The following is a 144,179-nucleotide window of genomic DNA, read 5'->3' as shown; positions in this document are numbered from 1 at the left end:
GATAGTAAACTTCCTAAGAGCAGATAATGTCTTATCCTTGTATATACATACTCTTGTGCTTCCCATTGTCAGAGGGTAAATGATCTAACTCATGATTGAGCCTACTCGCAGGATAAACATGAAGTGAATTGACAAGGATAAAGGCATCTTATTAAATGAGCAGACAAAATGATGCTGGTAGGAAGAGATAATATACTGCCTGAAAAGTTTATAAACTTCTTTTTTTTTTTAAGATTTTTTATTGGGGAAGGGGGACAGGACTTTATTGGGGAACAGTGTGTATTTCCAGGACTTTTTTTTTTCCAAGTCAAGTTGTTGTCCTTTCAATCTTAGTTGTGGAGGGTGCTGTTCAGCTTCAAGTTGTTGTCCTTTCAATCTTAGTTGTGGAGGGTGCAGCTCAGCTCCAGGTCCAGTTGCTGTTGCTGCTTGCAGGGGGCACAGCCCACCATCCCTTGTGGGAGTCGAACCAGCAACCTTGTGGTTGAGGGCCCGTGCTCCAACCAACTGAGCCATCCGGGAGCTCAGCGGCAGCTCAGTTCAAGGTGCCGTGTTCAATCTTTAGTTGCAGGGGGCACAGCCCACCATCCCTTGTGGGACTCGAGGAATCAAACCGGCAACCTTGTGGTTGAGAGCCCACTGGCCCATGTGGGACTCGAACTGGCAGCCTTCGGAGTTAGGAGCATGGAGCTCTAACCACCTGAGCCATCGTGCTGGCCCCTTTATAAACTTTTTTGAGCCAGCATCGCAAAAGGTGGGGACTTCTAATCATGTACCCCCCCCCAGTATATTTATATGTATTTATTTATGCATTTTATACATGTTGTATGTATTACTATAGTACAAAGTTGTACACGTTATAAAATACACATAAAAGATAAATTTTAAATGCTGCTATAGAAAAGGTAATATTTGTTTTCCATATCCCAGTGGCTCGTTTTGGGGTTTGCACACCCTGCGTAGGAAACCACTATCAAAGATGACAGAATCAGAAGTTCTTGAGACAAATAAAAAACGTGGCTATAACCAACAACAGGAGATTATCTATAGATGAAGGTCAAATGTTGCATTTGAATTCCTGAAATGAGTCAAGTCGAGGAATTTAACAAGCAAGTAGTCTCTTGCAGTACCAACACACCACCACCAGATGACTTGTAAACTCTAGTAATTGGATATGGGTGGACTGAGCAATAAGCAGCATTTAAAGAAAAACCAACCTTGACAATTATTCAAATGGACCAGATGGTGCCTTGTTCTTGCTACTATCACTATTTAACATTGCCATATTAAATTAGTGTGTTTTCTTTCTAGGGATTTCTTGAAACAAAATAAGGTTTCAGAGGACAGGAGCAATATATGCCTGCTTCCATCAATTTTGGAACCTGCTTTGATATCAAGGCAACCAGAAATTCTCAATTACCTGAGAGAGTCCTGCTTTCATCCCACTGGAACCAGCATCCTAGCTCTGGGTTGCCCCAGAGGGAGCGGAGGAAAGAAGGGGCATCCTTGCTAGTTTACCCACGTGGTTTCCTTGCATAATTCTACCCAAACCTTGACGTTCATGTCATAATTTCAGATCAAGTTAGGGAACTTCTGCAGAAACACTCCCCCCCCCCCCAAAGAGTGGGGTTTGGGCAACCTTAGTGTGTCTTGGGTAGAATAACCTTACCTTTGGGCTATAACAGTTTTATGGAAGGTTACGGTATGACAGAGTAGAGAGAACAAAGGCTTTGGAGTCACATCTGGGATGCAACTCTCCATCTGCTGCCCTCTGCCTGTGTGACTTTGGGCCAGCTACTGAACTTTGTTACAAAAGGCAGTTAGTGCAACTATGACTTTGTAGGCTATTGAGAGCTCCAGAAATATTTATAGAGCAGCAGGTCCAGGATCCAGGCTCACCATTCACTCAGTTATGCCTGTGGATGGGAATATCCGAGGCACTTGCTAAAAATACAGATACCGTATTTCTCCACTAGAGAGTCAGATGGCATAAGCCCAGGGTGAATAAACCATGAGCCAGGGTTAATATTCCATAATTCCCTGCCTCTGGGGAATCTGCAGTTTTTAAGAAGGTCCCCCTCCTCCTCCAGGTAATTCTTATTGCCCAACACACTTAGAAATCCCTGCACCAGAAGTTATTTCTCATTGTTCTGACCACAGTCATCACCTCTTGGTTCCTTCCTGCCACCCCTGCAGCATTACTCCAGGGTGCAGCAGTTATGCAGTCTGCCTACTTTTCTTCCACCAAACATGCTGTATTTCCTACTCCACTTCCTTCCTCTCACCCTCACTCCCCAGTCAACCTGCTCTCTGCCATCTGTCGAGTTGGAAAGGCCGAGTGAATGGATTTACATGAAGGCTTCGAGCTGAAAATGATTTACTGCGTTAAGCAGGCCAGAGATATTTCACAATAAGTGGCATAAACTAGAGAAATTCATCCTAAATAATAGCAGTCTTGGCCCAGTGGGAGATGTTTTGGAGAAGAGGGATTTTTCAACTACTGCCGTTGCCTACGTGCTGATTCATTTGCATGTGTGTAGGAATCACTGGGAGATCTTGTTAAAATGCAGATTTTGCTACTATAGACTGTACCTAAGGTGGGCCCCAGACTCTGCATTTCAGACAATCTCCTGAGTAATCCAATGCTGGTGGTCCAAAGACATTTTGAGTGTCAAGGGATGGGTAATGATAAAGAAAAAAGAGCTACATCCCTAAATGTTTAAAAATTTACCAACATGTAGAACCTAATGTGATCATGAATGTCTTAGAGTCTCTTAATTTAGTAAAGCACCACGAGATAGGCCTGTTGCCAGGACACACACACACACACACACACACACCCCACAAACACCAAACTGGAAGTTTTCAACAACCTCAACAACTTAAAAATCATTACTTTCCACAAAGGAACATTTCCGCAGGGAAGTAATGACTAAGAGCCCAACATGTATTGTAAAAGCATGAAGGGGAGCAGAATTTGACACCCCAAATTATGCCTCTTTGGAGATATTATTTTAGGCTGTTTAATTTTAAGAAACAGCAGACATGGAAGAAGCTCTGAAAACCAAGGGAAACCTCTACTTGTAAGGATGTCTCCCTCACTGGACCAGGCCTGCGCAGAAGGCCTGGGCTTAAGACTGCATAACAATCAGCCTTGTTTACTGGGCTTTTCCTGGTCATCTCCCTTAGCTGACTCTCCACCCCAACATCTTCTTTTGTCTTTGGCTGTAGATGGTGTTTAAGGTGATGGCTTCTGCCACTTGGGGAAATTATCAGTTTTCCTGGGTCTCTCCCATGTATACAGGAGGTACGCATGTGATCAAACTTCAATTTGTTTTTCTCCTATTAGTCTGTCTCATGTCAATTTGATTATTAGACAAGCCAAAAGAAATTTGACGGCTAGAGGGATTTTTTTCCTCCCCAACAAGCATTTTGTCCAGTTATTTTAAAATTACATCTCAACAATTGTAAAAGGTAAGGAGAGGTAAATGTGCTTGTTTTGCACCTGACAGGCCATACGTGAACACCAAGGTAACTGTTGACAGAGCCAGCACTCCTGAAACAATGGAATATCCATTGGCCCACGTGACCCAGTCAGCTTCACAAATATAAAAGGTTTGGAAACTTCGACTGGCTATTGCTGTTAATATTCTACAGGAACTTAAAGCACAATGTGAAACAATAAAATTCTGAATGTGAGAGCTGGGGACAGCGGAGCATGGTCCTCTTATTCTGGAATTTAAGCAGTAATCTATTTGTAAACCTGGACAGTCTCTACGGAGCAGCCACTGGCTGCCCTAATAGGTTACATGCAAATTGTCTTGAGGAAGACAAGCTCCCCCTTAGGTGTGTGAATGTGAAGCTTCTAGGGACGCTGATATCCAGGGTTAAAACATATCACTTGCCCCTTCAGCTCCACACATTACCTAGGAAAGCCAACTTTGGCATTTGCACAGATCCAAAGCCTCTTCCTAGGGCAACTGGAACTTCTTGGAACAACATGCCAGTGTTTGTTTACAACCCATTTAAAACTGTCGCCACTCACATGAAGGCCCTGGCTATGCCCCTGATCTGGAATCCATATTGCCCTTTCTGCAGAAAGCCCTCCTCCTCTCCCCCAGAAACCTGGCTTTTTATCCTCCAGCTGCTGAGCTACCAGGCTGAGAAAACCAGCAGCAAGCAATGTCAGCCAGAAATTTTCACTGTGTCTGCAGTTCTGCTTGTGCCTGTGGGAAGATATTATACTCAACCTTATACAAGGCTAGTTTTCTTCATATGTTCCAGCTCATTAGAGTTTAACCTCTGGTAACTTTTTGAACTAGAAAAGACAAAGGAGGAGGAGCCTCTTTGCTGTCTGGGTTGGGACAACATGGGACAATTGTGTAGTTTATCTCTGGTATTAAATGCATCACTCAGATTTATTTTTCTTTTACATTTTGACTTTTGCTTGACCTATAACACACATACACAGGAAAAGTGCCCAAATTATACGCATATAAACAGCTCAGCAAATATTCACAAACTGATCACATCCTTTGAATAAGCACCCAAATGAAATGGAGCACGGCATCATTCCAGAAGTCCCCTTTCAGTCACTGTGAGCTCCCTCTCCCCTGGAATGACTATGCTGACTTTTAGTACTCCATAGATTAGTTTGGCATCTTTTAAAACTTAAATAAAATTTAAAAATTGACTTATTTTTGAGATATGAAATTAAAAGGTAATAATATTACTACCAACTTTGTAAACGTTGGTTCTTTTCATGGTAATTTGAGAGTCCTAATATTAGTCCAGTCCAACTGCTATGGACTGCATTGTGTCCATATTCGTATGTCAAAGCCCTAACTCCTAACATAACTGTTCTTGGAGATGGGGCTTGTAGGAGGTCATTAAGATTAAATGAGGTCATAAGGGTGGAGTTCTAATCCTATAGGACTGTGGCTTTCTAAAAAGGAAAAAAATCCCTCTCTCCCTCTCTCTCCTTCTTTCTCTGTCCTGTGAGGACACAGCAACAAGACGACCATCTGCAAGCCAGGAAGAGAGCATTCACCACGTTCTGAATCAGCTGGCACCTTGATCTTACTTCCCAGCCTCCAGAACTGTGAGAAATAAATTTCTGCTAGTTAAGCCACCCAGTCATTATTTTTTGTTTTTTTATGACAACTGGGCTGACTAATACATTAATTTTCTTTAAAACTTATTTCACTTTTTTGAGTAATAAGTTTATCACTGTAGACCAGCCTCTACGTTCAAACTAATGCATTGTTTCTTTCAGGATTAAGAGAAGCTGACACACAAAATTAATTTCATACTGTCCAGTAAGAAAAGTGGGTTTATTCGATAAACATAATAAGACCTGTGTGCTAAGTGCTGGGATGCAAAGACAAAAAAGGCCAGATCTCTCTCTTCTATGAAATTCACAGTTTACCTGGGAAGTTTCAATTATTCCAAGTCAACGACAGATATGAACAGTGTCTGTAATGTAGGTTTAGGTGCCCTGCCTTTGAAGTAATGCAATAAAACCCTGTCCTTGCCACTGCCTTTGAAATCAGGGTGGTAGCTGCAGTGCCTCACGCTAAAAGTAGACATCCAACACGTGTTGATTAAAGAGGCGGCAGGAGGATTTTGAAGTGCAGCTGGAGCAGAGCGAGGAGCCAAGAGGTGGCTGGCTTTAATTAACACTCTGTTGGGGAAAACCAGGCTCCCTGAGGGATCGCCCAGATTACCCAAAGGGAGCGCAGTGATTCTATTTGCAAGCCAGTGTGACAAGAAGTCTTTCCACTAAGTCATGTTTTCAAAAGTCATTGTTTTCCCCTCCTGTAAACAATGCCAGTTAATATGTAGGATGCGACTTTCTTAGAGTCAAAAAAATTAACACAGCAACCGGGTAGTATGTAATTTGTCACCTGGGCTTTTTATTTACAAACCTATTGCATGCCACTTGCCTCTGTCAAAAAAGAAAGAGAGAGAGAGAGAGAGAGAGAGACACCGAGGGAGGAAGGAAGGGAGGGAGGAAGAAAACGAGGGAGGAAGAAAGAAAGAAAAAGAGTGAAAGAAAGAATCAGAAAGGTAGGCTAATAGGGAGAATAAGATATTTGTGATATCTGGGTGCTTCTCATAGCTCAAAAGGCACTGTTTGTTATACTGCATTCAAATATAAAACAAATGATCTGTCTCCAACATAAACTATTTAGACTGAGCACCAGCCAAATGAAAGCAGCTGCCACTAGATTAAAAAGTCATTTTCTCAGCCAACTCAGATTAAAAAAGTAACATTTTATGAACATATTTCTTCAACTCAAGCAGATTTTTATTATTCTGTGTTTCAGCTGCACATAAAAATAAAAACAGCATCTCCTGGCATGACCGTTTACCAGAAATATAATTTCAGATAAACAGATGGTGCTAAACTAAAAATATTAGTAGGGTATTATCTGTAAAATTCAAATTATTTTAGTATATGTTGTCTTTAGCCTTTTATAAAAAATAAAGAAGCTTGTTATTCTAAATCGATTACTCCAAAATATAGCTAATATTTGTTTTCAAGGATGTTGAACAAGGGGCAGTTGGCATTTCTCTTATGTGCCCCGTCTCTAGGGGCTCTTGATAAGAAATAAAATATACTGTACCTTCTTCACTCTAGAGCCCTGAGATAAATCTGAATACAAATTTTAAATGCTAACAAATTGAAGTGAGAATTCTCTTTACTGGTTGATTTCCTTGCTATTCAAGGCTTGGACATATTTTGTGTACCTGGAGATCCAAGTTCTAAATGGCTAACTTTAGTGAAATGTAAGGAAGCACATATGAGTAAAGGAGGAAAAGATCAGCACAGCAAATAGCTGAAAGACAAGTCCCAAGTCCCATTAGGAATTAAAACAAAAAATGAAAACAGTCCCTCCAACGGTTCAGTGAAAGTTCTCTCTCACGGGGCCAATAGCAGCTAGCTATAGCAACTCTGGGAACCAACCAAAGCTCTGATTTGAAACCTGGATTGGGTTAGAGCACTGCTTTTGTGCAGTCTTACTGCACAGCATACATCAGGTCAAACCACGTGAAACTGCCAACATTCAACCAGTTTTGACCATCGTATATTTCAACTTAATATTGAGGCGGCTTCCCAAGGCCACCTCATTTCTAATCCTGCTCCTAATACAAATCAAGAACATTATTCAATAAATATAATTCCGAGTGCAAATTTGTAATACATTAAGTGTATAGAAAATTGAGTCTACTCCTACAGCCACTAGCATCTATAATTATGAGTTAACTGGTTCAGATAAATAAGCGGCTTTGGCATTATTTTTCTGGGAAATAGAAGAAGGCCAAGCTTTATTTGGAAATCTATTCATAGCCTTAAAGGGGTTTTTAAAAATTGAGAGATAATAGATAGATAGATAGTTAGATGATAGAGAAATAATTTTACTGGATTTATATTATCTTAGGTAAATGATTAATCTTTAAGGCAAGAGGTTTGTCAACCTTGGTACTACTGGCATTCTGGACCAGATAATTCTTTGCTATGGGACCGTCCCATGCACTGTAGGATGCTGAGCAGTGTCCCTGGCCTCCACCCACTAGATGCCAGTAGCACACACTCCTTAGTTGTAACAACCAAAAATGTCTCCAGACATTGCCGAGTGTCCCTTGGGCGACAAAATCACCCCCAGTTAAGACTTGAGAAGACGTCTTTAAGGTCTTTACTCAGTAGCCAACATATCCCAGGTGTCTCTCCTTACCTTGTGAGGGGAGATCCTCACTGGAAATAACAAAGTATTTTCCCAGAGATTTTGGGTGAGGGTTGTCAGATTTAGCAAATTAAAAATAGAGGATACTCAGTTAAACTTGAATTTCAGATAAACAACAAATCACTTTTTAGCATAATCATGTCTCAAGTATTGCATAGTGTTTAATCTGGCAACCTTACTTCTGGCAAAATACTAACACCACAAATAAATGACTTAGGAGTAAATAAATTGCTAGTTCATGACACAGAAAAACCTGGATTAAATAGTTAGAATGACAAAGACAACATAGTTCACAGTCAGTGGGTTACAGTGAAAATAACAGATACTTTGGTGCCAGACAGCTCTGCACTGGAGCCTGACATGTCCCACCAGCATGGTGGAAGAGGGAATTACAGTTGCGTTGCTGAGCAGTTCTGTGAGTAGTATGATGCAGTGAGTTAGGTAGCTCTTTAAAGATGAAGTGCATAATACATAACATTCTAGCACTTGGCACTCTCTGGATGTGTTGGGCTGATGAGCCAGGAGTCTAGGAGCATCAGGACATTCCTCTGGCATTGCCACTACCCCAGATGTAATCTCATAGGCCCCAGGCACACCTCCCAGGGGCAAGAGGGGAAGCCAAGAAGACTGAGATTGCCAGTCCACTCGTAGCTGCCTGTCACGCCTGACCAACCATAGCTGAATGACCCACTCAGGGCCACTTGAATAGGCTGGGAGCATATGTTGGGCAGAGAGACACGCAAAGACCAAGAGAAAGAGAATTGCAACCTGACGTTAGCAGAGTTATGGTATTCAACTCCTAAAATGCTCTTCTCAAAAGAGCTTTTCACTCCAATTTTCCACCTTGCAATTGATCTGACAATGTGGAAAATATATTAAGGTTTTTTGGGTTTTTTTCAACAAACAGGTACTTCCCTATATCTCTATTTCTTCATCTGCAAAAGGAAGGGGCAGGGCAAATGAACTCTAACATTCATGCCAGGTTTGAGAAATTATATGACTCCTCTTTTCAAAGGCCTGAGTGAAGGCTCAGCTCCTCCTGAGAGGTTTGTCTGGAAATCCTGCCAACACTAATCTCTCCCTTGGCTTTTCCTGTCTGTACCATCCATTAAAACAAAACAATCTATCATGAGCTGCTTCGTACCTTAAAAACATTATATTACCTATATAAAGTATACAGAATAATAAAACAAATATCTATGTGGCCACTCAATCTAAGAAATCATTTCACCAGTGTTTTCAAGCTCCCTATGGCATCCCTTTCCCCTATGGCAGTAACCGCTATCTTGAATTTTGTTAATTATTCTCTTTTCATTACTCCCTTGCTTTTCTTAATAGTTTTACAACATATATATGTATCCCAAAAGAATATTTGTTTTAGTTACTTGCTTTTGAATGTCTGTGTGTGTGTTCATACTGTATATTTTATATTCTGTGATTTCTTTTACTCATTGTGTATTTGGGAGACTCAGCCATGTTGGGTGAAATTCTAGTTCAATTATGATCACTGCTCTACGATATTCCATTGTGTAAATATATTACCATTTATTTATTCATTATTCTGCCAGTGGACTACTTGGCTGTTTCTAGTTTACTGCTGTTTTGAGTAATGCTGCAGTGGACACTTTTTACGTCTCCCGATGCACACAGACCAGAGTTTCTTTAGAGTATAGCAGTAAGGCCATGGGGTATGTGCATCTTAACTTTCTAGATGATGCCAAGTTGCTTGCCAAAGGGGTTTACCAATTCACACCCTTATCACCAGCAGAGTACCACCATCTTTCACAATGGGCATGGCAAGAGTAAATCAAAATGATTTTCTCTGTTTACACAGGGCAAAGAGACCATTCTCCATCCCGCAACCTCTTTTGCTAGTGTGTTTCCTAAGGCATAGTGACATAGTCAATCTGCATCCTTACTCTCCAGGTTTTACAATATACTTATCTCCAAGGGAGAGGGCCAAATAGCCTCTATATATGTAAATGTACATAACTCCTCTGGAGTTAGCTGAGGGGCTCTCCAGAGGTGTGTAGGAGATCTTCGGAAGGCAGTCTTTTGTATCTCCGGGAGATAAGAGAACTCATTGTTTTTTCTTTTGCTTTGTTCTATATATCATGTGAGAACTTGTCCTAACTTCCTAGTCTTTTGCGCAGACTACTTGCACACGTGTGTTTTGTCTCTCTTCTGTATTGGTATGGAGGGAATCTCGTTGGCAGGATTGTTTTATGTCTCCCACATATTATTTTTCCATCTATTTTTAAAATGCCTTTTTACATTTTTGGAATAAATTTAGACTTGCACAAAAATGGTAAAGATAGTATAGAAAGTTCGCATGTACCCCTTATTTCTACCCATTGAAAAATTTTATTTAGTTTAATATTTCATGTCTTCTCTTGTTTCATATGTATTATGTGTATTATATATTTGCTAATATATATTTTTGTCTCTGTAAGAGTCTAGCGAAGGTGTTGTTCTAGGTTTCAGTACTTAGTATGAAGCCTTAGCTATGTGAACAAAGGCCCTAGTTGAAGACGGAGGTAAAGGGAGAAGAAGGCTGAACTGCTCCGCTAGGAAAATGGAAAATTTGTGTTTGGCTCCTGAAAGGGACCAAGCAGAAAAGGGGAAGAAGAGAGGGAGAGCTGAACAAGGATACAAGCTGATGCAGAGTTGAAGAGGGGGTGAAGGAATTGTTTTAAGAACTGGGATATTGATGTTACTTTTAAGTTTGGTCTTTTTCCAGGGGTGCACAAAATACACATTTTAAACCACATGCCCAATGGCCTAAGCCAAGGCCAAAACCAAATATTCTATCCTAGAAGGAACCTCCATGCATAAAATTTTATATAAAAATGTTACAATTTTATTATTAAAAGTTAGAGTTGTCACTTTTTAAAATGTGACATTTTACTGTAGCTACAGCAACAGCTGAGCTCAGACCATGGCTGGACCACCCATTCAACCACAGTACTGCACGTTTGCAATTGTGCACCAAACAGACATTCACTTTCTAGTGAAGTCAGAGCAGGCGCCCGATGATTTTGGCCAGCACTGCTCCTGGTTATGTTGCCACCAACTTATTACGTTTCCTTCCTAATAGTAACTGACCAAGGTCAAAACTTACTACCTGGACTTAAAGGTTAGGTGAATGGTGACGGCGTAATTTCACTGAAACAGGCTCACCAATAGAGCTTTGTATGTGGCTTAAAGAAGATCATTTCTGAATATTTTCAGGAGCAGCCTTAAGATTGTTTTTCTTGCTCTGGCTTTTTATTTCTAATATGTGTGCAGCACTTACAATGCTTCACTTGATCATGGGAGATAAATTTGTCCTCAAACCTTCAATTTGGAAATGTGGCATTGGAGCAAGTAATTAGCTTTCAAGATGACAAAACTATCTCTGAGTTTCCACCTGCATCTCAGCTTTCATTGCATTCACACCAATTTCAGCATCTTCACTGCAGCAAAATGATGGAGGTATCTTTCTGGCAGGTCATGAAGAAAACACTTGCAGCTTCAAGGCACATCCATCTGGTTAACTGCTTCAGCAGTTTCCAGCAAATAAACTATCTTCACTGCAAGTAACCATTGGTTGATAATAAGCTCTGCTATGTTGGTATCATTATCTGCGAACTGCAGAATTAAGGGTCCTTTGTCCAAATAACATTATTTTTAAAAAAATATGCTATTGCTGCTTTTATGTTTTGTTTGACCTGCAGTTTGGAAAGCACTGTTGACAGCACCTAGCACACTGGTAGGGAAAAAGTTCTTGTTTATTAAAAGCAACAGTGAGCTGAATTAATGTTTCCTCAACTTTAGTGATCCCCAGGGATTCTGATTTTGTAATTTGGGGTAGGACCCAGGAATTTACATTTGTAAGAGCTCCCAAGAGATGTAGCTGCTGGTCAGGGGCCTGCACTTGGAATAGCTCTGAGCTAAATAATGACCTTCACCCCTACCCACTGTCTTTGGTTGTGGGTCTGGTTTGCTGAAGGGGTATCTGTCTGCTTTTCTCAGTTCACCAGTTTCTAAGGTTCTTTCCAGCCCTCTGTTCTTTTCAAATGATAATAATTAATAATAATAATGATGAACAGCTTCATTGAGGTACAATTCACATGCCATATAATTGATCCATTTAAAGTGTGAAATCCAATGGCTTTTAGTATAGCCACCAAGTTGTGAAACCATCACCATAATTTCAGAATATTTACATCACCTCAAAAAGAAACTCCATATCCTTTAGCTATCACTCCCACCTCCTCCCAGCCCCTGGCAGCCACTAATCTACCTTCTGTGTCTATAAATTTGCCTATTCTAGGCATTTTATGGAAATTGAACTATATAGTCACCCTCTGTTTTTAAGTGTCTTCTTGATGGGACAGGAGCAGTGTCATGACTGAACATGATTAGAAAAAGAGCTCTGTTGGGCACTATTCTTTTAGACATGAGGCTCTTGGGGATGATGTCCCTTCCTGAACACAGTCAGTGGCATTAATGGTAAAGGTTATTTGGATTTCAAAGGTTTACTAGTTACTGTTGTGGTGGGATCTACTTATTTTATGTGGCCACCACCCTACCTTTTGAGAATGACTCATTCTTTTATTTTGGTTTACTTGTCTTCCCTGCTCCAACTGTGTGGTTTTCACTGCACTGCTAATAATACTCCCCTTCCAACTCCCAGCAGCCATTTTGGGGACTGAATGTTTGTGTTAAGAGGCAGGGCCTTTTAGAAGTAATTAAGTCATGAGGGTGGAGCCTCACGACAATGGGATTAGGACTCTTGTAAGAGACATGAGAGAACTTGCTTCCTCTCTCTGCTCTCCACCATCTGAGGACACAGCACGAAGGTAGCCATCTGGAAACCAGGAAGAGGGCCCTCACCAGAATCTGACCATGCTGGTCCCCTAATCTCAGAATTCCCAACACCAGACTGTGAGAAATAAATGTTTGTTGCTTAAGCCATAAATTATTTATTGTGTTACAGCTGCCCCAGCTGACTAAAACAACCCAATTCATAAGACAAGGTACACGACCCAAGCTTGCTCCGTCAGAGGAACTTCCATGGATATTTTCAAATCAGCCCTAAGGGAAAGGAACTGTTTCTTTTCAGGTGTCTGTGCTGGAAGGATGTGGGCCCATGAGCTGCCGTCAACCAGGGTTTCAACATCCTGATTGAAACCTGCACAGAGGAGCAGAGATGGGGAGGAAGGTCTTGAGGAGAAGGGGATCCCCATCTTGTCCCTGAGGTTCCCAGGGCTGCCCTGGTTCTTGCTTCCCCAAGACTTGGTTTGTTGTTTCTGGCCTCTATTCTCAGGCAGATCTGAAAGCTCAGACCCAGAAACTCGTGGGAAATTAACCTTTAATGTCACCAATCTTGTGTCAAATGAGGAATGTGCAAGGATTGTTTTGTATCCATCTGTTGTATCTGGTGAGTAGGCAAGCAGGTAGCCAGGCTCTGCAGTATGATTGCAAGGGGCTAAGAGAGTAAAAAGGCCCCAAGAGAAGAGGTGGGTAATAGCTTCTCCCACCCAGCAAACTAACCACTCTGTGCCCACCTTCCCTAAAGGGATCTCAGAGGAGTCAAAGATGCATTGTCTCCTGCTTTGTGAGGCTATTGGGTGCAACTATGTTTCTGTATCTTTTGATATCAGAGAAAACATATTCCTTTACCTGTGTTCATGGGCATCTTTCCATTAATCACATAACTGTCCCACTGAGACACACTGTGCAATAAACTATACAAACATCCTTCCAATAAATTCCTTTTTCTCTAAAGTCCTTTTTGTTTGCTTTCTCATCTGTCTCAAAAAGTTCCAACTAATACAACTACTAATACTATGAAATTCAGTCATCATCCTGCTTATCTAAAGATAATGTACTCAGTATATGTTTGTGAAAAATCTGACTGCATATAACTGTCAAGAAGAACACCATGCACCAGCTACCAACCCCAGAGGAGCACTCCAAACACATCTGCCCATCGCATCTTCATACTAGACTTGCCAAGGAAAACACAACACAGGCAACAACTGGATAGAACAATGCTTCACTTACATGGAGAAGAGACTGGGAAAGATGAGCTGTAATAGTGATCCATGGCCACTATTGTCCCCCATGGCCAGCAGGTCCCCTGGGCAGCCAACAGAGGGCAATTGGTCTATGCACACCCCGCTAGTGCTACATCAGAAGGACCCTGGCCCCTCCCCTTGGAATATAAAATACTGAAAGCTGGGTGCATGCCTGTGGGACGTTGACATACATGCTTAAGCAGAATGAAGGAACACTCACTGATCATGAAACAGGGAAAGCTATGCCCACACAAGGCAATAAGCCTAGCACAGGCTATGTGGGCTCTTTATCTCTTGGTAAGGACATGTTCCAGGCCCAAGGCCCATTCTTAGACGGCAAAGTGGGGATCAAAAGACTGTTCCCATGAGACTGCCTTTCCCAATAACATCCATATCCATTACAAACTTTGGCTTGCAAGGGACAGAAAACCCAACACAAACAGAGTTGGCTCACATAACCAATAAAGTCCAGTAGTAAGGGCCCCATCTCCAATTATTTCTGACTCTTTCCTATGCCTTCCTATGTGATACTGTCACCATTTTAAGAATGGCATTCTTATTTATTTATTTATTTATTTACTTTCAGTTACAATTGACCTTCCATATTATTTTATATTAGTTTCAGGTGTACAGCACAGTGGCCACACAGCCATATAAGTGATGCCCTGATGCAGTGATGCCCTGATCTGTCCAGCACCTACCCGACCCCATACATAGCTGTTGCAACATTACTGATATTCTCTATGCTGTACTTTACATTTACAGAGTGACTACTCTGTAACTGTTTGCATTTCTTAATCCCTTTACTTGACTGGCATTCTTTATGGAAGCAAAATGGGTTCAGATTTTGCCTCTGCTGACATTACTCTTCTCTATTGGACAAACAGCAATCCTTTAATAAAGGGGGAGAGGCAATCTCAAGGTCCATCACATTGACTGAGGCTCTGTTTTAACTTAGTTTAGTTCAATAATGGTTGAACTTTAATTGTGTACCAGGTATTGCCCATGAATGAACACAGCTTTGCCCCCTCCCCCCCCAAATCTCAGTCTTCTAGTCAATACATATACTGTGAATATATTATAATATTGGATGCTAATTTAAAGGTATCCCAAGAAACCCAGAGGAGGGTACTTAGCCTAACCTAGGATGTTGTAAAGGCTCCCTTCTAAAAATTTTCCCTGTGCTTGAAGGTATTTCCACTTGGGATATTAACTCCATACAGACATTCCATGAGAGTAAGGCCTGACCCCACAGCATCCACTTATCCCTGGCAGGGACTGCCTCTCATGGCATCCTAAATCTGTTCCAGAAAAAGCCTTTGCATACTTGCATTTTAGCCAGTTACTGGTTTTCTTGTTTCCATGTTCAGCCAGTTGTTTGTTTTCTTGTTATATTCTTTCATTAACTTCTGACAGTGTAGCAATCCTTTCCTGTTCTCCTCCATTTGTTCTTATAGCTCCCCACCCTCTCCACCTACATGTGAAAACTTAGTTCCATTTTCCAATGTATGGAGACATCGTAGCACTTTTCAAAGCAAGTCAACTGGTACTGAGAAGGCGAGAACTGACATTTATTAAGCACCAACTATGTTCCAGGCACAGGAGTAGGCATTTTTTATTTTTTTTTGGCATCCAATTAATTCTCAAAGAAGTCTATGAGATAGATATATATCCCTGTTTTACAAATGAGGGGACTGAGCCCCAGAAAAGGAGTGTTACTCAGAGAAAGTTATACAGCTGCTGAGTGGAGCGGCGGAAACCTACACCCAACATTATCTGATTTCAAAGTTTTTCCAAAGCTACACTCTCTTCATTACCCAGTGATTTCAATTTTGGTTGCAATAAAAATCATCTGGAGAGTTAAAACACACACACACACACACACACACACACACACACACACACACACACACCCAAGACCTTGATCCCACTACTAGAGATCCTTATTTTAAATGGGGGAGGCCCAGGCATCAGTATTTTCCTTCAAAGCTCCTTGGTTGATTCTAATAAAAACCTGGGGTTAGAATAATTTGTACTAGAATGTGCTGTCTCCCAAACTGTATCAATAAATTTCATGAAACATAGCAGAAGCTGGACAACATTTTAATCTCAACCTCTGAAAATAGTTAATAGTGCCTGGCCCATAGTGTTCAGTAACTACTACAGGCATAGCTCGCAGACATTGCGGTTTTGGTTCCAGATAACTGCAATAAAGCAAACATCAAAACAAAGCGAGTAACACGAATTAAAAATAATAATAACAATGATAAAATAAAAATAGCTAATAGTGGCACCAATACACAGTGTTAAAGAAAACAGTGTTAATTTCACATAGGTTGCTTTACTCACGAAAGTGTTTATGATAGGCCTGGGACCAAGACAGACAGCACATGTCAGATCCCGGAACCCTGCACTTGACTTTGCTTCTGAGCCTGCATATGAAGGCTGGCTTGTCAGCACACACCACAAAGGCCCTGCCCATATGCCCTTGGCCCACCCCGGGTTCACCTGCAGCTACTGGGGAAGACAGTCTTATACACGCTGACAGCTCCTCACCTCAAGCAGCCACCCGTGTTTCTCTGCATCTCTGCCCGAGGGCTTTCTCTAGCACCAACGTAGCTGGTTCAACCTGTGCACAAGGTGTCTAGGAAGTGCCAGGGATTTATTATCCCCAATGGCAGCCTTTCACCAATGAAGGACAGAAGCCTGTGGCTAAATACCTCAGCTACCCATCCTCAGTGGGATGATATGGAGACTGTTTGGTTTCCCCCAGCTTCGTTTGCACATGGTTATACAATTAACTCACCCTTTTGGGGGACTTCCTCCCTCGCCTAACGGTCCCCAGTTTACTCCCTAGTCTCAGGGCCTGCTTCAGGGGAACCAAACTAGAACAACCTCCAAGTGTCTTCATTTTAGCCTCAGACATAAACAAGCATTAAGCCAACAATGATACTAATTTATATATAAATATTACTTCACAGCTTACAAAGAGCTTTCACAAACACTCTCATTTTGATCATTAAAGAAGAACATTTCCTAACACCATCACCAGAGGGTTTGGGGATGGATTCCATTAATTTTTGGGGTGAAAAGTATTCCATTATCATAATAAAGACAAGCATAGATCAATTTTTCCCTTTATGCATGTACTCTGCTGACTCTATTTGACTCTATGAGTGGGTTCTTCACAGGAAGAATGCTCTATTGAAGCAAAATTAGAAATAATTCTATTGTTTTTTACAGGGAATGCTCAAACTGTTAGTGCAACAATGTCAGTGTTGTTTATTTTTCAATTTTTATCATGCTTTATTATGTAAAATTATCTGTTAAAATATGTGTTGTGGAAACATTTTTCACTGAGCTAAAAACAATTTAACATGGATCATAGACTAGGATAAAAGAGAAATTCAACTTTGTTTTCCTGTCTTCCTATAATTTAAATAAAGATGAGATAGAAAGGGGGAGAGCATTGGGGTTGCACCATGAAAAGTAATATACCTTTGCCATTTCTTTGCAACATACAAAAGATCCTCCTGGGTATAGAAAACTTTAAATAAAATTGACTGGCTCAAGGAAAGGATATTATTTTGAGAATAAGAACGAGCAAAAATGCCCAGCTCTCTCTGAGTCTAAATCCCTAATGAAATAGATAATCCTGCAGTAGAAGAATTCGATTTAAGCTATTATTGTCCCATCTGTGCTGAGTCAGAGCTGGCCACCTTGCACTTTTCTTTACAAAAAGTAGGGCTCCTTTCTAGTAGAATTGTAATCTTTTCACTACAATTTGGGCATTTTTTACTGATGGTTGGATTTCTGTTATTCCTATTTTAAGGGATTGTAAAACATTTCCTTAAAACAAGATTAGAAGTGTTAAGTTTATCTAGGAAGGTGCCACATTAACCATGTAGCTAAGGGTCTTTTAGTTTTACATTTGCTTTTCAAGAAAATCTAGATGATTTCTTAAGATGTCTAAGCTATAGTATCCACAAATGAAGCCTTGAATTTCGAGTTTTTTCTCTCAATCCATTGGTCTCTGACCTTAATTAAAACACACAATTTCATTCATCTTTTAGGGTCATGATTTGGTCTGAGTGGTCATGCCAAAGTGGGGTGCAAAATGGGTGTTTCCTCATAGAGGGTGATAGTGTAAAGCAGCAAAATACTTCTAAGGAAAAAAATGAAAACAAACAGGAAAAAGTGCTGATCCTAATTGCAAGACTGAAGGAGAGGGTAGGTCTAGACACACTGAAAAGAAGGGCGTGCCAACTGAAGATGTAAGAATCTGGGGATCCTTAAAGAAGCTTGAGGGAAGGGAAGTGAGTGGGTAAAAAAAGACACTAGGAATCAGTGGAGCTCCCAGAGAGAAGCTGGATTTGCATATTTGACCTACTCAGTATAGTCATAATTTCTAAAATACATCAACAATTTCTGTTTTAGCCATCAATCCTTACCAAAACATCCATGTAGGCAAAGGGAAACCAGGGCTTTGGGCTTGGTTTATAGTCCAGCATTTTCATTCCTGATAAAATTATAATAATACGGAGATGTTCATATATTAATTAAAACAGTAGTAATGTTCCAGATCATCATGCTAATTATTACAGCAGGCTTAAAGATAGCTTGCAAGAGGGTAAAATGTAAAAAAAAAAAAGTATATATTCACCTGTTTTCCTGTGCTAAATTCGTATGACATTATCTGGGAAAGTGGGAAGATGTAATGCTTTTTTCAACATTTTTCTTTGGGATATCTCATCTTTACCATTGATTTTTGGATTGTGGATGGAAATCAGTTTTTTGGGAAAATTCGAAATACATTCACATCTTCATGAAACAGATTTTTATCTAAAACAGGTAATTATTTGTTATCTGCATTCCAAAAACATTTGTTTATTAGGATTATTGCCCTCATCTGTGCTTATTTTTATAACTTATCAAATACCAACATTCTGGTCTGCAAGCAACTTAAAGAGAAAAAAAAAACGGGTTTGAAATACGCAGTGCTGAAATTAACGGTGAGGGCAATTTTGATGTTTCCTAACTCAGGACTGTTTGAGAGTCATGTTAGTTGTTCTAGAATCATCCAATAGCTCCATACTGACTTGAATTTTCTGTGTTGCTCATGAAGATGTCATCTTATTCAGATAGAGCATGTAAATTTTACCCTACGTTTTGGAACAACTTCTGTTTTCCTCTTTGCTAGGGCAGGCATAGTTTTAATATATGAATTTGTGTTTCTGAAGTTTTAAATAATCAGTTAACTTAAGTTCAAACACTACCATATAACACAGAATACTTGTTTGTGTTTTTAAACACCAAATATTACTTTGAAATCATGCCTGCTATAATGTTCACATGAGTTTTCTTTCAATACTTGGAAATTATATAGTCTTGGATGTTTTACTTATCAGTTCCCTTTCTCCTACTGCTGTTTGTGCATCAAAGGAACAATGCAAGCCAAAATATTTAAATTTAATTCATGTGAATGTTATAAATGGTGGTGATTGGAACAGGACGCGGGGGGCACAGATATTCCTGGGTCTCTCTATTGAGATCTTTTTCTGGGTCTGGCTAAGAGTTGGGTCCTTTGATACCAGCTAAAGCTGTCAAAACTAAGCCAGTTGTGAAAATTCAAACCTTAGGAGGCATTCTTTATCTGAAAATCTGTAAGTGTTATGCTAACTGTCCAGGCCCTCAGGAGAAAATCTGGTGAATAAGATTTTGCAAGAGCAGATTCAAATTTTCTAATGCATACTTCCCAGTTGGAAACAGATCACTTTTATTACCTTTTTCTTATTTTTCATTTGCAATTTGTAGACTCATAAATATTATACATAGTTAAAAATGGAATGGAATGCTATGATTTACTTTTTCATAAATTTTTTAGAAAGTAATTGGCTTGTTCTTTGGTGCTCTTGTGATATTGAAGATGAAAAATATTATATAAGCATTTTGATGGATTTTGAGGTTTTAAAAAATTTATGGTGGGCAGTTGACTCTGGAATAATGTGGTTTCTGCTTTGATATCTAAATTGTACTTTTTCTACCTTCATCCCCACCCTCATGTACACACTCCATTCATTAATTGCATTATGTGTGGCAACTGGAGGGGAACATTCTTAGTGAAAGTGGCTCCTAAGAGTGGAGGAGAGATATCAGTACACCAAGCAAAAAGTTTGGTAACCAGTGTTTTTTGAGTTTGCCAATTTAGAAGGAGACATATTGTTGAAATTTTGACATTCATCTGTTATGGGATGTTGGAAATAAATTCAGGTACTTCTAGTGAATTTCTTGGTAGGCTGTTTGGGTAGCCTTTAGTTTCTGTTAAGAGCACTGGTAGCCAGCTTTTGTTACCCTTTGAAGGAAAAACTAAGTCCTTAAAATTAATCTCAGGTGTGTGTGTGTTAATGAGCCTAGAAAAGCTGAGTATTTTCCACAGGTGACCCATCTCACGTGCTAATGTTGGAGTATTTAGACACATTTGCGAAAAAAGAAGAAAAAAAATCACAAAGAAATATAGTCTGATTAGGTTGTACTTATCTTTCTGGCTTGCTTCAATCTTTCCAAATCATGATTCTGAATTTGGCATTCTTTCCACTCAGGCGTCATCTGAAAATTTGATCAGTTTGCCAACTCAAGAGAGATGGATGGTTGGCTGGACAGGCCTGTGCCTCCCCTCAGGGAGCCTAGCAACACGTTGTCTCATAGGAAGGGCTTCAAAATGGTCATCTGAGAAGGGGGATTGCAGCGCTCAAATTCCAGATTAGGATGATACACGCCTCAGCAAGGCCATTCCACTGACCATTAACCCACGTCCTCCTAATTCCTGATGATGTACTCCTGATCCGGTGCCTGCTGCCCCTCTCAGCTTCTCAAGTACAAAGGAGCAGAGTCCTTCTCCTGGAGCCAACTCTTGCTGCCTCCCACTGTGCCCTACCCCCAAACACTTCTGTATGGAAAGAGAAGAGTTGGGAGGGGGTACAATGTATGTATGCCATTATCTTTCACACATTTCATTGGCCCTCCTCTAAGTTCTCTCAGTAAATCTGCCTTACCGCTGCATTATATACTGTGTGTAGTGTTTGTCCTTGCCCTGGAATTGAATACCTGTCACTCAGTGTGGGGTAAACACCAGTTCACCTAATGCTATGATCTTGGAAGGACAGAAGAGTTTACCCAGGGGTGGGATACATCTTCCCTGGGGTTGTTGGCAAGTCCTCTGGCTGAGTTGGAATGGCTAGTGACTAGGTGGTCACATTGCTTATGCTCAAAATCTGCAGAAGCCCTGGCTCAGGGTATCTGCCATGAAAGGAAAACACGGGATGATAAAGCTGCCATAATTCCCTCCCCTAATTCCTCCTCGGCAGCTTGGAGATTCTTTCAAGTCCTAAAGATGACAAGGGAAGTATAAGGTGTGGTAGGCAGAAAAATGGATCCCGGAGATGTCCATCCTAATTCCGAGAACATGTGACTATGTTATGTTCCATGGCAAAGGGGAATTAAGGTTGCTAATCAGCTGATTTCAAGATAGGGAGATTATCCTGGATTATTGGGTGGGTCTGCTGTAATCACAGGCGTCCTTAAAAATGGAATAAGGAGGCAGAAAAGTCAGAGTCAGGTTGTGTTGGAAAACTACGTAGGTGAGGGAGGAGTGTGTGCAGAGGCTAATACCTCCTGCTCTGTCTGGTCACCACCGCAGGCCAAGTCAGGCAGTCCCTGCAAGGCCTGGGGAAGAAGCCAAGTGGCTCCTGATTACCTCTTGGGAAACAGTTTCGGGACTCCTCACCCACATGGGAGCCGACAGCTCTGCAGCGCTGCACGATTGGCTCTGTTACTTTTTGGAGCCTGCCTGTTAACACAGTGCCTTCTTCCCTGACCTCTGAGAAACTGTGTTCCAGTTAACCTCGAAGGAAGGTCTGCAAGGTCTGAAGACCTGAAGGTTGAATGGGTGCTGGGAAACAAACTCTGCTGGTGCGCTTCTGACGTGAGGATGCTCCTCTTACCAGGAGGCCCTTCCTCTCACAGACTGCCCAAGGCCTTCCAGTTCCCACTGTTATGTGACAGATAGTGTGCTCCCTGTCCCTTCCAACTTATCCCTGAATATGGAGAGTAACCGCAGGGTAGGGTCTCTAAAACTATAAAACTCTTGGAAGAAAACCCAGGGGTAAATCATGACTTCAGATTTGGCAATGGATTCTTCGACATGACACCAAAAGAACAAGCAAAAAAATGTATATATATTGGATTTCATCAAAATTAAAAACTTTTGTGAATTAAAGGATACTATCAAGAAAGTAAAAAGCCTACAAAATGGGAGAAAATATTTTCAAATCATATATCTGATAAAAGTCTAATATCTAGAATATATAAATAACTCATACAACTCAACAACAAAAAGACAAACAGCCCAGTTTTAAAATGTGCGAAGAACTTGAATAGACCTATCTCCAAAGAAGATGTAGAACTAGCCAACAAACTCATGAAAATAAGCTCATCATTAATCATTAGGGAAATAAAAATCAAAACCACAATGAATCACAATTTCACACCCACTAGGATGGCTAAAAAACAAACAAACAAAAAAAACCCCCAGAAAATAACAAGTGTTGGTGAAGATGTGGAGAAATTGGAATCCTCATATAGTGCTACTGGGGATAGAAAATGGTGTATCTACTGTGGAAAACAGTTTGGCATTTCCTCAAAGGGTTAAACATAGAATTACCATATGGCCCAGTAATTCCACTCCCAGGTATAAACCCAAAAGAATTAAAAACAGGTGTTCAAACAAAAACTTGTCCACAAATGTTCATAGCAGTACTATTCACAACAGCCAGAAGGTGGAAACAACCTAAATTCCCATCAACAGATGAATGGATAAAGAAAATGTGGTATACCCACATAATTCAGCTATATTTATACTTATATTTATTCAGCTATATTTATATTTATAGCTGAATATTATTCAGCTATGAAAAGGAATGAAATACTGATAAATGCTACAACATGAACCTTGAAAACCTTAAGTTAACCAAAAGAGTCAGACAGGGGCCGGCCCGCTGGCTCAGGCAGTTGGAGCTCCGTGCTCCTAACTCCAAAGGCTGCCGGTTCGATTCCCACATGGGCCAGTGGGCTCTCAACCACAAGGTTGCCGGGTTTGACTCCTTGACTCCCGCCCCCTGCAACTAAGATTGAACACAGCACCTTGAGCTGAGCTGCTGCTGAGCTCCCGGATGGCTCAGTTGGTTGGAGTGCATCTTCTCAACCACAAGGTTGCCGGTTCGACTCCCGCAACAGCAACTGGACCTGGACCTGAACTGTGCCCTCCACAACTACCACTGAAAGGACAACAACTTGACTTGGAAAAAAGTCCTGGAAGTACACACTGTTCCCCAATAAAGTCCTGTTCTCCTTCCCCGAGTCAGACAAAAAAGGCCACATATTGTACGATTTCACTTATATGAAATGTCCAGAATATGCAAATCCATAGATACAGAAAGCATTTAGTGATTGCCAGGGAATGGGGAGCAAGGAGAATGGGGAGTGACTGCTTAATGGGAACAGGATTTCCTTTTGGGGTGATGAAAAAGTTCTGGAACTAGATAGTGGTGATGGTAACATTGTGAATATACATAATACCACTGAATTGTACACTTTAAAATGGTAAATTTTATATTATGTGTATTTTACTACAATAAAATAATAATAATAATAAAGAACAAAGCCATCTAACAGGGTGACAGATTATGTCTATCCATTTTTGTCCATGAGTATACCAAATGCCTTGCAGAAATCTCTGTATTTGTACATCACTTTGATCAACCAGCCTAACATCATTAGTGAAAATCCAAGTAAAAGGAAATCTGATGACTGATGTGATGTTCTTTGTGAACCCACCATCCTAGCTCCTACAGCTCACTAATTTCCTGTGTGGGTGCTTACAAATTATTCTTTGAATATTGCAATCAGCTACCTGGGAGGGACATCAGGTATACAAAACTGTTATTTTTAGTATTGTCTCCTTTTTCAGAATTAGTTCTCCTCCTCCCCCGCCCCCTTCCATTCCTCTGGCTTTTCTCCTACTTTCCAACCACAGGAATTCAAGGTCTCATTTGTAAGTTTTCTCTGATGGTTCATCATATTTACCTGGGCCCAAACCCTAGCAGTTAGAGCCAATCCATGCCACATCTTTTGTGTTTTTCCTTCCCCTCCTTCTCCTTTTTTCTTCTTGTTTCTTCTTTCTCCCCCTTCCTTCTCCATCCTCTTTCTCCTCTTCTTCTTCTTTCTTCTTCTCTTTTCTTCTTTTTCCCTCACCTTCTTCTTTGATCTCACCTCTCACCACTCTCCTCTTCACTTACTTCACTTCACTTCAGCCATGCTAGTTTCCTTCCAGTTTCTTACATGAAATATGCCACACGTCCTCCCACCAAACTCTAAGATTTTACCTTCTCTGTTCTCTGCCTGGAAGGCCTATCCCCCGGATTCTATTGGTTCATCCCTTCACTTTATTCAGATCTGTGCTCAAATATTACTTTGCCAAGGAGGCCTTCTGTGACCACCTATCTGAAACAGCAACCCCAACTCTGTCTGAAATAGCAACCTTGGCTCCTCTCTGCGTTTCTCTCTTGCTACTACTTATCACCTTCTGACCTATTTGTTTATCTGCTTATTGTATGTTGCCCACTCTCACTCCCTTCCCCTCGCCTCTTGGCACTTCTCATTATCTGAGAGTTATGTGTTTATTTTTGGATTGTCCACCTCCCCTGGGATATCGCCGGGGTTCAGTATTATTTATGTAATAAATCGAGATTGGCCTTCAACTCTCCTGACCCATTCAGACAATCAATCAAGAGTTATTGAGCAATCTTTCTATGCCAGGCACAGTGTTAAATCATTGAGCTACAGAAAATGAAAAGACATGGTCCCTGCTTGTAAGTAGCCTCTGGACTAGTAGGAGTGGACAAACAATAGGTCACAGGAGATGCCGCGACCTGGGAATGTCAAGGAGGCCTCAGTGAAGAGGTGGAAAGGGCTGAGATTTTCTGAAGGCTGAGGAGTTTCCAAAGGTGTTCGAAGTCACTGAGGTGGGAGAGAATATAACTCATTCAAAAAACATTAATATTCTGAGCCTGGAGCCCCGGATGCAGAGGAGAGAAGGGTAGTACTTATCATCACCTGATTATTTGTTTATTGTGTGCCTGTCCTCCACTCGCTTTCCCCTTACATCTTGGGCTTATCACCTCCTAAGCAAGCCCCAAGAGCCGGACCCTGAAGGGCCACCACGACACTGGCAGATGATGTAGCATGTGGTCAAGAACACAGTAAGGGGGAAACGAGACAGAGAGCCCAGCAACTATGCTGTTTGTACAAAGCCCTCATTATTCCTGCTTGCAGATGGCTGCAATACTTAAGAAAGCTGCCAAGTCAGATTAAAATCAATCAGGAATGTAGACTATGGGTCTTAGGTTCAATAGACAGAACTACTGATGAGGGAGTCATTGCTATACAAAAGCTTCCCTGTTTCAGTGTAGGTTGAAGCAGGGCAGTGTTCAGGGAAAGGATGGTTAACCAAACCAGCATGTAATTGAGTCTGTTCTTTTCTCTGTTCGACTAATGATTCATTAAGCAGAGTGTACCGCTCACTGCGATCCAGACTCATGACTTCAAATCAAACAGAGGAGGGTAATTTCTGCAAACTACAGGAAGGAAACAATCAATGCCCTGGGCTCGGTTAGGGCAGTCTATGGTGGTAGAAACCCTGCAATTTCTTTTCTCTGGGCAAAGCATTTTGGGAAAATTATAGCTTCAGACCTAGACACAGAATGGGTAATAGAAAAAGTCTACTCTAATGCTAAACACATGCCTTGGACTTGGTTACCATCATGTCATTTAAAAAACAAAACAAAACTCTAAGTCATTATGAAGTTAGGACATTTCAACTGTAGATAAATTATTAGATTAGGGAAAGAAATGGACAACTAGAACTAAACATATTAAATAGAAATATTATATCATTAAGAAATTAAATTTTAGTCTATATTTTATAGATGACAGTAAAGTGTTTGATGGCATTGATCATGAAAAGTCATGTGTTTCTCTGAAATAAATGGGTGTGCCTCAGCACTTGATTGTCCTCTGAGTAACCTGCGTTGGACAGGAAACCATGGTCAGGGCAGAATAAGGAGAGACAGAACGGTTTCCCACAGGCAAAGATGCCAGACAAGAGTGCATTTTATCTCCCTACTTGTTTAATTTGTATGCAGAACATATGAAAAACTGGGCTAGACTCAGAGAAAGGAGGAGTGAAAATTGGTGGAAGAAATATCAGTAACTTAAGATATGCAGATGACACCATTTTACTGGCAGAATGTAGCAATAATTTGAAACAGCTTCTGATGAAAGTGAAAGAAGAAATTTCCAAAGCAGGACTGCATTTGTCAAGAAGACAAAAAAGAAAGTTGAACAGTGAAGAAGCTGATAGGAAAAAAATCGATTCATTTGAAATATGCTACTGATGAAGAGTTCTACAGATACTCTGGATCTCTCGAAAGACAAACAAGTGGATCCTAGAACGAATTAAGCCTGAAACACTGCTGGAGGGAAAAATGACAAAACTGAAGCTGTCCTCCTTCGGGCACATCATGAGAAGACAGGGCTCTTTGGAAAAGACAATAATGCTGGGGAAATAGAAGGCAGCAGGAAAAGAGGGAGACTGAATATGAGATGGACTGACTCCATAAAAGAAACCATAGGCTGAGTCTCCAGGAGCTGAGCAGGGCTGTGAGGACAGGACACTGTGGACGTCACCCATTCACAGGATCGCCAGGAGGGGAACCGACTTAAGGGCATGTAACACACACCCTTTAAGGAGAGCTGAGAATTGCTGGCAAGTTACTGTGTGAGGAATTAATAATATTCACATTCCATTGTATACCTACTGTGTAATAAGTATTATGATAGGGTCCTTGGCACACTTTATTTTATTTCATCTTCTAAATGCTTTTCTGAAATATATATTATTAACCTCATTTGATAGATGATGTAACTGATGAAAGATTAAGCAAGCTGATTAAGGTATGCAGAAAAGATAAGATTTAAAGCCTGAGTCGGCCTGACTTTGAAGGGTATACTGTTTTCTATGGGGCTCTGAAGAGATCTTTCAGGTGTTTGTGGCAAAGACCATGTACCTTCCAAAACAAAGTCCTGTTAGAGAGAGAATACGATGAGAACTAGGAAAGTATTTTTTCTTTATGTGAATTTACAATGATGGAAATCCCAGTAAAGAGGTACAGTTTCTTTAGTAGTAAAAATGCATGATTCTCCACTCTTCAATTAGGAGATATCCACAAGCAAAAAGAAAGCAGTTGAAGGAAAGATGTTTATTTAAAAGGACAGAAGTCACCTCAATTCAAAGTTAAATTATGAATATAAATGAGGCATAAAATTAGACAGCATCTTCATGAGAAACACGGAGAAGCTTTAAGAAAAGAGCCCCTTCGTCCTGTGCTTAGGTGGTAGGCATTTAGGGGGAGAACCAGAAGAAATTCTAGACACTGGCCTCCCATCCCATTTATGCCTGACATTTCATTTCTGTTTAGGATGGAGAGAAACACCACACACACACACACACACACACACACACACTCACACACACACACATCCCCAAACAAAGGCGGACTTGAAGTGGGCTTTTCAGGATCCCCAAATTGAAAGGAGCCTTAAGGTTCTGAGTGTCCAGCCCTTCATGTAGCAGAGGAGTTCCCTCTGCCACATCATTTGCTGGGACATACCCAACAACTGGGAGCTCATTTACTTTGATTCCAGACTGCTAATGATTAATAGTGTACTTGCTGATATTTTATCTGCAATCTACCACCCTGTAACTTTCATCCATTGCCCTTGTTTTCCTCTTGTACTAAACAGAATTCTGTCTTATATCCCACCTATTGCAATGCTGTAAGAGAGCTATGCTTTTGCCCCTAAATATTTTATTCCCTGAGCTAACCATTGTCACTCATTTGGGCTGTTGCTCATACGTCATGATTTATAGTACTATGTATGATATAACTCCTATGAAGGACTTGAAGTTGGTCTACGTCCCTCATGAAATATGTTTCCCAGAATTGAACATAATAAATCAAAGTATGGTAAGATTGATTATCAAAAACAGAGAATAGTCAGAATACTATATTTCTATTTAAACAGCCCAAGATTCCCTTGGTGTGTTTTGCTTTGTTCTTTTCTTTTTCGTTTGTAGCTTCATCATACTCTTGGCTCTTACTGGCTTCAGGCCACTAAAATTCCCAAGTTTTCTTTTCCACATGCTGCTATTTAGCAAGTTCTCCTTATATCCTTAACTTTGGTTCCAAGGATGGAACACTAAAACTTGTCTGATTTAAATTTCATTGTAATAGAGGCCATTTATACATTTATTCACATATTTATCCTGCCTTATTCCAAAAGATACTAGCTGATAGCTCATCCCTGGGACAATGTCAGTTTGAAACATGCTTTGTCTTCTGATTTATTCACACTCCCTCTCAGCTTCTTTTTTTCTATACATTGATAACCAGATCCACTCAGCCTGTATCCAGGTTACCTAAAAAGGACCATGCTGGGAAAATAGCCCTGACCTACAACAAAATTTGCCAGATTTGACGAAGACAACATTCTTAGGATAGAGTGGTTATGCTGTTAAATCATCTTCTCATCCATTCAGCTTCTCCATTTTTTCTGCAAGAATGCCATGAAAGTCTTTGAAAAATGCCTTGTGGAAATATGGAAACTTCTATGTCCATGGGATTCCTTTGATCTACTAGTCTAATAAACATACCATGAAAAAAACCAAGGCCTGTCTGTCAGGCTGTCTTTTCTTAGTAAATCCATGCTGGTTTCTTCAAGGACCAACTCTTCTCTCTCTGGGAGTTCACATACCACCCATATGGTATTCTTAATGGAGAATTAATATTGAAATCCCTTTAACATTTACGTCATCTTCTCCCCATTTTTGGAAACTAAGACATTTTCCCATCTCCTGTCTTCAGGAAACACTTCTATTTCTCACAGATTGCAGATGATATGTTAAGGATCTCCTTTAAAAATTGCTTATATATTCCTAGATATGATTTGTCAAAACCTGAAGACTTGCATTCTTTTATCAGCACCACGCTCTAACCAACTGAGCTAACAGGCCACCCCCAAGACATGCATTCTTTTAGTTTGCATCCTCGGAATGGGAGAGAGAGTGGTAGGGGGAGAGAACAGTTTTTCTGAAGAATGGGGTTTCTGTTTTTAGAAGGAGTGAGGGATACTGGGCAAACAAAAGAGATTGCACTGCAGCAGTGAAAGTTCAAATTCAAATACCTTTCAGCAAGTCTCAGTTCCCTCTTACTAGTCTTTCCTGCATTAGTGTTACAGGTCTGTTCTGCTCTTGTGGTTTGAGTCTTTGATTGCTATCTCCCTCCTCCCAGGTTTTTATGTGTCTTTTACAATGTGAGCTCCTCAGAGAGCCTTGCTACCCTCGCCAGCACATTTAGTCTCTTGGATTACTTCCTGCACTGGTTTTAATAAGGGTTCTCTGGTTCCTTCATACAGACAATAGTCCCTTATGCTTATTTGTAATTGACATTTCCTGGAGCTAGATGTATTCATTGGGTTTTATTGCTTTTGCTGTGTTTCCCCAAAAATAAGACCTAGCCGGACAATCAGCTGTAATGCGTCTTTTGGAGCAAACATTAATATAAGACCCGGTCTTGTTTTACTATAAGACCAGGTTAATATAATATAATATAATATAATATAATATAATATAATATAATATAATATAATATAATATAATATAATACCGGTTCTTATATAATATAAGACCAGGTCTTATATTAATTATATATATAAAATATATATATCTTATAATGTAAGATATATATTATATATCTTATTAATATATAAGACCTGGTCTTATATTAATTTTTGCTCCAAAAGATGCATTAGAGCTGATGGTCCAGCTAAGTCTTATTTTCGGAGAAACATGGTGATAGGCACTCCTCCCATTTTCACAGTCTCTGTTACTAACCTGGTTGAAAATTAGCTAAAGACCAGAGAAGATGAAGCCATTGAGGGCTTCCAAGGTCAATTATTCCATTATCAGGATGAAAATTGAATCCTCACATTAACCTTCCTAATTGCTTGTTTACCTTGTTTTTATACTTTCTAAGTGAACAGGAACAAAGCCACTTGCTGCTGTTTTCTCATTAACACTAATGATCAATAAGTAGGAAAAAAAATTTCTGCTGATTCTTGTATTTTGTACATTGTGTATGCTTAATTTAGAGCTTATTAGGGCATTGCCACTTTTGCTCATTATCTCCTCTGCAAGATGAACGTGTTTCTTAGGCAAGTGGTTCACATGAAGCAACAATGACTACTCAGGTTTTGTAATTAAGCAAGACTTTCAGTTATATTTACTGCTGGGTGTGGGAGAGAAGACGCAAGCATTAGCATTTAATATTGACTTATTTTAGATCCCCGTAAGAGAAAGAGGCGCTTATAACAAGTTTTGCACTGACTGTTAATGACCAGAACTGACTTGGTGTCCAAGGAAAGTGTTTGCCTTGCATCCTCCCTTAAGCTCTTTTGAGGTTCTTTCCATCCATTAAAATCATGCTCTGAAATGAAATCCCAATATGTTCTACAACTTGGATGAACCTTGAAAGTATTATGTTAAGTGAAGGAAGTCAGACACAAAGGACCACATATTACATGCTTCCACTTATATGGAATGGCCAGAATAGGCAAATCCATAGACAGAAAGCAGATAAGTGATTGCCGGAGGCTGGGTCTGGATGGGGAGATTATCTGGGTGGTGATGGCTAAGGGGTGTGGGGTTCCTTTTGGAGTGATAAAAATGTTCTGAAATTGATTACGGTGATGGCTGCACAATTCTGTGAATATACTAAAAGCCATCGAATTGTACACTATAAATGGGTGAATTGTGTGACGTACATTACATCGCAATAAGTTTTTCTTTTTTTAAAATCATACCTTACTCCTCCTGTTGCCATTATATACCACTCCTTGTCCTTTGGAGTCTTTAGCAACTGGATTACTGTCACCTTTTCCATTAGGTCCTACTACCACCCCAAATGACTTTGACATCCACATGGACGACTCCCTACTCAACGCCCAATGAGTCCCTTCTTTGGTGTCTGCCCCTGTGACCTTCATCTCCTTTCCACTCAGCCACCCACTCCACCCTTATTTGTTGCATAGCTCTGAAATAATGCATTCATATATCTCTCTCAGAACACACCTCCCAATACGTTCAGTTGTCTCACTCAGTTGCTCTAATTATTAACTAGCCTTAATAGGTCACAGGATCTTCCTCTTCTTCCACCCCATTGCTTTCCTTCTGCTCTATCAGCAATCCACAACCTCCCTCCCCACTTTCATGGTCACTGCTTTCTTTGTCTGGCTTGAATTCCATGCCTCATCACTTCAGTCTCTCATCCTTCTATCTCAACCATCTGGCAAATCTCAACCGCCATGAATGCAACTAAGTATAGAATGACCCAGTCACTAATCTCATCTCCACTGTACTCTCCGTGCCCTCAGTTAGCCTTTCGTATCGCTCCAGAAGCCTATCTCCAGTTCTCCAAGGTCTTTAGCAGAAACTTGCTTCACACTTCTCAACCCATTTCCTCCACCTCCTTCTTCACACCCAGCAGATAATCTTACCTTCTTTTCTATGTCAGAGGAAGAAGCTCCTTCCCTACCACCAGACTACGTGCTTATCTGCATCCTTTCTCCTTCCTCTCCATTCATTATTCTGAGCAAAATGGAAGAAATGCCCCTTCTCTTATTTAGTCTACCTGTGCTCTGGTTTGCATCACCTCCTCACTACACAGCATCCTTCTAGTATTGAGTATTTACTCCTTTTCTTTACATCACCAACGTCTCCCTTACTACTGACGCCTACCCATCAGCATGTCTCTCCCTCCCTAAGCAACAACAGCGTCTCTAACTTGATGCCACACGTCCTTGTCAGCTACCCCTTATTTTTTCCTCCTCTTTAAATACAAACCTGAAAGAGCAGTGTCCATTCTCTCTTTCTATTTTTTTCCTCCATATGCTGCAGTGAGTATTTCTACACATCATTTCATTCAAATGACTTTTTTTTTTTTTAAATCCAGTGAGCCTTTTCTGTTCCTACTTGAATTCTCGGCAATATTTTGCACATTTGACAACTTTCTACCTCTTATTGGAAGCTCTTCGTTTTGCTTCATGACTCTACATACTTCTGGATCTCCTCCCATGCTTCTGACCTCTCCTTCTCAGTCTTCTTTTGAGGCTTTCCCTCTGTCTGTCCTCTAAAAGTTAGTTTTCCTAAGCTGTGTCCTGGGTATTTGTATAAGTGATCTACTAAAGTGTAACAAATGAACACAAACTTAGCAGTTTAAAACAACATCCACTTATCTCTCAGCTTCAGTGGGTCAAGAGTCCAGCCATGGGTTAGATGGGTCCTCTGCTCAGGTCTCACAGGGCTTACGTAGAGGTTCTGGCTGGGACTGTGTTCTCAGCTGGAGCTCGGGGTCCTCTTATAAGCTCTTTCACGTTGTTGGCAGAATTCAGTTCCTTGTGGTTGTAGGACTGAGATTCCTTCCCTGTTTTTTTCTTGGCTGTCAGCTGATTTCGTTCTCATCTCTTAGAGGCTATTCTCAGGTCCCTCCACATGGCCCCCTCCAGCTCACCAATAAAGAAGCCCGCTCTCATTGAATCCCTCTTATGTTTCAAATCTCCCTGATTTCTTTTTCTACTAGCCAGAGAAAACTCTCTTCTTTTAAAGAGTTCCATAAGATTAAGTTAGGCCCACTTGGATAATCTCTATTTTAAGGTCAACTGATTAACAACCTTAATAATACCTACAAATTCCCTTTGGCCAGGTAACCTAAAATAATTGCGGGAGTAACACCAGGTGGGGAACGTCATGGAAACCATCTTATTATTCTGTCTTCAATAATACTTTAAAAAATATTAATGTTGCATACACTCTTCTGTAGTAATCTCATCCTCCTACTCAGCTTCATTCAGCAGCTCTGTGCTGATGACTCACAAATCTCTAGCTCCAGCCCTGACCTGACTTCTGAGCCTTCAGACTTGTATCAACAACTCCTACTGTCCATTTGAAGGCTCCATAGATATGAGTTGAGAGGTTGGAAAATGAGTTCATCTCTCCGCCAGTCTGTCTTCTTCCTGGGTTCCCTCTCTCAAGGAATCATCTGCCAGTGTCATCCTTGACTTTATACCCACTCCCCTTGCCCCCACATCAAAGCAACCTACACCAATCAGTCCTGCTTCCTACACTCACTCCAATCTATCTCCATCTCTTTCTTCCTTGTTCAGGCTACCTTCACCTCTTGTGAATTATTCAACAGCTTCTCAGTTGGTCTCTTGCCACCAATCTTGACCTCAGCTGTGGACATTGTGAACCTGCTTGCTCAATATCCATCTCAATCTCCTTGTGTTGCTACTTCCAGAAAATGAAACTACATTCCTTAGCTAGGCTACTTGTTGTGATGTAGATTCCAGCAATAAGATGCACTCATGCAAGATTTGGGAGGAGGAAGTGATATATCATGACCAGGGGCCTCACCTCTCCTATTTCTGCCAACAAGTGTGGTTATGGAAGCATTGGGTTTTCAGTGGCAGTTGTAGAGGGAGTTCAGTGTCCAGTCCCTAGTCACATGAGTGAAAAGAGGCAGGACCCATGGCATCCATTTTGTTGGCAGCAGCTTCCTGATTTCTCGATCACAATAGAGGAAGTATCGGCCTGAAGCCAGCAGTTATGGAGACAGCTTCTTAATATTCCAGTTCACTGATAATGGCAGGCACAGCAGCTCCCTGGCAGTGAAGTTCTGCAGTGTTATTCTGGAAGGTTTTCCTGGAAACTCATCTTACATTTTGTTCTTCCAGGTCTTTCAATCATTTTTAGGCTGCTTCTGTTTGTATCAGTTACAATGGTTTATTTTATCTGCAACTAAAATCTGACTACAACATATCCTGCAATTAACCACATTTCATCCAGACTGATCTTGCTGAAACTCCAATACTCAAATCTGATAATGGCACTATCCATGCTTAAAATTTTTCAATGTCTCCCAACATCCTTACATAAAGCCCAAATATATTTATCTTGTTTGAAAGGTCCTGCATGATATGATCCTCCTGTCCTCTGCAGACTCATCTTTAGCCAGGAATACATGGTCATGATGACTTTGCATTCAAGTCCCTGAGACAGTCTTGTACTCATCTCTTCATCTTTGCACATTATTCTCCCTATGTGTGACACTTGCCATGTCTTTTGGCTAACTCCCATTTTTTTTTTTTTTTTTTTCAATCTTGGCCTAAAGGCTGTGTTCTCCAGGAAACCTTCTCTGACTCCATCACCCATCACTACCACCAAAACTCTGGGTTAGGCATTCTTATGTGCTCCCACAGCTTCCTGGCCTTCCCCCTACGAAATACTCCACGATTGGGATTACTGAGTGTAAACTGTGAACCTGGTGGAAAGTTCCATGTCTAAGTCTTTCTCTATTTTATCCCCAGTACCCAGTGAGTGTCTGGCCCAGACTTATTGAATGAAGTAAAGAAATTGAAACATTTTAAGCAGAGGGTCTAATCACTATTGGATTTATGTTAGAAAAAAACATGCAGGTGGCCATGTGCAGAAGGAATTGTAATAGGATCAGGTGGAGGGAGGGGCTGAGATAGCCCAGTTTGTTGGTCTGACCTAGTGCAGTATTAGTGGGTGTGAAAAGGAGGAGAATACGTCACAGGCTATGGTAGGGGGAGGGAGGCAGAAAAAACGAATAAAACTCAAGAAGTAATGAGACAAGGGCTTAGTAAATATTTGTTTGGCATTCCAATTCAATTTCATTAACATTTTTTTGAGTGTCTACTCTATGCAAAGCATTGTATTAGGTTCTGTGATATAGAAATTGGTAAAATACTATCCCAATCCTGGAGATTGCAAGGGTTTCAGTTGACTAGTGGAGACACAAATAGTTTAATACTAGGCTGAGAGATAAGAGGAGGAAGAATTGAAGAGTTTATGTTTTGAGGGGCTGTGTGTGTGAAGTTTTCGGTTTATTTGTTTGTTTGCTTAAAGATAACGGCTTAGCAGTTTATGGGCAATAGAGAGTGCACCTTGGTAGAAAAAACATTGTCTGGAGACAGAACAAAGGGATCGCACTCCTCATCTGTCACTAACTAGGTAGTATGATCTTGAACAATTTAACTTCTCTGGGGCTTAATTCCCTCATTTGTAAAACAAAATTTTGAATGAAATGACCCTTCAAATTCATTATTTTACATATTTGTCATATCTAAACAATTTTTAAATCATTCAGTTAAAATGTCCATGTATTCTAAATACTGCTTTAGGATAAATGTTTTAACTTTCTCCTATAGTATTTAGAAGACAAGGACATAATAATCTGGTCACAAATAGACTGTAAACTTTAGTTTCTTGATTCTAAGAGATTGATGATAATATTATCTACTTTTGACAATTAGGACAGTTTATTGGGATGTGCCCCTCCCCCTTTTTTCATTTCCTTGGCTCTTTAGCCTTATGATTTTTTAAAAATTTTGCTGTATCTATTATTGCCTGTACAAATGCTAGCCTTTGCCAGAGGAATGGAAAAAAAGAACCGCAAATCAGTTTTGTTTTTGTTTTTGTTTTTCCCCTTTGATAGATGAGGAATTTTAAATTCCAGACTCAGATTGTTTGAGAATTCTGTTCAAATCTCAGTGTAAAGAAGATACATGAAGGAGCACAAAAAGCAGGTTTAGAATTGAGAAAAAGAGCCATGCACTTAAAAATTCACCCGCTTTCCCCATCACTATGACTCCTCCTTGTAACTGAGCATGCAACAACTTGCAAGAATGGCAAGTAATGCTAGCAGTTGTAACAGATGAACCTGGAAAAAGCAATGGTTTAATACAGTTGTTTCTCATTCCCTAAAAGTACAACTGGTGGTAGAAATGATGATGATGGTGGTGGTCTGTGTGTGTGTCAGCTCCATGCAGTCAATCGGGAACCCAGGCTGAAAGAGACTCAGCCATCTTTAAAGCCTGACTTTCAAGGTCACTTTGGATGTCAATATCCAGGGAGCAAAAGCAGGGTTGAGGAGAGAGGGAAGAGGCTTTCCTGTGGAAGGTTTTTCTGCGCCCAGCCTGATATCACTTCTATCCAAGTTTCTTTGGCTGATCTCAGTCCCACGAGCACACCTAACAGCAGGAGTGGCTAAGGAACAGGGTCTAGCTGTGTGCCAAGGAAGAGAAAGGGCAGATTTTAATGACCACATCGTGGTCTCTGCCAGTATCTCCAGGGATATTGATTCTGTCTAGCTGGTCCCTCTCAACCCTCTCCTTTCTACCTCATGTCTTTCATTGCTGACAAAATATTTCAGAGGTGATTCCTACTTGGCATGAGTAGTTGGACAGTATTTTTAGACTAGTGATATTCATCAAGTAAACATCTGACTTTTATGGTGCAACCTTCAGGTTTCTCTAAGCGCTCCAATGTCTAACTTAGACTATTATAGTACATTAGTTTGTACAACACATACAATGATTGCATGCCACTCTGGCTGTGCATAAAGATTTAGCTTCAGGTTCATATAACTGGGAATATTACTCTCCTACTGTCATCTGATTTAATGAGGTCAGCTATAAAAAAATATTCAGATCTCAAGTTACCTTTAGATCATTTGTCTGGAAAATGAGATCACAACTGCTGGCTTTGAGAACTTTCCAGTTAGATTATCATAGATTTTTGAGGGGATAGAAAAGTAGTTCTCAACGTGTGGTTAGACCAGCAGCATTACCAGCATGTGGAAACCTGTTAGAAATGTGATTCTCAGGCCTCACCCCAGACCTCCTGAATCAGAAACTCTAGGGATAGGACCCAGCAATGTGTGTTTTCACAAGTCCTCTAGAGAATATCCTAGAAGCACTGGCGTAATTGAATTAAATTACTGCTGAAACATTTCAAGTACCAGGTCAAAAGAATACTACCTGAAATTGTTTTGTTGAAAACATATTGAATTTCTCTCTTATATTGTTGTGCTATACAAAACTCACAGAATGAAAAGATTGCTAAGAGACCTGGGAGGTCATTAGGGCAAACAGTTTTCAAAGGCGTCAGTCCTAGAAATCTAAGGTTCTATGAAGCATCTCTAGGGGTTTCCTAAAAGAAAATGTATTCACATGTTTGATTGGGGACTGCCTCTCTGACCACCCAGGGTTTGTCTCTAAAAGCCTTAGAATTCTGCGTCAGGAGAAATGGTTTTGAAGATTTAGGACAGAGTCAAAATCTTACTCATCTTTGCATCCCCATTACCTTCCAGAGTGCCCAGCACACAATAGATACATAATGAACATTTACGTTAAATGAATGAATGGAAGGAACAGTTATCTCATGAATTCAGGTTCTAAAGCAACTTCCACTAATATTCTGGGTCAGTCTGGAAAAAAAAATCCCACTTGGATAGCTTATTCTAGTTACTATTATATTCAAGAACACTGACTGCCTTATGTATATGGCCCGTCTTTTCAGCAGTTAAGGATTTCACCTATGAAATATTAAGAATAATGCCTCCACCTACTCTGAGGAAAACAAAACTTATATGAAGATAGTGCGTGTTCCATTTCTTGAAACGTCTATAAAAAGATTTCAGTTACTGCACGTTAACCTTTTCAGTGACTAACTCAGCGTTTTGACATTTGGGGCTGGATAACTCTGCGGTGGGCGCTGTCCTGTACATTGCAACACCATCACCAACACCCTCCTCCTCCCCATTGTGACAACCAAAGTATCTCCAGACACTGCCAAATGTCCGCTGCGGGGGTGGGGGGGGGTGGGGGTGGGGTGGGAAGGGTGGGGGGAGGGGAGGCAAAATTGCCCACACTGAGAATCATTGCTCTTACCTAATATCAAAAGGGAAGAGTCATTTTCCTGCATTTTATTCAAAGCTATGGAAACAGGCTTCAAGAAAGAGCATATGTTACACATTTCTCTGTAGCTCATTGTTGAGAACTTTGGCAGTGACAGCTCTATCTATTTGAGATGCTTTGGTTAACAAATCTTCATTATTTTAGGCCACTTTTCTCTTAGAAACAACTTTATCGTTGAAGATGTAAATTCACAAGCTCTAAGCATCTTTTTTACACTTATTGTGATCTACACTGATTCAGCACTGAATTTCATTACAAGGCATTTTTACTTAGCAATCAATTTCTAAGGAATATAGTATAGATTAGCTAAAGGAACTCTGTATGAGTTTATAATATAGTGTTAGCACTAACAGAAGGGTTTTTATCTACTTTATTACAATATTTTGAAAATACCTAAGTAAAACCCGCACTAAAGTAAAATATAATAATAACCTTTATTAAATCCTACTTGAAGATTCTGTCCCTGGAAAAAGAGTCATTGCTTCTGGAATTTACTTCCTGGTACCTAAGAATACAATAATAATTCTATTTCTTGATTTATGTTAGATGTTATGTTTTCTTACTGTCAGTGTGAGAAATTAATGTTTCAACATCCCCTCACTTCTGTTCCTCCATATTCCCAATATAAACACATTATAATTTTTACTTAAATTGTCAGTGTTTAATAATGAGCCTACAGTGTACCCTGACAAGGTTGTTGACATCCTCATGCTAATGTCCCCTCTCTTATTGTCCATGTGAATAGATACTTCAAACTTTCCTCTTTTTTTATTTTATTTAATGGCGTTTTGAGAGGGAGAGGAGATAAAAGCATATGGCCGTCCACATTTAACAGGAAACTATTTTTGAAAACTTTTAAAAGATTTCATAAAAAGTCTCAAAACTTTATTGTTGGAAGGTAGACGCCCTATTTCACACTCACCTCTTGCATTTAGCATAAATGAAAGCTAGGTACTTTTTTTTTTTAAGAAACGAGTGATATTAACTAAACTTATTGTGGTGATCATTTTGCAATACATATAAATATCAAATCATTATGTTGTACACTGAAACTAATACAATATTACACACCAATTATATCTCAATTAAAATAAATAAAAGGTAGGTTACCAGAAACGCTTCAATTCTTCCCCTTCTGTACAGGGGGACAGGATTATCTTTCCTACTTAAGGATAAATCTCTTCTTTTCTCTTCTGACTTTGCTGAATTTTCCTTTATCTACCTGGGCCATTGAAACTGGGAAACATCAGGCAGCCTTGCATCAAGAAACTACACATTCTTGTTCCATGAAAAATGGTTTTGTAATAAACGTCTCCTGTACCCCCCCAAAAAATAAAATCTGATTTTTAATTTTTCATAAAAAATATTTTTGTGCCATCATTAACAACCAAGAATTCAGGACCACCCAGATAACAAAAGCAGACGATTTAAAAAGATACCTTCTTCACATGATAGACGAATAAGAAACTAGGTGAGAAAAACATGCATTAACAAAGCCCACAATTTAAAAACTGTGGGAATCAAAGTCAAGCAGTTAACTACTAACAAAGATAGTAACAGAGCTTCTTTTGTCTTTCACGGCGAATGCATAATTAGCACTTAATACTAAGACTGGGGAATAAACCACCTATAGTCTACTAAAAAAGACCATCTGCTTCTATAAATTTTGTTCTTATATACTTGCCAAAAGAAGAGAACATATTAACAAAATAATGGGCTCTGCACTGTTAATTGCTAGGTTGTTTGCATTTGTGCCGTTGCTATTAGAATTTAATAAGCCATTCCTTCTGCTAAATTAATAAGCAGCCAAGATTATGTAATAGCTGCGTTCAGTCACTAATTATTTTTCCCATAATTCCTTTCCCTTCCTACCTCCAACACCCACCTTTTCTTGCCTAGGAACACGAGACTGCCAATGTCAGCAGGAAGTCTTCCATCCTCTTATTCGGAACAGACCAACATTAGGAGCATGACCAATGAGTTTAAACTTGGAGGTGGTTATATCAGGAAGCTCGAGAATGTATGTTTTATACAAAGAGAAAAGCAGCATTTGGATTCAGAGGGCGAGTTTTCATGGCATGACATGTTTTGTGTAGTAAGGGAGAAGTGAAACATTAATATGTGCCTTTGGGGCAGAATTGGTCAGGGAGCAGAGAGAAATTTGGGCAGGGGGGCTAAAGACCTACAGAAAGTCAGCTGTGCTTTGGGTGGACCACCTCCAATATTCCAGTATAGATTAGTCATACATGTTAGTAGGAAATTTTCCAAGCAACATCGTAGTGCTTAAAAGAGGAGGTATAATACACTTTTTATTTTGCCAAATAAGGGCACTAAAAATTGTCCCCAAATCCGTATTATATACTATCTTAGTTTTATAGACATTTTAACACGCAAAAAGAACATAATCCCTAATAAAGGATTCCTTTAAATTGATTAAATTTAGTTTCATGAAAAACTTAGCATTTCTTTTTCACTTTGAGTCATTAAAAAATTCTGGCGACTATGTTTCGAAACCTCCGCAAAAAGGGCATAACTCAACAAAAGCAATTTTCCAGCTTCCTTTTTAAGAACCTTGGTGACGGGTAATGAATAGCTTTCGACTTGAGAAACCCGTGTCTGTTCAAGCAAGGTCACTTAATCCCGTGGGGCTCCTCTTTCCTCATCTGTAAAAGATAGAGTCGGACTAGACGATTCACCCATTCTTTCATTCAAAAAAAAAATACGGACATCCATTAGGTGCTAGGCACAACGCTCAGTACCACGGCTCGTAACAAATCTATCATTTTATAGTCCTTTATCGTTCAACTCAAATTTATTAGTTGTGCTATATACCAGGCAGTGAACAAGGTTGGAATGGAAAAATGAATACAATTCAAGATGCGCTAAACAGAGGTTAATGGGCATGTGGGTGAAAGAGATTCGTTCTTACAGAGTTTGAGGGTGAGGCTTCACAGATGTGACATTTGAGAGGAAGGACATGTCAGGCAGAGTAGGTCGTCAGCAAGGCTAAACTGGAACCCCGGCGGCTGTGTGTGTGTGGGTTCTCCGTATGAAGGAAGCGGGATTTCGAAGATGAGGTGCTGTCTGGGCTTTTCAGCAGAGAATGGACATCAGGTCCTCAGCACTGAGGATGGGCGAGGTAAGCCCTGGGTAGAGACACTTGTACAGCTTGGGGTGAAACGTGTCTAGGGATGTAGCAGAAGGGAAAAAGGAGCCGGATTCCGGACAGTTTTGAGCCAGAATAACTGCAAAAGGCCCGAGCTCCAAGACAGAGCTGACTTGTTTTCCCCCGAGTTGCAGCACTCCTCTCCCTTCACCGTAATCACCAACCGTCACGCCTCCCTGTCCCACCCTCTTGGGGCACGGAGAGTTATCCGAACTCGCACTTGGCTCTTCGCAGTCCAGACCTTCCCTACCCCACACAGCGGGGTCGACAAAAAGCACCGGGGGGGGGGGGGTCGACAAAGGGCGCCGCGGAACGCTGTCTTCCCGCCGCCCAGACAGCCAGGGAAGCCCACCGCGCGTCTCGAAGGCACACCCAAAAGTGCGCAGGCGCGCCGGCCCCCCGCAGCCGCTTCCGGGTCACGTGGCCTGGCTTCCGGTCCAGACCACCCCTCTTGGTAGAGACGCGGCCAATCGGCTTCCTCGGGCTGCGCGGTCAGCTATGCTGCCTTCAGGGCCGTTGGCGACATCCGAGCTACTTCCCGCGCGTCTCCCAGCCCGCCCCTCCGCTCGCTGCAGCCCCGGCTCCTCCCTCGTCCGGCCCCCGGGGCGGGGTCTGTCGGCTCTCCCTCCCCTCGCCGCCTAAGCCTTCCCTTCGCTAACCGGGTCCCCTCCCCACAAGCAACACGGCTTCTCTTCCACAGCTCAGCGACAGGGGCTTCCCCTCAGCCTCAGCCTCGGCCGTTGCCGCCGCCGGCCGAGCCTCGCCGCATCCGCGGCCTGCGGCCGCCGTAAGTCCCAAAAGGCGCACAGGAGCGCCGGGGACGGGGAGTGGGGTGGGAGGGTTGGGCGCGCCCCCAGCCGCCCCGCGAGCGCCCCAACGACCCCACCCCGCGCCCGCCTGGTCCGCCACTGGGGCGCGGCGCCGGGCAACTCACTTTTCTCGGCGTCCGCGCCCCAGGATGAGGGGGCCAGTCACGGACGCTGCAGTGGCCCCGCGGCACCTGTGGTTCCGGAATCCCCTCAAGTTTTGCGGGGCATTTTCGGGAGGGGTCCGGGGGCGGGGGCGGGGGCGGGCGAGGACCCTTGGCGCTCGCTGCGCGGCGGCGGATGCCATTGTCTGCTCCGCTCCTTTTCTGTCACCTCGCCTGGGCTCGGTCAGTGATGGAGTGCGGCCCCGTGGGGCGGTGGGGAGGCACCGGAGACGGCCGGTCCGAGGAACGCTGGCCCCGAGCCCGCTCCGTGGCTGAACCCATTGTTTTTAATACCAATCTCGAGGAATTGAGGTGGCCTGTGATTTGCGGCAAAATCAAAGCATTAGTTTTTAACAAGAGGGAATGGATACTTGTGCCTTGCAACCGAGTATCGTCCCATATTAGCATATCATTTGTTTTGAAGAGTGAATTATTTATTTGTCCTATAAAGTGGTAGGGAGAGGGATACAGGACCCTGCTAGAGACAGCCTTGAAGCCGATACTCCTTTCGAAAGCAAACCCCCACCCCTCCTGGTCACCGAGATCCTGGAATACTGGTCTATTTTCCAACTTCTGATAACGGGTTTGCATTAAACGTTGTCCAGTTCATGCTTTACTTGCCGTCCCCTTCGAATGCCGCTATTTTAACAGGACTTGTATGGGAGGCACTTTGATATCACGAATATTGTTCGTTAATTTTGTGGCAGTGAAGCGTTTTAAGTGAGGTGTAATAAGCCAATTTTAACTTTAGTAAAGTTAAATTGCCGCATCATAAATTTCTAAATGTCTTGCTGATGCCTGTTTGGATTAATGCAAAAAGCGGCAATAATTTCTTAGCGAGATGTAGGGCCCATTTTATTCTAAATTGGTTGTGTAAATTCTTCCACCCCCATGTTCAAATTCAAGATGGTGTGGTGAATATTAAGAATCATGCTGGAATCTTATTTTCAATAACACTATTAAAGGAACTTACAATAGTTAAAAGAAAAAAAATACCTGTCTGGATACTACTTTTAAATTACCTTTGTAGAAACAATGCTTATCTGTTTGCGGTTGAGAAGACCAGTTGAATTACAAGCTTTTCTTAAAGATTAAACATGTAGATTAGTCAACAGATTTTATATACAAAATAATTTTAAGTGTAAAATACACTAGAATTCAGCATCCATTCCATCTGTAAATACTATGGTTTTTTTTTTTTTTTTAATGAAGTGTTTCGTGTAATGTCTCTGAATGTGTGTAACTCTTATTTTGGCTTTTTAAAGGTTTATATTCTCTTTCATAATATTACATTGCCACTTCTTTATGATGTGCATATTTATGTTGGAATTTTTAAAAAGATGAGAAGAGACACTTAAAAATTAGGCTTTTATTAAGAAAAAGGTGCGTTTATGGGATGTTTTTTCTTGGTTAATATTTTAGGTCTTGTTTTGCTTAAAACATGTAAGCATAAACTGAAGAGAGCATTCTAAGTGATAGTAGTCTGTCTACACATAATTCATCCTGGAACTAGAACAGCCTCAGGGTAAATCTCCTTTTTCTTTCAAATGCACCTAAACCAGTTGATGTCAACAATTCTTTTTTGATGCACATCGAGAGTGTGGAATATAATATAGCACAGGTAGACAATAGTTTCTTAAATTGCAAGTTAATCTTTTTCAAAATTTTCACTCCAAGTTAATGCCTGTGTTTTTGTTCTACTGACTCCAAACTTACGTGGAACAGGGTGGAGTGGGGAGATTTGCATTTGGTGGGAAGATCTTTGTACAAGAATTTCTTGCTACTTTAACTGGCTTATAATTGTTGATGGCTACTAATCATTTGTCAGTTAAACACCCTGCCCTCCCAAAGCTTCTCTATGAAACATGTTATCTTAATCTTAACTTTATTGTATCAAAGTATTGCATGTAATTTTGTTTCTATTTATCTTAACAGATGCAGTTTATGTTGCTTTTTAGTCGTCAGGGAAAGCTTCGACTGCAGAAATGGTATGTCCCACTATCAGACAAAGAGAAGAAAAAGATCACAAGAGAACTTGTTCAAACCGTTTTAGCTCGGAAACCTAAAATGTGCAGCTTTCTTGAGTGGCGAGATCTGAAGATTGTTTACAAGAGGTATAATTTTTATTTCTCAGAAAGGTGAAATAGCAGAATCAAATGTGTTTGGTCATTTGTAATGTGGAAATTGCAGGCTTTTGAGAGATGACATTTATAAATAAGGATTAAGAAAGATTTAGATGAAAACGGTTTTTGGTTAAAGCTTTGTATTTTTAAAATAACTGTTTTGATTGATTACCCAGGCTAAAATGATAAAATCACGGAAGTTGTTTTAAAACTAATTATATAATTAAAGCATAAATGATTATTCATGCTTAATCATCTTTTTAGAAAAATTCAATGAATTCATTCCTTTGCAAGGGAAAATAGGATCAGTATTTTAAATTGTGTGAGTAATTCTCTAAATTTAGACAAGCATTCACCCCCCTCTCCCTTTCCCCCAAAATCTATAAAGTAATGGGTGATAATTGACATGCCCTTTATCTGACTTTTAGAGTCTTATTTATAAACACCTTGGATACATAGACCATTTCAGTCATATAGATGTTTAAAAATTTTGTGCATACACAGGATCTCCTTGTTAGTAGTGTTTAATTTGAAGTAACACTTGTTGCTGTGGTGGAGGTGTGATTAGATCTGATAATTTTGCCAAGAATAGATTTAAAACTTTTAATGTTGCAGAATGATTCATAGATATGCTTTGAACACTAAGCGTTTTTAGAAATGCTATATATCTTTATTAGTATCTGAACTCTTTTAATACCTTAAAATAAATGTCTCAAGATTGTCCTAATCAGGTTAAAATAAAAATAATTACTTTGTTTCTTCGCCATTTCTGTTCCCTTACGAATAATTTATTGTATGATGCCAGGGTTTCCGCTTAGGAAAAATTCTCTTCTGTGGGGGATGTGCAGGGAACTAACAGTATGAGCTGTCAGGAGGATTAAAGAGAAATCTGGGTTTTACCTCAGCTTCCCTGTATTCTACTCCAAGTATAAATGGGGTTTATTGGGTGGGGGGGGAGATGGCAGAGAAAGTCATGGAGATTATGGGTCATAAAGAATTTTTTAAATACCCTAGACTCCTCTTTACAATAGAATGAATTTAGTCATTTTTGGGTGGTTTTGTATCCAGTGTTTGGTTTAGTACTTGTTGAGAAAAATCAGAAAAATCGTAGCATTTTAGAGCTGGGAGATGTCTTAGGATAATCTAGTTAAGGGATTTTTTTTTTTTTTTTTAATTGAGGTAAGATTGGTATATAACATACTACTTTTCAAGTGTTTTTTTTTTTTTTTAAGCTTTTTGCACCAACAATAGAACCTTAAATGAAACAAGTGGAAGTGGAGGTGCTCTTGCGAAATCAAAATTGGGATCCTGTACCCCTACTCAATTGGCCTCTACCCTCTGCATAGGAGATGGTTCCTGAATTTGAAAACCGCTCGTTTATTAAAAAACCGAGAATTTGGGAGAAGTGACTTGTCCAAGGTCATATGCTAGTTAGTGACTGACAGGAGCTAGAACTCAAATCTTAAGCATGGAGACAAAGATTTTAAACGGGGACAAAAAGAGCAGATTTGCCGTTCTTAACAGATCCTTGTAATTGGAGAATGGGTGGGGGAAGGGCCGAGACAGGCACCTGAGGGATCTGTTAGGAGATTGCATGCATTATAATGAGTTCCTGAAGGAAGACCTCACTGTGGGCTCAGCAGGTGGAAAGAGCTGTTAGCCAGCTAAGTTTTATAAGACTTGGTCACTGCTGGAAGTGAGAAGTGCAGTGAAAGAAGGGGAGGAGTGGAAGGAAACCACATTTCTGGGGGGTGAATGGTGAGCTAGTAAAGATAACTTTGAGATGCTTCGTTTTCTGGGGGTGGGCATAGACATGGAAGTCCGGGGAGGGGATTAGGCATAAAGTGTTAGATCCCCAACATTCAGGCTGCAGGCAAGAGAGAGGATAAGTACAAGGTCAGTAACTTCGGGGAAGAGGAGTTTCAAAAATAATGTTACCAGTGCCAAATGTTGCATTAAATTCAATTAAAGTGAAGAAAGAATCTATTACATTTTACAGTGAGCATTTCATAAAATGTCCTTTGTCGGAACATTTTCAGTTGAATAGTAGAGACAGAACTCTCGAAGAAATGGGGTGAAGTGTGAGGATGTGGAGACATTTAAACAGAGGTGTAGACTATTTGGGGAGCTTTGCTGTGAAGGACAGAAGAGGTAGTAACCACCCATTGACATCAGAGTGCGGGACAAAAAGGTGTGAGAGGCTTAAGCTTATTTCTAGATAGGGGAAGGAGTCCCCCGTGTGGAGGAGGAAAATATCAGCAAGGGAATCAATCCCATGGAATCGGAAGGAAATGGCCTGTTAAAAGGAAGGAAAGAAAGCACTAGTCCGTGTTCCTGTACACAGCATTGAGCCCACCCATGTTGGCTGGCTTTTTCTTTTTAAGGGCTATAAAGGGCAATCTAACATGACTCTGATACTTGTGTTAATTAAACCCCTATAAAACAGCTTTATTAAGATAAAATTCGCATACAAAAGTTAGAATTTATAGTCAGTATTTCTGTGTATCCCCCCCATTTCATACTGAAAAGCTCATCTGTTGTACTTAGAACATATTTTTTGTTGATATAAGCAGGTGATTATTTTTCCCTAGTCCAGTTTGAAGAGAGGACCTTTTAAGCAAAAGAATTACCGCTTAGCTCCTGAGAAATTCTGAATTAGCACTTTTGCTGTTCGGATCAGCAAGTGATCTTTGTGTTCTTTCTGGAACATTTTGCATAAGATAATATAGCTGGAAAGACAGACTGAAAGTCTGGGGATTTGAGTTCTATATCATTTGTACCATTAGCTAGTTTCGTGACTTTGAGCAAGTCATTTGGCCTTTGTTTCTTCATCTCTAAAATGCTCTTGAAGAAGATCCCTTGAAGACAGAATGCCGCATGCTTTTTGTTTTTGGTTCCCATTTTATGCAGCATGTTACGGAAGCACTGGATTAAAGTCTTAAAAAATACGTACATCTCCAAATTACTAACTTGAGAATTTGTCGAAGAGTACTATGTTGATTTTCTTTACTAACAAAAGAATTTTTAATGACATACCAGTGGGTATTGAGAACAGTTGCATTCACCCACAGTCAGCTGATATTTAGCTGACAGCAGAGAAGTCATGTGTTTTGAACATAAGAATAGGCACTTTTAGATGTTCTCTGAGTGCCAGTAATTAGAGTAAGCCTTAATCCACTCTGCTAAAAATAACCAAACATACCTTCTTACTAGTCTATTAATTTTACTTCAGATTTAGACTTACAAATATGCACTAAGAGAACAAAATGAGCTCATTGAATTTTTAAAATCCATTTGGTTCTAAAAATAAGAAGTACACTTCAGGTTCTCTTGGTTATCTTTTACTACATCAGTATAACAATTTTTATCTCTCCTTCTTTAAAGCTGTTAAAAGATTGCTTTGAATATATTTTAATGTTTTCCAGGTGCAGGATTACTTTATTTAATACAGTTCCTGGCTATAGTTTTTAAATATAAAACTTGGGCTCTAGTGTCAAATTGCTGTTGCTGGGGAGGTTGCTCAATTAAGCCTGAGTATTGTGTAATAATGGTATCTCTCTGGAAGGGTTGTAAGGATTAAAATGGTAGAATATGCAAAAGCCTTAGCTAGTATTCAGTACCTCAGTCAGTGAGGACTCAGTTAATGCTACCTGTTATTATGCTTCTGTTTCTTCCCTAAGCTTTCTGGAAAGTGGTGCCTTATAATCCTGAATAACTAAATGTTCACTTACAATGAAGAATTCATTTAATTTGATGGCTATTTTTCCATTCTGAGAGCAAACATTTAGATATGCGTTGCGGGGGTTTTAAAAATATTACTGGTATAGGGGTGTGGCTGGTTAGCTCAGGTGGTTAGAGCGTGGTGCTAATAACACCAAGGTTGCCGGTTCGGTCCCCACGTGGGCCACTGTGAGCTATGCCCTCCTTAAAAAAAAAAAAATCACTTGGTGCTTAGACACATCAGTCCTGATGATATTTAAATTAAGATTTCCGAATAATTTGTACAATTTAGGACCTTTGACTAGTGTTTAAGTGCTATTTATCTGTAAGTAGAGGCAGTACCATGGATAAGGAACAAGAATGGTTTCAAGCATTAGATTGCTTAACAGTAGCGTCAAAGAAATCTTGAAATTAAGAGGAATTTTACCCAAAACTGATTATTAGTGAATTCTTTCTAGTGGAATTATTTAGCACTCTGTTCATGTTAGCTAGTCATGTCTGGTTTTTAATCTACCATTTTTAATGTCAGTCCCTTTAATGTTTAGTTTTCTTAATTCAGGGAATCTTATGTGTCATTTGTGTCAATTTCCCCAAATTCAGAACTCTTATTTCATGAACATGGGTTAGGGAGGATGGAGAGTTGTAATATCCAATTGCCTTTTAAACAGATAAACAAAAACATAGGGTATTGCTGGGAAGGAGGAAGCACTTTGTTCAAGTTGGAGGTCCTTCATGGTAATAAACGAATGCATTTGAATGCCTCCTCTCTAAGACTGAAGGAGACCCACGATTTTAAATAACTTACTGAATGTAGAAATCAGGTAGAATGGGCACAGCAAAAAGTCATGCTGTGTATGATGAGGGAGTCCATGGTGGGAGATGGAAAAAGGTCTGGAGATTAGGTTTCTTGTCCCAGTATAACAAGTTGGCAGGCCCTGTACTCTTGGGCCTCAGATTTTTGTTTTTGTTTTTTCTTCCATTATCAAGGAGGATAGTGTTTGCTGTTGGAAAGATCAAATAAGATGAAATGTTTTTGATAATATTGAAATTAGTAGACTGTTGTGAAAATACTAGTTATTCTCATGCTGAACAGCAGGAATTCATTGAATTCCAAAACTTAGATTGTGTGTGTGTGTATGTGTATAGTCTTACGTTAATGTTATGGGCATTATGAGCATTCTTATCTTGTATATCCTTTTCCATTAATGCTATGAGCAGTAACTGCCCATTGTGTTTTCTAGAAATCACTTAAGTGCTCCTCAGTGAAAATTACAATTTCAATTGAAATTAGTTTAGAATGTCTTAGGTTTTTATTTTGTTTCTTTTAAAAGCCTTAAATACACTTAAACTGATTGAAAAATGCTCCTTTACTCTTCCTCAAAGGACTTGGTCATCATTTGCTATGCCTCGAAGATTGTGTATTGATAAGTTTTAGCTTTCTTGGGTTAAGTATAACCATCTGCTAGAATCCTAATTTGGGGAAAAATACAAGTTTTCCAACCTTATTCCTTCTTCAAGGGTGAGTAATCTAAACTTCAGTTTGACAGGGTAGAATTTGAAAAATTGGAGGGCAGTTCTCAGTTTTCCCTGTTTTCTTTCTTTAACTTCTGTAATAACTTGAAATTGTTGTTATTTTCTTGGGGATTATTCCACAATCTAGAAACCTCCTTTTTAAAAATAATTCTACCATGTTTCCCCAAAAATAAGACCTAGCCAGACCATCAGCTCTAATGTGTCTTTTGGAGCAAAAATTAATGTTAAGATCTGGTATTATTATTTTGTATTGTATTATATTATATTATATTATATTATATTATATTATATTATATTATATTATATTATATTATATTATAAAGACTGGGTCTTATATTATAATAAAATAAGATCAGGTCTTATCTTAATTTTTGCTCCAAAAGATGCATTAGAGCTGGTTGTCTGGCTAGGTCTTATTTTTGGGGAAACACGGTATGCTGTGAGAAGTCAAGATAGTAGTTACCCTTGGGGATGGGAAAGGCTAGGAGAAGGGCTTCAGAGATTCAGTAATCTGTTTCTTGATCCAGGTGCTCGTACATGGGTGGGTTCACTTGGAAAACTCATTGAGCTATACATTTATGACTTGAATTCTTCTCTGTGTGTATATGATGTGTGATCACAATATGGTGAATGTTTAAATAAAAAAAAAATTATTGCAGTAAAAGACACATTGCCATTAACCACCCTCAAAATACTCCCCCTTGCTTCGAACACACTTGTTCTATTGTTCTTGCCACTTTCTGAAGCAGTTCTGGAAGTTTTCTTTCATGAGTGTCTTTAGTTGCGCTGTCGTGGCTGCCTTGATGTCCTGAATTGATTAAAAACATTTACCTTTCATGGTCATTTTGACTTTGGGGAAGAGCCAGAAGTTACATGGTGCCAGATCCGGTAAATAAGGTGGATGAGGACACACCGTAATGTGTGTGTTTTTTTTTTTTTAACTTAAAGGAAACACATCAGTTAACTTAAACTTTTTTTTTTTTTTTTTTTAATTTTATTGCGGAATATTGGGGAACAGTGTGTTTCTCCAGGGCCCATCAGTTCCAAGTCATTGTCCTTCCATCTAGTTGTGGAGGGCACAGCTCAGCTCCAAGTCCAGTCACTGTTTTCAATCTTTAGTTGCAGGGGGCTCAGCCCACCATCCCATGGAAGGAATTGAACCAGCAACCTTGTTGGTAAGAGCTCGTGCCCTAACCAACTGAGCCATCTGGCGGTGCCCCTCCAGGAGCTCAGCAGCAGCTCAGCTCAAGTCGTTGTCTTCAATCTAGTTGTGGAGGGTGCAGCTCACTGGCCCATGTGGGAATCAAACCGGCAACCCTGTTGTTAAGAGCTCGCGCTCTAACCAGCTGAGCCATCCGGTCGCCCCCTGTAATGTTTTTATGTGATAGAAATTGCTGTACCAGAAGCGACGTGTGACACAGAGCCTTTCCATTGTGATCACAAAATACGGTGAATGCTGCTGCTGAGTGCCATCCAATGGAAAGGCAGGGATCTTCAATGTGGGAGGCGGTATGTCAAACCTTAGTAACTGTGTGTGACAAGTTTCAACTTGTTTGGTGCAGTCAGTCAGGTGTGAGCTACGGTTGAGAGAAGGTGTGTTTTCAAGTGTGCCATAAATCATCCTCCATCATGATAACACTCCGTGTCACACATCGCTTCTGGTATATGGCACTTTCTGTCAAATAAAAACATTACGATGTGTCCTCATCCACCTTATTCACTGGATCTGGCATGATGTAACTTCTAGCTCTTCCCAAAGTCAAAATGACCATAAAAGGTAACCGTTTTGAATCTATTCAGGTCATCAAGGCAGCCACAACAGCACAACTAAACACACTCACAAAAGAGGACTTCCAGAACTGCTTCAGAAAGTGGCAAGAACAATGGGATAAATGTGTTCGAAACAAGGAGGGTGTATTTTGAGGGGGGTTAATGACAATGTATCTTTTACTGTAATAAAAAATTTGTTAAACATTCACCGTACCTTTTGATCACACCTCATATTACACTTAAATAAAACATTCCAGAACATTGATTTCATGTTGACGATATCTTCAATAAGTCCTTCAGTTGGAGAGTTTACTTTCTTCCCTGTTTACTTGTAGTTTGAATTAGTCATGTAGTGCCTTTTGTTTTTATTAAGTAAACTTCAGAACAACTTGGGTCAGCTATGTTTTGGAATCTATATAGAAAAGAGCCTGAAAGGAGGAAGAGCAAAATAGTCTTTCTAGATGGTGTGATTGAGTGATTATTTGGTTTCTTTTTTGTATGCTAATACTTTTCAAAATTTCTGTTGTACATATACTACTTTTGTAATCTAGGAGAAAAATAATCTGTACTGTTGTAAAAGAGGAAGCAAACTGTATAAGCATGGGGTCTTTCACAATAGGATATGAAAATATGTTTAGGAACCATGATTATAAGGTAAAATTTTTTTCACATTTGTTTTTTATCACAGATATGCTAGTCTGTATTTTTGCTGTGCTATTGAGGATCAGGACAATGAACTAATTACCCTGGAAATAATTCATCGTTACGTGGAATTACTTGACAAGTATTTTGGCAGTGTGAGTAGTATTTTGTTTTAGAGAATTAAATGCCATAGTTTTTAAAAAATCTTTTCTGTAACAAGTTTATTATTTGATTGTCTTGGAGATTCTTACTATTTGATAGTAACTGTGGGAAAGGGAAGGAATAACTCTATTTCTTGTCAGTGTGCCTAGTCAGTTAATTGATAAAATTACTTGACCCCATAGACCTATTCATTTAATTATGTTGGTGAGAATGAGGTTTAAAATAGTGGAATAGAAAGGAGTCCAGCTGCAAGGATTAATATTCTGGAAATGCTTTGTAGAATTTAGATTTGGTTAGCAATTACAATAATCATGTTACCCAGGAATTATGTATTTTAAAAGATCATTTTTTACAAGTAGAAAAGTTGCCCATGTTGGGAGCTTGCATAGTTGGGTCTTACTTACCTTGTAGGCATTGTGTTTTCAAGTACAGTAGTATCTCGGTTTTCGAACGTCTCCATTGACGAGCATTTTGGTTTACGAACGTTGTAAACCTGGAAGTAAATGCTTTGGTTTTCGAACACGCCTCCAAAGTCGAACACGTCCCATGGCTTCCGCTCAGTACAAGATCCTGAGGCCTAGCTGTCGGCTGTTTTTTGAATGTTTCAGAACTCGAACGGTCTTCCGGAACGGATTACATTCCAAAACCGATGTACCACTGTACATGAGATTTGAAAATTAAGCTGATTAAATCAATGATGCTTAGTTAGCAAGACTGCCATTTTTAGAAAGAATTAAGATGGATTCACTCTGAGTAGATTTTATTCACTACCTGATAGTTGATAAGTATCTTTTGGTTTCTTCAGTTTTAACATTATTATTATTGTTATTGTTATTATTTTTTGTTTTTCAGGTGTGTGAACTTGATATCATCTTTAATTTTGAGAAGGCTTATTTTATTTTGGATGAGTTTCTTTTGGGAGGGGAAGTTCAGGAAACATCCAAGAAAAATGTCCTTAAAGCAATTGAGCAGGCTGATCTACTGCAGGAGGTAAGCTACTTGGAGTTCTCTTGACTAGATACTAGCATGCTTTGCTCTTGCTAGGAAGTTTCAGTCATCTTTCATTCTTACAGTTTCAGAAATTACTCTGAAGCATGCTTGGCATGTAGTGTCCATGTGCAGTTTATTGATTGAAGTATGTGTCGGTCACGTCACCTCAGTTATCTATGAATAGGTCATTTACTTTGAAGATGGTCTGTCATATTGATGGCCCATCTTGGACCTCAAAACACTAAAATCTAAACCTTTACAGGACAAACTAAGAAGGAAAACGATTGATCAAAAGTAACAGTAATTTGAGAACTCTCCATCCATTATTCTGAATTACTTAAGATAACCCCTTTTCTCATTAATGTAGGTAGATAATCAGGAGTTGACTGAGATTATGGCATTTTCATTCCAAATTGGTTCATAATTTATTTTCACCTCATGTCCATTAAGTGCAAACGTAGCCAAGCAAATGATAGGGTTGTAATTACACTTTTTGTAGAACCCTCTAGTTTTGTGTTAAGAAAACTAACTAAAAAGTATTTGTATTTCTTTTTGCTCTTCTTAGATAACAAACCATGTTCTGTCAAGGGACTACATTCTTATCTTGCCTTGGTATCACCAGAGCCATTAATAAGCCCCCTTTCCCTTTCTAATTTCTAAAGTTGTTCTGGGTTAATTGTATATTTGATGCTTCTGTACCTTTGATTTCTGAAGTTTAAAATTTCATAGTGAAGGCTACCTTTTTCTAAAAACTTAATGATACCTTAATTCAAATACCAAGTTGAATTATACTTTAGTGATAATTGTGGTTTTTATCAAACAAAAAGCTTGTAGCACAAGAAGGGACTGGTCAATATAAAAATAGAGTATGTTTTCATTAAGGTAATTGCCTTTATTATTTTTTTATTAAAGCTTGAAATCTTTTTTGTTTTTAAATTTCACTCATCCCTACACTCCCCTCCCCCTTTGCAACCGTCAGCTTGTTCTCTATCTATGGCTCTTTTTCTGTTTTGTTTTGCTTAACTCCATTTTTTAAAAGCATTTCTTTTACAACAGAAATGTGAACTAAGAAGAAAAGTCTTTGCAACCGTCAGCTTGTTCTTTATATCTGTGTCTCTTTTTCTGTTTTGTTTTGCTTAAATCCATTTTTTAAAAGCATTTCTTTTACAACAGAAATGTGAACTAAGAAGAAAAGTCTTTGCAACCGTCAGCTTGTTCTTTATATCTGTGTCTCTTTTTCTGTTTTGTTTTGCTTAAATCCATTTTTTTAAAGCATTTCTTTTACAACAGAAATGTGAACTAAGAAGAAAAGTAAATATTTTTCTCCGTTATAACTTCTTAGCCTTTGGCCTCTATAGGGAGAAGGGGTAGCTCTCCGTAATCCTTCTGCATCAGTCACTGACTGGGTCAGTTGTGAGGACTGTTCCAAGTTGGGATGACATCATCTGGGACATACATATATTAAATATGAGACAATGCATTGTACATTTAATGACAGGTGCCTGCAAAAGTGAAGCATTTTGTTGGTTGCCCTGATGCCACTCACTGTTCAGTAGTGAAGTGAGCACAGCCCCTTTTCATGTGCGTACAGTTTACCACGGTTGTTTATTGATTGCAAACATGTCATTGAAAAGAATTTTTTTTAACCTTAGGTGTGCTGATTACAAGCTCATAATCTACTTCGTAAAATTGGTTTTAAAGTTAGCACCTCCTTATTTTGCTTCACTAATCAAACTTTTCTAAAAATTAGGTCAAAACCAGGGTCAGGAATTGGGAATTTTTCATATTTGTCCCTTCCCTTTGATCAGTTTTGTATTTCATGATTATGGAACTATAGGCTGCATCAGATCCTGCTATTTCCTCCAAGTTATTTATCATTTCCTGATTAATTATATTTGGCTTAAAACATTTCTAAAGTTATTGAAGTTCAGCTTTTAATTTTAATATGTTTTTTCTGGAGAGTAATGTTTAGGGTACTGATAACTGCTTGTGTCTGGATTGTTTCTTTAAACTCTACTGAGAAATTGCTAGACTTTATAGTATGGCAAATAGTATACTAAGTTCAATTTATAACATGTATTATATTTAATGTACTAAGGGGTAAAAGGGTATTACAAGTCAATATTTATTTGTGAGAGACTGTGTGTGTTTGTGTGTCTGTCTCCTGTTGAAGTATTTTAATAGTAATGTCTCCCCTTTTCAAGTAGTATTTTTATATTTTTAATTGGGGAAAGTAGGAATGGAGAGAGAAGCATAGGATGTCTGTGGTCCCATGTCAAATTCTTATCCCACCTCAATCTAGTTAAAAAAAAATTGACTACTGTTAATCAGTTCCTTGTCTTTAGAAGAGAGCTTTGGGCCTATTTCTCACCTTTACATTGTTTTGTACATAAACCAAAATGATAGTACGTTAAGACATTTTCTATTCAGTGGTCCGAGTGAACCGTTTTTTCTTAATTTAACCATTCAGGTTTTGAGAAGGCAGAAGATGGTTGGTCCATTCTGAATTTCAGGTTAAGGCCTTTATGAAGCCAAGCTGTAGTCTGTATGGGTGGGGTAGTAAGGCTTCCGGTTAACAGGTTAACCTGTTATTCAGGTTATTCACCAACATACTATCAAAAGAAATCTAGGGATGACAAGGTGCTTGTTTCCTAAAATGGATTCATTTGTATGTTGATACGTGTTTACGTCTTGGAATATTTGGATATTTTGTTCCTATAATAATGGTGGAATGAGAAAAAGCAATTCTACAAGCTGCTAAAAAAGTTTTTGTTTGGACACCATGACGACAAAAAAGAACTATGATGATTATCAGCTAATGCTTACTGAGCACTTAGACATGAAGCATCTTATGCTAATTCTCAGGATGCCCTGAGAAAGGGTCATGAGCCGTTTTAACAAATGAAGTAAAGACTCTGTGAGGTGCCAGTGACTGGTCCGAGGTAGCAGCTGGCAAAACCAGGATTCCAAACCCAGATCTGCTAGACTCCAGAGCTGTGTGAAATCTTAATTGCTGTGCTCTGTCGTACTCCCCACCCCCCACTCGTGTGTTGTCTTGGTATGTATATTTTAAACATTCTGTTTTAGATACTAGCTTCTGTGTTTCTCAGTAATATAGAGAAAAAAATTCATCATTCTCCCGGAGGTCTTTCTGTATTGAAGAGAGTAGTTTCCTAAGGCTGATGCCATCTTTTACTTTTAAGATTGGAAATTTTCATTGTCCAAATTATTAATAGTTGAAAAATTTTAATTGGATATATAGATATAAGTAATATTTTTCAAATAATTTCTTAGTTGTTGGATTTATCAAAACACCTGGATCTTAAGTAGGTTTTTTGATGAATGTCAACTACAATTTTATATATATATGTGTATATATATGTGTATATATATACATATATATACACACATATACATACATACATATATACATATATATATTTATAGTTACAAGAAGCGGAGTACAGCATTAGGAATAGAGACAGTGGAAATGTAATGGCTGTGTGCAATGTCAGAGGGGTAGTAGATGGGGGGAGGGGGGTTGACACTGTGTGAGGGATATAAATGATAAACGTCTATTACATTGTTTTGTACACCTGAAACTAATAAAAAAAAGAAAAGAAAAAGAACTAAGTAGTTTTTTTGGTCTTATAATCTGGGGTATAGGATTCACTTAGTCTAGATCATGAAATGATTTTGCTTACAAAATTGTAAATATAGCTGTAAAAACATTTATAATAAATGCAGCCTTAAATTTGTAAAAGTCCTAATTAATTGATTTTAATCTAGTTTTTCATATACAGTTGACCCTTGAATAACACGGGTTTGAACTGTATGGGTCCACTTATATGCAGATTTTTAAAATACCTGTACTGTTTTCGATCTGCCATTGGGGTGTCCACGGATGTGGAAGGCCAACTGTATGCGTTGATCTACAACATTTTACGTAAGGAACTTGAGCATCCTCGGATTTTAGTATCCACGGGGGGTCTTGGAACCAATCCCGTGAAGATACTGAGGGACAACTTAAGTTTTTGGGGAGTCAAAAGTTATACTCGGATTTTTGACTGCATGGTGTTGGTGCCCGTAACACCCTCCCGCCCCCCGCCCCCCCCCCCCACACACACTGATTGTTCAAGGGTCAGCTGTATTGTGATTTTTCTATTCAGTGTCAGGTTTTTTCCTTGATTTATTTTTACCGTGTTTCCCCAAAAATAAGACCTAGCCGGACCATCAGCTCTAATGCGTCTTTTGGAGCAAAAATTAATATAAGACCCGGTATTACATTATATAAGACCTGGTGTTATGTTATGTTATGTTATGTTATGTTATGTTATGTTATGTTATGTTATGTTATGTTATGTTATGTTATATAAGACCCGGTATTATGTTATGTTATAGTATTATATTATATAAGACCGGGTCTTATTTTAATATAAGACCAAATTTTTGCTCCAAAAGACGCATTAGAGTTGATTGTCCGGCTAGGTCTTATTTTTTGGGGAAACATGGTAAACACCAAAGATGGCTTTCACCCAGTTTGTATAAAGGTCATGTAGTTTGTTTAGGTTAGCCCTTCATTTTATAAGCAAACAGGGCAGACAGTCAGTGGATAAAGTAGATTTTCTATTAGCATATTATAGTTAGTTACTGGGACATAACATAAATATGTACTTGAATAATAATTGCTAAAATATCAGACATTGTGATTAATGAAGATGTCTTTTGAATTTTACTTAATTACTTGGCAAGCAAGGATTTTAGTTTTGACGTTTCTAAACCAAACTCTATTTATTCCTTTTGGTATTTGGTTTCATGAATACATAATTAGATATGGGGGTAAAGCCCAGAAAAATTGGTGCGTTATCCAATTTTTAATGTTTGACTATTGGAATTTAAAACATGTTTTCTTAACATGCCACTGGTACTTAACTTGATTCTTAAATTATTAAAGTGCAACATGCTGAGATTACTAAATTGACATTCTTTGCAGTACTTGGAACATTTGCCCCCACCATCAGTTAAATACTTATTTTAAGCTAGACTTTGGGGGAGGTGTATGAAGGGGAGTGGTACAGTTGGATTTATTTTATAAACATACATATAACAACAAAGGAAATACAGAGTGCATTTTCTTTGTAAAGTCAGGCACTTAACAGTTTTTCTCTGCTCTTTAATTTTGTAGAGCCAGAATGAAGAATGGGGAGGTTTGTCTGAGGATATCTTATGATAAAGAGCAGTCTAAGGCTTTAGTCCCTTTGAGCCCCAACTTATTTATTGGTAACTACTAAATTTACCATTTTTGTGGCATGGATAAAATGGGATGTTATGCAGACTGTTGCACGTGAGATGATATCAAGTCTTTGCTTGATTCGTGAAGATCAAATAGTTAAATACTGGGTATGGGGCTTTAACCCTCAGCAGTAGGTGCATGACGGTGTTGATCAGCGCTTTGAGATGTGTCAGCCTTTCTTTTTTATACTAACAGCATCATTTTGAAATTTGTGGGGGGTTTCCTTTTGAGCTTTGTTTGCTGTTGGTATTGTTTTTCACTAAAATAATATGAGAAATGAAATATAAGTGAGGTACCAAAAGCAAGAGTTTGCTTCTACTTCAAGATGATCCACTTTATGAATAGATTTACTGGATTTGCAGTTGTTGATTTGCCTCATCTAGAAAGTGGTGCTCTATGGAGAGTTAGTGCTGCTAAAGTTGGTATGTTTTACAAGTGCTGGGGCCGCATGATGTATCTTAGTACTATGTAACATCTTTCTGGAAGTAATAAATCTGTTGGAATGCATAAAAATGGAAAGGTAAGAATCTTATGAGAAAAAGTGATTTCTTTAAAAAAATGAATCTTTTGTATCTTAAAATTATTTTAAATACGTACTTCTTGAAGTATTTAATAATATGCCCTTTAATATGAAGTTTGGGGTTTTTTAAATTAAAATCTTGCTAACTAAGAATATTTGGGCATGCTAGTCAAACTCAAGAATTACATTGTTTTAAAACAGTTAGATGCTTTCACATATATGCAATAATAAAATTTAACAGGAGAAAGCATTTTGATATAAATCCTCTTAGATAAACTCCTGTAATTCCTTTGTAATTACCATTGTTTGTGTTAAAACCTTTAAGCCTAAGCCTTTTTCTTTTAAATTGGGTTAAAAGTTAACAATGCTGTAGTCTTTTATGCCGACATATTTTCATTTTTTTATAGGTAAACTTGATTGGGGTTTGCTAGAACAAATTGTGGGTGAGGTTTGGTTACGTTAATGCTTGAAATGGAAAAATACAGAAGAGCAGATACAGAAAAAAACGGAAGGGAGAACAAATCTTGCCTTTGTCTTTACATTTAATAAGAAAAGAAACACTTTGGCCAACGTCCTTGGTCACTGGTTTTCAGGTTGTAATCATTTTGCTGTATGTTTATGTGTTTTTTGAGCTCTCTTATTTCTCTGCTTTTCAGAATTTTGATCCTCTCCCCACCTTGTTATTTGATTTTAACCCAAGAGCCAACTCTTGCTACTCTGGGCTATTTGTAATAATGAAAAGTTGAAATAATTTAAAATATTGAGTAACTGTAATTCTGATATTCAAAAGTATTTGGCAAGAATCCACAGTAATAAATACATTTTTATATCACAATAGTTATGTTTACATAAACCAAAAGAAAATTTTGTTAAATAATACTCTTATTTCTTGTTTTGCAATTCACATTTCTATTCTTCCTTTTTTCAATGCTGATCCTGATTTACTAAATTGATTGCATAAGCCCTAGGATTGGGGCCTACAGCGAGCATATTACTAGATGTTGGTGATGATTTTTTTCTTTGAAAAGTACTTCCTGAAAAATTTCAGGGTTTGAGTTATTTTTTTCTCTACTGACACATTGTTTTCTGTTTCCTCTGTTGCCTTTTTTTTTTTTTTTTAAATCCCCATTATAAAAAAATTTACAAATACAGGCAGGCACACTACAACATAATCTTACCTCCCAACCAGAGACAATTAGATAAACTCAGTGGTTCTCAACTGAGGTGGTGGGGCAATTGTGCCTTCTCAGACACATTTTTGTTTGTCACGGTGAGGTGCTACTGGCATCTAGTAGGTTAAGACCAAAGATGCTGCTAAATATCCAATAGTGACCAAGACACGAATTATCCAGCCTCAAGTATCAATAGTGCTGAGGTTGAGAAATCCTGGTTTAATTTAATACTACGGAATATGTAAAGATTCTATTTACATTAAAGACTGCTATGTCTTTTCAATATAATATATAGTCCAGAGTATATATGACTAGCTGAAAATGAATCAAAAGTAGAAGGGGAAAAAACAATCTTAAGAATTATGAAAGGAGGACAGATGTGCTTAAGAACATGTAAATGGCTGTAAAAATCACCTCTGATTCACCAAAATTACTTTTACTTGATAACTAGTGCCTGGGGAGATAAATCTATGGTTGACTTTAGCACCTTAACCCATAGCAAAGCTTTTGGGATGTCGCTATGTAATTTAATTTCCTCAACAAACACCAAATCTGTTAATGTCTATTAATGTAACTGAGTTTTTACCTAGAAGTAGAATTGAATATACCCTGCAGGCAGTTAGAACACTTTTGAATTTTCTGCTTATTTCCCCATCCACTTTAGGGATTTCATAATTTCTTAAAGGAGAACTGAACTAGTTTAAATGACCAGAATTTGCACCTATAGACTTTTATTGCATATTGATTTTTGTTGGGATTGTTTTGTACCAAATTAGCCTTAAAGAATTTACTTAGTAAAGATGTTTAGAGTTTGAATATTTGAAATTCAGTAATTCAAAGAAATCTTTTATGTTTGGAAAATCCTGATTAAATTTAGGGCATTTCAAGTTATGTTCCAAATGGAAGATCAAGGCAAATACAATATAATTACCCTAAAATACGCTTAAAAGTATTTCATTATAGTCTAAAGTTGTATTTGCTAATTTTTCTTTTTTTATTTAAAAAGTACAGTTAACTTCCAGAGAAAATAATTTATCATAAATGGGTTTTAGAGCTGGGTTTATAAAGATGTAGCTAAGTTATCCTCATCATTATTTTTAAGACAAATTTAGAAGACAAGTATAATAGAAATAGATCAATAGCACGATAGAAAAAGACAGCAGTAGAGATGAATAAGTAATTTACAGGCGAAAAAAGAGACAAATGGTCCTTTTACTAAGAATATAAATTAAAATATCAATTAGACCTTTTTTGGTTTGTTTCTTGGATTGGAAAAGATGAGAAAGACTCTCTTGTTTGCTGTTTGTGAGCACTTGCATTCCATTTTGGAGGATTAGTTTGGTGATATCTATTAATGGTTAAATGTGTACACCTTTTGACCCATCAGTTACACTTCAAGGAATTTTATCCAACAGAAATATACGAATGTCCCAAGACACATGCTCAATATAATATTAAGCCATTGGAACATAGACAAATACCTGTCAATGGGAAATTAGGTTAAGAAAATTACAGTATGGCCATACATGAAACCGTTACCTGTAAAAGAAATGATCAATTTCTATGTAATGATATGGAAAAGATACTCAAGGTATATCAAGTGAGAAAAGATCTAGGAGCAGGATGTTAACTTAACGGTATTCTGAAAATGTTCAAGCCTCCCCGCTTTTCTAGAAGTGTAAAACAAGCATGCATTTTAAGTGTATTTATAAGTAAATTTTTTTCATTTATAAAACTTTTTGAAAAAATGACAATGTGTGAATAGAAGAGTACATGTACATGGTGTTGGTCCATTAGGTAAAACTAGAGTAGAATTTGCTAAAAGGAAAGTTTCAGCACGTAAAATGAAGCCCTTGTATGCAACCATTTTAGATGCTAAACATCTGGTGCAACTGTATTGCTATTGCCATCCATTTCTAACTTAATGAAAACAATCACTTGGCTTTCCTAGTGCCTCACAATTGCTTGTGAAATAAGAGTGACGCCATGAGCCCTCTCATCTAAAAGGTACCTTACACGCGTAAAGTGCTTTCAATTCTTCTCTTTTTATTCATTGCTAAAAATAGATCTTAGTGAGTTTGGATACTCTCCGGCCCTTTGGTCTTCAGCACAAGGAATAGGGTTCCAGAGTTGAGAGTAAGGACTTTGTCACAGAATTCAGTGAGGGGCAATCAAAAGGACCACTGCATTCTAGAACATGAAGGACAAAGGATACTACTTCGTAGTGCAAAGAATAATGAAGCCCTTTTACAAGAAAACCTGGAGTAGAGCTGTAACTTCAAATTACATTTATTTTTCATTAAATGTAAATTATTTTCTCTGACTACATTGTGTACTAGAAAGAGAAAATCAGAGACTAGGTTTTCAATTTTGGATCCAGTACCACTAGTTTACTTAAGCACATCTCATCTCAACAAGAGTTAAGCCTTCAGATAATTGTTAGCTTACCAGTTTTTGTTACAGTTTTCCCAGATCACTTTACTTCGAGTCATTAGCCTAGTATGGTGAATGTTTGGAAAATTTTAAGGTAGTAGGGTTTGTCTTTTCTTAGGAACATAGGTGGTTTTGAGAATAGGTGTAACTTAATTCCTCTCTGCTATTTTTGTTATCCTATACTTCTCACTATGTCTGGTCCTTGGCGGGGGTTGGGGGGTGGGATTATTCTTAGTATGGAGGAAAGTTGAATGTGCTTATATACTACAGAGAGGGAGCTATTGCAGACAGCGATGGAATACAGGAGTAGTGTAAAGGGAAAAGTATGTCTGGAGTGTGAATGCGAGTGGAACAAGCATTGGTCTTGGGCAAGATGAGTTTTCTTCCTCTTTTGTTAGGAGGAGATAATGAAGTAAAGCTGTAGATTTTTTCCCCTCATGAGTTGGGTGAGTGAAATTGAGAATGTTGTCATTTTCTTGGCTTTGAGAAGCTACATCAGCTAGTGGAGAGTTGCTGGGGACTGAGGAGAAAGAGAAGAGGTAGAAAACTTGAAAGTGTTGAGGGTTTGGAATAGACTTAATGGAGAGCAAATCAGTGATGAGCAAAATGATTGAAGGCCCATTTCAGGTTGAAAATAATAAATGCTGAATCTTTATTCAAAAACTAGGTCTCCAAAGAATCTGTACTAAGGACAACTTTGTGGTTTGTATTTGTTTAATACAACTGAATTAATTGTTTTTTTCTTTTTTCATTCTGGCCTTTATTTCCAGGTAATGTAAGTCACTATTTTAGTGTATTAAGAAACTCAGTTTGCTGGGTAACAGAAGATAATAGGTTCTAGTTCTGCACAAGGCTCCTTGTCTGTTATGACAGACTTTACTGTCACCCTCTGCAATTCTTAATTAATTATTCCATGACTCATAAGATGTACTGGTGGTATGAGGGCCCAGAATACTGGAGTTATGTTTAATCCGCCATAATAGTTTCTTTGTGAGAAAAAAATAGCTGGGTTAATTATGGGCATTCTATTATTTAGTTAAAAATCAACCTTAAATATTAGTGGTCATTAAGGCATTTATAGCATAACTTTTTCGGAACCTAACAGTCTAAACTGGAAAGTTATTTAAAGCATGCTATCGCAACTTTAAAGAATACATTGTGGTAAAAGAATACATTTAATTTTGTGCATTTTAGAGTTTCTTTTCTTCTTGAAGGATGTTTTTTCACTAATGAGGGTTTTCTCTCCCTATGAAGACTATTTTTCATAATTGATGAATGCTAATTTCTTATTTAAGTACAATAATCTGGATCATTGGCTGTAAAGAATAGTTTGGTTTATCATCAACCATTTCCTTTCCTAAAGGTAGTAAAAGGTCTGTCACCTTTGAGAATTGTTCCTATAGAATTATTTGTTCTCTTTCATATTAACTCTCTTCTGGGGAGGAATGGCTGTGTACTCAGCCCTATTTGGGGAACTATTTCTCTCTTAATGGGCATAAACTCTCCGTGGTTGGTTTTTACATGGTGTGCTATAAAATTTAAGAGAGGAAACAAAAAGATTAAAAGCTATAACGTAAAGCCTTAAAGAATTGGTATTATTTAGGTGAAAGGTTTATTTGACAGGCTTTAAACTTTTCTTCTCTCCAGAAAACAGATAATGCGTGTCACAGCAAGAGTTTCATGGGGTGTAAGAAAGCATACCAGAATATGTGCTGGAGTGCTGACATGCATCAAAATGTAGGATATGTAGTTCAGTTTATAATTACAATTTTGTCAAGTTTCTTATTTATATTTTAGCACTATCTGAAAAGTCTAATTACATTAAATCCCAAGGGACAGTCCCAGTTACTTCATTTAACTAGTATTTTCTTAGGGAATTTTTTGCTCTTTTAATGACCCATCATTTATTTTTTTTACACAGAGAATATTGAAAGAGGTTCATTGACCAAAAAGAATTATTAAATACTGTGAATCACTAATGCCATTGGTACAGATATAGAATTCCCCTATGAAAATGAGAGTTATAAGAAAATGAAGCATTTGGGGGTTTATTATTATTTTAACTTGCTGTTTAATTCCACTATAATCTATTCTGAGTAGGGGAAAAAGACAATTATCTCTTTAAACTGTTTAGAAATTATCTGAGGATTAAAATTTAACTGACTTTTCTCCTCAGACGCTTTTGTATTTTATGGTTATTGTATAAGAGATGTTACATATTTTATTGGAACAGTTTACATGACTTTGTAGCCTAACATTTCAAAGTGCCAAGTTGAAGAAATATTAAAATGAGGATATTTTAAAAGCACTCAAGCAAGCACTTTTGAACTTTTAAGTCACAAGCCTTTTTGGTGGGGATATCATTCCTTTGAGAGTCTGATAATGAGTCTCAGGAAAATCTGTACATAATTTTACCTCTAGTTTCAGAGGGTTCTTGGGGTCCCTAGAAATCCGTCTCAAGATACTTAACAAATTTGTTTGGAGAGTTCTTTAAAAATCTCTCTTGAGGATATTTAAAAAGTAATATCCTTAGTCTCAAAGACATAGTCTTTGGATATTTTTTTAAAGCTAAATGAACTGTTGAAAACCTCCATTGCTACTTAAAATGCCAAATAGGTGACTACTTTTCCACTTTTTCTTGGGAAAGATTTTCCTTTAGGATCTCTAAGTGTTTCAGTCATCTTAGGATGTAATGATTTTCATTAAGGGATTAAATTCTTTACTTCATGTAATAAAATCCTGATGAACTTAAATACCGGAGGAAGGGAGTGTTCTAACTGAATTTTCTGTTAACTCAGTGGTGACCAGGTTACTTACCTGGAAAATCTTTTCAGTGTACAGTGTATTATCAGTAAATACAGTGTTTAGGATTCTGTGGGATGTAGGGTCATCATTTTGATTATCATTATATACAGTAAATAACAGTTGAATCTGAACTGGACAGTTGAGAAGTTAAATCTCGGCCATAAACCAAAGAACAAAAACAAACAAAAATTTAAGTTTCAGTTAAGTTGTCTTTACTGTGCATTAAATATTCTAGAAATCTGATTGTGTCTATGTCAGTTTGTATACTGTGTGTAAGAACATATGCATTTCTTTTGTAGCCACGTCATGAATATTTTAATGTCCCTGTGTACTAAATGACTACTCATCGTGTATGCAGAATTTCACAGAGGAAATAGAAAGCTGTATACTTATGAAAGAAAATATCCTCAGCTTGGTGACTGTCTTGTATAATAATGATAGATCATTTCAGAACCAGTACCTTTACCATTGTAATTTTTTTCCTGTTCCTATTCTCTCCTGTTTTATTTTCATTCTATATGTGACTTTCATATAGCTAATTCCTGCTTGCAACTGGTTTAATTTCTTCTTGAAAAAATATGACCTATGAATGTTTTGAGTAATATTTCATCTTAAACACATACATGTTGTCATTTATGAACCATTTGGTAATCTTGTAAGAGGACAACCTAGCAATTGTTACATTACCAAAGAAATTACAGCTCAAATGCTAGGTCTAAATAAGTAGTGCCATAATTATAGTGTGGTTTGATCTTCAAACGTTGAAAAAAGAAATGAAACTGTATTTAGTGTGACTGTATTACAGTCTATATGAGCTAATGTGTTCTAATGTATCACTAAAAAATCTACCATTATATCATATTTAAGGTAAAACATTCAATTTTTAAGAAAATTGTAATGCTACATTATCAAATCACATTTGTGATACATAATATCAAACAGTCCCTTTAAGAACTATCAGGAAGCTATGTCAGAAAATCTCATCTGCAATATCTATTCACTAGTAAGTAACCCTTTGAGAGTATTAATACTGCATTTATATAATCAAAGTTCTAATACTTAGTTTACTTATATTTTACTAGTTATAATTTCATAATGTTATCTCTGAATATTTAATGATTTGTTAAGTATGGTTTTTTGTTTTTGAATATTAAAACTAATATTGATCATTATTGTGTATGCTTTTAATAAAACATGCAACATATTTTATTATAAAAGGAAACGTACCAAATAATTCATTGTTTATATCTAGAGAGTTTAAAGCCTGAGTTAAGAAAGCTGTTCTTAAACAATAATTCAAAAGAAGCTCAAAGTGCTTTACCATTGAAAGGACCTATGAAAATGTGTTAGGCAATTGTGCAGGTCAGTCCTTGCCATTCGTGTTGTGCTGCATTACATGTGAAGCCCTTGGCTGGGCTAGCAAGTGAGAAGCGCAGCATCACACACTGAACATTCGCAAACGTGGGTCTTTTGTCTCCATGTTTTCCCTCCATGTCCCCCTGCCCCACCCTGCAACATATTGTCTGGTTTTAATGCTGCATAAATACGCATTGTCTCATGCCTGTTTCTTTGGATGCTGTGTGCTAAGCTGTAACAAGTGTTGCTGCTTTTGTTACTTGTATACAGCTGCTTGCTTTAAATTAGTACATTCGGAAATAGCTTTCCTTGCATGTCTAAAATAAAAATATTGCATGTACTTCGTCTCATGTGAATGACTTTTTTCTTCTCCATCCTTTTTGCTAATGTATTTTACATTTTAGTTTTTCCAGGTAATTTTTTTAATCGTGGTGAAAAACATCACAGAATTTACCAGCTCACCCATTTCTAAGTGTACAGTTCAGGAGTGTTAAGCACGTTCACATTGTTGTGGAACAGATCTCACCCTGCCAAACCTACACTGCACCCATTAAACAACAACCCCCCATTCCCTCGCTCCTCAGCCCTTGGCAACCACCATTCTACAGCCTGTGTTTCTGTGAATTGGACTCTGGCAATAGTTTTTCTAGGTAATTTTGAGCTACAACTTCAGTGTGAACATGTGAAAATTACATTTTATATTTTAAACAATTCATTAAGAAGTAATGTACTACTTTGTAACATCTCAAAGGAATAAAATGTGTAAATGATTCTTTGAAACTAGGCCTTTTAGAAGGACAAATATTTTAAATAATGCATATTTGATAAGCAACATGGTTCTCTTCAAGAAATGCTGTATAAGATTCTAGGAAGTGAGCACGTAGGGGAAATCTGGACAGCTCCAGGAAGTAGGATGGGGGACAGTTTTACACGGGTAAACTAAGATTAACTCTAGGATTCAATGTTAGCATCCTTTTAATGAATACATTAAAGGTTGTGTGACATTTTAAAAAATTGTTTAACATTAAATGGAAATGATTATTTTTAAATTGTTTCATTTAATATATATGTGATTCAGATGTCTTGCAGTGTATTTAATGTTCAAGGCTCAACATTATAAATGAAAGATTGGCTTATATCGCTCTTGGAGTGTGACATCATTTCCATTAGACTGTTTTTAAAAATTATAATGAAAACACATACAAATAGAATAGGAGCCCTTGTGTACACATCACTTAGCTTCAACAACCATCAGCTCACTACTCTAAATACTTATTTCATCAACCACCAGCACCCCATTTTGCCTTGGCATTTTAGAGCAAGCACTAGACATCCTATTTTTTCATCTGTAATACTAAAGTATGTATCCCTAAGAGATAAGTACCACACCCCCAAAATTAACAGTAATTCCTAATATCTTTTTCCTGGTTCAGTGTTTCCTAATTGTCTGCAAAATACATTTTTATAATCAGTTTGTTAGAACCAGATTCCAAACAAGGCTCACAGTGTATCTGGCTGATGTCTCCAAGTCTCTTAATTTTTAACAACTCCCGCTTTTTCTCTCCTTGCCATTTTTTTGTTAAGTCACTTATGCTACAGACTTTCCTCCATTCTGTATTTGGCTGACTGAAATCTCGTGGCTACGTTTGTTTTCTTATCCTCCATATGTATTTAGATCTGTAGTCTGGTTCGATTGAGGTTCAATTTGGGGGGCAAGAATACTTCATAAAAAATAACGTTTTCCACCAAAGCTGAATTTTACCCATTTTTCATTAACAAACATACTAAAAGGTCATAATGTGAACTTTATATAATAGAGAGTTGGTTTATAGTAGTTCGTTTAGTACTAAATGCTAAATACCTTCATTTAGATTTCAACTGTGTAATGCTACCAGCTAACCGATTTTTGAGTACTTTCTGTAAGTCAGGCACTAAGCCTGTCTCCCTTAATCTCAACGTGAAGGTAAGTTCTATCTTTGTTTCCCAAAGAAGGAAACAGACCATAGAGTTTAAGGTTAACGTAGTGCTTTACATACAATTAAATCTGATGTATGGATTTGTGGTTTAATACGATTTTTCTTTTCCTTGTTTTGTGCTGTACCACAATTAGGATGCAAAAGTAAGTTATTATTGAATACTAAAAATTACATTGTTTTCCTCCATTAAAATATACTATGCCTTTTAATTACAAAATTATTGATAGTAATACCTGATATTTGACCTCCTTGGTCCTTTTTTTGTGATGTGCAAAATCAGCTACTTAGGGAAATTTTTAAATAATTTTTTTTCTAGATATGCCTGCTTTGTCTTCCTTTGATGTTTAAAAATATGAGTATTGGTTGTTACATAGGACAAAAGTGCCTTTTGTCCCAGAGCATTCTTTCTGTATGTTGCCTACACAGAAGCCATTGGTTGCCCTGGGGAGGTCTGGGAAGGTGAGTTTCTGAAGCCTTGCTGCTGGGAACAGTTAAGTCAAAAACTGAATAAAAACTCAGAGGAAGACATATCTGTTAAATACATATGACCCAAGAAAAGCATGGAAAACAAAATTATGTTAAGAATCGGGAGAACTCGGGGTTTTCCTTGCTTTTATCTAGGGGAGGTTTTGAATTTTAACACGAGCAATGATTTCTTAAATTGCCAGTGGGTTTGACTGCTTTTTGTGTCACAGCAACAATGCCCACCCAGCACATTGGTAGGTAATCAATAGGTATTTAATGCATGCTGAAAATACCTGTGGTCTCCAATGTTCCGGGTGCAAAAGCCTACACGAGCACTGGCTCTAAGTAGTAGAATACAGCCATGCCACTGATCTGCCTGCCTTCTCTGAAACTTGCACGTCCTTATGTGTCAGTTTCACCTTCTCAAGCCACCCCGGATCTGCTTACCAGAGTCTCACATTTTCCCTCCACAGGAAGCCGAAACCCCACGTAGTGTTCTTGAAGAAATTGGACTGACATAACTCTCCTCCCTTGTTGATGACTTCTTGTGGCATTTCACACACTGTAGATGGTCACTGCCTTCATGTCCATGTTAGCTAATGGTGTAAGATGACGTCTTGTCAGTATTACTGTTTTGCTAAGCTGCTTCATTCAGGCCTACACAATTTTTTTTTTAAAGGGAACTTTCGTTAATCAATTGATAACAAGGGACTTAAATATGAATTAGAATGATACAGAAAAAAGTACCTGGATGTTTTAAGGATTATAGATAGGTCTGTTTCTTTTAATCTGATTATGTATATCTGAAAACGACACAATCAGGCAATATACATTTATTACTGTCTTTGGCAAAGGAAACTTTCGAAACCAAAGACTTTGGTATATATGAGAATAAAGGGAATTGACAGCACATGTCAAATGAATGAAAATTTAACTATGTTGAAACTTAACCAAATTTATACCAAAGACCCTTATAAACTACATACCTTAAGACAAAGGGAATACACATGACTAAATTGGAATTATGCTGTTTTACACTAAAATGATTTCTTAGGCATTTCAAACCTGGGACGAGAACAGAAATTGACTGTTTCAATAACAGTGAGCATGTTTTCAGGCCATAATCATTTGGTCACTTAGCTGGATTGGTTTTGATGCCCCCAAATAAATTGGAAATGTTGACTTACCAGGAATTCTTCATGACAGTATCTTACCTAAAATGTGTCAGTCTCTTCACAAAATGTTGGGTAAGTTGTTTAAAGCACGAATATTGCTTCTGGGAGGCTTGTTACAGCCAAATTTATTTTGCTTTCCCCTATTGCTGCCCTCCACTTAGAAGTGCTGCAAACTTAGGGCAGCTTCCTGCCCTTCCATGGCACTGCCCAGTTATCAAAAATCTTATAAAGACACACTACCTTTCATATGAAAATGCGAGTTGAATGAGGTAAAATGGCATTAGTGGGCCCTATATTTTTTAAAGCTGTTTCGATGTCAGTTTTATACATACTTCTACATATGTAAATATGTCTTCACAGTTTACAATTTCATTTGTATCTGCTGGGCTGGATTAAGCTTTGTTGTGATTGTGACCAATATTCAGGCCACACGTGCACTGTCTTTATCACATCGCCAATTGTAATAAATGTTCAGCATACACCACTGTAGTGTTTTTTATGTATCTCCAAAAGCTTGTCAAACTATGGAGAGCTGCTGAAGGAAAAATTTTAAGTTTTTTTCAGTAAAATGTTGAAAATTCACCTCCATTTGAATGTGGTGGTTGTTAAAAGCACACACAAGATAAACGCCAGAAGATTTAAGGAGTCTTCATATACTTCAAGCCCATTAAAAAATAATGTGGATTCTATGCTACTGAGAGCTCATCTACACATTTTCAATCAATAAATGCCGCTTTTAAAACCTTAATGCACTTGACTTTTCTACTCTTTCTGAATGAACAACTCCGATTACGCCAGGTAATCAAAGGTATTCCAAATTAAGTGTATCCTACTCCCAACCCTCTGCACCCCGTGAACTGGAGGTGCTAGCACACTCACCAAATGGACTGATATTTGCAACCACGGCCTCACGCAAGCAGCAAATGAGAGCTTAGTTAAGGGACCTACTAACTACAGATGGGAAGTGTTACATACTAAAACATATATAAGGATGAGGAAACTACCATAAAATTAAGATGCTGGTCTAACAAAGGTACTTGTAGACTTAAAGGGCCTCCAGTGCACTATTTCATTCATTGAAAACAGGCCTATGGGCTTCTGCTGACAATGCAGAGTTGGAATTTTTGAATCATAAATGGTAACCAGGTTGTAAGTTTAAAAAACTATAATAAAGTTCAAGACGGACATTAATCAGGATAATGAGCCAGTCAGTGGTTTAAAAACTGCTCCTTCCCTCTATACCACACTGCCTGTTAACACTTGGAATAGTCACCAACATCTCATTACCTTGAGCACAAGCTGGGGTTTATCCACTACTCAGCTTTAAATACCACGTTTAACTGTATATCTGGCTTATTTAGGAAAAGATTGAAAAATACTGAATTTAGTGATAATTCAGCATTAGTGAATGTGGTAGATAATTACAGGAGATTTTCAATCGTTTGTAGGATAAAGCAGGCATTTAAAGTCTGGAACAAATCAATTTTTAAAATAAAATGTTTTCTGGGATACATACTTCCTTTTATAGACTACAGATTAAAGCACTCTCATTTTCAATAGCTACCACTCAGAAATCCCAATGTTGAAGTCTCTATTCCTATTTCATTTCTGTTAACTTCACTATTTTGTATATCCTTAAGTCCTTATTTCCAAATCTCAAGTTGCCAAATGCTACTCTGAAATTCAAGATCGCCAGTGTGTCAATGGAAAGGAAGTTACTAAGAAAATTAAAAATTTATGAGGAAGCATGGAAACATCTTTTTAATGATCTGAAATCTAAGAATATTTTGCCTTTAGCCTTTTTTATAACATGTTCTCTGACCACTTTTTTTTTAAACCAGAACTTCTGTTAACACTAGGCGTATTCAGTGGCAATGACCCTAATTTTCCTGAAAATTACAAAAATACAACTTGCTTCTATATAAACTCTCCATACTATAAAAAAAGATGAACACCCTAATGGAAAACCTAGCTTAGGAGGGAGTACAAATATGGGGTAGAAGGGAGGGGGAAAAATTGACTACCCTTTAGTACTTTCAAACTGAGAAAGTGAATTTTAAAGTAAAAAAAGTTGTTCAGCCACTGCATGTGGAAAAATCCAATAGAGTATTACTAAAGGGCAAACAACCACATTCATTGGCCATTAAATACAGAAAAAAGTGTTTGGCTTAGTCAACGCATACAGAAATAAGCAGTTAAACATAAAATTTACCAAATTGGCAGATTAAAATAACTTGGTGTGTGGGAACAGCAAAAGTTACGATTGATAATTTTTTTGTAGTTTTCCTGGAGGGCAATTTGGAACTACTTCAGTATCCTTGCCTCTTGATGTAATTTATCCTGAGGAAATGATCACAAATGCATGAAAATATGTAAGGAAATGCACCACAGGGTTGCTTATTTATAGCACAGGATTCTTTAATAGTGCAAAACTTAAAATAACTTAAAAATCCAACAACAGGGATATGGTTGAATAAATTGATAGATCCACACTATGCAATGAGTAAAAAAAAGGCATTAAGAATAGGGCTTGATGAAATACGACAATGTTTTAAGTGAAAAAAAGCACATTCAACTGTAGCCGTATATGATGTGTAAAAAATGCACATCCGTAAGAGAAAAAAGACTAATGCAATGCTCCAGTGTTAACTGGTTATCTGTAAGGGTTAGGATTACAAGTAATTTTCATACTTATACATTTCAGGTTTTCTATACTAAACACACCAATTATAGTAAGAGGATTTTAAAACGGGGTCCCAGGTTAGAGGGTTCTGCCAGACTTGCTAACCCATTTGAGCTCAGAGCCCTCCATCCAGATATGTAGCAGCCATAATGAGATACTCATTTATTTCAGAGCAATAGCGGTTTATTTGCGTTTGGGACTCAGAATAGTTCGGTCTCTACTACCCGACCTCCTCCCGCCGCGACTCCTGGACCTAGAGGGGCTGCGGCTGCGGCTGCGGCTGCGGCTGCGGCTGCGGCTGCGGCTGCGGCTGTGGCTGCGGCGGCCCCGGCCCCTGCTGCGGTCCCTTTTTCTTCCTCTGCTTCGTGAACTGTGCCTTTCCCCACTTTTGGATGTGTGTTTGTGAGATTTCTTCCCCCTGTGGCTACTTCTCCTTTTTCTCTCAGTTTCCCCATTCCTTTTGTAGGAGTGGGCGGGACTCGGGCTTCTCCTCCTCCTGGGCCTGCTATAGTATTCGTCACGGTGGCCCATCCTCTCTCTCCTGTCGGAGTTCTTCCCAGAGGAGCCAGTCCGATCTGGAGACAGGTAGATGTCCCTGTTAGCCTCCCAAAACTCATTGTTGGGATTTCTGAACACATGAAGAAAGTTGCAGTGCTTTCCTCTTGGACACTGTTGTATTTCAAATAAACCTGCAATGGCACAGTAAGGAAATGGCATTTATTGCTGCCACTTTTATCCTTCTTAGACGGTACATTGCTGATGTTTGTACATTTCTGATGTTTGGGTGTAACAGAACATTTTCTACTGTGAATCATTTAAAAGGCACTTGCAATAATCTGATGTTACAGTTGTGGTTCCCAGATTTGAAAAATATTCTAATACTCTAATGGCATTCTGAAAGGTAACAAATCCGAAGTCTTAATTAACCAGATTACCCCATTCCTCTAGTAGATTATGGTATGGAGTGCAACCAAGCAAATGGCGACCACATAATTGTTTCTAGGGTTCACAATCCCACTCGTTGACAATGCGGATCCCTAATTGACACGGAAGCTGCAGCCCTTGGAGTCCCTGTGGCAGCATGCTTCCAGGGCATGCTGGCGGCAGGACAGAACCACTGGCCAGAAGGGAGAGCCTATTGCAAGTGGAGGATTTGGACTTTCTTTACACTTTAAGAAGATAGTCAACACTGGCCCAATGCTTTAATTTACCAAGCGCTTTTAATATGGAAGATTCTTGTCAAAGGTGAAACCTATTTGAACGCTTTAGAGATCCTTTTGGGGTTTTCAAACATTTTTTCAAAAGCAGTACATTCCCCAAGTATGTAAAACAATTAAAAGTGAAATACCTCCATACCACATACTATATACAAAAAGTTAAAATAGAGCAGAGTCCTAAATGTAAGACAAACTATAAAACTCTAAAACATACAAGTAAAATCGTTATGGCACTGAGCTAAGCAATGGATTCTTAGATGTGCCACCAAAAGCACAAGCAAAAAAATAAAGATAAATGAGATTTCAGCAAAATTTAAAACTTTCGTGCTTCAAAGAAAACTATCAAAAATGAAAAGACAACCCCCACCTAATGGGAGAAAATATTTGCAAAGTGTGTCTGTAATAAGGGACTGGTCTACAGAATATACCAAGAACTTTTAAAACTCAGTAATAAAAAGATATAACCTAATTAAAGTATCTGAATAGACATCTCTCCGAAGAAGATACACAAATGACTAATGACAAGGACATGAAAAAATGCTCAACATCATTACTTACTAGGGAAAATAACCACGTTGTTATTTAAAAATAACAAGTGAAATAGTCTCCTGCTTTGGGTGAGTCAAAGTCACACTGAGAAGCACGTCACCAAAAAAACAAAACAAAACCAAAAAAACACCTCACTGAAATCACACTGCATTCCCAGAAACTGACAAAAGTAACTGCCTTTATGGAGAAAACAGTTGCATTTCTTTCAGCCCAAGCCTTTAAACTTAAAGTGTAATGGTTCTTCTGGTTTTCCGAAGCAAGGAATTCTAAACTTTTTTTTTCCTCCTTCAATAAATGGTTTTTAACTGACAGCATCCATTAAGACCTGGCTGGCAACGATTCAGACTTTATATGTAAAGTACAGATTTTTTAATAAGGTTTTAAGCAGGCATGTGTAAAGCAAGGGAAAGTAAAGGGTCAGAGAAGCGCTCCCCTAAGGCCTGGATAGCTCCACCTCTTCGCTTCCGGGTACCTCAACAACAGTTTGGCTAAGCCCATCCGATAGATATCAAAAGAGAAGGAGGCCACCAAATTGGTGGCTATTCAAAGGACTGACTCATTTCCTGTCGATGAGTCAGCCTGACTGAATGAGCCCTCACCACATCACACAAAAGCATGTATTTCAAGTAAGGCAGGGAATGTTACAGGGAATGTTTTAGGTGGCAAAGATAACCAAAGATTCATTAGGGATAAAGATGGGGGAAAAACATAGCTCTAGTGAGGCGAGCCAATGAGTAACTAACGCCTCTGAAACCGCAATACGGAAAAGATGGCTTCCCACAGACACAACATCTCAGGCTTCCTGAAGTGTCAGACAGAGCCCAGGAGTGAGGATGAGACTGGAATTCTAGCCCCAACTCTGTCACCGATACACTGTGACCTCAGTCATCTCATGCATAAAGTGACCCACAAGGTCTGTTACAGATCGTAAATGTGATGTCCTTTATGTAATCGTTTTGGCTCATCTACTGCATGAGGTAAAAGCTATGTTTCACCCCTTTCAAAGACTGTCCCTTTATGTAACAGTGGAACAACTGGGGAAAAAAAATCATGTTGTATTTTACCACAGATTGCCATTTTCCACCGGGTCACTGGGCAGAATTCACACTGAAGCTGTCGTCCTGCATACCATCGTCCGTTAAACAGAGAAAGGGCCGCTTGGCATTCTTCTTCCCTTTAAACCACAAATTAAAGGCTGCACTTTACAGTAACGTCCTAATATGTAGATTAATCCTGTTGTTAGTTAACCATTTTATTAGTTTACTGTAGGACCACCAAGCTCACTGGTTTCTACTACCCAGGGAGTACCCATTAGAGCATTCAAGCTCTTGAAGCTCACAATCTACTTAGGAACCCTCTTACTAACCCTCAGAGAGGTTCTGATGTATGGAAATAGGCTTGAGTCAAAGCTGCTTAAACCAAAAGATTGGCCTCTTAAAAATGCAGAAGTGTCTTCCATTATCGAGAGCCTGTTCTTCCTTAGCTAGGACTGCTGTTCTCCTTATTACAATGGCTCTTTTAACCCATTAGCCGTGGCACAACCCCAGCAAACAGCAAACTGAGCAGAAATGATACACTAGCTGTACACTGAGAATATTTGGAGCTTCAACTTCTTGCTCTTTTGATTTATACTTTTCTATTCTCTATTCTAGTTATCCCTTTTCAGCTTGTATTTTAATTATTAAAATTATATAAGTAAAAAAAATAACTATATTGCAAAAGATTAAAAACTTTGTCAAGTATACAAAGAATGAAATACAAAGGTATTCATTTCAAATCCCTTCTATATTTCTGTATCAGCTCTTAATATTCGCATTTTTAAAACTACCATGCATATGAAACCTACATTTTCAGTGGAAAAATCCTGGATCTCAACATAATCACAACACTACTGTGACAGAATGTGAAGACATTTTATGTTCAGGATACTTACGATTGATATTGAACATACACATTGCCCCTCAGATGAGGTTCCAAATTGCAGCTGACCTAGGGGGCAAGAAAGAATTCTATCATTAAAAAACAAAACAAAACAAAACTAAGGGAAAGAGGCCCTCTATAGTCATCAAATGCACTCTGTCCGGCCAACATTACCAAACCGAGTGATCAACTGAAGATCTCAAAATCGAGATACTGCCCCACTCTCACATCTGCTTAAGGCATACTCCAGCATATATGGATATGTGGGCCCCAACCATCTGATCCCTGTTGGTCCAGACTCCCCCTGCCCCATAGATATGAAATGTTTACATATACATAAAAATACAGAGAACACAAATCAGCCCATATATACACCACTCAGACTTCACACTAACATCTTCCTTTTTTGACTGAGAATGTTTAAATGCGTAAAACACGAAAGACCCAGTTGAAGTCCTTCCATCCTATTCTCCCCCCTCCATCCCATAAACGAACACTATTCTGAGGTTGGGTGTATCCCTTACATTCCAAACAGAAATACACACACATGCACCCAAATATCCATAGCTATACGCACACACAGAAGCACATATATCATGTGTGTGCCATAAAGTACATACATGTTATGTGTACACATACACAGACATGCATATCTATTATGTACACATGGCCATAAACATATTTATGAATACCTATGCAAAAAAAATGTATATACATTGTCAAACCATGTATAGCACTGCTTTGTACATTTTTAAATTCTATATAAATAGTATTTATTCCACCTTCTTTTTCCAAGATGTAATCCCATAAACTTAATGACTCATTTGAACTACTGTATACTGGACATATCAAATTACCACATTAATCTATCCACTCCTCTGAGATAGCCAAGGTGCTTCCAATTTTTCATCAACAAACCGTGTGCAGTCAGCACTCTGGAATATGTGTCTGGGTGCACAGATGTGTCTAGTGTGCACAGCTATAAGTAGTGTAACGATCTGTAGGTGACAAGTACCTTCAACTTCACTAGGTAACGACAAACTGCCCTCTGAAGGGGTTTTACTACTTCACATACCTCACCCACTCATGGTATTAAGAGAATTGGTCATTTTTTACCTGAAAATGTTTTACCTGAAAATGTGACTATCTCATTTTAATATGTAGTATTCCTCTGACTCCTTAGGTTGAACATCTGATCATTTGCCTTCAAAAATGACATCTGATTTGGTTTTATATAATGGTACAAAAAGGTCCTCAAATATTCATACTAATGTTTAGCTTTTATTTTCAAAATAAATCTGTAATTTTAGAAATTTATTCCCAAGTATTTTTATCAGCACATCCAAAAAGAGGCGGCATCCGTACTGTCCAACAATTTATGCCACCGACCTTAGAAGGAGGCCACCTCAGCAGCGCCGGGGACCTTAGAGACCACTTAAGCCAGTGGTTCCCAAGGACCCATTATTAATTTTTCATGATGAATCTGATCTTTTGGAAATTTTCCTTCTAAAAATTTACTAAACAGCTTTCCATTTATAACTGCCAATGTGATTAGCATGAGCTTGGCTGACAGAATTCTAAACAAAAGGGAAAAATACACCAAGGTTAGTGGGTGGCTTGCTACAGATAATGGTGACTTCTACCAACCAGTCTGAAGTTTCGAAAGCAGCTCCACCACGAACTTCACGGAGCAGTATAATGTAGAGACCCCACGAAGGAAACCGCTGATGTTGTCTAATCCCCTTACTTTTGAAATGAAGAAAAGGCACAAAGGGGTAAGGTGACATGGTCGAGAGCGCAGGCCTAGACAAACTGCACTAACCTGGCACCGCGTTGTGTGTGGCCAGGCATTGCTGCTTTAGTGTTTACTGCTTGTGCTGAGAGGTAGTGCGAAGACAGGAAGGCATACGCAACAGAAACAAATGGCAAAGGGGAAAGACATTTTTTTTAAAATTTAAAAAATCTTGCAATCAGTAGAAAGAAGAATAGCCTTGAACTTCACGAGTGCTGCTGGTTAGCAGTTAGTTGCTCTATTCTTTAGCGGTTCCAACTTTCCACTGTCATTGCCAACTAGCAGGAAAAAACCCATAAACCCACAGCTTTATTCCTGTCTTTCCCCAAATTCTGGGACATTTTCCCCAATCTAACATAACAGAATCATTTCCGGTTTGGATCTGATCAAATCACAAACCAAGTAGGAAGCTTCACTGCGGTAGGTCCCACTACTGGGTCCCGGGAGTAGTGGCTACTATATCCGACTTTACTCTTGCCTTAAGGAATGTACCAGAATAATTCTGTGTACTCTGAATGTGTCCCTTTTTCACCCCATATGCTGCATCACAGACCATAACCTTGGGAACACTATTTTCAGTACTGAAAGTATCCAATGAATAAAAACAATGTAAAAAAAAGGGGGGGGCACCAAAAGTTACAGTCTAGGGTAGCTCCAAAGTAAGAACATGCACCTAGGGTGGCAGTTCCAAGCAGGCACCATCAACACAATGCAACAACCAACTCGGTAAGTGGAGTCCGTGGAGCGGCGCGGCACCGTGTGCACCACAGCTCTAGGTGGGACCGGCCGTGGAGGGAGGCAGTGCCTTCTCCATCGTACGCAGCCTCGAAGTGAACGCTGTCTGCACGGACCTTATGCAAAGAATTCACTGGCTGGGAACGAGTTGGACCACAAAGGTACTGAAGAGATGAAAGAGCCTTTCCCATCCAGTCCCTGGCACCCAGGAACTTTCATGCGAGCACATGGTTTCAGGGAATACCTCTACCAAGAGAAGGAAGTAACAGTCACGAGTGCCTGGGTGCCCGACAGCAGGCCAGGCCCTGCACCATGGCACACGTCCCCATGCAGGCTCTCTCGCCCCACTGGGGACTTTGGAGGGAAGGGAAGCGGGGCCCTCCCACGTGCACTGTGCATGCCCACCTTGAACTGGATCACCTTCCCCACGTTTCTGAACTCCGGGAGCACATCCTCATAGAAGTCCAGGAACTGCTGGTAGGTCTCCTCTTCGCTGTACTCCAGGCTGGCGTCGGGGTCATAGTCGTCCCTTCGGCACTGCTCCATTCCAAACGTGGTGAACATACTTCGAATAAGAAGGGTGGGACTTGATGTCGGGAAATTGTGTTTACGTGAACACCTGCATATGAAAGAAAAGCTTCAGTTCAGCAGTCTAATAGAAATGACACACAAAGAGCTTGCTTTAAACTTTGAGACTCAAGTACCTTGGCTGTTTCCACTTAATTGTAAGATAAAACCCATTCAGACATTAAATTCCAACACTTAAGAAAACTATTCTAAGACTGACCAATATATTGACTCATTAAAATGTAAAGGTGGGAATTATTTCCAAGTTCATATGCCCTTCAGCTGCCTTTTGATGAAGTTCAGGAAGCCTTACACATGTGAAAGAATAGGGAAAAAGAAGGTCCCTTGGCATGACAGATTATGGTGACAGGCACATACATATCCTATGTGGGACTTAGGAGGAAGGTGAGAACACTACAAGCCCAGTTCTACACAATCTTCAACTAACCAGATGCTTAGAGAAGATGGTACCTAAGAGTTTCTAGCTAAAGGAGTATCTCAATCTCATATATGTATAGCGTTTCATAGTTTTCATGACACTTAAAAATTTTCCCCTCTGATCCTTGCAACCTGTTAGGACGGTCGGGGCTAATGTTTCCCCTACTTTGCAAAGAAGAAGCTAAGGCCTAGGGAAGCACACTTACCCAAGTCACATGCCTGGTAAGAGAGGATCCCAGCGACTCGAGTAACCTACAGTCCCTCCTGCCTGTTCATTATAGGAGATGATAAGTGTAATTAACTGAAGGAGGCTCAATGTTGTTTGCATAGTGTAAACTGGACCAGGCTGTACCTGAGCAATTTTTAAAAAAATCTCTTATATGAGTTTATTTTATTTACTTCTTTCTAAAATGAGGGGAAAAAAATGTAGCTCAAGATTCCAAATCATCAAAATTTTCCTGATTAGGCTTCTAGTTAAAAAAGTGATTAGGACAAAATTTTTAGAAAAAAAATATCCCAAGAACTTAGGAAGAAAAAAAAGTTGAAGAACTAGGTAAGTACTGGAAAAAACAATGGCCCTGAAATGACAAAATGTTTAACTCATACTCCCTTTCCAGGTCTGTAATATGCATCTGTGCACCTAGAGAGAATGCATCCAGAATGCCCCCACAGCGTGTGCAGCTTAGAAATGTGCAGTGTTCATGAATGTGAAATTTTCTATTTCCCAAAGGACCTCCTAGATCATTCAATAAGAGCCCCTGTGATGAGATCCACCTTCCCAAGTATAACCGACAGAACACAGCGAGGATTCAACCTAGCTGGCAGTGTTAGCAGGGAATCAAAATGTTGCAAGTATGAAGCACGTGCAGGATTCAACAAGAAACCAATTTAACAAGGTTAAAAATCTGCTCACATGCTTATTATATGTGAATGAACCTGACTCTAGTTCCCAGGGTGTCAAACAAGCGTTTGTGAGTTTTGGAACAGAACCAAAGTCCCCATCCAGGGAAAATGACCCCTTGGCCTGGAGAGAGGCCATACGATGAGCCAGCCCTACGACACCTACTGAAAAGTCAGCTAAGACAAGAGACACTTGGGAAGGCTCTGGTACCAAGCCTGTGTGATTCGCAGAATCACCTGGGGAGAACTGAGATTTCTCAGACCTGCCCCAGACCATCTGTTCAGACCTAAAGACTGGGGGGATCCATACTCTCAAAGTAACTCCCCACCTGGTCCTGAAGGTCAGCCATGTTTGGGAACCCCTGGTTTAGGACTAGCTATTTACCCATTACTCAGATACTGGAATCACGTAAGACTGCCACAAAATCCCATACAAATTACCTTCGCCCAAGGACAGCCAATAAATGGTGTGGGTCTCCAGTCTCCAATGCCCCCCGGGTATAGCTGACTAGGCCTCTTTTTCTCTTTTCAAGGGAGTACTCCAGGTACCCACCACCACTGTCCTCATATATATGTTCCAGTTAGACTACAATCATTTATTGAAGGTCTCTGTTTAAGAAACATTCTCATAAAAATTACCTATACAACTGTTAATAAAACATCTATCCAAGCTGTTGTCCGCCTTCCTACTCGATGTCTTTATACAGCACTCCATGGGAGAAACATTTCGAACCTGCTGCCAGGTTCCCAAAATACTGTTCATTCTTCCTTTCTGGTAAGAACTACATTAGCTCATCATCGCCTGCGATGTATTAAAACCCAGGGCCAAATGTACCACACATTCACAACAACTCACTTTCATCTCCCTTCTTTGATTTCGATTTATTTTACTAAACTTAGTGTAGGAGATTGTGAACTTTCTTTAAATCACTTCTGGAAATTGGCGAGGTATAAATAACTACCCCAGTAAATAAGTTTTACTTTTCAGCAGTAATTATGTTGTTTTAGGAGAAAAATAGTAACTCTCCTCAAAGCTTTGACTCCAAAAAAAAAAAAAATCAACGTTAGATAGCTTCGAGAATTAAACTCTAATAATTACAAAAAGAAAACCACCAAAGGAATGCTTAGGCTATGAAAGTGTTTGATGATGTGACAAACTCCAACAGAAGAGCTGCGTGATCTGGAGCAATTAAATCCCTGTGGCTCCCTATAAAAGGGGCACCGTATTTTGTCTGAAGGGATGGTGATGGAGTTTGTAACTGCCAATTTCATAGAATTTTATTTCATAACTCATCACTTGCAAGATGAAAACATCAAATAGCTGTCATACTTTTTTTTTTGATAGTTGTGATGGTAAAATTGCATATGCTTATCAAATATTAAGAAATGTTCACAAACTAATGTGACCACTGTCAATATTTTCTTGAAACGACTCAGGAGGGTTTTGAGAGCCTGACAGTCCATTCTCCTTTCCACAAACACATACTGTCAACTGATGTCCTGAAACCATTTAGGATATCTCCCCTTCTCTCATTTTTTTTTTAAGCTTTCTAGATGCTTCTCACATGCATCCAAGGGTTGAGAAACACTGTTCTTAAAAATTGTAAAATAGTATGAAGGCTTAAATTTAAAAAGAAATAGAAGTGAATGATAGAGAAGGTTCACATTTTCAAAGAAGGAAATAAAACTCATATCATGGATAATTTTATGAATAAGAGAAACATGAGAGATGACATAGTTTCTCATTAAATACACGTGAAATCGCCAATTTACATCCCATTTTGGAATAGGACACTACAATACAATTAGATCTTTTCTTCTGCAGAATGCATAGTAATAATTAGATTTTGCTTCAGATGGATTCATTCACCATTATGACTTATGTACCTTATTTGAGTTATTCAGTCATAAACAGGCCAAATTATAAAAATCACCATTGCCTGGCATATATAGTAGGACAGTAGGTATAAACCAGTATTTGCTAAATGAATGAAGACATCAGTGTTTAGTTTTCAACATGAACGTCTTGCTACAAAACCAATGACCCAAAAGAGGCAGGAGACAAGAGCGTTTCAGAGAATAAGGGCAACAATAAAAAAATGAAAACACCAGCAAACACTCTGAGAGGGCTTGCCACGTGCCTGGCACTGTGCTACCTGCTTTCCTTGCATTCATCCATTTCAGGCTCACAACCCCCTTATAAGGGGGATACTATTTTTAATCCCCATTTTACAGATGAGGAAACTAAGGCATGGAGAACGTAAGTAACTTTTCCAAAGTGACAACCACGAAGGCCAGTGTTTGAACCCGGGATCTGCTCCTGTGTCAGAGCACACTGAGAATGATGAATTAGAATAATTTTCCTCCTTTCACTCAGAGCCTGTCTTTTACAGCTATCCCTGTAGGCATGCCAATTTTTTAAATTATCTTTTGTGCAGTGTTTGTCATTTAAGATATAAAGCCAGGCTGCTCGGGGTCTCTTGAAATAGATGATTTTCCCATCCAAGTTGTCCCATGTGGACTAATGTAAGCACAGGCAGAAAACAAAAAGCAAAAGATCTTCATCAAGCTGTGCAAGGGATGCAAAGGAAGCCCTGTCAGACACGTGGGCTAAGCAGCCCAGAAAACAGGACCGCGGGAAGCAGAGGTGAACAGCTAGGGAACTGGAGACGCAGCAAGAACACAGCAGATGCCTGACCATGAACATTTCAAACTTGGATGTGAGGGCGATCTGGCGGCGACATCTGTCACCCCATTGATCGCTAAGGTTGATCGGGCTGATCTGGCTGGCTAGGTGTGTGTCCCCTTCCTCCCTCACCACTCCATGTGCAGCCCTCCCGAAGCCGTGCTCTCGGTCAGAAAGGACAATCTTCCTTGATAGAGGACCATTCTTCAGTCAAAGATATCTGAATAGCTGCATTCCCGTTAGAATCTCCAGACAAGCTCTCAAGCTGAACATTTCAAACTGAAGCCCACGCCACCCCCAAAACCGGAACTCAAAAACCTCAACATTTGGAGTCTGACTTAATTCTGACATGATAAAGCAAATTTAGTTACCTATCTCCAAATCTGCAAGCTCCTGTTTTGCTGTAGAATGGGCAATTAGCTCGATCTTTCTCCACTATTCTTAAGTCGGTGGGCGGTTCTGGGTTTTGCCATGTGGTACCATTTTCCAGCTGTTGAAAATAACCATGAGTTTACTGGTGGTGTACGATTCCATGAAGAATTGTTTAAAATGTATTCAAATATTTTGGTCAAAAATAAAAACAGATTCATTTAAGAATATAGACATTTAAGTGGTAACATGCGATCGAGGCTTTACAAACAACTGTGCTGAGATACCAGCTGTGTGTTTCTCTTGGTTTCGTTGTTGCCCATGATCAGGCATCACTACGGCAACCAGGAGCAGTCACCGAAGTTTCCCTGTGTCCATTCATTCTGACAAGGGTCGAAGGCCTTGTTAGGGAACCACCGAGAGAAATCAAGATTACTCTGAAGCAAGTTAAACTGTCCAGCGGGGTTAAGAGTGTGTGATGTTGCTTATCTATACATTAAGTACCTGTTTATAAACAAGTACAATCCACAGGGGTGATTCGATACTATTTGCTTATGTTCGTCAATACATTTTTGTGATTCTTCTTGTTGCATAAATCACAGAGCCACAGAAGTGATTCCAGATATTCAGATGTGATCTAAACAGCCTACCATAAAATTAACACTACCGGAAGTATTGTTTTTAAAGAAATGTTCATTGGTCTCAAATTCTTAACGAAAGGTTTTGAAGGTACCTCATTTTCAGCCCGCTCCAGCATCTTCTGCACAGCTTCCTACAAATGGTGCAAACATAGGACTAATGAAAACCTGGAAGTCAGGTAAGTCACATCTGGTTTCTCTGGTTAAGAATGTCATGTGTAACAATTTTTAAAAACCCACGCATACGAAAGGCTTCAGATTCCAATTTGCTTTCTACAGCACAGACCTTCTGAAAAGCTTCCAAAGGATATATAGCTGAGAATTTTTATTCGAATAGAACATTTAATGGCTTAGATTGCAAAATATTGAAAATATCATCTTATAATAGTTTCAGTAACAGTAATATTTAGTATATTGAACATATATACCACATTCTAGTTTTTAAGATGAGGTACTCGTGAATATTATAAAATGCAGTGCTAGCTGAAGCATCATAAACATTCAACAGATGCTAAAACAGGACATGAACAACAGTAATTAGGACTGATGAAAAATCTCAAACTTTTCATTAAGGCAAAGGAAGTCCTGCAGTATGCCAGCAAATTTTCACCTCAGGGGCATTTAAATGACTTGAAATTATGGTCAACAGACTACTCTTTCCTAGCCCCTTAAAGCATTACATAAAAGACTCGTCTGTCTAGCTGCTTACTTGATAACTCTACCTGGTCACTTAAGGGTCCTTGGTAACTTAACACACTCAAAACAACTCTAGTTCTTCCCTACTCCTCACCCATCTAAATGCCCCATTTCAGTTCAAACTAAGAACCTACAAGTGGATGACGTGAACTCCCCTCCTTTTCTTTCCCCTCTCTGTCCATTCAGTCTACCAGCTAGAGTCCTGCTGACTCTGCCTCCACACCCCCCCAACCTGTGTGTTTTTCTGTATTAAGCACAACCCTCATCCAAACCACCACCATGTCCTATCTGGAACAGCTGCTTTCTAACCGGTCACCATATTTCTATTCTTGCCTCCCTGGTCACGGCTCCCCATCCCATCCCTTTATACAAAAGTTAGAATAATCTGTTAAAGGTAAAAGATATAAATTAGATGAAGCCACTCCCTGCTTGAAAACCCTTTGATGGTTTCCCATTACACTTAGCATAAAATCCAAACTCCTTTTTCCAATCCAGGCCTTACATGATTGACCCCGCCTACCCTCCTGGCCCGCCCTGCTGCTCCCTCCTTTGGTCTCTAGGATTAAGGCGCCCTGACCTTCTTTCAGCTCCATGCTCAGGCCTCTTCCCTCTGCCCGGACCCCTTTTCTCCCTGAGAACGTTGCAGTCAGGTGTCAGCTCACACATCGGCCCCTCAGAAAGTCTTCCTTGACCAGGCAATCTAAAGAAGTATTTCCCTACCCCAGTCACTCTATCACACGACTCTCTGCTCTATTTCTTTAAGCACTTAAAATGATCTTACAGCACTTAAAATGAGCTTTTTTGCTTCCTTTTCATCTCGCTCTTCCATCTAGAAAATGAGCTCAACGAGAACAGGGCTGTCATTTTTGCTGTTCTATCTTTCAAAGGACAGAGAAGGATCTAGCTAGAGAAGGATCGAGAGAAGGATCTAGCACACAGCGGAAACACGGTTTGCATGTCCCTTTATATATGCTTAGCATCTATTTCATTTTACCCACTTCTCCTTATTCTCACCAGACTTCCTTTGAAACAAAAGCCTTAGCTTTCTGAAAAGAAGCCTTAGCTTTTATCTAATGCCAGAAAGACCTTAACTGAAGAATATTCTACTGTTAAAATGGGAATTGGTCACTCTCTATTAAAAAAACAAAAATGACAAGTGCCAAACGATTTTCCTGCCCCTGGTGTGTTCATGCCTTATCTGTAAAGCAGTGCTCCAATAAGGGTATCTAAAATTTGCACTGGAATTAACTGATAGCCTGAGACATAAAAAACCAAAGTCATAGAGGCTGCTTCTAACGCGTCATGACTAGGATGTAAGCAAATGCATTTTCCCCCATGAGAAGGTGATTAACTACCCACTTTTATGCTATTCAAATTTAGCAGTATTACAAAAGATACATCCTGATGAATCAGTCAAGGAAAGACGAGCTGTGATATCTTTGAAATAAATACACTGTTAAGGAACAGCAGCAAAATATACCAAACCAAGCTTTATAAACAATCCCGAAGATACAGGAGATATGTACATATAACCTTACAGATTTAAAAAAAATGATTTTTTATAACCTTACAGATTTTTTAACTATGTTTATAGCCCAAGTTAGAAAGGAAGTCAAGATTTCATAACAAAAAAATTTCCTAATTCCTCACATGTGAGTTCCTGAATTCTTTCAATTGACTAATTCTTGCTGACATGTCATAAGCAGTTAAGTCTCTTATGAACTAAATAAATGTGGAAACTACAAAACATTTTTCTCTAAGTCAACTCATACATAATAGAACCTCAGAAAAACACCATTTGCCCTAGAGTGGTACATAGTGTAAAGCAGGGGCCAGCTGCCTGTTTTTGTAAATAAAAGTTTTAGTTTTATTGGAACACAAGCCACAACCATTCATTTACAGATTAGCTGTGGCAGCTTTCACGGCACACTGGCAGAGTCGGGCATTTGCAACAGAAACCATACAGACCATAAAGCCTAAAACATCACTCTTTGGCCCTTTACGGAAAAAGCTTGCCAACCTCTGGTATAAAGGGTAGGAGGGGTAACGCCGACGAAAAACCTTAATTTAACGTATCCGCCACTGCACAGACCGAAAGAAGAGCGTCCGAAGGAAACTCTAGTGTATATACTAAAAACATCACTTTTTAGACAAAAAGCCGAAGTGCAAACCCTGCTGTGCCTATCGCTTACTCTTCAACCCCACCACATGCCACCTCTGCTCACTGAGAGGATACGCAGTGCGTTTATCCTCCTGTGACAGGCATCACCTCTCGCTCTCTCTTCTCCTGTAGCTTCTGCTCCTCTTCTTCTTTCTCTTTTCTCTGCTGTTCTTCCCATTCTTCCTTTAACTTCCTCTTTACAGGGGGGAAAAAAGAAGGAAAAGTAATTATTTTTTTCAGATTCACTTTTTGCAAGATTTAACATACCGGGCAAACAAATGAAAAACTTGAACAACATTGGTAAAATGGATGATATCCATTTTTTTTAAGTTCAAGGCACGTAATTCTTAATGAGTTTTGGTTAACTAGTAAGTTAAGTGTCAGCTGATGAATACTGTACCTCTTGTTCTTCCTGCCGTTTTCTAGCTGCCTCTTCCTTTTCCTTCTTTATTCTGAATTCTTCTTGTGCCTTCTGCTCCCGTAGCAACCATTCCTCATGTAATTTTTGCCTAGCAATGTGATAATGTAATCAAATAAAAGAAATGGGCACTAATCTATCCACACACACACACACGTAAAATGACGTATTTGGGAATGATTAAACTATCATAGAAGACATTTCCTAGAAAGCAGTTAAGTGGAGGTAAGAAGACCAGAAGTATGAGTAGCAATGTCAGAAAAGCACTCCATTTCAGCAACTATCATCCTAGAGGGGAATGACTTAAAATCACTACTTCTACACTCCGTGTCTGTGACATCTTTTACATAAAACGACACTACAACTTTCTCTGTATGTTGGCCACAGTGATGTTCAGCTGCCAATAAAGTGAGTAACAAGCTTCAGAGGCCCACATCCAACTTTTCACACTCAGGAAGTACTACCCTCTCTGTTCTATGCATTTGAAAAGTGGCGGTAACAGGATTGCAGCACTAGGAACACCGGGCTTCTTTTACCATAAACCTTTGGACTGCTATTCAATCCAGTTAAGAGACGCCTGTGGTTTGCCCCAAGCACCAAAACTGCTGAAAGGAGGAAAATAAAACTACATCATAATCATGTCTTTAAAATTAAGAAAGCTCCAGATTTTAAGAAAAGATGACAAGGAATTATAAAAATAAGTAAGCAGGTGTCTAGTGTATGTTTTAAAACGACCAATTATAAAGAGTGATGGTATCTTAAAATGGGGTCTCAGACATCCAATACCACAAGTTTCTAATTTTAAAGATGGGTGATATTTTAAAAGTTTATCAGCCATTCGGGTGTTTAGTTGCATTTTCCAACTGAATCTGGGGATGGGAAATGAGATACAAAAAATTGTTCTATATCACTTCAGTGACATTAGGAGTTAAGTAAAGTTTTACGTCTAGACTGGGGACCTAACCACAATTTCAAACACTCTATGAGAAAATATAGTCCAACTGCAGGCTTTAGGAGCATGTCTTTTAGCCATAGTAGACACTGGCATATTGCATATGAAAAAGTTATATGCCGATTTTTGACTGCTCGGAGAGTGAGCACCCCTAAGCCCTGTGTTGTTCAAGGGTCAACGGTATGTCATCTTCATCATAACAGAAATCTGCAGTAAGAACCAGAGTTATGATAGCACCTCCCAGCTGCTAACACGATGTTAAGCACTACATACCTATCACCTCATCTAATCTGCCCAATTCCATGGGGTAGGCACTATGATTGACTTATCTCCATAGTTAAGGCAAAGAAATTGAAGCTTAGACAGATTAAGCAACTTGAATACAGCTGGTAAGCGGCATCCTGAATCCAACTCCATGTTCCAATCACTACTGCATTTGGGGGGTGGGGGGCATTTTGATAATTTCACCACCTATTTATGTGCTTAGGTAGAAAACAGGAATTACAAGAAAAGAAGCAACATTTCTAGTGAACATACTAAATAGCTAGAGAGTGTCTATACAGTTTTCTCCTCTTAAAACTTTTTAATTTTTCATTGTGTCAAAATATACACACCATACCTTTTTAACCATTTTTAAGTGTACAGTCGTGTAGCATTAGCACATTCAAATTATTGTGTACCACTTACAAAAAAAAAAATTACCCCGTGAAAAATACTAAAAGTTAACAGAACATTTTGGTCATCTTGGGGTAGGGGTGGCCTCTTTAAGTCAGACACCACGGCCAGATATCATAACAAAAGTTGACAACATGAAAATCAAATTATGGTAAGTAATGCTGTAAGCCAAGTTAGGATTGATGAAAAATGAGAAAAATATACATCACACATATGACAGATAAAGGATTAAAATCGTCAATCAAGTAATAACTGCTTACATAACAAACTTAAAAAAAATGTATCCCCAAAAAGATACAAGACTTAAGCAATCTACAAATAGGTACCGTATTTCCCCGAAAATAAGCCCTAACCGGAAAATAACCCCTAGCATGAGTTTTCAGGATGACATCCCCTGAACTTACGCCCCAATGCGTCTTTTGGAGCAAAAATTAATATAAGACGCAGTCTTATTTTCGGGGAAACATGGTAATAAAACATATAAAAAGATACTCAACCCTACTGATTCAGAAATGCATATTTGAAACAATGAAATACAACTTTTCACAACAGGAGTTTTAAAAGTTGATTAATAGCGGGTGGCCGGATAGCTCAGTTGGTTAGAGCACAAGCTCTGAACAAGAGTTGCCGGTTCGAGTCCCACATGGGCCATTGTGAGCTGTGCCCTCCACAACTAGACTGAAGACAAAGAGCCACTGCTGAGCTGCCGGAGGGGTGGCCGGATGGCTCAGTTGGTTAGAGCGTGAGCTCTCAACAACGAGGTTGCTGGTTCAATTCCCACATGGGATGGTGGGCTGCACTCCCTGCAACTAAAGATTGAAAACGGCAACTGGACTTGGAGCTGAGCTGCGCCCTCCACTAGACTGAAGGACAATTCGGAGCTGATGGGCCCTGGAGAAACACACTGTTCCTCAATATTCCCCAATAAAAATTTAAAAAAAAGAAAGTATCATTGTCATTATAAGGAAAAAAAAAGTTGATTAATAGCTAGTGTGAGTGAAGGTACGGGGAAATGGGCACCGTGATTCACTGTTGGAGGAGCTGTAGACTACAAACCCAACGCCCTTCCTACCTGCCCATCTACATTTCACGTGTACTTATCCTCTGATCCCAACCATTTCATTTCTAGGCAAATGCTAGGACAATTACCAAGGATATATAGTCATGGATGCTCACTGCAACTTTTTATATAGTAATACAAGTCCTGAATGTAAATTAGTAATAAACTAATAGTAAATAATATAAACAGTACATAGTAAGAGAATGTTATATAATAGTAAATAACCTGAATGTTCACTAGTAGAGAACGATAAATTATGAAGAATAAATTATGCTATACAGTGGATACTGTGTTGCCATTGAAATGATTGAATTAGATCTCTATATCAACATTGAAATAAATGCCCTATATATTTGGCAAAAAAAGCAATTTATAGAAAAAATATACATAAATATCACTCTATTATAGAAATATGTACGTACAGTACACGTACACTTTCTTATATTCTTAACAGTGACTATCTTTAGGTATGTTGAATTCACTGAAGCCCTTTTATACTTCTTAATTATTTTGATTTTTCAAAAACATTCACGAATTAGCAAAAACAGTGAAAAATAACTGCCATTAAAAAAAAAAGACATCTAGGTTTATCCTGTCAGCTGGAGATTTAGTTTATCCAGGGTATTTTATGAGACCTATTTTGTACAAGATTTTATACAGAAGATCTGTACTAGTGAGTAAAGACTTATAACATTCAAATGAAATAACTGGGTCCACAAGAAGTGCTTCGATCAGTGCTAACCTCTCTATCTCCAATAGCTTCTCTTCTTCTAGTTGGTGGTGTTCAATAAAAGATTCTTCCTCCTCCTCCTTCTGTGAGAGCCCTGAAGGAATTTAAATGTTTTATTAAACTCTCTGAGTATCACAAAACCCTAGTCAATAATTCAGGAAAGAAAAAAAACCATACATTTTTTTAAATCTTTACAATCATGGTACGAACCTCTTCTTATAACTTTCTAATAATAAGGGCTCCAACCTCCAAATTTGGTACAACGTGAGCATCCAAAAGAGTAACAATGGTAATAGGTAACACATTAAATTTAAAAAATTAATCGACGGTTCCATAGTGATACTCAAAAAGTTGGTGGGGGTGTGGGAGGGAACATCCATCTTTACAGAAGAATGGCAACTAAGAAATGTAGGAAAGACTTAAGTAGAAAAGTCATCACTTTTGTAACCCCCATTGTAGACACTAATTTTGGACAACGGTGTTAAAAACATTGGATGAGAAAGTTTGTTGAGAAAAGGATATTTACACCATCTCAAAATATCAGCCCACAGATGCATACTAATTACAAAGGGGGAAACATCCTTTACAATGGAGCCACAGACTGGTAACACTGACCACATTTCGCATTGCTAGGAGTGGATCCACCTGGCACTACAGGCCCCTGATGTATGCAATGAGAGGTACACAGCATCAGCTTTAGGTATTTTGCCATAAAGAGTGTAAGCTGAGGGGTGGCCGGATGGCTCAGTTGGTTAGAGCGTGAGCTCTCAACAACAGGGTTGCCGATTCAATTCCCACATGGCATGGTGGGCTGCGCCCCCTGCAACTAGGTTGAAAACAGTGACTGGACTTGGAGCTGAGCTGCGCCCTCCACAACTAGACTGAAGGACAATGACTTGGAGCTGATGGGCCCTGGAAAAACACACTGTCTCCCAATATTCCCCAATAAAATTTATTTTAAAAAAAAAGTGTAACCCGAAGCTAATCCGGAGCAGACAGACCCATCCAAAACGCAGGGCATTCAACCAGACAACTGGCTTGGGCTTTTCTAAATAATCAATCTTGGTCTGAGAAAGTTTAAATATGGCCCACATATCCTATCATTGAACTATTGTTCCTTTACTTGGGTGCAAGTTTAGTATTGTGGTCCTTATTCTTAGGAGACGCAGGCTGAAGTATTTAGGGGTGAGGATCATGATGTCTCCAACTAACATGCAAAGGGTTCTGAAAAAAATTTGTACGTATGTATCTACATAAAGAGAAAGAGCAAGAGAGAGACAAACAGAGAGAGAAAGGCAAAATGTTAATAATTGGCAAATCTAGGTGAAGCGTTCATGGGTGTTTATGGTAGTATTTTTTTCAACTTTCTGTACATTAGGACATTTTCAAAATAAAAACATGGAAAACAATTTTTAACATAGGAGAAGATAAACACATATCTTCTCCCATTTAGAATTTAAATTTAAGAGGAAAAAATGAAGGAAACTGAAGTGATTTTAAAGAAATGTAACAGAAGATCTCGGCTTAAAGGAAAAAGATCTTGTGTCATGTATATTGAGTATAGGTCTCACCAAAGGCTCGCCTCCTCCTAGATAATTACAATAATTTACTTTTCTTAAGTAAGTCAACTTTATTATTTCAACACTTGAAATTAAAAATCAGTAAAAAAAATTAGGATGAGTTCCAACTCATACAGACTATCTAATAATTCAGATAATTAAATGATCTAATGTACATAAAAGGCGTTCCAGAGAACCTGGCACAGAGGCTATGACTGGCTAACTTATGCCCACCGACTAGACACTGCCTGGACACAGCTGATATGCAAAAACATCTGTTGCCTGACTCACTCAACCCCCCATCCTGCCTCAAACCAAGCTCTCACACTCCACAGAGGTAATCACTAACAGTTCTGGGTGTAGCATTTTCTCTACATATGTGTCCTTGCATATATTTAATCACTCATGTACAACATATCTGTTATACATGTAACTATTATATGGAATCATGCTATGGCTTTAAAACTTGCTTTTCATACTTAACGTTACCTTAATTTCTGACAAGTAAGCTCGTATCAGGTTATTTTAAGTAGAACTGGGTGCTAAAGAGGCTACCTGTAATTGAGAGGTCGATATTCCAGAAATTTCTACCAATCATTTGCCAACTCACTCTTACGGCAATTCTTATACAATATCTTCTCTATATTGTAGTATTCTGGGTAACGTTTGCTCATCCAATGTGTGCTATAATGAACAGCAGTGTTTGGTAGGCTATAATATTCATGAAGCACATGAAGTAATGAATTGTGAGTTGGAGGAGGCAAAAGTAGGAGCAGTCATCCAGAGACAAGTGTAGTCCTGGATCTGCCATTAGCCATATAACCCCGAGCAGACCAGTGACCTGCATCTTTCCACTGACTAAGATGCCAAAGGACACCATCCACCTGCCTCTCCACAAAGGCTCACTACAAACACACTTTGCGAAGTCAAAGGGAAAAAAAATTAACACAATACAAACAACAGCTATAGGAGTTAACATAGGGAAAGAAAAAGACGTTAAAAAAGTATATTAGAAGAAAACAGGTTAAATGAGCAAGGTAGCTGAGAACTTTAAGGGGGTGGGGGATCACTAAGAACATCAGTAACTGCAACCTACCCTGTATTTACTTTTATTCCTGACGCTTTATCTTACCTCTAGTAAACTTAATGAATAAAAAAGAAGATGCTAACAAAGGTTGCAAGTAAACACAGTGCTCCTTGCATTGTAAATATTGCAAGCATTGCCACTAAAATAATTACTAGACAAGTCCAATGGTAAATAAAACATCTATGGTTATGTTTCTCATGGCCCCCACATCCTGGTTACTTGAGGCCATGGTCTGTGGACTGCAAGAATTGTCTAGGGTTTTTTTTTTTTTTGTCCCCACTTCATTTCTGATTTTTTAAAAATTAAATTTATTGGGATAACATTAATAACATTATATAAGTTTCAGGTGTACAACTTTGTAATACATCATCTGTATATTCCACTGTGTGCTAACCACCCAAAATCTAGTCTCCTTCCGTCACCACATATGTCTAGGATAATTTAATAAGCATATTTTGGATAACCTGGATGGCAATCATTATAACCCAGCACTACTGTGTGATTTCAGGGCTTCCACCTGTATTCATAACTACTATATAACTTTATAACTTAGTAGTACTAATTTCATTATATTAAACAGGCAACTTTAATATATAAATAAATGTTAGTTTCTGCCATATGAAGGCCAAATGACACCATAGCCAGTGTAGACGAAGGTTCCAGTATTTTAACAGAAAAAGTAAATAACCACAGGACAACAGTAGTGGTGGAATTCTAAACTTCAATCAGTACCATATTCATGTTGTGAGCATGTTTCCCATCATCCATAACATGACATTAATGTAGATTTGATTTTTACTGAATGTATAATTTCACTTGGTTTTGTAATTTGTAAATGTTGATTTATAGTCAAATAGTGTATTTTACATTACTCAAGTTTGAGAGAAACTTGCAAAATGTCTAAAACCCTTGACTCCTGCCAGTTTTACAAAGAAGAATATTCACCGAATACTTACTATGTGCAAGGGCTGTGCTAGGTGCTGTAATTCATGATGCCTGCACCTGTAATATTAGATAGTTCATAAATACTTACACATAATCAGTGGGTGATGATTCACCATGACTTTTTCCCCCCCTCTGTAGTACCTTAATGTTGTTTCTGACATGGGTCTAACATAACTTTACTTGGGAGGCAGTAGCCGCAGCAATTCTTTATCAGATACAGTACTTGGCTTCCTTCTGTCACCGGGGCCTCAAGTTAGGGCCTCAATTTAATACACAGAAAACAGGATGAAAAGTCCGTTACCTGAGTCTCTCAATCGAGCGAGTTCCTGCCGACGTTTCTTTCGTTTCTCCTTCTTCAGGGCGGCCCTATACTTTCTGTGGCTGGAAAAAACGAGACATGCACACTCCAGCGTCAGTGTCCGCACCTGCAGCGCTGCCTGCCTGAGCTCCCCTCTCCTCCGTTCCCAGTTACAGGAAATCGCTCGGGTGCTTGAGAGTGAAATCTTTCTTCCCATGTTTTCACTACAGAATATGTATTTGACCATCACCTTTGCTATATCCCACGCCAAGAGGCAGATCTACATCCCGCCACCTGTTCCCCTCCGCGTCTCCCTGAGCCCACAGATGCCCGCGTCAGTCCGGAGCGCACCCCGGGAGCGGCTCGAACTGCCGCGGTGGCTCGCTTGCTTGGCCTAGCTCCCCTTGCCTTCCTGCCTGCACGTCCTCCACGCCCAGCCTCTGCCCGCTCCATCTCCTCTTCTCGCCAGCTTATCCCCCCAGCCCAACTTACCTAGGTTTCTCCGGAAGCACCAACGTCTCGGGCGCCGCCATCTTGCCAGCGTCGCCACGCCTACAAGAGCCGGCCGGAAGAGGCGGGCCTAAGAGAGAGCGCAGGCGCTGCGCGGTCTCTCTGGAGGTTGGGGTGCATGGCTCCGTCCCGGCGGACCAAAAACGGAAAATCGGAGGTTTCTGTAGGTGGCTCACCTTCTGAAACACTGTACACGTAGATGTCTTCTTCCTGAAAACTCCTACCCCGCACTGGAATTACTTCTTCCCTCGCAGCGCTTCCCTAATGCCTTGTCACTACGTTCTCCCCACGTCATAGTGGGGTGTCTTGTGGCCAGGAAGTTAAAGTCACACTTCTTTTTTTCTCATCCACTCACGAAGCCTCACCCTACCCACAGAAGCTCGCTTAGCTTCCCAGTCCGACTACCCCCCAGTTTCCGCCTCCTTCTGCGGTTCCACCTATCAGCACCTCAGGCAAAGCTCCAGACTCCACCCCCTTCCATTCAGAACTGCTCTGTAGAGGTGAACTTAACTCCTGGGGCTGCAAAGGTGCAACCTCTGCTCCCAAGGGATTTAAAATCTAGAGGCAGGAAAGAACCAACACATAAATCAGATAATATGGTACAGGCAACTAAGTGTACTTAAAATAGTCCACCTTGAGATTCAGGGAGAGCTTTTCTGATGCCTGAGTTGAGTTTTAAAAGAAGCCGGCCTTTACCCAGGTGGAGAAGGGTAACAAATCAGCATAAGCAAAGGCACTGAGAGAGGTGAAGCAATGTGAAATCTGCCGGAACCGCAAAAATTTTGGCCATCGAATTTAAAGGGCAATTGGAGAGTATCAAGGAATACAGCGGTAGAGGCTGGGGCTAGGTTATGGAAGAGGGCCTAAAATATGCTAAGATTTACTTACATTCTGTAGGCAACAGGGAACCATTGAAAGCTTTTAAGTTGAGACTTGTAGTCATATTTGTGCTTTAGATAAATTACTCTGGTTTGCAATGTAAAGAATAAAGCTGGAATACTGCAATCTAGGTGAGAAGTGATGAGGAATTAAATTGTCACAATGAGAGTAGTAAATAAGTTTCATAACTAGTTTTATGCTTATACGTATATATTTCAATAAGCACTTTGTTGCTTTCACAAGTCTGCTTCTCGCACTAAATCTTAAACTCCGTGAAGGTGGAGACTTGGCAGTTAAATCCCCAAACTAGAAAATGCCCTGAGCGGCACAGAATATAGCTGTGTGAATGCCCAATTTTGCTGTTTCCTGTGACCAGGACTTATGCTGAGAATTACTGCCATTCTGAAAGCATCAGTGTTTGGGTTGCTATAACATTTCTTACGAATTATACCAGACTTCCACATAATAGCAATAAGAATGTCTTCTTGGAAGATACTCCTTATTAAAGAGGGATACAGATTTAGATTTTATTTTGTTATGATTCAGAAATGAGTGTAAATCTCCTTTTATAGGAGTTAGATATTTATCGTCAACAATTTACCACTGAATTCATTTTCATGAACAAGTTAACTTCATAACAGAAGTTTCTCTAAAAGCCAATTCCATTTCTAAATTATAGTTACCTTCTTTTGAATTGATAAATTACAAGATAAAATATGTCAAAATTTAATGCAAATATACATTATACTATGATATTCCAATAAAGTTACTTTTATTCTACAACATATATTTTCTATTTTTCTTTCTTTCTTTTTTTTTTTAAGGAGGGCGCAGCTCATGGTGGCCCACGCGGGGGATCCAGCAGCCTTGGTGCTACCAGCACCACACTCTAACCAACTGAGCTAACCGGCCACCCCTATTTTCTATTAGGTTGGTGCAAAAGTAACTGTGGTTTTCGCCATTTTTAACCTTTTAAACCACAATTACTTTTGCACCGACATAATATTTTTCTTGATGTCTGAAATATATCTACTTATTCTCAAGTATGTGTATTTCAGTTTATCCCCTCATGGGAAAATGCCTAAATTTTTATTTTATATTGTCAGTAGAAAATAGCTAATTATCTTTTTTAGATAAGTTGAAAAAGTTTTTTCTTTAAGTTAAAGAAAATATTTTACTTATATAAATGATATAGTAGAAAATGCTATTGCTAAACATGAGTCTTAGTTATTATAAACTGACCAAAGAATGATCCAGAAGTGTATTTTTTGCTTATTGTAAGCATAAAAGGAGAACAAGAAGAAAAATATCTACTCTCTGAATGCCAGGATGGGACTCTTTCGATTAGTTTTTTTCTTGCTCTAGTAGGACAGTGGTAGGATTTACTCAGTGGTCAATGCAGAAATCCTCAAGAAGGAACACTTCATTCCTTACCTACCGTTAAATTTCAGTATTAATGACCTGATTTATTCAAGGACATACAATGGGGTCTCAAGCCCTCTTCAACCCTCATTGCTATGCCAAGGGCTTTATATATTTTCCAGATAACAGTTACAACTTAAAGCAAGATAAAATACTTATGAATGCATATTAATATGAAAAATGCTGATCTGTACAACTGATTATAAGTTTTCTTTGGAGGAAAGAACTATCCAATGATAGTTTTAATTACTTGATTCTTTTGTATAGTAATAAGGTCAAAGCAACACAACTGCTGGTGGTTTGAGAAGGAATGGTGGCAGAGTTGATATCCCCACCTAGAACCCAAAGTACTACCATTTCTGAAGAGTGATTGAATTCAAAAATCAGGAATCAAAATGTACATATAGTGACAAGTGTCTTAGTCAGTTCTGGCTGCCATAACAATATACCACAGACTGGGTGGCTTATAAAAAATGACAATTTATTTCTCATAGTTCTAGAGCATGGTAAGTCCAAGATCAAGGTGTCAGCAGATTCGGTGTCTGGTAAGTCCCTCCTTACTGGTTCATAGACAGCCATCTTCTCACTGTGTCCTCATATGGTGGAATGAGCGAGAAGGCTCTCTGGGGTCTCCTTTGTAAGGGCACTAACCCCATTATAAGGGCTCCACCCTCGTGACCTAATCACCTCCCATAGGCTCCACCACTTAATACCATCACCTTTGGGGCTAGGATTTCAACATATGAATTTGGTGGTGGTGGGGTGGGGAGACGGCACACAAATAGTCCACAAATACAAGACTACATTACTATTTATCTGTAAGGTAGCTGATATTGTTTACATGTACTAATTATATTGTAAAACTAGAACTTATTCACTTAAATTAACTACATCCATTTTTGATCGATAAAATTTTATATGAAAGAACTCAACCAACATTGAATTAAAAAGACAATAAAACATTAAGTAGAATAGGTATCAAGTATACAATGTTGGTTCTTCTAGTGACACAGAAAAATACCTAAAGTGATTGTAATACTGTATTTTTGCTAATATTATGCAAAAAGAATGTATCCCCCCAAAAGTCATCTTCCTAAACTTTTTAAATTTTTATTGGGGAATATTGGAGAACAGTGTGTTTTTCCAGGACCCATCAGCTCCAAATCAAGTCACTGTCCTCCAATCTAGTTGTGGAGGGCACAGCTCACTGGCCCATGTGGGAATCGAACCAGCGACCTCGGTGTTATGAGTACTGCGCTCTAACCAGTGAGCCAACTGGCTGCCCTTCCTAAACTTTTTTGAGGTGAATACCTGGTTTTAGAATAGCCAGCTTTAGTCACAGGGATGTGAAATACAGTATGGGGAATATAATCAATAATGTTGTAAAGATTACATAAGGTGTCAGATGGGTACTGGACTTATGGGGGGATCACTTCATAGATTGTATCAATGCCTAACCACTGCTCTGTACACCTGAAACTAATGTAAAATAATACTGAATGCCAACTATATTATATGTATATATATATATGTACACACACACACACACACACACACACACACACACACACACACACATATATATGAGGTAAAATACAGGATAGGGAATATAGTCAATGGTACTGTAACAGTTATGTATGGTGTCAGAGGGGTAGTAGACTTGGGGGTGTTACCACTTTGTGAGGGATGTAAATGTCTAATTATTATGTTGTTTTTGTATACCTGAAACTAAAGAAAAAAAAAGAATAGCCAACGTAGCCCTGGGAAAGGAGAAAGGGGCTGACAGCTTGCCCTACTGATAATATCAGCAGATCATGCACTGGTTTTACAGAAAGAAGTGACCTGGAAAGGAGCAAGTGGTTCTTTCCATTCCTGCTTCTCGAGTAAATTCCCTTACGAGTTTTCAGTCACTTTCGGATCTACATGTTAAAGGATGCCTCACTAATTTTACAGACATCTTCTATATTCAAAACAACGAATAGGAAGAAAAAGTCATCCAACAAATATTAATAATGTAAAGAAAGGGTTTTATTAATCTATATTCTTTGATGAAGATGAGCAGCAATTTTAATACAAAATTCTTTCTCAAGCTCTTTGACAGAGCTCAAGCCCATTTTTCCTCTTCGGGTCTAGGAAGGTACAAGTAAAACACTTGGGAGGCACAAAAAACATAAAAAGTTTCTTGCTGGGGTGCATCAGTAGCCAGGGAATCTCTAGCACCCTTTGGGGGGCAGATGACTAAGGCATGCATGAAACCACATCCCCAAAGCAGTTTCCATAACCTCTGCTGGGAAGGTGACCGAGAATTTATCACGTAAACCAGCACATGGTTAAAGGTGAAAGAGGGTGCTGTTAATAATTACATCAGAATACCAGGTGTAAATAAATCAGGAGTGGCAAACTGGGATACACCCTATAAATACAGTTAACCCTTCAACAACATGGGGGCGGGGGCAGAGGTGAGGGGTGCCGACATCCCTGCACAGTCGAAAATCCACATATAACTTTTGACTCCCCCCCAAACTTAACTACTAATAGCCTACTGCTGACCAGAAACCTAACTGATAACATAAACAGCTGATGAACACATATTTTGTATGTTTTATGTACTATATACTATATCCTCACAATAAAGCTACAGAACAGAAACTGTTAAGAAAATTGTAAGGAAAATATGTTTACAATACTGTACGTATGTATTGAAAAAAAATCCACATTAAGTGGACTGATCCATGTAGTTTAAACCCATGTTGTTCAAGGGTACTTCCTTTGTATCTCTAGGATGTGAGGGTAAGTTGGGCATTCTGTATATTGGTTCTCGCTCCAATTTGGAAGACTTACTGCAGTAGGATTTTGCACTAAGAGTTTGCAAGAGGCCTAGGAGGGAAGCCTGTGTGCCCAGAATAATGCATATCTTGTGTTTACCCTTTTAAAGATAAGTATGGTTTGAAACATATCAATTGTATTAAGTTAACATGAACTTTTTCCCCACATTTACCTTTGTAAGAATTGTATTCATTTCCTGGGGTATACTTGCTTCCCTTTCCCAGAGAAGGCATGTACCCTAGAAGCACCTGCCTTTACCCCCACCCCCATACCTCCTTTAGAGCAGAGATATCCCCCCAAAGTTGCACACGCAACTCCAACCCTATCTTTTATTCCTACTGAATTTATTATTTATTTTCAATTGTGGTAAAATATACATGATATAAAATTTACCACATTAACCTTTTTTAGTGTACGGTTCAGTAGTGTTAAGTATATTTCTCCAATCCTATCTTGCAGACCAGATGACTAGCATATTAATGAAAAAAATACTACTAGTTAATGCAATATTGAGTCTGACCACAGGCTTATAGGGAATTAGAAACATTCCAAGACATTTACAAGCAAGGGCAATAGTGGCGTGGATTCCTCAGAATATGTAGAATTATCTAGATTTCAGCCTACCCGACAAGTTTCTCCCCCTATTACTGTGGCTAAAGTCTTCTAAGCCACTGTATAAATTGGGAGATTTATGTTGATCACCTGCCTTGCACAGAACCTCAACTAATGAGATAAAGTTCAGACAGTTTTAAAGGGAAACCAAGATAGTCATCATTGTGGAAAATATTATCAAATTCTTTGAAACAGTGTACAAATAATGCAAAAATAATACTATAAACTATAGACTAGTATATTACTAGTCATTTGAAAAATACTTCTGTAAATACAGAGGGTGCCAAAATAATGTATACACATTTTAAGGAAGGAAAAAACTATTAAAATTGTAATACAATGAATGACGCTAGCATTCATTTGATTAACGCCATATTTTGAGCGAACATCATATGACACATTGCTACCGTAATCCAATTCAACTTCGAAAAGTAATACATAGATAACATCTCTTAAAATGTGTACATTTTGGGGGGGCACCCCCAGTATATCATGAAAGATTTCTAAGTTCTAGGCACTTCAAGCATTTTCTTTAAAATGTTCTACACTGCGTATGCTTTCTATATGATCAAGGCTTTAAGCAAAATATCTGATCTTCAGAAATGTAAAAGGATTTCCAGATATAATTAAATTCTTGTTTTTTTAGGATTACAAAATATTTTTTCTGTATCATAAATCGATAGTAAGTAAGCATATCGCATACTAGTAAGATAACTAAAGATCGGGGCAAATATGCACATTGAGAAGGCCTTATAAAAGAAAACTCATTCATGTTTTGAAATAAAATATACCTAAAACCATGGCCAATGTTCAGCCAGGAAGTACCAGTCTGGGCTCCAAGGCTGTTTCTGAAAGGCCTATATTCTGGATGGTCAGTGTCTGTCTTACCAGTGGTGAAATATTCTGATTATCATCTCTACTTAAACTCTATAGATCCTCTAATTGATAAACATAAAAACAGCTCAAAAATGTCAGACATAAAAAGACATTATGCATTATGATAACCAACAGGTTGCTATAATAGAAACTTGTGTGTCTTGCTGCTGCTTCAGTGATAAACATCATTATTAATAAAACACTGAAGGGGCACTGCCATACCAAGAAATGCACATCTATCATTACTAGTAAGTGCAAGTGTTTAGAATAGTTACAGTTAATTTTTTAAAAGCTAGTATGTATTAAAGCAAAATATCACCTAGATATGGGTGTCTTAGGGGGTCGCTTGGCTGGTAGATGGCTTGGGTTTCACTTGTATATTCAGCACATAATCATGACGGAAAGATGAGCGGACAGTGCGATTCATTAGGGGCTGGAGGGGGCGGAAGTTGTCCACCATTCTTTTCTCTTTCTCCCCCTCTGAAGTGAAAAGCAGGGTCCGGAACTGCTCGAGCTAGAAATAGAAACAGGAAACATAAATAATTTCAATCGAGAAACAGCTTCACTTCATGAATAAATTACTTTCATATTTACAGCTCTGAAATATTTGTATAAGATTAGATACAGAAAGAGAACTTATTTCTGAGTAGGAATGCGCTCACCGATGGACAGGGAGTCCTTGTGTGGGGAGAACAGCAGGAGGTGGTGAAACCAGCAGGGCACTTGGGATCCAAGGACTGGGGGCCAAAGGCCCTGTCCTACACATTTTAGCCATTTGCCAAGAATGAGTTATATCATCTTTGATTCCAGGAACCTCCTCTTGAAATGGGCAAAATAGCAGCCTACCTGATGATAAAGGAAAGGCTGGTACATAGAATAACAGTGCCAAAAACGTTTTGTTTTTTCAAAATTTAACTGCATCGTTAATATAAACAATGCATTCTTGATTGCTTACTACACCTGGGCAGTGCGGGCAAGGTGACGCATGTGGCTGTCTTAACAGGCATTGGGATGCCCCCCCACCGACCGACAGTGTCCAGTAGAACTTCCTGCGGTGACAGTGATGTCTTCTGCACAGTTCACTAGGGTAGCCACAAGCCACATATGGCTACTGAGCTCCTGAAACATGGCCAGTGTGACTAAGGAAATGCATTTTTAATTTAATTTTTGTTTTAATATATTTATATTTAAATTGAAATGGCCACATGCAGCTAAAGTATTAGGGAAGCTCAATACAAAAGGGGCAACCCCAAGCCAAGGGTTCATTAATGTGGCAATAGCATCAATCTGTAGCCCTTGGCTTTCTGAGCCAGCTGGAAAACCTGTTCACTACCTTTCTCCTCATTCAGTCAGGTGCACTGCAGCTTAGAGAGATTAGCCTCAGGCACAGTAGTCAAGCCTGTGAAGACTGGTTGGATCAAAGACTTGAGGCCAAGTAGAGCTGCAGAGCAAAGACCAACCAAAGGCAAGCACCAAACAGTTACCATATTACAAATGATGCGCATACCCTCATTAATTAGGAATGTGTCCAAGTAACTAAGGCTTACTTTTATTCAATAAATTGCAAAGATTAGAAATAGCCCAAACACCAATAAGTTACATTAGATCTATAAAATGGCCATTAAAAATGATACTGAACCTAATGGTTATCCACAAAATGTTCCACACATCACTGAGTGAAAAGAGCAGTGAAATGGTATATAAAGAATGATTCCATATTGTTTAAAAAGTTATGTGTACTTATACAGATAAAAGACCAGAAGGATTTACCCAAACAATGATTAATAGAATGGTTAGATTATAGGCAGCTAGGATTACAGATGACAGCTATCTTTTTTTTCCTCACTGAATTTTCCGTGTTGAAATTTTATTTCTAAAGTCTTCCATATGGGCCACTGACCCTCTGGTTTGTTTATTTTTCAGTGTTATGTCAACTATTTTTTTAAAAATTTTTATTGGGGAATATTGGGGAACAGTGTGCTTTACCAGGACCCATCAGCTCCAAGTCAAGTCGTTGTTTTCAATCTAGTTGTGGAGGGTGCAGCTCAGCTCCAAGTCAAGTTGTTGCCTTCAATCTAGTTGTGGAGGGCGCAACTAGTTGTGCAGGGTCAAGAACATCCCTGACCCATGTGGGAATCGAACCGGTGACCTTGGAGTTATGAGCACTGCGCTCTAACCAACTGAGCCAACTGGCCACCCTCAACTTTTAAATATGAAGGATAGTAGCAGATTAAATGTATAGGCCATCAAGCCCAGGCATATGGGCAGTCAAGGTCTGTATTTTGTTATTTGTTTATTGTTGGTTTCATGACACAAAATTTAAAATCAATACGCAGTCTAATTTACTATCATGTTTCCCCCAAAATAAGACCAGGTCTTATATTAATTTTTGCTCCAAAAGACACATCAGGGCTTATGTTCAGGGGATGTCATCCTGAAAAATCATGCTAGGGCATATTTTCCAGTTACGTCTTATTTTCAGGGAAACACAGTAGTTGCTTTCTTACTGACTTCTGGTTGATACATAGTTGTAAAAGCTTCCTCCATTCAGAGGTGAAAGGGAGTATAATTTGTGACCTCCAAATATGCCTTTGGCATAAGGATTATTTTCAGCTGATTCTTTTTATGAAATTGTAGACACAAGAGAAGTTCTAAAAACCAAGAAGTTACCATTTACATTTATAAGGGAAGTCTCCATTTGTAAGGGGGTCTCCCTCTCTGTACCAGGAAGAAATGACTCTAAATCTCTAGAAGATCTCACCAATGACTTAAATCTACATAACAACTTTACCCTTGTTTACTGTGTTTTCCTAGTAACCTTCCCTAACTGTCCTTCCCCTCATATCTTCTTTTGTCTTTAACTGGAGGTGGTATTTAAGGTGGTGGCTTGGGCCATTTCTGGGAGCTACTCAGTTTCCCTGGGTCTCTCCCATGTATACAGGAGGGATATACATTATTAAACTTCTGTTTGTTTTTCTACTGTTAATCTGTCTTTTATTAGAGGAAGATCTCAGCCAAGAACCTTTAGAAGAGTACAGGGAAAATTATTTTTTCTCCCGCACAGCTGTACGAAAAGATTTTCCTATCTTATCCTAGTACGTTTATGGCGATATTTTTAACATTTAATGTATCTAGAATATATTCTTGTGTAAGGTATGAATGGTAGATCCCTCCTTTTTCCCCTTGAATATCTGCTCAATAGTCCCCCAACAGCCTTTAATGAAAAATTTCATCTTTTTCCCCCACTCAGCTGAGATGCTACCTTTATCATAACCTAAATTCTCATATATATTTGGACATATTTCTGAGCATACTATTTTTTCCCTTGATTGATCTCCTTGCGTACCAATACCACACCAATTATTTGAGAATAAACAATTCATGGAGAATAACACTTAAGGAGAATTGACATCAAAGGCGTCTTTATGTCTTCCTATTCAATTACATGGCATGAATTTTATGTATTCAAGTCTTTTTTGTGTCTCTCAGGCTGAAATTTTCTTGTTAACTTTTCTTGGTAAGCTCATACCAAAGTATTTTATAGTTTTGTTTCCATTATAAGTAGTGTTCATTTTTCCATTATACCTTTATATCATTAAATCTTTTAATTGACTGTGATTTATATGTCAAACGTATTGATTTCTATAAATTAACGTTGTACTCTACTAATTAATAAATTACCTTATTTTTCTAGTTTTTAAATTGTTTCTCTAATTTATTTTTTCTTTTTGGCCTAACTGTATTGACTATTTACAGAATATAATTTAATATAGTAATTTATCCTTTCTATATTAAGCATACGATTTACTTTAGAACTGAGATTAATCTCTTTTATCAAGTTAAGGATGTCTCCATACATTTCTATTTAGTGAAAAATTTTTTACAAATCGATTGGTGAATTTTGCTAATGCCTTTTAAGAATCTATGGATATGATTGTATGATTTTTGTTTAGAGTCACTGATATGATGAATTGTATTAATATCATTCTTAATAAACCATCCTTGCATTACTAAAATAAATGCTACTTGGACAAAGTATATATTTCTTCTAATGTGCTACATGATTCTGTTTCTGATATAATAGTTTAGCTTTTTAAAAAATATATTCTTCAGAGACATCAGTCTGTAGTTTACTTTTTTTTTTTGCTCCAATTTTTGATGGGTGTTGATATCAGTTATCCTGGTTTCATGAAAAAAGATTTTGGGAGCTTCTGTTCCTGTAAAAATGCTTGTAATTAATAAAAAATCCCATAAAGTATAAGCAGCTATTATTGTAGTTTAGTTATATAATGAATTAAACAGGATTTTGTGTATTGACATAGTAACCACCACTTAAGCTTAGTTTCTGAGGAAAAAATAAATTTGAAGTTCAAAACAACTGATTTTAAAATAAAATTTCTGGACAAATATTATTGGATTCTCTCTTTAACCTGGAATTCCAGAACAAAATTACCTTAAGAAAATTAAGGGGTTTTGAGCACATCCATTTCCAGCCTTCATTCTTTCCTTTAAAAAGGTCTTGTTTATATGGTGATTCATACAACATCTCATTGTCAAAATGGCAGTAAAAAGCTTATGTTTACTAAGTTTTAATTCCTCTCTCTGATTAATGTGAAGTATTCCTAATTCATACCCAAATTAAGACAAAAAGTTAGCACATTTTAATAAAAATGTATAAGCATTATGAGATGTTAAAAACTGATGCCAAAATTCGAACCCAGCCTTGTTTTAAAGGGGCAGACTAGAATTTCCTTATGTGGAAATGTGGGAAGAACATACCTGATCATGATCAACTTCTACGGGCTGCTTCTTAATGATCCAGGTGACGGACTCTGAGAGTGGTGGGGTAGTCAGGGACCCTGAGTAGGTCCAGTAATCCGGGCAGGTGGGCATCAGGCAGGAAGGGTCGAATGATCCAAATTCCACAAGGGTATCCTGGCCAAGAGAAGGAGTCACTGAGCTATCCATTTCATGGTGAAAACCATTCAGAAATCAGATGACAAGGCAATGATTAATGATTCTAGGAGTATCTGGGAACCAGCAGTGGTCCACAGGAGCTCCTTAGGACCTCTGGGCATCTTAGGACAGAGTCACACCTATGCTTTGTTCCTGCAATTAGCAGTGTATTTCTCACACTCCTCAGTGGGAACACAGAGGAATCAATTTTCTCCCTGCATTCTAGTGAGTTTCCAGCAGGTGGTCGCCTCTGAACTCTTTGGGAGGCATTAGGTGGTGCCTGGTGCATAAATAAGGAGGCTTCTTTTTCAAGAGACTAACGAAATCCTCCCTTCTAAAATGCAATGCAAATTAGGAGGAACCAGGGTCCTGGACAAAAAGGGGAGGGAGAGAGAGGAGGGAAACAAGAAGGGGAAGATGGAGAGGGGAAGAGGAGGAGGTAGACAGAAGGGGAAGGGAAGGAGAGAAAGAAAGAGAATATATGGACTTCCAGGGAGCAGCCCCTTTGGGATTCTGCATATTGAACAGTTATTCTTGAAGCTGGACAAAGGTATCCATCCTGAAGGATATGGGTAATTGTTCCTTAAAGCTGGACAAGCCAAATTTCTGTCCAACTTTTCTCTGCTCCCTGCCTGAGGGAGGGTAGCTACAGTCAAGAAGGCTTCTCTGAGTGTTTCCACAAGGACTTAGAAGAAGCAGGTGTCGGGAGCAGAGGAGGAGACAGCATTATGTTCCTAAGTCCCCAAGTGCCCACTGGCATGGCAGCAAAACCAGAGCAGCCAGTGCCCACCAACATCCCCTGAAAGGTCCCAGGGCCAGAGGCTCTCTCAACACACAAGCATCATAAACGGCAAGTTGTCTTCTAGGCAAGTTTCAAAGAGAACCTGAATTACACTAAGATTAATTACATTTCCCAATTCAAAGTGCCTTGCTAGTATTTCCTCTGAGATTGAAACAAAACATATTTCAAGTGATGTGGGACAAAAAATATTACCTTATGCTTAATGGATGGCAAAGCATCCACCAGTTTCTGTAGCTCTTTATGATTTTTGCCTAGCTGAGGAAGAAGCAATGAGAAAACATTAAAGATAATTGACATCTCAGTTTTGAAACTGTAACAGAATGTGAATTAAAATTAACCACCCGGTGTGATTACGTAAAAACAAATCAACCACACTACTCACACTACATTTAAACTGGTAATTTAGAATATTAGAAATATCACTGAATTAGACATATGAGGTCAGACAATTAAGTTCGCGAACTCATCCTAGAAAAAGTGCTACATACCTCATTGCTGAATATCACTATGGCCACCTTCGAAGGACTCCCCTTGGGAAGCTATGCACTGATGCCAGTCCCTAGCCCACCCTTCAAAGCAATTCTGGGACTCTTTTTCTGGAATGGCCATCAGAGCTGTCGTCGTATTACCCTTGATGTCCTGAATGTCATCCAAAAGTCTTCCTTTCAATATTTCCTTTATCTTTGGTAAAGAAAGAAATCATTGGGGGCCAGAGCAGGTGAGTATGGAGGGTGTTCCAATACAGTTATTTGTTTACTGGCTAAAAACTCCCTCACAGACAGTGTCGTGTGAGCTGGTGCATTGTTGTGATGCAAGAGCCATGAATTGTTGGTGGAAAGTTCAGGTTGTCTAACTTTTTCACACAGCCTTTTCAGCACTTCCAAATAGTAAACTTGGTTAACTGTTTGTCCAATTGGTACAAATTCATAATGAATAATCCCTCTGATAGCAAAAAAGGTTAGCAACATCATTGCAACAAGTTCACCAACTTAATTGTCACACCTCATAGAACAAAGGAGCAGGCTGTTTGCTGACCTGTTCAGAGTGCCTGCAGGGAAAGGTACCCCTATTCCATTTAAGTAACAGATCTTAAATTGAAATTTAAACTGATTAAAATTAAAATTGTTCCAGTCAAAGTGGCCACATTTCAAGTACGGAATTGCTACATGTGGCCTTTGAGTACTCTACTGGATTGTGCATTTTTCTTTTTAATTTTTATTTTCCTAACTTTGTATTTCAATTACAGTTGGCATACAATATTATGTTAGTTTCAGGTGTACAATATAGTGATTAGGCATTTATATAACATAGGATGTGACGACCCCAGTAAGTCTAGTACCCATCTGACACCATGCATAGTTATTACAATATTATTGACTATATTCCCTATGCTGTATTTACATCCCCATGACTATTTTGTAACCACCAATTTGTACTTTTTAATCCCATCTTTTTCATCCATGCAACCAATACCCCGCACTGAGATCAATGGGATTCCTTATAACCAGTGTTTTGAACTCTGCATCTGGTAGATTGCTTGTCTCCATTTTGTTTAGTTCTTTTCCTGGAGCTTTGCTGTGTTCTTTCATTTGGGACATTTGTCTCCTCATTTTGGTTGCCTCCATTTTTGTTTCTGTGTATCAGAGCTGTTACATCTTCTGGTCTTGGTAGAGTGGCCTTATGTAGTAGGTGTCCTGTGGGGCCTAGTGGCTCAATTTCCCTGGTCACCTGAGCCGGGTGCTGCAGATGTATCCCTTGTGTGGGTTGTGTGTGCCCTCCTGTAGTAGTTGAGCATTGGTTGTTGTTTATACGTCAATGGGAGGGATTGACCCTTGGGCTGATTGGTTGTGAGGACTGACCATAACTACAATGGAGGGGCTCTTGTGCAGGGGCTAAGCCTATGGAGCAGGATTCACTTTAGCAGGGCTCTGGAGCCTGCTGAGTCTACCCTTTGGGTGTGTCATTTGTGGAGGTGGTTGGGTGGTGCTCTGGTGTGATCTGAAGCTGGCCACTGGGGGTGTTGGTTCTGGAGCCTCTTGGGAGGGGCTCTGGTGCAGGCCAAGGTCAGCCAGTGCCTGTGTTCTGCTTGGGGCCACTTGGTATGAGCTATGAAGTGATCTGCAGATGGTTACCACTTGTGCTGGGCTTGGAGGTGCCTGGGAAGCTCAGCTGCGAACCAAAGCTGGCTGCTGCTCATGCCAGCTCGGGGCTGCTCAGCAAGAGCTACAGGGCAAGCCAAGGCCAAATGCTGCTTATTTGGGGTTTGTGGACTTTTGAGAGATTTTTTAAAAACCCACAGCATGAGCCAAGACAGGTAGTTTGTATGGAAAGGCCACTGGAAGTGGCTTGGGTGGGCCCGCAAGTTAGGTGAAGCAGGGTCTCAGAAAATCACCAGGGCTGGTTGAACGGTGTTAGCTAGGTTGATGGAGACTAAGATATGGCACCTGACTATGTCTGCACACTGGGTGTGGGTAGGACTCAATAAAAGAACAGAGCCTGCCAGTACTTCTGTCTGGAAGAAAGCTGCCCCTCCATCCCTCACTCTGAAGCCAGACAATTCAGTTCCTCCCAGTATGTCCCTGGTACCTTTCAAGCTGATGGCTCAGCATTGGCACTCAGAGCAAGTGAGTCCATCAGCAAGTCCATGCGTGGGCCCTTCAAGAAGAATGCCTGGGATTCCAGCAGCCCTTCGTCTCACTCAGCCACAATCTCCGCTGATTTTCACAGCCAGAAGTTGTGGGGACTTCTCTCCCTGGCACTAGAATCCTGAGTTGGGGAGCCTGGTGTGGGGTTGGGATTCCTCAGGAGGGACCTCTGTAGCCAAGATGTCCCTCCCAATTTTTAACGGCCACACGTGGGTGTGGGACCAGCCCGTTTCATGTCTCTGCCCCTCCTGCTAGTCTTTAGGTGGTTTTTTCTGTAGGTCCTTAGTTGGAAGACTTCTGTTCAGCTAGACTTCAGGCGATTCTCAATGATGGTCGTTCTGTAGTTTAGTTGTAATTTTGATGTGGTTGTGCAAGGAGGCGAGCACAGTGTTTAACTACTCTGCCATCTTGACCGGAATGGACTGTGCTTTTTTATGCCATTTGAAATATATTCATAACAATCTTGTATTTTAACTATTGTTTATTTTTACCCCAATATTCTTAAAACTTAATATTGCAATGTTGTATCTTTTCATCCTAGAAGACTACACATTTAAAATTGGTAAGATTATTCTTTACCTTTAAAAATACTCCTATTACTGCCAAACCATTTTCTTCCAGTGCTGCGTCCTCAAAGTTTTCAAATTTGACTGCATTCCAATGCACCAGGTGCAGCTGAAATACCATTAAAAGATGGTTTGACACATGACCACATACGATCACTCCAAAACAGACAGCCTTATTCAACATATGACTTTTTAATGTTTCCACACCCAAAATGAAGCCACTTGGAAAAGCATATGACAATCTGGTGCAAAATGAGATAGAAATAAAGAACAAGAAGAAATGTATGCAGCAGCAGCAATAAATATTACTTTGGAATAGAGATTTATTTGGGGAAAAAAATAAAATATATATAGCAAAGCAAGTCACATTGCAGTGAGGGAGCAACATTTTCCCATCCCTATTCCGATTTGCATGAAACAAGACATTTATCTTGGGAGAAACAGATTCTCCCTATGGGAATTAGACAGGATTTGAAGACACATTTCTTTGAGGAAGAACCACTTAAAATGTGTTTCTTTTTAAGGTAACATTTAAAAGTAAATTAGGGGAAACCTAAGAAGAAATTTTATTTGCTTATATGCTCCCTATATTTCCCTACAAATCATTCCTCTTCCATCATTCACCCAGCCTTCCAAGTGAGACCCTCAAGGTCATGGTTACCTTCCTCTCCTCTCCTGAAGAGGACCCTGCCTCACGTCTTATTGCTTTTATTTCAGAAACGCTTGTTAAAGCTTGCTTTTTCTCCATTTCTATTGCTGCAGCCTTCATTTAGGTTCCTACCATCTCTCACTTGGCTTAATTGGACCTGGTGGCTCTGCACTGTTGCCTGGGTTTGTACTTTAGGCTATGATTTGAGCCTAGCTTAGAATTCTGAAAGAATTCCATTTTGGAATCTTAAGGTTCATTTCTGCTGTGTTATTTGAGGGCAGTTATTATTTTACATGTAATAACTGGGAATAATCTAATACACCCCTGAAAGCTATTTAGATTTATATGAATCACCTGATTCTTCCTGATAATTTCTTAGAACCAGAAACTCAGAACTATCCCCACTTCTCCACAGTTGTCACTGTTCCCAAGTTTCTCAACATACCTCTGCTGGGTAACTTTTGCTGTCCACAGTATGCTCGGAGCCCCAGGCATCAATGGCCCCCCAGTGAAAATGGAACTGCTTCAATCGGTAGATATGTTCCAAGGGTCCTCCCTTGATCACTGAAATGGCATATCCAACAATTAAGGGAATCATTTTTCACGCTGTAGAGGATTGGAGGGGAAAGGCCAAATCTGTGGGTGGACTTTCTACATGAACTGTCTTTAATGGAGCACACTGTATTATATACAAGTGTTTATAAACCTGATTTCCACATAGTTAATATACATATGTAAGGCGGGGGGGTGGTGACCTGCACTCTTAATGACACTGAGATTTAATTACACTCCAAGCTACATGTAATTATTAAAGGCGAATTCTTGACTTATTTTTATATTCTATATTTACTGACCTCAGTTTTGTGGGTACAGCAAAATACAAATTTCTCTCAGCATATTTATCTAATCCAATCTCATAAAACTGAAATATGGGGACAAAAGATATTCTCTTTCTCGTTTATGCACTGATACTTAGCTTTTTAGTTTCTGAAGATGCTAGTGTTTTTTTTCTTCCCCTGTCATTGAAATGGAATAGGAAATTTGCAAGTTAATAGTGATCACCCATCTCCCTTTGGACAGAGTGAACAATGTAAGTCATGCACACACTTCACCACTGGCTTCACTGTGTTGGATAACAAATAGCTTTTGTTTAGACTAGAGATTTTTTGGAACTAGTGAAATCAAAACATGACAGTATAAGATATGAGTTTTTTTTGTTTGTTTGTTTGTTTTTTATTAGTTTCAGGTGCACAAGACAAAGCAAAACTTAGACGTTTATCATTTATATCCCTCACACTGTGTGAACCCCCCTCCCCCATCCACTATCCCTCTGTATGTTCCCCAAATTAATTTTCAAAACCCCGTGGCCATCTTGTGGTTACCGACTATTTTCTAAACTTCTCACCTTCCCCTTATCCCCACCCCCCCGCCCCTCTAGCAACCCTCAGTTTTTCCTCCATGTTTCCAAAACTGTCTCTGATTAGTTCATTCATTTATTCTTTTCTTTAGATTCCACATGTAAGTGATATCATATGGTATTTGTCTTTCTCAGTCTGACTTATTTCACTTAACATAATGTTCTAGATATGAGTTTTTAAAGTCACTCTTCCTCAGGCGTTGGGTGGTTCTGATTTTTTTGTTTGTTTGTTTGAATTTGCGAAGGCATATTAGTTCCTCATTTCTTCCATCTAATCTGACCCTGTTAATGTCTGTCCTCAGTTAAACCAATACAACAACACAAAAACCACCCATCTCATCTATCTTAATGATCTATAGTGTTTATTGCATCATTCGCTGAATATTATGCACGCAAATGATTGAGTACTTAAAATGTTTATGACAGCATTCTTAGTAGGTTCATTGTTGATGCCCCTAAAAGTATAAAGTGAAGCCAGATAGGGCAGGAAGCATCCTCAGGAGAATAAGGGACTCATCTTTCCTTCTCTTTAACACCTGGTGACACTGCTGATGAGAGTAATTTCAGAGGAGGTGGTAATTTACAGGGATCATCCATGGGACTCAGCCCAGGCATAATCAGTGCCCTTCCCCACAATATTTTGCATCCCTCACATGTTCTCATTAACATCAATAATTGTATCATTATCAGGGGAGCCAAATAACAAAACAATACCCAGAAGAGGGCAGTGGTGTGAGATGCTCACATACCTTCTCTTATTACCTTTTTAATTTCTATAAGGCTGGTCATGATGTCCCCTCTCTCATTCCTGATTTTAGTAATTTGTCTTCTATTATTTTTTTCCCTTGCTTTACCTAGCTAAAGATTTGTCAATTTTGTTGATCTTTTCAAAGAACCAACTTTTGATTTCATTGACTTCTGCTCTTTATCATGACCTTCTTTCTGTTTGCTTTGGGCTTAGTTTGCTTTCTAGTTTTCTAGTTTCTTAAGGTAGATGGCTAGATTATTGATTTGAGAAATTTCTTCTTCTCCAATATAGGCATTTTCACCTAGAAATGTCCCTCTAAGCACTGCTTTTGCGCATCCTATAAGGTTTGGTGTGTTTTGTGTCTGTCACATACTTTCTCCCATTCCTTTCCTTGCACACTTTATCCCCAGTTCTTTGTAAAGCACACGGTAGCAGCATTTCCTACTTTTCTGGGGGAAACTTATAGACATTCATATTTATTAGATCCTTTCTTTTCTAGAATTAGAGTTGCTTCTTGCCTCTCTTCCTTTCTAGGATGTCTTTGCTTTCTTTTACTTTTTCTTTATTTTTTTATATTCATTCATTCATTCTTCCTCTTTTAACGTTATTGATTATTTTGCAACAGCACGGAGAAATAGAAGTGAAGAATAAGCAGGAGATAGGAGGCAGTCACTGAAATGCGGAGAGAGAGAGACAGAGTTAGGTACTTATTAAAGATTAATGATATCTTAAAGACAATAGTTGTCAAAGCAGAATGAAAAGGGATTATCTATTTTGGTCCTTCCTGACAAAAAAGTGGGGAATTAGTACTTTTCTACAATTTTTATTACATATTTTGTAAAAGGAGTGTGAGACTGACTCACCTAGGGAAGGGTAAGATCAAGCAATGATTTAGTGAGTTGTGTTTGAAGGTATCTAAAGAGCTATTATGAGGAAAATGTTGGTCATTTGTTTTCCATATGAGATTGCCCATGCAAATGGGTGGATAAGAATTACAGAATCTATAGTTCAATTTAAAAGAGAAAACATGACTAAAAAAAACCACAAAAAGCTATTTTCCTTGAATGATCTTGGGATTAACTCACTTGATTCAGAAACCCATTAAACAACTTCCTATGGTTTGTAACTCAATGAAGCAATACTATATTGGCAACAATCTCTAGAATGTCAAGGTCCTTAGAAGGCTGACCATCATTTAGGATCCTCAAAAGAAAAGAAAGGTTACCAAGGACCTAGCTGGGATTGAGACTAATTAATTGAGAGGATCGCTATGTATCCAGAGTGAACGTATGAGAGCTGGTGTTCTATAGATTGGGTCTGCCCATTAGTCTATGTCTGGCAGGAGTAATGGCAGAGCTCTAAGGGGACAGTAGAGCTCACCATAGTGCAAGATGGTCATCTGGACCACAGGACTTTAGCATGCTGTTTTCAACATTTTTGGACTCCTTATTCAAAACGCAGTATTATACGCTTCTGGTTGAGAAAGGAGCATACTCTAGGATTTTAGAAAAATTAAGAAAGGTACCAATGAATCTGGAAGAAAAAAAGAGTAATTTCTTCTTAGATTGAGAAATGTAAATAAGATGTTCAGTGTTTGGGGGCTGTGTAATAATACCATGGAGGAGAAATAAAAAATGGGGGACACCATACAGACACCGAAGCCCTTAAGCACAGACTTGAATACTTCCTGAATCACAGCAGAGAAGTATGTCAGAGGGAAGAGAAGCAGAGAGAGATGAACCCCAAGGGAGGATCAGTCTGTTTGCAGTTGGGCCAGAGGGCCATGTCTAAGGATCGGAGCATCACTAAGAAAATGTAGGGAAAAGCAAGATACAGTTGAGAGTCCTAGAGCCAGGATAAATTCAGGAATGAACACTTCTATTTATGCTTTAAGTCACACTTTCACTTCATTCATGAACATTTTCATGGACTCATTTCCTTATATTCATGAGAGGAAATTAATTTCCCTCAGATCAGGGTTTCTCAATCTCAGCTCTATTGATATTTGAGGCTGGATAATTGTTCATAAGCGCTGCTATCCTGTATGTTGTAGGCTCTCCAGCAACAGTCCTGGCCTCGACCCACTAGATGTCAGTTACACCACCACCTTCCAGTTGTGACAAGCAAAAATGGCTATGGACATTACCAAGTGTCCCCAGTCCCTGGGAAGAAAGAGGTGGCAAAATTGTCACTGGGTGATAACCTCTCCTTAAGCCTTAAGAGACATTATTTCAAATAATAATTATCCTAAGCTAATTAGGACTATTTGATACCTTCAAATTTGGCTTGAAAAAAAAAAGAAAAAAGAAACCTGCATAGAATTAATCACATTCTGTTTTCAATAGACACTAAACGTTTCAGGTAAACTTTGAAATCATTCAGATTAGTTTATATCTGGGTAAGCTGGAAAAAAAGGGAAGATTCAAAAGCAATATAATACTTCGATTTTAAAATCTCTTTTAAATTGTGTTCCTTTTAAACTAGGTGACATTGTTTAATTAACAAAATTAATAGAACGTGAGTTTCCATTTTTCTAATATATAACAAGTCTTCACTAGTTAAGATTAACCCCAAGAGTATTCTTTCACCTCATTTCAAAGGTATTAAAATCTGATCATGAAATCTGATTCAACAGCATTACCATTTAATATAAAACTGTCTTGTAAACTCATCAAGCAGAGAAAATTAGTACATATTCATAAACACATACAAAATAAATTTTGGACAAAGCTTTAATGTCACACCCTATCTTCTATATCAATTATGAATCTCTACTTAAGATATGTATATTTATTAATAAAAAGTACTACCTACTAGTAGAAAAAAAGTGCATAAAAACTAGAAGGGACTGTTTTCATACAATGAAAAAGTAAGTCCAATGAGTCCCATTATTGCTAACAAGAGGTCCATGTTCCCATGGAGGCAGTGTGATGTGGCCTGTGCCGACCTGAAACCGTCCCTTTAACTCCAGATGAGACTCCCAGTCCGGCTCTCACCTGATTTATCTGTAGAATCTTCAAATTCCACGAGGAAAGAGTACCCGTTATTCCAGACGTGGAGGCAAGTGGTTGGGTCATAAGAGATGGTGAGCGGCTTTAAGTCAGGATCGAAGACACTGTCCCTCCACCGGATGTTGATGGGCGACTGGCGCTCGCCCCCGGGGACCAGGTCCACACGCTCCCAGAGTGGGTGTACTATGAGAAAGCACATTGGGACTGTTATCGGGGGTCCCCTATCTGGAATCACACAGCAGGCAGTTCCATTTGTGGAGAGCCTGTCGAGACTAATAAAAACAAGAATTGTCAGGGCTTGTCTGCTTAGGGGCTGCATGGACTGACTAAAGCAGAGCACATGGACACCGGCAGGGCAGACAGCCCCTTGCAGAGAGGCAGCCTCGGCTGTCTCATCAAACTTTGGCATAAGGATTATTTTAGGCTGATTATTTTTAAGAAACAACTGAAACATGAGAAGCTCTGAAAACTGAGTAGAAGTTACCTTTTTGTAAGAAAGTTACATTTATAAGGGAACTCTCCATTTGTAAGGTGTCTCCCTCTCTGTACCAGGAAGAGGAAGATGAACAAATCTCTAGAACTCCAACCACTCTGACCTTTCCTTCTGCTGAAGTCACACTGCACTCACTCTCACACCATTTAGCACAGACCCATGCCTCCTACCTCATGTAATGTGTATTTGCTTCATCTGCTCAAAGGGCCTGTGTTATCTCCAAGTCCTTAGGACCTGAGTCCTATACTTTTTCTACAGGCATAGGGCTGAACTTGGTACCATGCACAAAGGAGGCACTTAATGCTTATTTTACTGATAAAGAAAACCGAGTAAGTTGACACTAACGCTCTCTACCCTTACCTCACACCCATAGTCTCTCGAACGAGGCAAGCAGGTTTCCTACAGAACACTTCCTGCATTCACATGATCAAATCTGCTTCTTTCTCATTTCTTAAAATCTTACCAGGTTCTCAAGATCACCTCAAGCCCATTCCCTGACAACCCCACATTCCACTAAGTATCCCTTCATTTGCTGTCACCTCTCTGTACCTGCACTGTCTGACATGGAACCCACTCACCCAGTGTGACTAGTTTAAACTGAGATGTGCTGTAAATGTAAAACACCTAGGGACCCTAAAAGATTTAGAATAAAACAAAGAATGTAAAATATTTCATTTATAATTCTTACATTCATCTCATTTTAAAGTGATAATATTTTGGATATATTGGGTTAAACAAAATATATTAGTAAAATTAATTACACCTATATATTTCACCTATATATATCTGCTATATTAGAATGCCACAAATGAACAAAATTTACTGTTTCCCCACACCTTCACTGAGATGTAACTGACATATTATTTGTTCTTTTCAAAATGTGGTTATTAGAAAATATAGAATTGCTTGTATGGCTCGCTTTTGTGGCTGAAATCATTCATCTGCTGGACAGCTACTCCATGCGCTTACGAGCTTCAACTCCTGAGCCTTGCCCTGGACTATCCTTCATGTTGAGATGTGCTATTTGCTCACCTAACAGAAGACGATCCTAGTAGAGCGCAGTGACTGCATGGACACACAGGGACCCCCCAGGTGACCTTGCTGAGGATGAGCACAGAATCACGCATCGCCTCCTTAGAGCATCAGGACTGAAGAAGGCACTTTGGTGCTGAGCCGGTAACCACAGACACACGCGCGGTCATCAGCACGGAGACCAAGCCCCCGTTTCCTGGCGGTCAGGTCACTGCTATTTCTTAGCGCCTCGTGCCTGCAGATACCCGAGGCCCTAACTAGGTTGCCAAGCGGCTCTTCACCAGTCCCCTGTTTCTCAGGACCATTTGAAAGACAACACAGTCTGGGTGTCCTGGGCTATTGTCTGCGGATTCACAGAATTCTTTGTGAAGAAGACATTGCGAACAAGCTTTTCAATACAGCACTTACACTGAACGTAGTAGATAGGTTCTCAGAAACTGTGACTTGAAGCAAAAGGACCTAAGGAAAGCAATTTTACCACAGGCGCTTTGATGCACAGAGAGATGCCATACTAACTTAACTCTCGTCCGTGTCAGGTAGCCTATGCTGAAACTGGCTAGTCAGTTTCCAAGAACTTATCGATGACATTAAGTGAGGACTTACTGTCCTATGTGTCCAGGCTTTATTTGTGCTCTTCACAATTAATGGGAGAAACAACACAAGAACTTTCTAACTCGATTCAGTTATAATGTAGACCAGTCCCGTGAAACAGAACGTCCTCTGACGACGCACATTTCCACTGTGTAAGTGCTGCCACATGTGGCCGTAAACTTTTTTTTTAAGGGGGGGGGCGCAGCTCACAGGGGCCAATGTAGGGATCCAACGGGCAACCCTGGTGTTATTAGCACCACGTTCTAACCAACTGAGCAAACCGGCCACCCCTGGCCATAAAATTTTAATAAATTTATATACTCCCGCAGGGGATGGTGGGCTGTGCCTCCTGCAACTAACAACGGCAACTGGACCTGGAGCTGAGCTGCGCCCTCCACAACTAAGACTGAAATGACAACAACTTGACTTGGAAAAAAGTCCTGGAAGTACACACTGTTCCCCAATAAAGTCCTGTTCCCCTTCCCCAATATAATCTTAAAAAAAAAAAAAAAAAAAAAGATTAACATCATTCAATGTATGTTCTCATGGTCCAATATCTCATGCCTCAAGTTTCTTATGTGACAATCAGGCTAAATTGCACTAGACAATACACTAAGTGAAACTGATTTTATTTCCATCTTGGGTAATAGGTGCAAGGCTTTTATCTTTATTTGATCTTACCAGTCCTCATGGCAAGGACTGCCAATATTTACTGTCTGCTAGTTGAGATAGCAGCAAACAGCAATCTGAGTTGAGAGCCAGGGTTTACTTGGGGGAGGGTGGGGAGCGACGGTAACTCAGGGAGCCTAAGCTCTGTGAAATACTGCTTCCTGAATGTGCCATATCCTCTCCCTTCGTTTACAGCTTATTCTGCTTCACCCAATCCTAAAAATGATCAGACTGAGACACGGGAGAGAGGCGCCGAGCCCGAGGGGACGGTGGTGACAACGCTCTCAGTACCAGAAGCAGCTGCCAACAGGGAGACTCGCAGGGTGGCAGGCGCAGCGAAGAACTTGCCAGTTATCTTCTGTAAGCCTCAACACTCTTGGGTCATTCTTGGTCACAAGTGAACACTCGGCCTTCTGGGCTCCTGAGCTCCCGGAAACAATGACTACTGACTTTATACCACGATATCAGAACAAGACGTGCTCAGTGACCCAGGCAGGGCAGCAGGGAACGTAATATCCTCCCGGGTGAGAACAGGGACGGATGGTGTAAAAAGCTCAAAACAAAATCAAATGGTGACTGCCATGTTTTTCTTTTCTTCCCCTTTTTTTTCATGTTTTTCTTAGTGACTTACAAACAAGAACATCTGACGTGGAAAATTCCTCCAAGGAGGCCCCCACATCCCTAAGCCACCACCAGTTTTTGTGCTTTTTGCCGGCATAAAAGCAGCAACACGATCCCAAAGGTACGAGCATACTGGATTTTAGACCTTACCTTTCAACTCTCTGTTAAAAAAAGTGAAATTTGGTAACCAGATAAATGTGACAATTGTTTTCCACTTGAAGCCTTAGACCGCAAAGTGCCAGTGGTGAGAATGAGCCAGTGTGGGGAGGATGCAGGCCGCCTGGTAGGAAGCCACGCCCAGCAACCAGAGCGGCTCAGGCTCAGGAGAACAGTCAGTGTTGCAGGAAACAAAATAGACTCTCAATACACATGCATTTATGAAGCAGTTTCAAGGTAGTGGGCTGGCTACATTAGCATTACTAATGAATTCCTTTTCTTAGGTGCATGTGGGGTCAAAGAGCATAAGCCCTGAGGAGGAAAGGTTAAAAAACCAAGGGTTTTGAAGAAAGCCAATATTTAAAACCTGTGTTAATTCAAGACGAAACGTGGAAAACGTGTAAAATATACTTAGACTTTCATGAGACACCTCTCCACCAGCACACACACATTACCCTCTCCTAGCACGCCGGCTTCTTTACCAGGTCTACTTCGTCCCTCAGGGGACACTCAGGAATGTCGGGGACATTTAAGGATGCCATCCAACATCCTACAGTGCACAGACAGCCCCCACAACACAGAAGGACCCACCCTATGCCAGCAGTGCTGCCCGGGGGACACATGGATGGTAACTCAGATTTCAGCAGCGGGATGAGGCGAGAGGGTCCCGGAAAAGCATCTGCTGCTCACTTGATGTGCTGTGTCCACAGCAGAACACACACTGGGCCAGCTGGCCAGCTAGAAGTAACCGCCATTTGTAACTCAGGAAGGAAGATGCCAGAGTGTGAGGCTACTCTTCTGAGCTGCTTGCAAACATGAATATGCAACTTCCAGAAAGTTACCATGCACAGAAATCGTTCGCACTCTGGATCAACCTCAGTGAAGACACGACAGCTAACAAGAAACATAAACAACAGGTTCCAAAGTCCTTGGAACGGGGACATCTTCCTTGGGCTATTTCTGCGTGACATCATTTTAACATGTTACAACTGTTCAAGGAAAGGCCTTTCTAAGCCTAACTGTGCCTAATCATTTGACAGTATATATGTGGATTAAATCGCCACTTTGTACACCTCAGACTTACTCACACGTTGTATTGCAATTATGTGAGGAAAGCTGGGGAAAAGAACTTTCCGCATTGATGGCAGAGGACAAGTAGAGAAACAAGTAGTTAATTCTCAGTCTTAAGGCCTAATAGCCCCCCTGGAATGCCACTGACATCCTATCTACAAGTCCTAAACACGCATCATTCTTACGCCGCAACAAGCCTCCTGCCCTTTAAGGCAGCCGTGTACTCACGGGCTCGGTTCCGGGTTTTGTACGTGCAGGTGTAGAGGCTGCAGGGCCTCGCTGGCACAGACCTCGGAAGCTGGAACCTTCTCCACAGCCATTTGTATGGAGAGCCTTGAAGAATGACCCTCAGGCCATTCATCACCCCCATGTTTGGCCGAAACCTTGATCAGCTCCCGAAGGACTGGCAGGAACCCAGTAACCTAGAGGCAGGACAGGAGGAGAAGCTGTCAGCTGTAGGCACTGACGATCACGTGGAGACCTCTCATTAGCACAACATTCAGACTATGGATACACGCCATGGGGGGGGGGCCCTAGGGAGAGCCAATTGTTTATCCATTTTCCTCAAACTCACTGGTCAGCCTAGGACGACAGACCCATCTGCTGGCGGTCCCGTCCACTTTCTGCTCCAGCCTGCACACAAGCCACATGGACTTCAGTTTTTCCACGTCGGACGCTGCCTCCTTCCCTGGCCCACCCTCCCTGCCTCACGGCCTGGGGCATTCCTACCCACCCTCTGATGATCACATCCACCATCATTGTCTAGAAGCCTCCCTCGCCTGTCTCCTCTCTTGCTGAGCCCAGTGGCCTCTCCTTGGTCACGGTGCTCGTCACAGATGAAGTCAATCCCTCGCCAGGAATGTAATTCGTGACTCCATCTCCTTAGTATCTAAGCCCGTGTTAGCGACTGAGTCTGTCTCGGTCACAGCTGCATCTCTTAGGGACACGGAGCCTGGTACGTGATGGCTGCTTGATGACCTGAGTCGGCTTCCTTGGTGATGGAAAAGATGCAGACCCTTATTTCATGAACCAAGAACTATGAAGTGACTGCCGGCATGTTCGCGGTATTGAGAGTTTCTCCTTTCCCTACGTGCCGCCACCACCCGTGTGTGGGTTATTAATACTTTGGAAACACTTTTATTTTAAGTGCTTGTCTTCTACGAGGAGGGTCCCATATCCTCCCGATAAGATCTGAAGGCCCCCCAAAGGTCTGCCTGATCTGAGAGAGGAACCTCTCCGAATATGGACCTAACCTGGTCTCACAGGGATGACAATTCCGCCAGTCATCATTTTCCTTTCAGCAGGTACTGCTGTTTCCTTTGCTCCCGGCACTGTGTTGGGTGTGGGATGCTGAGATGAACAAGGGCACGAAAAGGAAGCCCCGACCCATGCTCCACGTGGATGACCCTACAAACCACGATGCCAAGGGAACGAAGCCAGACACAAAAGGTCACATATGGTAGGATAACATTCACACGACATACTTAGAAAAGGGAAACCTAGACAGAGAGAGCAGTTTGGTGGTGGCCAGGGGTGGCAGGGAGGGGGAGATAGGGACTAGGTGATAAATGGGTACAGGATTTTCTTTTGGGGTGATGTAATCGTTTTGGGGCTAGATAGAGTTGGTAGTTGAACAACATTGTGAACGTTCTATCGCTCCTGAGTGAACTCTTTCACACGGTCCATTTTGTGTTGCTGAATAAGAAAATAGCATCGTGGGGAAGGGAAACACACCAATCCGGTTCTCAGCAGCTGTTAGTGCCTCCTCGGTGTGTCTCCGGGTTCCTGGAGGCCTTTCCACAGTGTGGCAATGCCGGGGGAGGGCAGGTGCCAACAGGCACAAAACAGAAACGGAGAGGGCACTAAACACAGGTCACTGGCACACTTGAATCGTATCATTCACACCATCTTTGCAAGAAGAGTGTAAGATACAAAACAGCACCTCAGGATCCCCAGCAAGGAAGAGAAAGGAGGCACACGGTCTGATTTCACCCTCCCCTCTTCATCTACTTCCCTGCGATTAACTGGCTGTGAAGTAGCTCTTCTCCCCCGTTCTGCTGCCGTGCTCCCCGCCAGATCGGAGCTAGAGGGAAGGCCAGACCCAAGGAAAGGGGAGAATTGTACCTGCGGTGTGTCCACTGAAAGCAGGAAGCAGTTACTTCCGCTTACTACCCTGAAAGGAACAACTGAGGGCTCCAGGCAGAACGCTTTATAATGAATTAGCCATTAACAAACCACGTGCCCGGATTGTACGTGAGGTGTGACAAGGAGGCAGCCTCCCAGTCCGGGGCCGTGTGCTCCGCTGTCCACGTCACCTAGCAGTGAACACACTGACCTCGGGGACTGGAGATTCGCGTCACCACATGAAAGGGGACCGTACGTAGGGAGTTCGTGAAGCCCACGGAGGCTTCTCACCTGCAGGCCTAACTCCCTACCTGAGGTTTAGGCCACTGACACCTAAAGTAGGTTTTCCCTGCCAAAAAGTGTTGGAAATTCTCAAAGCAAGTTAATCACTTCTGTCCATAGTTTTAGGTGCGTGTTTCTAATGTATGCATTGTGGAGGGAGCAGGTATGTCAGAATGTGCCTTCATTCCGTTCTTCTTTCTCTGTCTGACTTGAATAATGAGCGACTGACTGTCTCATGCAAAGCAGTGTGCCGAGTAAAGATGGAAGTCATGTTTCCCCCATTGCCACAAGCTGGCAATGTACAAGCAATAACTATTTAAACAAATAATTCCTGGGATTTTTAGTTACCTTTTTTATTGTGGTAAAATATACAAAATGTTTATAACTTTCACCTAGTTTTACGTGTTTAATTCAGTGGCGTTAAATACATTCACAACCTTGTGTACCCACCGCCACTGTCTATACCCCAAACTTTTTCATCATCCCCTACATGTTCTACCCATGACACAGTAACTCCCCATTGCTCCTGACCCCCAAACTCTAGTAACCTCTATTCTACATTCTGTCTCTATGCATTTGCCTATTGTACACACTTCGTATAAGTGGAATCATGTATTTCTCCTGCGTCTTCCTTATTTCATTTCACATAATTAAACAAATGCTTCATCAAAGCCAGACGTATTGACAGCCCTGACTTAATGAGAACATGGGGCAGAGGCTCTAAGTATCAAGAGGTGGTGAATCGGACCATGTGTCGTAGGAGAGAGACAATTTTAACAGGAGTGGCAAAGGCAGAGCGATGCACAGCAGTAATGTCAGCCTGATGAGGACATTGGGGGGGGGGGGGGGGCCTAGGAGCCAAGGCCAGAGAGGACAACAGAAGTTGCAAAAGCAGAACCTGGGTTTATTCAGTAATCAGTCTCAGCGTCAGGGGGAGGTGGGCAAATATGTGGAAAAGGAGTCCTTTCTTGCGTACAATCTAGATAAAAAAAGAGACTTAGTAATTCCCGGGGACACAGTGCCAACTACAATGTATACTCAACAGAAGGGACGCGCTGGTTTGTCCTTCAAAGAGGAGGTGGTGATAAGACAAGGCCAACGGCAGGCCTGACCAGGAAGGGAGCGGTGCAGATGAGCAGGCATGCTCCTGACCGACTCAAGGGGCCAGTGTGAGAGTGTGAGGCCCGTCACCACCCAGCTCCAGAGCCAGCAGGAAAGCCCCGAGGAGGCTGAGCTGGCACAGGGAGGCTGGCACTGACCTCCAGGGCATTTCATACATGCCAGACACATTTCTAGGTTCACTGGGGAACCAAGCAAAGTCTCTGCCCTCGTGGAACGCACATTCTAGTCACGGGAGACAGACAACAAATGAGAATTTAATAACTAAGACAGTTGTAGAGACAATTACATTAAAATATGTCAGTGGAAAGCAGAACAGGAGAAGATGAATTTGGAGTCCACTGAGAAGGGCGGCTTGGATTTTTAAATAAATTGCTCAGGGGGGAGGTCTTATTGAGAAGGTGAAATTTGAGCAAAGACTTGAAGGAGGTAAAGGAATGCGATCGATGGCTATCAGGGGAAGGGTGCTCCTGGCAGCGGGAATTAACTGCTGTGCACAGGCTGTGAGGTGGGAGTGTGTGCAGCACATACAAGGGGCAACGAAGCCAATATGGCAGGCGTGGACGGAACCAGGAAGACGGCAGCAGGAGACGAGGTCGAGAGGTACTGGATGCGAAATAAGATTTCTAGGCCCCTGTAAAGGTTCTTTCTTTAACTGAGATTTCTCACCCTCGGCATTGTTGACATTTCTGATCAGACAACTGTGGTTTAGGGGCTGTCCTGTGCGCTGTAGGAGGTTTAGCAGTGTCCCTGGGCTCTAGCCACTAGATGCCAGTGGCACCCTCCCTCCAACAGTGACAACCAAAAGCATCTCCAGACATTGCAGATGTCCTTTGGAGAAGGGGGATCACCTCTAATTGGGAACCACTGCTCGAAGAGAAATGGGGACACAATGCAGTTTTAGAGCAGAGGAGGGACAAAACCCGATTTGTATTTCTACAAGATCATTCGGGTGCCCCACTGGAAATGGAGTAGGATGGGAGGCAGGAAGGAAGCAGGGAGAACATTCAGGATAATCCAGGGGCCGGAAGTAAGGACGTCGCAGTGGTGGTGGTGAGAAGTGCTTGGGTGTTGGCTGTACCTTGGAAATACAGCCAGTAGGACGCACAAAAAGGGCGTCCAGGATGCCTGGAAGATTCGTGGCCGAAGCAACTGGAAGAACAAAGTTGCCATGAACTGACATGAGGACAACAGTGTGTGGGACAGGTTTTGGGTGGGAAATCAGTACTCAGATTTGGGCATGTGGAATCTCAAATGAAATTCCCACAATCCAAGTGGAGAAAATGAAGCACCGAACCGGGCAGTAGCAGTAGAGATGGACAAGGTATCTGGTATTGAAGAGATCACCATTTTGGTAAAACAAAACAAAACAAAACAAAACATGGGTTTGCACTGAACTGGAGGAGAGAAAAGGGAAGTCGTTGAGGAAGGCCTCGTGGTGTTACAGATGGACGATGCTGGTGGTAGAATGAGAAAATGAATCCCTGAACAGAGAAATGGAAACCCGCACACGGAGCAGGTGGGAAGGGAAAGATGGCACTCTTCCTCCACTTCCATAGTGGATTTGAGCTGCAAGGGACAGCTGAGAGGAAAGGTCTAGGAGGGGAGTTGGCAATACAGCTCTGGTGCAGGCAGGGGTCATGAGGCTAGAGAGAGATGGAAACCCCTCCCCCAGGAGTAATAGGTGTGTTGAGGGAGACTGACAACATGGAGTCATTAGGAGGCCAAGAGATGAAGAAGGAACAGTCAAAGGCTATTAAGGAAGGAGCCTGGAAGGTCAGGGGTGAGAAGGGTTCCAGGAAAATCCAAATAAACAGAAACTCAATTTGGCTAATGCTAGGCTACAATACCTGTAACAATATATGAGGTTATACTCAAGCCTAAAGCCAATGCCCTCTGTTACATTAAAATGTTATAATTTATTGAGAGGTGGTTATTGAAACTTTCTCAGGACCCCATATACCCAAGCTTCGGAAACCAGAAATAATGTATAGTTATCAAACATAATACATAAAGATGTACTACTACCATACATTATCGGATTTCACAGATAATCTGTTCTTTCTTAAGTCTATCCTTAAAGCTGGAACTGCTGGGAATGTTAACCTAAAAATAAAAGGCTGAAAAGTGAAAGGCAACAAGCATTTATTTGTGATTCAGAATAATAGCTATTCAGGCAGCACTGACTCAGGCAGAAGCCCAATTAGTGTTCAGATTAGGAGGTGAATGCAAGGGGTTTTTAAGGAAAAAGGGAAGGGGGATAAGCACAGGAATAGAAGGCATTTCTATGGGTGTTAATAAGCTAAGGAAGGAATTTCTATAGATGCAGCTAAGCTAACATAGTGATGCTAATTTAAAGAATGTCTTTCATTTGCAGTCAAGTAGTCATGTCTCCTTTCCTATTATGTTTGGAAGCAGTTTGGGATACAGTGCTGTTTTAGGCCCAGTCCAAAGGTTATCAGCCCAGTTTTAACATTCCACAGGTTTGAATAAGACATGCAAGGCAGTTCCTTTGGAATGACAGCTTGACTCAATTTTGAAGTAGTTGTTTAATTTTTACAGAACCATGGGCTGGATGAGGTCCAGGAAGGCTAAGTTTTCTGTACTACACGCCTTTGCTGTCACTATGTATGTATGTCCTTGGATTTTACTAACTCGTCTTATCTGCTGTTTGGCAGACTTAGAAATGTGTGAAAACAGATTCTGAAAGCCTTGAAAGAGTCATTCATAAATCATGTACTTATTAAGTGACAATTTGAACTCAGCCTAATCAAGCCATTTATACTTATGCAAAAAAGACAGAAAAAATCACCTACTAAAGGTTACTACAACTGACAAAAATTCCTTGATTCTTATCAGATTGACCCATTTTCTCACCTCCTGATATAGAAAGAAAGCCAGGATCTTGCAATTCTCTTGATTTAAATTAGAAGTTGTTTCCATGTCTTCACTGGGAAAGCTCATCTTCTTCCTCTCACCCACTTTTTTTTCTGAGTATGTTTCTAATCTGGGGTTGCCAAAAGTTTCAAAATACATTTCTAGTAACTGCTTCATGTGCTGCAACTAACTGCCCCCGGGCGGCCCATGAGATGAAATGCATTATCTCCCTTCCATCAGATTTCCGCAATATTCATGCTCATTCAATCACTCACAATTCACTCAATCTTTATTGCGTTCCAACTGTGAGCCTTCACAGCCTTTCACCTGGCTCCAGGAAGGTATGAACAGTACAGAGAATGGTGCCTGCTGCTCTTGGCCTTTTGCTGAATTTCAGTCCTGGTACTGATGTAAAATTACCTGAGTAAAGGAGGAAGGCCCTAGATAGCTGAAAGGTTTTCCCTCTCCACCATACCCGATAACAGTGACCGCTCTTCTGATGGATGTGCAGAGGCAGGTCACGGGTAGGGTCTGGGGCAGCTTCCCTCACCAGAGAAATCTGGCTACTCTGCATATTCCAGCAAGGCTTTTAATAGCAGAGTGAAGATGGCCGATTATCAGTAAAAGAAGTAGGGGAAGCAGAAAGCAACGTGGTTTTCAGTGGCTGGGAGAGAACAAATTCTATCCATATTAAGGTGCACACATTAACTTCGTGTACCTCTCAAACTTTCCCAGTTAAAAAACACGGGAGGGAAGGACTTACATGAAAGTCAACGAGTTGCCACCAACCTCAAGGCAGTAGCATTGAACACTGAATGCCACAAAGACTCACAGCCGTCAATGTTTGTATTTGGGAGGTTTTCCTCCAATTCTGGGGCGGGGAACAAAACAAAACGGCCAGAAGGAATTTCTGAGCGGAGAAGGCTGAGATTTGTCCCCCAGACAGAACTGTGGTGCTCATCCCTTGCCTTCGGGGTGGCTGTGACTCCTCCAGCCCTGGAGGGAAGGGAGGGAAGAAATACAACGCCTACCCAAGTCAGTCCCGCTTGCGGCGCCTCGGCTCGTGGAACTGCAATCTCAGATGTTAAGCCCTTAACCGGCTCCAGCTATTACACAGCACGTTAGACTTTCTAGAGTTACTCGCATCCAACCAGCCCTGGCAACACTCCCTCCTAAGGAAAAGCCCTCACTCCCCGCACAAATCCCCCGGGGCAGCTGTTTTCCTGTTAAGTGCAAATAACCATAAAGTGCAGCCATCTGGTTGGTGACTCCCATAGAATAAGAGGGCTGCGGGAGCAGGGGAAGGGCGATGCCCTACCAACCTCCCAGACCATGGGACGCCCCGCCGGGACCCCAGCAATACTCGCAAACAGCTGTCGCGGCTCCGACAGCAGCGGGGCGGGGTTGTGTGAGGAGGGTCCTGGCCCTCCCGGAGTCGGCCAGCCCCTATGGTAGCCCCCATTCCACTCGGCCGCCCGCCCTTACCTGAGTGTTTTCGCAACAGCACGAACCTTGCGGCTGGCTCCACTCCCGAACCGCGGCTCGCAAGCTTAGCCATCATAGCCACGCCCCCGTCACGTCCCACGGGCCACGCACCTCCCCTCTAGGCCACGCCCCATATGTATGATCACTCCCCCTCCACGTCCTTAATTGCTGCCCTGATCACGCCACTCCAGACAGTGCCCCTCTCTGCTCCTAGGCCTGGCCACTCGCCTCCCGCCACAGCCACGCCCCTCTCAGCGGGCCACGCACCTGAGCTCCGCCAGGGCCCGTTCTTCCACCTTGTGGACGTCCCCGCGCGCCCCTCGGGCTCCGCCCCTCCTGCAGGGCCAAGCCCCTTGCCCTCCCTTTCTCGAGCGGGACTTGGTCGCAGGAATTCGCTGTCTTGTGGGCGGCCCCCCAACTTGTCTCTAGAGAAACCCTCCCCCGCCCGGGAACTGAGCGCTGGCGTAATTTTGTCGGGTGAAATCAGACTGCAGGCTTAAGAGCCTAGTCTAAAAAAATGACTTTCCTAGGGTTTTTCCCATTTCCAAACATCAAGCCGATATACTGAGAGCAGGTTGCTCAGTAGGGAAACGCAACGCTGCACGGATCAGGCAACTGTGTTCCTTCCTGCTAGTTTTCATGTCCACATTACCCGAGTTTCTTCGAGTCAGTTTTCACGTCCTCTGAACTCGAACTGTGTACCGATGTTCCTTCTAGTCCCTCAGCCGACCATCAAGTTTAGGCAGATGAGTGGCGTGAACAAAACTCCCGTATTTCCTGACGTCTCCTGCAGATGAACTTTCCTAGGCATTCAGTGAACTCTTGCAGTCTAGGGCCTGGCGAGGCAACACATTTAGATTGAAACTCTGGTTGCAGCCTTGCATGCGCTCAGAGATGACTCTGCTAGCCTTACTCTCTCCATTTACAACTCTGGGTCCACAAGAAAAATGGGAAGAGGTTATAACCAGCCTTTCCACCCCTGTACAGAAATCTCTGATTCATCCATTCAAATCATACTTATTTTTTTAGTACAGGCTCCCTTGACAAGTCTCAACGAGCTTACAGTTTGAAGTTAACCCAACTTGAGTTCAGATGTGACAAGAAATGACAAGAACATTAAAGATGTGGCAAGGGAAAAGTGGAAAAGGATTTGGTACCCACAGGTCTTCTTGATTTCATTAGTAGGAATATTTTTGGGTAGCAAACATAGGAAACAACATTTATAGGACTTAGTACACTTCTTTACATAATAAATTCTCAATAAATCTTCATTGAATATTTACCCTTTTCACATGTGTAGAAAGATAACACTTTCCCTTCCTAGCAGTAAGATATGCTACTGTTATTTCTTCATATGCCCACAACAAAAATTTTATGATACCATATTTAGTTACTTTTTCTTCTCACCCTCCATTCAATTTCAGCCTTGAAGACAGTGGGAACATTCAAAATGTTGCGCTACATGGTGGTGGCGTTCTATCATTTATACACTTTGTTCTCATTAAAAAGCGAATTATACTGGGAAAAAAAAAAAGTTGTGCTAGAAGGAACAAAGAAAAGAACAAGCTTCAATAGAACATCCTGACCCTGAGAACCTCACCTCATTTATAAAATGTTTCAACTGTCATAATTCTGCCTGGAAAATTAACCACAAAAATTGATCCAAATACAGCCTACATAAATTAGAGTTGATTTTTGTAGTTAGTTCTACCTCACCTTCTTCCATAAACGATTGGAGGCAGCTTACTAAAATACAGACATTACTAGATAAAATAAATAGTTGAAGGAGCCAGGGAAAGGGGGACTTAATGGATGGAGAATAATGCAGCCAATGTTCAGATTAGCACGTAAGTATACAGGCCATCAGATCTAAAACAGTTGTTTAAGGTGGGCCACAGATGTTTTTCAAAATATATATTTTTTATTTTTCAATTACAGTACAGTTGACCTACAATATTATTTAGTTTCAGGTGTACAACATAGTAATTAGACATTTATATAATTTAGGAAGTGATCACCCAGATAAGTCTAGTACCCATGCTATACTTGTTCTGTTTACAACTTTGGGTCCAGAAGAAAAAAAAATTGAAGAGGTCATAACCAGCTTTCTTCCCTGTCCAGAAATCTCTGAACAAGCACTTCTGAGGGAAGGACTCTCTCCATTAGCCATTCAGTCACTCATTCATTCATCCATATTTCAGGTACTATATTTCAGTGACAAATAAGACAAGCCACAGGAGCTTACAGCCTGAAGTTGCCCCAACTTGAGTTTTGATACAACAAAAAAATGACAAGAAAGGAAGGAATGTTAATGGGGTTGATAGATGGAAAAGGATTTGGTAATGATAAAGTTGATTTGTGTATAAGGACTCATAAAATGGGGGCCACGCCAGTGGCCCGGCCCGCATCACAAACCTAAACCTGACGCAGCCTGCACCTACAGGACACACTTGTCCAGGAAACCTAACCACCAATCACAGTCCTCCCACGCAGCTTTAGCTGGCTCACCTCACCCTAGAAAGCAGGGCCTGCTAGCCTTACAAGAAAAACCCCGACCTCCTAGCCCATCCCGCCCTGTTTCCACCTTGCCTCCTCTAATATTCTATAAAACTCCCTCCTGCCCAAAATCCCTCGGGAAGAGCGCTGCAGGACGACGACTGGACTGCCCAGTCCACGGGTTGTTTTCCCTTGAATAAAGGACATCAAACTCGTTACTACATTGTTTTAGTTCTGTCATTTGACAGTAACCACAAGTCTTCCTGATCTGATTAGTAAGAATATCTTTGGGCAGAAAACATAGGAGGCCATTTTTATACTTACTACAACCCCTTACACAATAAATTCTCAACAGATCTTTATTGAATGTATGCCCCTTTAACTCATGTAGAGAGCTACACTTTTTCCCTCCATAGTAGCACGATTGGCTACATATAATTCTTCATAACCAGCACTAAAGATTTTAGGATCATATATTAATTCCCTTCTCTTCCCTTCCCACCCTCCCTTCCATTTCTGCCTTGAAGACAGTGGGAACATTCACAAATGTTGTACTAGAAGGAACACAGAGAAAAGAACCACTTTCCAACAGAAGGCTTTCATTAGGCTCACTCTGACCCTGAGAATTCTGCTTCATTTATGCAAAATGTTTCAAATGTCATTCATTTCTTGCCTTAAAAACAAACAACAAAAAACAAACAAACAGGAAATGAGACCAAATACAGACTGTGTAAGTTAGTGTGTTAATTTTTATGTAGTTAGCAATAGCTTATTTCTTGCACAAATGATTTCATACAACTTATGAAAATACAGACAATACTGAATAAAATACATAGCTGAAGGAATCAGGAAAGGGGAACTTAAATAAACAAATAGGCAAGCCACTGGATCCTGAACTTTTTTCTTGTGACTGCAGAGGAAATTGTCCTTGTTAAAGGTGGCCAGAGATTTGACTGTAAGCTTCTGAGTGCTCATCATAAGAGAGAATGACAATCATTTTAAGGTCTTCCAGTGTTCATAAGATATAAAAGCTAGGGCTTTTGTTTGATTGAGTACAGTTTTTCTTGACTTTTAGTACCAAGAGAAATCCTGATTCCTTATAAAATGATGTGAGCTAAGTGGGAAATAAGTCTCATAAGGAATTACACACCATTCCTGTCCGTGGAAACCATTGCTATTAGGTTGGTGCAAAAGTAATTGCAGTTTAAAAGGTTAAATTGCGAAAACCGCAATTACTTTTGCACCAACCTAAAACAATCACAGAGCACAGTGCATTAAATCAGTGCTATGGACTATCCAAGCTTTCCAGTTCAACTGAGTGAAGTACACAAGTCCTGAATGGTCTGGCCTAATCCAGGGTAGCATTTAGATTGCTGTTACCCAGGATGACAAGTAGGTTTCAACTTGCATGTCAACCCTGATTCATTCATAGAAGCTTCCTGAATAATTATGCTGGGAAGTTTTGTGGCTGAATCCACACTCAGAAGGAAAAAGTGTTGTGATTGATTAACATTGCAGGATGGATGAGTGGCTGTGAGCGACAACTTATCCAACAACTCTGCTTTGTAAATAGAGGTCTTTTACAGTCCTCTAAAAGTGACATTTCTAATTATTGGGCTGTTGAGAATTACTGTATGTGGTAGAGAATACAAGGTCATTGTCGCTGGTGAAAACTTCAGGGCAGACACTTTGAGATATTGATTAACTCATATACTTTGTATATCAACCAGGAGGAGGGTAGTTTAATGTGCTGTTACGAAAACGAGAGCATGTAACCACAGTGGCCAGATGCCCCCTCCGCCTCGTTATAAAGGGTGGCTGGCAGAGAAAATACATACGGGCAGGGCGAAACACTTCTGGGTAAACTCCAACAGGCAGCCTAATAGGTGATTTAAGACCAAAAATCCTATTCCATGCATGGCTGCAAAAATTTTAGCCTAGAAAAATAAGCATTATGTGCCAAGACCATGAAAAACTTTCAATGTAACATCCACGAAGCAGTGTAAATAATTAAACATCTAGGAGAAAATATCAGAAGACTCAGTAGAATCTCGCTTTTACAACATGGAACTCATTATGATTTATTGGTCTCTGTTACCAGGATGAGACACACAGATAGGCACATCCATTGAAGTGAGTGGCCTTTAAATTCCCACTTTAGGAATATAACATTGGAAAAATTACACTCAGTTTGTTTAATTTTTGTTTCCAAGCAGTAGTAATCAACTTTCACGGAAGTAAAAAAGAATGTTAGCCTGTAAAAAAATAAGTCAAAGTTCATAATGGTTATGGCTGTTAATTATCCTACCAAATTTGATGTGCCTTTCTTTTTGGAATTTTTTATTTTATTGGGGAATAGTGTGTTTCTCCAGGGCCCCTCAGCTCCAAGTCATTGTCCTTCAATCTAGTTGTGGAGGGTGCAGCTCAGCTCCAAGTCCAGTCGCCATTTTCAATCTTAGTTGCAGGGGGCGCAGCCCACCATCCCATGCGGGAATTGAACAGGCAACCTTGTTGTTGAGAGCTTGCGCTCTAACCAACTGAGCCACCCGGCTGCCCCTTGATGAGCCTTTTGAACATCCTAGTTTCGTAAGATTTTCTCATCTTAAAATAGAGCATAAAATATCAGGATGAAGACAAAAAATATCCCAAAGCCTTGTTTATGATAGATCCTGAAAGTGCTTTTTTTTTTCTTTCTGTTTAAGAGAACAAAAATGTAATGTACCTCAAGACACTTCCTTCTCAACAGTTTTAGGCTTCTTAGAAATCCAGTTTATGATTAAGATTAATCAATTCAGTTATATTCACCAAACCAATACTCATGGGCCACGAGGAATATAAATAAGTCTTACTAAGAATTTTTTAATCCTATCATCAATTATTCTTATTTTCTAGCTAGTTCTTTTGGAACCATGTGATCCATCCAAAGTTACACAAAATCCAGTTTTTTTATCAAAAATCTGTAATTGAACATTATTATTAAAAGCAACCTTTGAGTACTTATCAAGTGCAAGGACCAAGCATTAGTACTAGTGTAAGATGGTGAATGTACGCTGCACAGCGATACTGGCAGTGTACGTGCATTTCAATGAAAGGAGTTTTCACACAGCCCCAATGCAATAAACTGGAGGATGTGGAAAGGGAGGACTGCAGGACCCCAGTGGGGACACGAGGAGGGGAGAAGTGGCTTCCTCCCCATTCAGCATTTATGGGAATCACCCCCCTGGTCCCAAGAGGAAGGTGCTGCAAATATGTGTCCTTTTCTTGTAAAGAATTTTCAATCTTGTTACTTAATACTAACAATAAAATGTCTACCCAAGAGGGGGATATGTAAAGGGGATAAAATCTCAGTAAAATTTTATGTTAAAAATTGAAGCAAGATCTTTTTCTACCAGCCTTAAATAGAAAGATAAAATGAAGTTTTGATTAGTCAAGTAAGATAAACTAGATAACGGAGGGCAAAATTAATCAGTTACGGTAATGATATTGAGATTTAATTAGAAAATAAAGATCATAGGTTTGATTATTCTATTTTCTCATTAGCCATATTAATAAGAGATAAATGAGGTTATTACAACAGTAAATTCAGAATATAAAGCAAATGATAAAGTATAAGCTTATATAGTATGTGTGATGAAAAATTATACATTGTATCCCATAAGTTTATTAAATGGTAATCTTTAGAGAAACATTAGTTAGGCCTTTAACTGGTCCTTTTTTCCTACTTCCTAGCTGTGTTAATGGAAATAACACCAAATAAGAAGAATGGGAGTTAATTAAGGGAAACAAAGATTGATGAAATCTGCAAATGGATGTGACACTGATGGAGGCAATATGGGGAGAAACTTTCACAAACATAGAACTTTGAGCAGCCACAGAAATTTTTGTGTGGACATATGTTTTCATTTCTCCTGGGTATATTTAGGAGTGGAATTGCTGGTTCATATGCTAACTCTACGTTTAACATTTTGAGTAACTGCCAGAGTGTTTCCCAAAGCAGCTGCACCATTTTGCATTCCTTCCAGCAATGTATTAGGGCTCCAGTTCCTCTATATCCTTGCCAACTGTTTTTGTCGGTCTTTTCTATTAGCGTCATCCTAGTGAGTATGAAGTAGTATCTCCTTCCATTTTCCTAATGGCTAATAAGGTTGAACATCTTTTCATGTGCTTATTTTCATGTGCTTATCTGTATGTATCTTCTTTGAAGAAATGTCTATAGAAATACTTTACTCATTTTTAAAAATTATTTTGTTTCAATTACAGTTGACATTCAGTATTATTTTATATTAGTTTAAGGTGTACAGCATAGTCGTTAGACATGTATATAATTTACGAAGTGATCCCCCCAGGACACGTCATATTTAGTGACTCACCAGATCCTGTGAAACAGCAGCATTTCCAGTAGAGTGAGGAAGAAGACAGGGGTCCATGTTATTCTCACCATTATGTTGTACCTTTTCTGATAGGACCACTACAATGAGACAAAACAACAACATCAACAGTTAGGTATTACTGTTAAAAAGCAGGAGAAAAATTTTAAATGATGTGTAGAGGACATGAAATATAGGATTGCTTACCAGGAAAATGCAAGAGAATAATCACATCAAATTGAAAGGTGGAACTAATAACTGACAAAGAATACCTGTGCACACCCAAATTGGTGCAAAAAAATTTGAGGAAAATGAACATTTTGGCAGAAAAAAGGGCAAAGCATGAAATAAGCAATTTACACACACAAAAAAGAGAGAAACACAAATGGCCATTCAACATACAAAATGTTTTACATGAAAGAAAGAATTGCCGATCAAAGCAGTATTTACATACTGCTGTACCATTTGTTTTGCCAAGAGTTTTGTGGACCATAATATCTGTTGGAGGATACTGGAAAATGAATACACATAAACTACAAAAAATATGTACACTGACATCACAGTTTTAAAAGGAAATAAACGTGTACCAAAATCTTACATTTTAGAATGTGTCCCCAAAATTAAAATTTTAAGAATTTCTACCAAAGATATTATTACTGTTTCCCTGAAAATAAGACCTAGCTGGACCATAGGCTCTAATGCATCTTTTGGAGCAAATATTAATATAAGATCTGGTCTTATTTTGCTTTAATATAAGACCGGGTCTTATATAATATAATGTAATATAATATAATAATATAATATAAAACTGGGTCTTATATTAATTTTTGCTCCAAAAGATGCATTAGAGCCGATGGTCCAGCTAGGTATTATTTTCGGGGAAACACTGTACAAATGAGCAAAAAATTGTTAGCTTCCAGAGTATTTATTACAACATTTTTATTATAGTAAAAAAAGAAAATAAGAAATTAGATTTAAAAGCATATGATTCATTAAAACTATTCTAGAGGAATATTTAATGAAATACATTGAAAACACACTAAGTTCAAGAGAAAAAGTGACAAATCTTCGTAGTGGTATAATATTAGTTTTTTTAATTGAGATATAATAGACATGTAATATGGTATAAATTTAAGGTGTACAATGTGTTTATTTGACACACTTACATATTGCAATATTACTACCACCATAGAGTTAGCTAACACCTCTATCACATCACATAATTATCATTTCTTTTTTGTGGTAGGAACAATTAAGATCTAATCTCATAGCAACTTTGAAATTATAATATAGTATTGTTCTCTATAATCATTGTACTGTGACTTATTTACCTACTGGTTGCAAGTTTGTACCCTTAAACATCTCCTCAATCCCAACCCTGATAACCTGCATTCTACTCCCAGTTTTGTTTTTAAGAAATCTATCTGTATTCCCTCTCTCCCTCTCTCTCTCTCTCTCTCTCTCTCTCTCAGACCCAAGGCTAAGAAAAATATGTTCCAAATATTTAGAAAACATTAACAATGGTCATTGATGCTGGTGGAATTACAGGTGATTTCTACTTTTTTCTTTTGGCTTGTCTATGACTTTCTATAAAGAACTTAAGTTACTCTTTTTTTCTACCTTTAAAAAATGATGTTGGGGCTGGCCCAGTGTCTCAGGCGGTTAGAGCTCCATGCTCCTAACTCCGAAGGCTGCCGGTTGGATTCCCACATGGGCCAGTGGGCTCTCAACCACAAGGTTGTCAGTTCCATTCCTCGACTCCGGCAAGGGATGGTGGGCAGCGCCCCCTGCAACTAAGATTGAACACGGCACCTTGAGCTGAGCTGCCGCTGAGTTCCTGATGGCTCAGTTGATTGGAGCGCGTCCTCTCAACCACAAGGTTGCCGGTTTCGACTCCCGCAAGGGATCGTGGGCTGCGCCCCCTGCAACTAGCAATGGCAACTGGACCTGGAGTTGAGCTGCGCCCTCCACAACTAAGATTGAAAGGACAAAAACTTGACTTGAAAAAAAGTCCTGGAAGTACACACTGTTCCCCAATAAAGTGCTGTTCCCCTTCCGCAATAAAATCTTTAAAAAAAAAATGATGCAACACACTGGGCAATCATAATGCAAAACGGAAGAGATTTTCTTCTCTTTTCAAATGAATGGCTTACACTAGAATTTAGCATTTTACTGTCTTCAATCCTAGTCACACAGATGATTAAGTAAAAGCAAAAGGAAACACATTTGATACTTTTACGAAGTTTAAGGCTAAGGGAAAGCTGAATCGGATTAGGTCTCTAACATGACTGTTCCTTGATGCCAATAATCAGCTTTGTGACAATCTCCATCTATTGGCTTCTCCTTCCCATGTTGACTTTATCTTGTCTAACACTTCCCAAGATAACTTCATCTAGTCTGACTTTGTTTGCAGGGGTTACTGAGCTCTTCCTTTTAGGAAATTTCCATTTAATAGTGACCTAATAGTGAAATTTCTAGAATAACTGGGCTAACTTTTGGGTGCCTTTCCCTCTAGTACAACTTTTCCTGATTCTGTGCCCTTGCAACCAAGGTGAAGGAGAGAAGAAAAAGCTTCCTCAGGTGGAGTTATTGAATAGAAATGGGTCATCAGGGATGAAATATCACCCCAACTTGGAAGGGAAGATGATAGGACTCTCAAAGTGTTGCAGAAGTGTCGTTGCTGGGGAGGCCCAATGGCTCAGTTGGTTACAGTGCGAGCTCTGAAAAACAGGGTCGTCGGTTCGATTCCCACATGGGCCAGTGAGGTGCGCCCTCCACAAGTAGATTGAAGACAAGGAGCTGCTGCTTCCGGAGGGGTGGCTGGATGGCTTACTTGGTTAAGAGCACGAGCTCCCAACAACAAGGTTGCTGGTTTAATTTTTGCATGAAAACGGTGACTGGACTTGGAGCTGAGCTGCGCCCTCCACAACTAGATTGAAGGACAACGATTTGGAGCTGATGGGTCCTGGAGAAACACACTGTCCCCCAGTATTCCCCAATAAAATTTATATATATATATATATATATATATATATATATATATATATATATATATATATATATATATATATAAAGAACTGTTCACATTTTTCTCATTACTGCTCTAAAACCCCAAATTTTCTATTTATCAGGGTCACCCAACCTAATTTTTCCACTCATGCTTTTCAATAAACGAGGTAGAATTTGGGAACTGAGTTCATGAAGAGGCAGCACGGTAGAGAAGAAAGCCGTGACAACGACCCACTGGGGAGCTTCTACTGGCCTCTGCAGAATGCCCATCAGGGGAAGAGTCTTCTGCACTCACTCTTGTCAGAGCACCTCTGAGGCTTTGTTGCAATGTCAGTTTATCCCAGGATGACCTGAGCCGCAGTGCAGTGTGGTTCTTCCGTGTGGTGGAGACAGGGTTCAAGTGCCACCTAGTCCACTCCCCCCAGAGTCACCCATGCCTGAAACACCGATCCTTGATTTCCTCAGATGGAAGATCATTACAACAGCAGCAACCGTGAGGCGCTGTTTTGAGGACCAGAGGCGTACATACTCCGCAAACCTACCTAGTTCGTGGTCGGTAGCTCTTCATGACTGTTCTAGAGCTGCCCTGACCCGTGTACTCACCAGCCACACGCGGCTGCTGAAACGAATCACAAACTCAGTTCTGCAGCAGCACGAGCCCCCGAGCCCCATTCCACGTGCTCAGCAGCCACCTGCGTCTGCGGGCCTCCATCTTGGCTAGTGCAGCTGCAGAGCATTTCCATCAGCACGGAATGGCCCACTGGCCAGCACTGCTCTGTATCTCTCACTTTGATTTTACACAATTGCCACGCCTTAGGGCTGACCGACATCTTTCCCTCTGAATTGGAAGCTCTCCTCGGATGTTTGCCTGCCTGTGTCAGTGAGTCAGGTTAGGCCCCTCTTGGAAGGCCTTTGTTCACCAGAGACAGAAAGGAGTGATATCTGTTTGCCAAATTAACACAGCTTATCTGGGAGCCAGCTTTCTTAGGCCTGAAAAGATGGGAAGCTCATGCCCAGGAAAGCCTTCAGAGGGGCCTCAATGCTCTCCACCCTGCACTTAACCAGACAACAAAAGGGGCTGGGGGATTTGGACTTGAAGTCAGCAGAGGAAACATTCTTTCAAGGTAGAGTTTGGAATGGGCAACTAATCTGTTTTCCAAAGGGATTTTTGTAAATAACTGACAGGAGATGGGCTGCTTCCATCCAAGTATTAACCCAAGTGATGGGGGTTAATCATTAAACCCTCTAGCTGGTGGCTGGCTTGTTTCTCTGATATTCTAATCCGGGTCACAGAATGGCTAAGGCAGCTTTGAGTGGAGGGCAGCGTTTGTTTTCCTTTTCCTTTTCTTTTTTTTCTGTCCTTTCTCTGTTTGACTTTAGTTTTGCACGCTGAGGCTATGTCCTGGTGTCTTTTCTTGCCAACTATTATTCGTGTTGAACTCTGTGAATCAGGTATGTCACCTTGAAACTTAAAAATAGATTTTCTGTTGTCTTATTGTCAAGTCTTTGACTTCTAGAACTCATTTTTCTAAATTTGAAGATGTGTCAAGACTTGAAAGTTGACCCTCTGTTTTATGAGTTTGGATAAAAACTATTAAACCATCTATGAGGTTTGAGGTTACCCTTTCGGGAATATTTGGGGTCGAATATTTGTAGCTCTGTTTTCTGGTCATTCTAGTTGCATTAAATATTAGAATTTAGCAGGCTCTGTTTGACACATTTTGTCATCATGTGCTGCTCTTTCAAGTACTCAATAGCCACCTATGTCTAGAGCCAGCCATATTGGACAGCACAGATACAGAGCGTTTCCATCATTCCAGAAAGTTGCACTGGACAACATTGTTCTATATCATTAACTTTGATTTTATATAACCACCAGATGTTAGCGTTGACCAAAACCATTCCCTTTGCAAGAAAATGCTTTTAAAAGGAGCTTAGTATCAGACCAGTATTTAGCTTGGGAGATAAAGTAATAAGGGGAGCATCTGCCTGTTCATTTTTAAAATTTATTTTCTAATAACACTGTTCTTTCTTTAGCAATAGACCCTTCTGCAAAGTTATCTTAAGTTTGAACAAATTATTCCAAAGGCCTCAATCTGATGTTTTATTAAAAGTAATAACGGATTCAAATGGAAATTGTTAATAAAATGATTTTGCTTAAAGTGTTTAATCTATAGTATAGGCTAGATATCCTAACTGATGGAGAAATATATGCAACTAATACATGTTGCTTGATCTGTGAAGCCACATGTGAGATATGAGGAAGTGTTCCATTCAATTTCACACACTCATTGAACATCTATTATGTGTCAAGTACATGCACAGTAGGCAGCTAAGTTGTTATTGAACATTCTTGTCCATGCAATTTCCATATGCTTTCTTTTTCTTGGGCATTTACGCAGGACTGAAACTGCAGGTCATTAAGTATATATGTTTAGCTTTAGTAACTCTTTTCTTATCCTCTCTTAAATTGTACATTTCCATTCCTTTTATGCATGAAGCCTATCTCTTTGAAATGTTTTGAATGCCGTAGTAGAAATATGCTACATGCAATGCACAAGCTTTCAATCATTTAACACTTACCCAAGATACGTGGTTCCATTGGCAGGATACTTAATTTAGAACTACGTTAATCCAGTTCTAATCTAAATAGTTTGAGGCTTTGGTTCTGTGAAAAAACTCAACTCCTACCCATCACCAGCCAGTTCACACTCTTGGAATTAAGAGGAAGCAATGAAAGGAGAGGAGACCAGGTCAAATAATCCCTAACATCTGAAAAACAACTTAATCTCATGTTCCAAGTAGGGCTGGCTACCATCTTCATTTTCTTCTGGGGCACTGAGCTTATTCTCTTCTGCACTTGAGCAGGCTCATCCCCACCCAGCATGCTGTTAACAAGCTTTTCCAGTCTGAAGAGTGTTTGTGTTGATCCCCGATCAACAATGGTCTGCCTTGATTTTTAAGTTTGCAACCATGAAATCCTTCTACACTTCAGCCCTTGAAGCCGGTTAAGGGAACCAAGAGGAGGATGAAACTCAAACTCATTTTTTTCTTATATTTATGAAAGTCATGTGGAGGAAGGAAGATCTTAAAATTGTTCCCTAAAATGAAGATTTAGATTTTATTAGTATTTCAGCAAGTCATTCTTTTTCTGCCTGAATTTATTAGAGTACAAGAGAGCCTATCTAAAGTCAGTTTTCTTCATGCTCAGAGACTTGTTTCACTGCAATGTAAACTAGTTTTTAAAATCCATCCTCTGAGCAAAATAGCCATGTGTGACATCTCAGATATCCCCTCTGCTTTTCAGTCAATGAGAATGCCTTAGACACAGTGGTGGCTTCAGATTTTGTCTGCTGATGGGTGGGGAGACTCTAAGGCACTTGTGTTGAAATTACATTTTGACAGCAAACTCTCCTTTCACTAAGATCTCACATTTATATAGAGTGGCTATGAGAGATGTGTTATGGAAACTATCATAGGCTAAAGTATCCCCAAATCATCCAGTGGGGCCACTACTGTCTAAATACTTATACCTTTACTTGTGTGAAGTAGCACAAAGAAGCAAGAATAAACAAGTGACACAGATGACAGCTGTGGCTAGGCATATGGTACACAATATTTTACAAACCCAAATTGGGCAACATGTTGACTACAATGAATATCAGTAGGAAATGCTCTTCACCGTGTCTGTAGACAAGTGCAGAGATTGGTGGTAAACATGTGATACGAAGGAAGAGAACTGACTACCGGGATAATAATAGGGTCAGGTGGAAGCTGCTTTATGTTGATGGATCAGGGGAAGACCTCGCTGAAGAAATGCCAATGAAACAGAGAGTGGATGAATAAGAAGGAGGCTGCACGGGGAACCATGTTCCAGGCAGGAGGAGCTGGCTATTGGCAGGGCGCCTGGATGGAAGGACATGCCAACCTTGCTGCCAGGCGGTATGATTCCCAGCAGTAGTGCTGCCAGGGGCCGAGTGATGAGGCTGCCTAATGAATCGGGACGTGTTTAAAATGCAATCCCATTGCTGGGCCTACGTCTACATGCATGGCCAGTACACAAAAGGACTTTCCCTATGGGAAAGGGCACCACAAAATGCGAGCTGGGGCTGAAGACACTTTGAGAGAGGCGGCCAGACTGAGGGTGGCGGTGGATGGAAGATACCAGCAGCTTGGCAGCTGGGTCAGGTTTGAAATGTTCTGCCTTGCACAGGGCTTTTGGTGCCCGTGTGAGGCAGAGAGGATTCTGGAGGGTGAGAAACATCCCTCTCCAGGACGGCTTCAGGGGTTCAAATCGTGAACCCTTGCTGTTTGTTTATTTTTTCTGCCCCGTTATGGTTTATTCTATGAATAATACAGAAAAATGGAGATACTGAGATGCACTGGATTGAAAATGTAAAGAGGAACTCCTAAAGATAGTCAAGTTATAAACAGGATAATGAACTCTCGTTCTTTTCATTCCATTTACAATATATTCTTAAGTATTCTCACATTTTAACCATTATTTATTTATTTAGGGTTATTTGCCTCTTTCCTTTTCTACCAGTATTAAAAATAGAAATGAAATGCTAACTAGAGGTAATTTTAAAGTTTCTAGGAGCCTCATTTAAAAAGTTTTTAAACAAGAGAAAATTTTATATTTTATTTCATCATATAAATTGAAAACACTGCCATTCAGCATGTGGTCAACATGAAAAATTACT

General features: G+C 39.8%; 3 protein-coding genes and 1 long non-coding RNA gene across 16 annotated transcripts; 2 read left to right on the top strand and 2 right to left on the bottom strand.

The window, feature by feature from the left end:
* The first annotated feature begins 40,806 nt into the window (after positions 1-40,806).
* AP1S2 (adaptor related protein complex 1 subunit sigma 2) lies at positions 40,807-70,838 on the top strand. Of its 8 annotated transcripts, none has more exons than XR_002138551.2 (6): positions 40,807-40,958; positions 43,891-44,069; positions 51,790-51,898; positions 52,758-52,895; positions 58,081-58,175; positions 69,389-70,838. XR_002138551.2 is itself a non-coding variant. In XM_074324335.1 (6 exons), exons 1-6 carry the CDS (start codon positions 40,923-40,925, stop codon positions 69,429-69,431), a joined length of 648 nt encoding a protein of 215 aa, XP_074180436.1. In that variant the 5' UTR covers positions 40,821-40,922; the 3' UTR covers positions 69,432-69,579. The 8 variants fall into 8 exon arrangements, 6 of the variants coding, with proteins under 6 accessions (XP_074180436.1, XP_019601837.1, XP_019601835.1 ...); XM_074324335.1 differs by lacking the exon at positions 58,081-58,175 and adding an exon at positions 68,767-68,909 and having other exon boundaries at positions 40,821-40,958; positions 69,389-69,579; XR_012493556.1 differs by lacking the exon at positions 40,807-40,958 and adding an exon at positions 41,517-41,772.
* Positions 70,839-72,934: 2,096 nt separating this feature from the next.
* Positions 72,935-96,656, bottom strand: ZRSR2 (zinc finger CCCH-type, RNA binding motif and serine/arginine rich 2). 3 transcript variants are annotated; one of them, XM_074323945.1, is made up of 12 exons: positions 95,658-96,656; positions 95,169-95,248; positions 94,879-94,924; positions 91,289-91,370; positions 87,842-87,950; positions 87,506-87,636; positions 84,680-84,718; positions 83,949-84,067; positions 79,392-79,605; positions 76,473-76,528; positions 75,604-75,713; positions 72,935-73,462 (listed from the first exon to the last, which is right to left on the bottom strand). In XM_074323945.1, the coding sequence occupies exons 6-12, from the start codon at positions 87,617-87,619 to the stop codon at positions 72,957-72,959; spliced, it is 1,158 nt and encodes a 385-aa protein (XP_074180046.1). In that variant the 5' UTR covers positions 87,620-87,636; positions 87,842-87,950; positions 91,289-91,370; positions 94,879-94,924; positions 95,169-95,248; positions 95,658-96,656; the 3' UTR covers positions 72,935-72,956. The 3 variants fall into 3 exon arrangements, with proteins under 3 accessions (XP_074180046.1, XP_019601877.2, XP_074180047.1); XM_019746318.2 differs by lacking the exon at positions 94,879-94,924 and having other exon boundaries at positions 87,550-87,636; positions 95,658-96,645; XM_074323946.1 differs by lacking the exons at positions 91,289-91,370; positions 94,879-94,924.
* A 3,330-nt stretch (positions 96,657-99,986) lies between these two features.
* CA5B (carbonic anhydrase 5B) lies at positions 99,987-130,000 on the bottom strand. 4 transcript variants are annotated; one of them, XM_074323948.1, is made up of 8 exons: positions 129,872-130,000; positions 121,946-122,139; positions 117,070-117,267; positions 112,354-112,472; positions 111,273-111,368; positions 108,241-108,303; positions 107,070-107,225; positions 99,987-102,804 (listed from the first exon to the last, which is right to left on the bottom strand). In XM_074323948.1, the coding sequence occupies exons 2-8, from the start codon at positions 122,085-122,087 to the stop codon at positions 102,625-102,627; spliced, it is 954 nt and encodes a 317-aa protein (XP_074180049.1). In that variant the 5' UTR covers positions 122,088-122,139; positions 129,872-130,000; the 3' UTR covers positions 99,987-102,624. The 4 variants fall into 4 exon arrangements, with proteins under 4 accessions (XP_074180049.1, XP_074180048.1, XP_074180051.1 ...); XM_074323947.1 differs by lacking the exon at positions 129,872-130,000 and adding an exon at positions 129,605-129,746; XM_074323950.1 differs by lacking the exon at positions 129,872-130,000 and adding an exon at positions 129,631-129,651.
* Positions 118,988-121,939, top strand: LOC141569694 (uncharacterized). Its single transcript, XR_012493446.1, has 3 exons — positions 118,988-119,352; positions 120,065-120,229; positions 120,493-121,939. It is a non-coding gene; the product is annotated as an uncharacterized LOC141569694 (long non-coding RNA).
* Positions 130,001-144,179: the final 14,179 nt, after the last annotated feature.

This window comes from Rhinolophus sinicus, chromosome X (assembly GCF_036562045.2).
Source record: "Rhinolophus sinicus isolate RSC01 chromosome X, ASM3656204v1, whole genome shotgun sequence".
Lineage (NCBI taxonomy): Eukaryota > Metazoa > Chordata > Mammalia > Chiroptera > Rhinolophidae > Rhinolophus > Rhinolophus sinicus.
Note: the sequence above shows the minus strand (reverse complement) of the source record. Positions and strands in the feature narration are given on the sequence as shown.

Coding starts and splice junctions, on each gene's coding strand:
- CA5B (XM_074323948.1), bottom strand. CDS start 122,087: ATGGGGGTGATGAATGGCCTGAGGGTCATTCTTCAAGGCTCTCCATAC. Junction 108,304..111,272: donor TAATAGGAGTATTTTTAAAG/GTAAAGAATAAT, acceptor CTTCTTCCTCAG/CTAGGCAAAAATCATAAAGA. Junction 102,805..107,069: donor TAGAAGTTGATCATGATCAG/GTATGTTCTTCC, acceptor TTCTATTTCTAG/CTCGAGCAGTTCCGGACCCT.
- AP1S2 (XM_074324335.1), top strand. CDS start 40,923: ATGGACATCAGGTCCTCAGCACTGAGGATGGGCGAG. Junction 40,959..43,890: donor CAGCACTGAGGATGGGCGAG/GTAAGCCCTGGG, acceptor TTATCTTAACAG/ATGCAGTTTATGTTGCTTTT. Junction 51,899..52,757: donor TTGACAAGTATTTTGGCAGT/GTGAGTAGTATT, acceptor TTTGTTTTTCAG/GTGTGTGAACTTGATATCAT.
- ZRSR2 (XM_019746318.2), bottom strand. CDS start 95,698: ATGGCGGCGCCCGAGACGTTGGTGCTTCCGGAGAAACCTAG. Junction 79,606..83,948: donor GCTTGCAGATTTGGAGATAG/GTAACTAAATTT, acceptor TTTCATATGCAG/GTGTTCACGTAAACACAATT. Junction 76,529..79,391: donor GGAAGGTGATCCAGTTCAAG/GTGGGCATGCAC, acceptor CTTGCCCCCTAG/GTCAGCTGCAATTTGGAACC.